This window comes from Oncorhynchus keta, chromosome 4 (genome assembly GCF_023373465.1).
Source record: "Oncorhynchus keta strain PuntledgeMale-10-30-2019 chromosome 4, Oket_V2, whole genome shotgun sequence".
NCBI lineage: Eukaryota > Metazoa > Chordata > Actinopteri > Salmoniformes > Salmonidae > Oncorhynchus > Oncorhynchus keta.
Genome location: NC_068424.1, coordinates 44,611,437 through 44,718,440, shown reverse-complemented (window position 1 = coordinate 44,718,440; position 107,004 = coordinate 44,611,437). Strand labels below are relative to the sequence as shown.

Sequence of the window (107,004 nt, the reverse complement as noted above, 5' to 3'; positions counted from 1 at the left end):
TGTTGACAATGTAAACCATATTTTGTCTCCAATGTTTATTGAAAACAGAAATAAATGTGCACAATGAACACTTGTTGTCTCTCAAATACATCAGTAATGTTGTTGGTTAGCCAGCTAGTGATTTTTGCCATATTAGCATAGACGACATCAGTCAAAACAATGATGCAGTTCCTGATGTAAATTGAAAAGACTGATGTATTTGCACAACAACAAAGGTATCATCTGTGATCAGCGCCTCAGACAATGGCATGGTATCTATCACCCTATGCTGCTGCTCATTTGTGTTTGAATGGGGGAGGACCCCACTCTCTGGAGATGTGAAAATGTCTTTACCCGGGCAATCAAGACTTGTAGTGCCACCAGTGTTCAAACTATTATTTTCACTGATCACAGGTAAGCAGCCTTCATCATGTACATTGTCGTCTTGAGGTTTATTGAATGTCCCTGCTGGTCCCATATTCCTGAAAGAAACAGGCCTCTGGCAAACAATTGTGGCAAGTCTTTGGCCAATTTGGCCAATTCAAGTGTAAATTAGTTTTGTGGCAAATAAATTGCAGAAACCTATGAACACCTGGCAAACAATTCTGCAAAACTTGTGGCAGACATTGTACTGTTTGCTGAAAATTCGCTGCAGACTCATTATGAATATGCAAATTACATCAGGTTTTTGTTTACTTTGTATATTAACTTGCTTCTCACAAAGTACACTAAACTAAATGTACTAAATATGTACTAAATGTACTAAATAAACTAAACAGCATGTATTAAATCTCTTAACAGATAAAAATAAATCCAATACAATTTGAAATTAAAAGAGCAAAGACTGAATATTTCCGAGCTGAATTGTTTATTTAATATTTTTATGTATACTGAACATTAATATAAACACAACATGTAAAGTGTTGCTCCCATGTTTCATGACCTGAAATAAAATATCCCAGACATTTTCTATACACAGGAAAAAGCTTATTTCTCTCAAATTTAGTGAACAAATGTGTTTCATCCCTGTTAGTGAGCATTTCTCCTTTGCCAAGACAATCCATCCACTTGACAGGTGTGGCATATCAAGAAGCTGCTTAAACAGCATGATCATTACACAGGTGCACCTTGTGCTGGGGACAATAAAAGGCCACTCTAAAATGTGCAGTTTTGACACACAACACAATGCCACAGATGTCTCAAGTTTTGAGGGAGGAATGTCAACCAGAGTTGTTGCAGGAATGTCCACAAGAGCTGTTGCCAGATAATTTAATGTGATTTTCTATACCATGAAGCCACCTCCAACTTCATTTTTGAGAATTTGGGAGTATGTCCAACCAGCCTCACAACCACAGACCATGTGTATGGCGACGTGTGGGCGAGTGGTTTGCTGATGTTAACGTTGTGAACCGGGTGCCCCATGGTGGCGGTGGGCTATGGCATGGACAGGCATAATCTAGGGACAATGAGCACAATTGCATTTTATCAATGGCAATTTGAATGCACAGAGATACCGTGATGAGATCCTTAGGCCCATTGCCGTGTCATTCATCCACCACCATCACCTCATGTTTCAGCATGATATTGCATGGCCCCATGTCACAATGATCTGTACACCATTCCTGGAAGCTGAAAATATCCCAGTTTTTCCATGGCCTGCATACTCACCAGACCTGTCACTTATTGAGCATGTGTGGGATGCTCTGGGTCAACATGTATGACATGTCCAGCAACTTCGCACAGCCATTGAAGAATAATGGGACAACATTCCACAGGCCACAATCAACAGCCTGATGAATGAAGCCAATGGTGATCACACCAGATACTGACTGCCTTTATTTAAAGGTATCTGTGACCAACAGATGCATATCTGTAGGGCCTCATTTATTTATTTGAATTGACTGATTTGCTTTTATGAAATGTAACTCAGTAAAATATTTGAAATTGTTGTATGTTGAGTTTATATTTTAGTTCAGTGTAGCTGCAACATTTACAGTGCCTTCGGAAAGTATTCACACCCTTTGACTTTTTCCACATTTTGTTGTGTTACAGCCTGAACTAAAATGTATTAAATTTAGATTATTTATTTATTTTTGTCACTGGTCTACACACAATACCCCATAATATCAAAGTGGAATTATGTTTCTAAACATTTTTACAAATTCATTAAAAAGAAAAATCTGAAATGTCTTGGGTCAATAAGTATTCAACCCCTTTGTTATGGCAAGCCTAAATAAGTTTAGGAGTAAAAATGTGCTCATAAGGGAATTTCACCCTGTGGAAATCTGGGCTTGTTTTCATCATGTCTGAGGCATTTCTAGGACAGTGACATGTCTTTTACACATAATTGCCCAACAGGAAGTTTCATGGACTCATTCTGTGTGCAATAATAGTGTTTAGCATGATTTTTGAATGACTATCTTGTACCGCACACATACAATTATCTGTAAGGACCCTCAGTCGGGCAGTGGATTTTAATCACAGATTCATCCACAAAGACCAGGGAGGTTTTCCAATGCCTCTCAAAGAAGGCAACCTACAGTATAGGTGGATCTGTAAAAATAACAGATATTGAATACCCCTTTGAGCATGGTGAAGTTATTAATTACACTTTGGATGGTGTATCAATACACCCAGTCACTACAAAGATAACTCAGTTGCCGGAGAGGAAGGAAACTGCTCAGGGATTTCACCATGAGGCCAATGGTGACTTTAAAACAGTTACAGAGTTTACTGGCTGTGATAGCAGAAACCTGAGGATGGACCAACAACATTGTAGTTACTCCACAATACTAACCTAATTGACAGAGTGAAAAGAAGAAAGCCTGTTCAGAAAACAAATATTCCAAAACGTGCGTCCTGTTTGCAAAAAGGCACTAAAGTAATACTTCAAAGAATGTGGCAAAGCAATTTACTTTTGGTCCTGAAGACAAAGTGTTACGTTTGGGGAAAATCCAATACTGTGAAGGCAGATGCTGGGAGAGTCGAGAAGCAAGTACAGGGAGTGCAGATTTAATGGATAAATGGACATATAACAAAACAAGAACAGCGTCTGGACAGGGGGAACAAAACAAGGGGGAGTGGGAGCAGGCATGACAAATACAGCACATTATTGAGTACCACTTGAAAATCTATGGTCAGACCTGAAAATGGTTGTCTAGAAATGATCAACAATCAATTTCACAGAGCTTGAAGAATTTTCAAAAGAAAAATAGGCAAATGTTGTACAATCCAGATGTGGAAAGCTCTTAAAGATTTTCAGAGAAAGACTCACAGCTGTATTCACTGCCAGCGGTTCTGACTCGGGTGTGAATACTTATGTAAATTAGATATTTATGTTTTGATTTTCAATAAATTAGCACCATTTTCAAAACATATGTTTTCACTTGGTCATTATGGGGTATTGTGTGTAGATGGGTGAGAAAAACACTTATTTAATCCATTTAGAATATAGTCTTTAACACAATAAAATGTAGAACGGTCATGAATACTTTCTGAATGCACTGTACATGAGAGAAATGTAAACACTATAGGGATGTTGACCGTTGGATGTTTAAACGTGCAACTACAAAGTGATAACTGAGCAATAAGCTTTCAACCAATGAATGACCAATTAATGTTTAAAAGAGAATGAACAACATTTAAATAATTAAAACAACAAAAACAAAATCAAACCCAGTTCAGAACTATTGCCTTTTTGAGTAAACTTTGGAAGTCGTCCAAAGCTTGTTGAGTACATGCACTGGAACAATCAGAAAACACAACATTAGGAAACTGAAACAATTGCAGAAAACATGTTCTATTTTGGCATCTTAAAAGGTAGACTCAGCGGCTAATGGGCGGGTATGGCTTTGGAAAAACAGGGTCAGCTGTTACAAAGTTGCCTTGATGTTGCTATGCTTCTCACTGAAATTGGCATTCTATATATTTTTCAGCAAGGAAACTGCCTTTTGTAAATGCCATATCAACAAAAAAAATGTAAATAGTATAAACTGGGACTTACATGCTGACCAGACCGGACACGTCGCATGCGCGAGTGTCGCAAAATAAATGTAGAAATCTATGTTATTCAATTATTGCACCCACACTGCTTTCGCGCGGCAAAACATGTGTCTGTGATGCCAAGTCCTGCCTCTCCCATCTCCTCATTGGTTTATAGAAGCAGGTACCCACGTGCCATCTCCTCATTGGTGATTGAAAGATGAAATGTTTTGCCGGTTGTCGTGGTAAAATTGTAGATGCCAATCACTATATAAGTTCAAAGATGAAAAAGCCTGGATGGAGGAGAGATGACTAGAAACGATATGGTTGGCCGTTTCATGTGTGGATTAATTGTCGAAGTAGAGGTCCTTGTGCATTTCAGGTAAAATAACAACTCAATGTTTATATCCCAGGACAAATTAGCTAGCAAGTGCAAGCTAACTAGCTAAATTGCAATACATGTTTAATGCTTTTCAACCTGTCCCCAAATTAATGTAATTGGTTCAGAGTTAGTCTTGATATTTTAACCTGCGTGTCGTGATCGCGTTTGGTGCAGGGGGACAAAATACATTTATGCACGATAGTGCACGATGGCGCACACGCGCAGCCGGTGTGGGTTCCGTATTAGGCCTACTAAATCTACCTTTAAATATGTGGCCAACTGTTCCATCACCCACCTTGAAATCTGAGCAGAGGCAGTCAGCATTTTAAATCTATTTTATTTGGTATTATTTATTTTGTAACTTTTTACCCCATTTTCTTCCTAATTTCGTGATATCCAATTGGTAGTTCCAGTTTGTCCCAGCTTTCGTACGGACTCGGGAGAGGCAAAGGTCGAGAGCCATGCGTCCTCCGAAACACGACCCTACCAAGCCGCACTGCTTCTTGACACACTGGGACAAGGACATCCCAGTCGGCCAAACCCTCTCCTAACCCGGACTACGCTGGGCCAATTGTGCGCCATGTTCCCATTGCTGTGCTTATAATGTGAATAAATAATATTTTATCAACATTTTAAGTTAAACGTTCTGATCTGATGCATCAGCCTCAATGCTTGTTATGTTTTTTTTTTTTTATGTACAGTGGTTGTATGAATTTGGGATCTATTGTCCCACAACTGTCCCAGAGACTGTTTTGAATATGTCTTTCGTGTAGAGAACGACAAGCCACACTTTTTTTTGTACATACTGGCGCAGCCACATCTTACATTCTTTGGGGAGAACCCTGTAATAATAAGCCTTCATGGTGAGATTCATCATTTTGGAGTAATTACAGTACATTTGCAAAGACTGAATCCAGTTGACCATGCGATACAGGGTAAACATTGGTTTTGTTCTTATATGTGAGGTTTGTGTGCTACTTTTACTTTTAAATGTTTCTTTTATATGAAATGTTTTAGTGTTTAGTCCTGTAGTCACTATAGTCTGAGCTTTAGTGGATTGCATGAACTTGGAAGGTTGGACATGGTTTCAATTTGAGGTGACAGACTGAATATTCAGGTGCATTTCCACCACAGAAGGGGATGTTCCACCACAGCAGGGGATGTAATCACTAGACATGTTTCACAAAGGTTAGGTCACACCCAGAGATGCATGTGAAAGTGTCTGGTGATCAACCCATTAACACCAAATCAATACATGGTTTAGCATGTCGGGTTGGCTCAATGACTGTATGTTGGTTACAACAGCAATCCTAACTCCTAGAATAAAAATACAATATGTTTTAAAAGACAGTGTTCAATGTAAATATTGTAATTGTATCCATATTTGAACAAGTCAAACAATTCCATATCGCCAGCAATGCTTTGTCAATAAAATTACACATTGACACACCTGGGAGAACAGAATCTATTGAACCTTGTAGAATTGATAAGGTATTGGGTCTGTATAACAGAATGTGGGAGGAGGGGAAGCTACCTGGGCAGCTGGAAGGAGGCAATAGTGGTGTCAATCTGGAAGCCAGGCAAAGACCCAACAAGGCCAACAACATATCGGCCAAAAGCCATATAAGCATCCCATTTATGTAAGATTATGGAACATATCATTATGGAGAGATTCATTTACTTCCTGGAGAGCACAGGGGTAATATCATCACTTCAGAGTGGGTTTCAGGAAGGGGAGGGGAACTATGGACTCAGTGCTCTGTGTCGAAGCAGAGGTCAGGAAGGCCAAAAGAACAAGGAGGTCTTTTTTTGATGTGGAGAAGGGGTACAATAGGATGTGGAAGGAGGGGTTGCTAATCAAGCTTCATCTTTTGGGGGTAGGAGGTAGAATGTTCAACTGGATTAAGGACTTCCTGTTTGGAAGGTCTATCCAGGAGAGGGGTGGGGAGATCTCTATCAGGCAGCTACTTGGGGGATAATGGTACACTGCAAGGGAGCGTGATCAGTTCTCTTTGGTTCTGAATCATGATCAATGATGTGTACGGCTGGATATTAGGAGATCTTTATTTGCAGATGGTGGGGCCTTATGGAACAGGGGAAGAAATGTACCTTACACAAATCAAATCAAATTTTATTGGTCACATACACATGTAACAGATGTTATTGCAGGTGTAGCCAAATGCTTGTGTTTCTAGCTCCAACAGTGCAGTAAATATCTAGCAAGTAATATCTAACAATTCACAACAATACACACAAATCTAAATTAAAGGAATGGAATTAAGAATATATAAATATTTGGACGAGCAATGTCGGAGTGGCATTGACTAACATACAGTAGAATAGAATACAGTATATAGATATGAGATGAGTAAAATATGTAAACATTATTAAAGTGACTAGTGTTCCATTATTAAAGTGGCCAGTTGCGAAGGTACAGGAATTAATTGATGAGGTGGAGTGGTGGTCATTAAAGTGGGGATTCAGGTTCGTTGTAGAGAAAACGTAGACAGTGTTCTTTACCAGGAGCAAGGTGGAAAGTGAGATACGCCTGAGATTGAATAGGAGAAATATGAAGAGGGTGGGGTCCTTCAGGTTCCTTGGGTTGTACTTTGATTCTAAGTTGGGCAGAGCACATTGAGAGAGTGGTGGGAAAATGTTAAAAAGTTAGTGTTAACGGAAAACTCTAGAACAGTGGTCACCAACCTTTTCTGAGTCAAGATCACTTTCTGGGTCAAAATGCAAGCCGAGATCTACCACTCTGATTTTTTTAACATGACTTAAAAGAAAGTAAGCCTATGCAACATTAACCAATTAAAAACAGTACTGTAGCGATGAGGTTTGTGCAGTAAGCTATAGGCCCAATACATTATCACCTCATATGGGCTTTGCTTGAATTGCCCTGCCAATGCATTGTTGTTCAGGCCATTTCAAAATATATATTTCCAAATTTGAGGTAGGCTGCATGAACACACCGTTAATAGACCGTTGTTGTATTACTTGTGAGGCACAGCTGAGTGTTGAAATAATTATCTTTTTATTTTTTATTTTACTGGGCTGATGGTGCCTGCATCTGATGGTCAGTCTCAGTGGAAGCAGAGAGGAGCAGACTGAGGGTCTGCCTCTAAACAGCCCTCTGCTCTCCCATTTCCTCCACTAACACTGACCAAAAAGGGACACAGCCTTCCAACTGATGGTGAAACTCGAGTCGCACCGCATTATTTCTGCCTCATGCCAAATTCATGTTGTTACTCCTATGAACAGAGAAAGTGTAATATTCCTCGATATTAAAGAATAATAATAATAATAATAAAAACAACACAAGCCTAAAGATACGCTTTCCTTCTCATTCATTACTGCTGCTGTGCTTGCAGCGCGGAATGGAAATAGCAAGCCTTTATGGCTTATAAAAGTGTTGAATACAAAAGGTTGACCGTGCTGAGTAAGAACTTAAACAATGAACTCACTCATACAAACTCTGCCAGGAATGCAGAGTTTGTACCTTCAGACACATGAAATGGTTCAAAATGTCAACCTCCATTCACTTAGGGCAGCTGAATCTGGTGTTCCTACTTCCAACAACATGAGAGAAAAAATAAATAAAAAGGAACACAAGGCTTTATCATTGTTTTTTTACAGAAATGTTTGCCGACCGACTAGGAATGCCTTGGAGATCGACCAGTTGATCGTGATCGACTGGTTGGTGACCACTGTTCTAGAAAGTTGAGTGAAGTTCAATCTCTTATTCTTTAAAGTTTTATGGAAAAGTACACCTATTGGTGTATTGCCACCACCTACTGTAACGGGGTATTGAAACAAAACAAAAATAATATATTCCATTGCGGGAAGGGGAATAATACCAAATACAAAAATACATGAAAAACATCCCACTCCTTCAGTCACATTCAAATCCCATCCTTACACCGGCTCAGGTGCCTATGATGCTTCTGCAGAACATTTCCTGAATACCAAAAAACAATTAAAAGAAAAACAAACCAGAATATTTTTGTTGTTGTTGAGAGACCATCCTCTTAGAAATGCAAGAGAAAGTTCATATTGTAACTTCAAAAACAGTTTTTGTAAGAGGACACAGTCTTGGAAATCCGTGTTTCTGCGCGCCATGACGAAGTTGCTCACCTGCTAAAATCAGTTTCCTATTAAATATACTTCTTTCTGAAATAAATATTATAGTTTGATTGCATTTGAGGGTGTCTGAGGAGCAAATAGAAATTTATTTTGACTTGTTGAAACAAAGGTTAGGGGTAGATTTTTGGATTCCTTTCTCTGCAAGTTGAACGAGTGGATTACTCAAATCGATGGCGCCAACTAAACAGACTTTTTGGGATATAAAAAAATATTTTATCTAACAAAACGACACTACATATCTTATAGCTGGGACCCTTTGGATGACAAATCAGAGGAAGATTTTCAAAAAGTAAGTGAATATTTCATATTTATATGTGAATGTGAATGTGCCAGTGGAAAAATATTTTGATGTGGGGCGCAGTCCTCAAACAATCGCATTGCATGTTTTCTCTGTAATCTCTGTATCGGACAGTGCAGTTAGATTAAAAAGAATTTAAGCTTTCAGCCGATATAAGACACTTATATGTACCTAAATGTTTCAAATACATAATAACTATTAGAATATATTTGAATTACGCATCCTCCAGTATCACCGGAAGTTGTCTCGCTAGCGGGACACCATCCTTAAGAAGTTTAATCATGCAACATGTCAGGATCCCTCTGTTGACAAGGAACATCATCTTGTGTACTACCATTACTTGTTCAACTTCACTCCTTTCTTTCACTCTTTTCAATGCCCCCGGATAGGAGACATTCTGGACAGACTTTGTTCTTGCCACCTCTGTCTCCTTCACCCTAACAGGACCCTTAAGAAATTCTAATGCATGTTCACCACCACAATTGCAGCATTTCGGCTCAGCTGGCATGTAATACTCCTCCCATCTACACATATCACATTGCATGGGGTTTGGGCACCAAGGTTCTCACAGGGAATCTCATATAACCCAAATACACATGAGAAGGGAGAGACTCTTCATCAAAAAACAATAGAATACATCTACCATGTGGGTCAGTCACTGTGCACCAACCACTTGATCCAATTCTTCACGTATATATCCTTTGCATTTACTTCTAGCGCCACCTCAGAGATAACACCCTTGATTAGGTGCCTTGCTTCGAAGATCTACACAGACGACACATTCCAATCTTTTTGTGGTGCAAGGCCGCTCCTTCTGTTCCATAGAAACACAAAAAAACGAAACTAAATAATCCCACTTCTCATCGACGCCACCTCATCCACAATTGTAACACAGACTTCAAACGGATCTCCCAGTTAACAACATTGATCCAAAACCTTTATTCCAACCAAAAAAGTCACACACTAGGTTTGGATTTACTAGTTTCCACTACCACTCTACTTCTCTTATTTCCTTTTGCATTCACCACTGTAATCCAATTCTTCTAACTCTCATCTCCACTCGACACGCAATCTGATTCAAACAGAACATCCACTTCAACCATTTTCCCATCCCTCCCTCAATCTCTTGATTCTTCGCATGAAGTAAAGACGGAGGTACAGGGGTCGGAGATCGGGGTGCCTTGTGAGAATTTGTCGGTGAGTGGTTAACCCGCCTCTACCATCCGTTCTATTGGTCAACGTACAATCACTGGAAAATAAACTGGATGAGCTCCGTTCGAGACTATCCTACCAACGGGAGATTAAAATCTGTAATATCTTATCTTTAACCGAGTCGTGGCTGAACGACGACACGGATAATAGGTACAGTTCAAACATTTAAACTCAGTTTTTCACAATTCCTGAGATTTATTCATCCTAGTAAAAATTCCCTGTCTTAGGTCAGTTAGAACCACCACTTTAGTTTAAGAATGTTAAATGTCAGAATAATAGTAGAGAGAATAATTTATTTCAGCTTTTATTTCTTTAATCACATTCCCAGTGGGTCAGAAGTATTCATACACTCAATTAATATTTGGTAGCATGGCCTTTAAATTGAGCATGATAAGGCAGGGCTTTACCTAGCATAGACTTGTAGATGACCTGGAGCCAGTGGGTTTGGCGACGAGTATGAAACGAGGGCCAGCCAACGAGAGCGTACAGGTCGCAGTGGTGGGTAGTGTATGGGGCTTTGGTGTCAAAACGGATGGCACTGTGATAGACTGCATCCAATTTGTTGAGTAGAGTGTTGGAGGCTATTTTGTAAATGACATCGCCAAAGTCGAGGATTGGTAAGATGGTCAGTTTTACGAAGGTATGTTAGGCAGCATGAGTGAAGGATGCTTTGTTGCGAAATAGGAAGCCAATTCTAGATTTAATTTTGGATTGGAGATGCTTAATGTGAGTCTGGAAGGAGAGTTTACAGTCTAACCAGACACCTAGGTATTTGTAGTTGTCCACATATTCTAAGTCAGAACCGTCCAGAGTAGTGATGTTGGACAGGTGGGCAGGTGCAGCGATCCGTTGAAGAGCATGCATTTAGTTTTACTTGAATGTAAGAGCAGTTGGAGGCCACAGAAGGAGAGTTGTATGGCATTGAAGCTCGTTTGGAGGTTATTTAACACAGTGTCCAAAGAAGGGCCAGAAGTATACAGAATGGTGTCATCTGCATAGAGGTGGATCAGAGAATCACCAGCAGCAAGAGCGACATCATTGATGTATACAGAGAAGAGAGTCGGCCCAAGAATTGAACCCTGTGGCACCCCCATAGAGACTGCAAGAGGCCCTCCGATTTGACACATTGAACTCTATCAGAGAAGTAGTTGGCCAGGTCGATGAATACGGCTGCACAGTATTGTCTCTTATCGATGGCGGTTATGATATCGTTTAGGACCTTGAGTGTGGCTGAGGTGCACCCATGACCAGCTCTGAAACCAGATTTCATAGCGGAGAAGGTACGGTGGGATTCAAAATGGTCGTTGATCTGTTTGTTAACCTCTAGCGACAAGTAACCCCGTATCCGGGAGCGTAATCATAGCCTCAAGCGCATTACCATAACGCAACGTTTCCTATTCATGAAAATCGCAAATTAAATAAAATAAATATATTCAAACACAAGCTTAGCCTTTTGTTAACAACACTGTCATCTCAGATTTTCAAAATATGCGTTACAGCCAACGCTAGATAAGCATTTGTGTAAGTTTAGCATGGCATAATGCTATGCTAGGCTATGCTGGCAGCAGGAAACATTTTCACAAAAACAAGAAAAGCATTCAAATAAAATAATTTACCTTTGAAGAACTTCGGATGATTTCAATGACGAGACTCTGTTAGATAGCAAATGTTCATTTTTTCCAAAAATATTATTTGTGTTGGCGAAATAGCTCCGTTTTGTTCATCACGTTTGGCTAAGAAAAAGACCGGAAAATGCAGTCACTTACAACGCCAAACTTTTTTCCAAATTAGCTCCATAATATCGACAGAAACATGGCAAACGTTGTTTAGAATCAATCCTCAAGGTGTTTTTCACATATCTATTCGATAATATATCAGTCGTGACAGTTGGTTTCTCATCAGAAGCAAAAGGAAAAATACTACAGCTGGAGATTACGCAATAATTGCAACAGAGGACACCAAGCGACCACCTGGTAGATGTAGTCTCTTATGGTCAATCTTCCAATGATATGCCTACAAATACGTCACAATGCTGTCGACACCTTGGGGAAGCGACAGAAAGCCTAAGCTCATTCGTGGCCCATTCACAGCCATATAAGGAGTCATGAGGCGGTTTTAAAAAATGCGGCACTTCCTGATTGGATTTTTATCTGGGTTTCGCCTGTAACATCAGTTCTGTGGCACTCACAGACAATATCTTTGCAGTTTTGGAAACGGCAGAGTGTTTTCTTTCCAAAGCTGTCAATTATATGCATAGTCGAGCATCTTTTCGCGACAAAATATATTGTTTAAAACGGGAACGTTTTTCATCCAAAAATTAAAATAGCGCCCCCTATATCCAAGAAGTTAACTTGGCTTCGAAGACTTTGGAAAGGCAGGGCAGGATGGATATAGGTCTGTAACAGTTTGGGTTTAGAGTGTCTCCCCCTTTGAAGAGGGGGATGACCGCGGCTGCTTTCCAATCTTTAGGAATCTCAGACAATACGAAAGAGAGGTTGAACAGGCCAGCAATTTTAGAAAGAGAGGGTTAAAATTGTCTAGCCCAGCTGATTTGTAGGGGTCCAGATTTTGCAGCTCTTTCAGAACATCAGCTATCTGGATTTGTTGAAGGAAAAATGGGGAAGCTTGGGCGAGTTGCTGTGGGGGGTGCAGGGCTGTTGGCCGGGGTAGGGGTAGCCAGTTGGAAAGCAAGGCCAGGCGTAGAAAAATGCTTCTTGAATTTCTCAACTATAGTGGATTTATCGGTGGTAACAGTGTTTCTTTTTTATTTATTTTATTTCACCTTTATTTAACCAGGTAGGCAAGTTGAGAACAAGTTCTCATTTACAATTGCGACCTGGCCAAGATAAAGCAAAGCAGTTCGACAGGTACAACGACACAGAGTTACACATGGAGTAAAACAAACATACAGTCAATAATACAGTATAAACAAGTCTATATACAATGTGAGCAAATGAGGTGAGAAGGGAGGTTAAGGCAAAAAAGGCCATGGTGGCAAAGTAAATACAATATAGCAAGTAAAACACTGGAATGGTAGTTTTGCAATGGAAGAATGTGCAAAGTAGAAATAAATATAATGGGGTGCAAAGGAGCAAAATAAATTAATTAATTAAATACAGTTGGGAAAGAGGTAGTTGTTTGGGCTAAATTATAGGTGGGCTATGTACAGGTGCAGTAATCTGTAAGATGCTCTGACAGTTGGTGCTTAAAGCTAGTGAGGGAGATAAGTGTTTCCAGTGTCAGAGATTTTTGTAGTTCGTTCCAGTCATTGGCAGCAGAGAACTGGAAGGAGAGGCAACCAAAGAAAGAATTGGTTTTGGGGGTGACTAGAGAGATATACCTGCTGGAGCGTGTGCTACAGGTGGGAGATGCTATCAGCGAGCTGAGATAAGGGGGGACTTTACCTAGCAGGGTCTTGTAGATGAAGCCTCAGTGCAGTGGGCAGCTGGGAGGAGGTTCTCTTTTTCTCCATGGACTTTACAGTGTCCCAGAAATGTTGGGAGTTTGTGCTACAGGATGCAAATGTATGCTTGAAAAAGCTAGCCTTTGCTTTCCTAACTGCCTGTGTATATTGGTTCCTAACTTCCCTGAAAAGTTGCATATCACGGGGGATATTCGATGCTAATAAAGAACGCCACATGATGTTTTTGTGCTGGTCAAGGGCAGTCAGGTCTGGAGAGAATGAAGGGCTATATCTTTTTCTGGTTCAACATTTTTTGAATGGTGCGTGCTTATTTAAGATGGTGAGGAAGGCACTTTTTAAGAATAACCAGGCATCCTCTACTGATGGGATGAGGTAAATATCCTGCCAGGATACCCGGGCCAGGTCGTTTAGAAAGGATTGCTCACTTCAGTATTTTAGGGAGCGTTTGACAGTGATGAGAGGTGGTCGTTTGACCGCGGACCCATTACGGATGCAGGCAATGAGGCAGTGATCGCTGAGCAGAGGTGTATTTGGAGCGAAAGTTGGCTAGGATGATATCTAAGAGGGTACCCGTGTTTACAGCTTTGGGGTTGTACCTGGTAGGTTCCTTGATAATTTGTGTGAGATTGAGGGCATCAAGCTTAGATTGTAGGATGTCCGGGGTGTTAAGCATGTCCCAGTTTAGGTCACCTAGCAGCACGAGCTCTGAAGATAGATAAATAGGGGGCAATCAGTTCACATATGGTGTCCAGAGCACAGCTGGGGACAGAGGGTGGTCTATAGCAAGCGGCAACAGTGAGAGACTTGTTTCTGGAAAGGTGGATTTTTAAAAGTAGAAGCTCGAATTGTTTGGGTACAGACCTGGATAGTAAGACAGAACTCTGCAGGCTATCTCTGCAGTAGATTGCAACCCCAGCCCCCTTTGGCAGTCCTATCTTGTCGGAAAATGTTATAGATTCAAGGCATAATTTACAGAGAAAGGTATGGTAGGATGTGAATACAGTGGAGGTGGGCCTAGGCATTGAGTGATGATGAGAGAGATATTGTCTCTAGAAACATAATTTAAACCAGGTGATGTCATCGCATGTGTGAGAGGTGGAACTAAAGGGTTGGCTAAGGTATATTGAGCAGGGCGAGAGGCTCTACAGTGATATAAGACAATAATCACTAACCAGAACAGCAATGGACAAGGCATATTGACATTAAGGATAGGCTGAGTCTGATTTGTAGGCCTCCTTGCTCACACACACTTTTTCAGTTCTGCCCACAAATTGTGTGTAGGTTTGAGGTCAGGGTTTTGTGATGGCCACTCCAATGCCTTGACCTTGTTGTCCTTAAGCCATTTTTCCACAACTTCAGAAGTATGCTTGTGGTCATTGTCCATTTGGAAGACCCATTTGCAACCAAGCTTTAACTTCCTGAACGATGTCTTGAGATGTTGCTTCAATACGTATATCCACATAATTTTCCTACCTCATGATGCCATCTTTTTTGGAGTCATTAAAACTCATTTTTCAACCACTCCACAAATATCTTGTTAACAAACTATAGTTTTGGCAACTCAGCCTTTCAGGTTATGTCGATATAGAACTCGTTTTACTGTGGCTATAGATACTTTTGTACCTGTTTTCTCCCGCATCTTCACAAGGTCCTTTGCTGTTGTTCTGGGATTGATTTGCACTTTTCGCACCAAAGTACGTTCATCTCTAGGAGACAGAATGCGTCTCCTTCCTGAGCGCTAAACAATTGTTGGAACAATTACTTGTGTTATACACAAAGTAGGTGTCCGAACCGACTTGCCAAAACTATAGTTTGTTAACAAGATATTTGTGGAGTGGTTGAAAAATGAGTTTTAATGACTCCAACCTAAGTGTATGTACATTTCCGACTTCAACTGTATACATTTGGCCGTGTTTTCCGTGCATCGGCAGGACAGAACTGCTACGTGCAGTAAGACGAGGTGTGCTGGTGTGTGTCTATTTGTCCATAACAGCTGGTGTCTAATATTAAGGAAGTCTCGAGGTATTGTTCACCTGAGGTGTAGAGTACCTCATGATAAACTGAAGAGAGTTTTCATCTATATTTTTTTGTAGCCGTCTATTTACCACCACACACCGATGCTGTCACTGAGACCGCACTCAACAAGCTGTATAAGGCCATAAGCAAACTAGAAAATTCTCATCCCTGGCCTCTAGGAGCGAAAAGCAGCCAACAAGTGCTCAGTATATGTGGGAACTCCTTAAAGACTGTAGGAAAGCATTCCAAATTAATCTGGTTGAGATGATGCCAACAGTGTGCAAAGCTGTCATCAAGGCAAAAGGTGGTGACTTTGAAGAATCTCAAATATATTTGGATTTGTTTAACACTTTTTTGGTTACTACATGAGTCCATATGTGTTATTTCATGGATTTGTTTTGTTCATTATTATTCTACAATGTAGAAAATAGTAAAAATAAAGAAAAACCCTTCAATGAGTAGGTGTGTCCAAACTTTTGACTGGTACTGTAGGTATTACAGACTCGGACAGGGAGAGGTTGAAAATGTCAGTAAAGACTCTTGCATGCACTGAGTATACTTCCTGATAATCCGTCTGGCCCTGTAGTCTTGTGAATGTTGACCTGTTTAAAGGTCTTGCTCACATCGGCTATGGAGAGCCCAGTCGTCCGGAACAGCTGGTGCTCTCATGCATGATTCAGTGTTGCTTGCCTCGAAGCGAACATAAAAGACATTTAGCCCGTCTGGTAGGCTTGTATGACTAGGCAGCTTGCAGCTGGGCTTCCCTTTATAGTCCGTAATAGTTTGCAAGTCCTTCCACATCCGACGAGTGTCAGAGCCGGAGTAGTAGGATTCAATCTTAGTCCTGTATTAACACTTTGCCTGTTTGATGGTTCACCTGAGGGTACAGCAGGATTTCTTATAAGCATCTGGATTAGTGTCCCGCTTTTTGAAAGCGGTAGCTCTAGCCTTTAGCTCAGTATGGATGTTGCTATAACCCGAAAGGTTGCTGGATCGAATCCCTGAGCTGAAAAGGTAAACAACTGTCGTTCTGCCCCTGAGCAAGGCAATTAACCCACTGTTCCCCAGGCGCCGGAGATGTGGATGTCGATTATTGCAGCCCCCCGCACCTCTCTGATTCAGAGGGGTTGGGTTAAATGCAGAAGACACATTTCAAGTGAATGTATTCAGTTGTACAACTGACTAGGTATCCCCCTTTACCTTTCCATGGCTTCTGGTTGGGATATGTACGTACCGCCACTGTGGGAACCTCGATGCACTTATTGATGAAGCCGCTGACTGAGGTGGTATACTCCTCAATGCCATTGGATGAATCCCGGAACATATTCCAGTCTGTGCTAGCAAAACAGTCCTGTAGCGTAGCATCCGTGCCATCTGACCACTTCCATATTGAGTGAGTCACTGGTACTTCCTGCTTTAGTTTTTGCTTGTAAGCAGGAATCAGGAGGATAGAATTATGGTCAGATTTGCCAAATGGAGGGCGAGGGAGAACTTTGTATGTATCTCTGTGTGTGGAGTAAAGGTGGTATATAGTTTTTTTCCTCTGGTTGCACATGTAACATGCTCGTAGAAATGAGGTAAAAGGGATTTAAGCTTGCCTGCATTAAAGTCCCCGGCCACTAGGAGAGAAAAGCAGCCAACAAGTTCTCAGCATACCTGGGAACTCCTTCAAGACTCCAGGTGAAGCTGGTTTAGAGAATGCCAAGAGTGTACAAAGCTGTCATCAAGGTAAAGGGTGGTGACTTTGAAAAATCTAAAAAACAAATCAAAATATATTTTATATAACACTTTTTTTGGTTACTCTATGATTCTATATGTGTTATTTCATAGTTTTGTTGTGTTATTCTATAATGTAGAAAATAGTTCAAAAAAAAATAAATAAATAAGGAAAACCCTTGAATGAGTAGGTGTGTCCAAACTTTTGACTGGTACTTTACATGTTTCAAGCAGACCACCATAGTCCATGTGCCCAAGAAAACGAAGGTAACCTGCCTAAATGACTACCTCCCACCTGGACAAAAGGAACACCTGTGTGAGAATGCTGTTCATTGACTACAGCTCAGCGTTCAACACCATAGTGCCCACAAAGGTCATCACTAAGCTAAGGACCTTGGTACTAAACCCCTCCCTCTGCAACTGGATCCTGGACTTCCTGACTGGCCGCCCCCAGGTGTTAAGGGTAGTCAACAACACATCTGCCACACTGATTCTCAACACAGGGGCCCCTCAGGGGTGCGTGCTCAGTCCCCTCCTGTACTCCCTGTTCACCCACAACTGCACGGGTTCTCTTTGCTACCGCACGGCAAGCAGCGCCAAGTCTAGGTCCAAAAGGTCCAACAACTTCTACCCCCAGTACCGGAGCGCCAAGTCTAGGTTCAACATCTTCATACCTGTGGTATATGGTCTGACATACCACGGCTTTCAACCAATCACCATTCAAGGTTCGACCCAGGTTTATAATTGTAAATAATTTGCACGTGTGCAAAAAAAACTAGGCTAGTTTTCAGGCTTTTTGAGTGGTCATTGGGCTTGAAATCTTAGGTTGGCTAGAGGGCGCACGCTCAGTAGCACCGTGACTGCCACGCAGCTCCCCCGGCACTGCCACGCAGAAATATCAGCCCACGGAGATAATCAAATCAAATCGTATTTGTCACACGCGCCGAATACAACAGGTGTCGGTAGACCTTATACTGTGAAATCCTTACATTACAAGCCCTTTACCAACAATGCAGTTCAAGAAATAGTTTTAAAAAATATTTCCTAAATAAACTAAAGTAAAAAATAAAATAAATTGGACAGAATATCTCAATCTCTGAGCAAGAACAAAAAAAATGATAGGCTATTTTCTGGCAATTGTACTGTTATGTGCCAGATAAGACCACAAACCGTTATAAATGGCCCATATGCGAAAATTACTTGCCACTTCAATAGGCATAGTCTACAGAATAAAATATGGGTTTATGATTGTAATTCAATTTTGACATGGTTTGCTTAGCTAAAGGCAGGTAGGTAGCCTAGTGGTTAGAGCGTTGGGCCAGTAACCGAAAGGTTGCTAGATTGAATCCCAGAGCTGACAAGGTAAAAATCTGTCATTATGCCCCTGAACAAGACAGTTAATCCACTGTTCCTAGGCCATCATTGTAAATAAGAATTTGTTCTTAACTGACTTGCCTAGTTAAAAATATAGATTTTTTAATTCTCTCTCATTTCACATAGTCTACAGTAGCCTAGATATGATGTAGGCAAGATGTAAACTGAAGGATTTAGCAGCTCTTTGTTCAAATTAAACCTTGTGTGGTGTTGGTTATTCACCCAATGTTCACGGGTCTGATGGACCCACAACATTGGGTTTTTAAAACAATACAGCCATAATAATTTATGGATAGACAGTAGATGTCGACTTAAAATCAATTACAAGCTATATAGACAGCATACATGGTTAATATTTGCCATTTACCCCTGCTAGATCACATTTATCAATAAAAGCACAAATATTTGTTGAACATTTGATTGTTGTGAACAGAAAAAAAAAAAATTATAATCGAGACATGAGTGGAATAAATGTTTATCTTGAACAAATATAAATTAAACAAGGTTATCACTATTGATGTTTATTGCTTTGAACTGAACAAATTGGAAAGACACATTTTACATGCAGTATTTTATGGAAATGATCAATGAGCCCCATTGAACACAAATTAAAGCCGGTCTACACACCACATGGGGGACAGAGTTTTACTCTGTGTGTGTTGCAAATGTATTTCTTGCACTTGATGCATGTGTACTGTGTCTTCCTGTCCTTCTTGGGTCCACACACACATCACAGCATTTATTCTTGTTGCAATCTAGAATGATGAAAACACTTAGTTCAGGAATTTTACTAACATCTCACTCACATATATAGTTACAGCAGGCCAAGGTAGGAGAGTCAGACTCACACGCAACATCACTCACACTTACTTCCGGTATTGGAGTGATATGTTGCCTCCTCTGGATTTGTGGTCTTACCAATGCCTCGAGAAAGAGCCGTCTTCTCTGGAGTTTCTCTGTTCCAATCTGGGTTCAGCGCCATCCAGATGACAAACGTGTTGTACACCGAGATGTCGAAGAATATCACAAGTGGGTAGCGTAGGGTTCTTATTTTGCTGGTGTAGCCAGTCACCAGCTTGTCTAAATTGTCCACCCCTCCTTTTGTGGTATTGTAATCTGTTATGATTTCAGGTTTTTGATGTTCCAGGCCACAGATTATCCCATCCCTATGCAGCCTACTCATGACTACCACATGTTTGCCTTCCTTTGGCACATAGGACACTAGGGACATGTTAGCCATGAACACAAACTTAGAAGGATTGATAGGCCTGTTCTGTGTATTCAACAGCTAAGGTGGGAGCTCTGGCTTGTTTTTCATACTGTTCCTACCATTGTCAGCTTCCTCTTGAGGAGCTCCTGTCCCAGCTTGTGCAAAGTAAAAAATTAGACTTAATGTCCTTCAGATGGATAACCACCATCCGCGTCAGCCCTGGTTGCATCCTTATCACATTAGCAGCCATGCGTGGTGACTCATTCCTTGGGCAAGAAAACACATTTTTTGAGATCCATATTTCTCCTCCTGCAGGCTGCTGATGAGCTGGTTGCTGAAGGGCTGGTCCTGGGGCTGGCTGAGGGTCCATCTCAACCTCTTCTTCCTACTCACTGTCACTCACTGTCTCTTCTTCCAACTCAATGTCTCTGAATTGACAGTGTCACGCTCGTCGAAAGGAATGGACCAGGGTGCAGCGTGTGTAGAGTTCCACATAATTTAATTGAAACTCACCGAACGAACGAACGAACCCGCTACTGGTGTGCACACAGGTAACTAACTATCTGTAGACAAGATCTCACAAAGCACAATGAGGAAATGGATGCCTAAATATGATCCCCAATCAGAGACAACGAAAAACAGCTTTTTCTGATTGGGAACCATACCAGGCCAACATAAACCATTAATCACCTAGATGAACCACCCTAGTCACTATCACACCCCAACCAACAGAGAATAAGACAGTGACATGATCCTTATATTCAGAAAATTCTTCATCTTCCAAAGTGGAAGATGTTCCTTCCATACTAGCTTCTCTCTCTGCAAAAAATATTTTTAAGGCCCTCTGAACAGAGATCATTTTTTACCATACTGATTGGTTGTGGGATGGAGCCACACATGCAAAGCTATTTATTTGTTGTGTCCCTCCCCCAATGTGCACCTGGCTGGGGTAGAGTGTGGGAAAATTAATTATTTTGAAACATTGCAAAAAAAGTCTGTATCAAAATAATTGTATTGTAATGACTTAATGCATGTTCCTGCAAGACATTGTGTAGTTTCACACACTACAAAGGGTAAAGAGTGCGAGAAAAGCAGATGACAGGCAGGGAGACAGACCCGCTATGTTGAAACAGCAGGCCCAGGGAGGAGGAAGACAGAGTGAAGGCACACAGCAAACCTTTTTGTTTCATTACAGCACATACAGTGGGGCAAAAAAGTATTTAGTCAGCCACCAATTGTGCAATTTCATCATAGGTACACTTCAACTATGACAGACAAAATGAAAAAAAAAATCCAGAAAAATCACATTGTAGGATTTTTAATTAATTTATTTGCAAATTATGGTGGAAAATAAGTATTTGGTCAATAACAAAAGTTTCTCAATACTTTGTTATATACCCTTTGTTGGCAATGACAGAGGTCAAACGTTTTCTGTAAGTCTTCACAAGGTTTTCACACACTGTTGCTGGTATTTTGGCCCATTCCTCCATGCAGATCTCCTCTAGAGCAGTGATGTTTTGGGGCTGTTGTTGGGCAACACGGACTTTCAACTCCCTCCAAAGATTTTCTATGGGGTTGAGATCTGGAGACTGACTGGCTAGGCCACTCCAGGACCTTGAACTGCTTCTTACGAAGCCACTCCTTCATTGCCCGGGCGGTGTGTTTGGGATCATTGTCATGCTGAAAGACCCAGCCACGTTTCATCTTCAATGCCCTTGCTGATGGTAGGCTTTGTTACTTTGGTCCCAGCTCTCTGCAGGTCATTCACTAGGTCCCCCCGTGTGGTTCTGGGATTTTTGCTCACCGTTCTTGTGATCATTTTGACCCCACGGGGTGAGATCTTGCGTGGAGCCCCAGATCGAGTGAGATTATCAGTGGTCTTGTATGTCTTCCATTTCCTAATAATTGCTCCCACAGTTGATTTCTTCAAACCAAGCTGCTTACCTATTGCAGATTCAGTCTTCCCAGCCTGGTGCCGGTCTACAATTTTGTTTCTGGTGTCCTTTGACAGCTCTTTGGTCTTGGCCATAGTGGAGTTTGGAGTGTGACTGTTTGAGGTTGTGGACAGGTGTCTTTTATACCGATAACAAGTTCAAACAGGTACCATTAATACAGGTAACGAGTGGAGGACAGAGGAGCCTCTTAAAGAAGAAATTACAGGTCTGTGGGAGCCAGATATCTTGCTTGTTTGTAGGTGACCAAATACTTATTTTCCACCATAATTTGCAAATAAATTCATTAAAAATCCTACAATGTGATTTTTTTCTTCTCATTTTGTCTGTCATAGTTGAAGTGTACCTATGATGAAAATTACAGGCCTCTCTCATCTTTTTATGTGGGAGAACTTGCACAATTGGTGGCTGAACCTCACACTCAACGTCAACAAAACTAAGGAGATGATTGTGGACTTCAGGAAACAGCAGAGGGAACACCCCCCTATCCACATTGATGGAACAGTAGTGGAGAGGGTAGTAAGTTTTAAGTTCCTCGGCATACACATCACAGACAAACTGAATTGGTCCACTCACACAGACAGCATCGTGAAGAAGGCGCAGCAGCGCCTCTTCAACCTCAGGAGGCTGAAGGAATTCGGCTTGTCACCAAAAGCACTCACAAACTTCTACAGATGCACAATCGAGAGCATCCTGGCGGGCTGTATCACCGCCTGGTACGGCAACTGCTCCACCCACAACCGTAAGGCTCTCCAGAGGGTAGTGAGGTCTGCACAACGCATCACCGGGGCAAACTACCTGCCCTCCAGGACACCTACACCACCCGATGTTACAGGAAGGCCATAAAGATCATCAAGGACAACAACCACCTGAGCCACTGCCTGTTCACCCCGCTATCATCCAGAAGGCGAGGTCAGTACAGGTGCATCAAAGCTGGGACGGAGAGACTGAAAAACAGCTTCTATCTCAAGGCCATCAGACTGTTAAACAGCCACCACTAACATTGAGTGGCTGCTGCCAACACACTGACACTGACTCAACTCCAGCCACTTTAATAATGGGAATTGATGGGAAATGATGTAAAATATATCACTCGCCACTTTAAACAATGCTACCTAATATAATGTTACATACCCTACATTATTCATCTCATATGCATACGTATATACTGTACTCTATATCATCTACTGCATCCTTATGTAATACATGTATCACTAGCCACTTTAACTATGCCACTTTGTTTACATACTCATCTCATATGTATATACTGTACTCGATACCATCTACTGTATCTTGCCTATGCTGCTCTGTACCATGACTCATTCATATATCTTTATGTACATATTATTTATCCCCTTACACTGTGTATATATAAGACGGTAGTTTTGGAATTGTTAGTTAGATTACTTGTTGGTTATTACTGCATTGTCGGAACTAGAAGCACAAGCATTTCGCTACACTCGCATTAACATCTGCTAACCATGTGTATGTGACAAATAAAATTAGATTTGATTTGACTAAATACATTTTTTGCCCCACTGTACCTATTTTAGCTGAATCGACAAATTCAATTGATTAGATTACTCTGTCAATGAAAAATATTTTGTACAAAATCATGTATATGTAGACGTTTGTAAGGTGGTCATGGTAAGATCTTTCATAATAAACTTACAAGCAAACGTTACACTATGTCTAAGTGACGTGAACGCGTCCAGCAGTTTGACACCTTCTCCATACAGTCCATGTTAATTCATTGCTTTATTTTATGGCACTAGGAAGAGTTAGTTGACATGGTGAGAGGTATCAGTAGCTTCTCGAGGCTTAATTATGGTACTTATCACCCACCATACACCCCTACTGCCCTCCCTACCACTCACTCAGCAACAACCTGCACCACTGCCTGACAGCATCAGGTCACATTGAAATATATATATTTTTAAGAGATATGCCATTTCGGCCGCGGTGCAACTATGAAATAGCCCAAAAACCTCGAACCCGCGATCAATACATTTTCACCCGCGAAAGTAGCCAAATCGTGGGAAAACTGCAAACATGGAAACATTGGTCCAGTGTTGCCAACTCCTCAGTAAGGAAAGTAGCTATTGGCTGTCCTAAAAGTTGCTAAATTACGTAATCGCCCAATTTGCATAATTGGCCATGTGCATGTAATTGTGATGGATGCTGTGGGACAGACAAAAAGTGAGTAAAAAACACCGTAAATATGTTTAGAACTACAAATGAACTTTCTTCTGTCGATTCCTGTTTTTTTCAACGTCACAATTCCAACCCTCCTCCTTTATCCTGGCTTGGGACCGGCAAAAGAGACACTGGCGGAGTTACTTCGTTCTTTAATGAAGTTTTTTACATGTACATCCCAACCTGAATGTAAGCCAGGGCGGGGTCAGCCAGCTGCGACTTCCGGCATGCGCTATTCATTTGCAGTCTGGGCACGGAGGGATGAACATTTCCCGCTCTGACTGGGCCGTCTGTGAGTGCTTTGGTACGGGGGTGGCTCCAAAAGTCTCCAGTAACACCAGAAAAAGTCGCTAGTCGCTTTTTTGAAAATGTGTCGCTAAGAGGGGTCCGACCAAGTCGCTAAATTGGCAACACTGCATTGGTCACCACGCAGACTAACAGACATCTCATTATCGCTCGCGATATTTGGCTGGCCAGAAAGTCGAAACGCATTTCATGGGATGTCCGAACTCTGACGTCAGCGAATTGAACAATCATTGGGCTGCAGGAGAATTCAAATCGTCTTGTAAGCGGTCGAAAAAAACGAAGATTTTAATTGTGGTGGTTCTGTTCCCTTTTGACTGCATGGTGGCAAGGTATGCTTATTAGCTAGCTAAATATGAAAAGTAATTTTACAATCTCTTTCTAGTTATCCTCTTACGATCACATTTCCGAGGGTAACTGTATTTGTGTAATCAACAGTTAGCGTGCAACTTAGGTTATCTAGCTGGTACTATGTCGTGCAAGTTTATTTAACGTACTTAGCTAGCTCATATCAGGAGGAAAAAGCTGGCTAATGTTAGTGTTTATCAGTCGTATGCTGTATTGTTCACTAGAAAAATCAAACACAACGTTGCGTGTATACAATTTTTTTTATCCCGTTTCGTGCCGACTGAATAGGACCTAATTACCGAGTCCAAGTTGTGGAATAGTAGTTAGTTAGTCTTTATCCATTGTTTTCAACTAGGTTTAGTTCAGGGTTTGACTTTATTCCACCATTAGGCTAATAGCTATATTTGTCATCCTCGTTTGTTGTGTTCATTTAATCAGATATGATCACTGAGTAGCCACATGCTTTACATAATTGAACAACTATTCCACCTAAACCCATATGAACCATCGCTGGGCATAAATGGGTGTCCCACAATCTCAATAAGTGCTCCAGTTAAGTTTCTCTCCCTTTTACTTCCCCCTCAATTGTGAAAGATGTGTACTTCAGGAGACGATGAGATCCAGCGACTACAATGCAAGTTGAAGGAAGCAGGCCAATATGGCCTTCAGCTGCTGGATGGGCAGCTGGATCTACAGAACAAACTGGAGGAGCAGCGGGTAGAGATGACCAACGCTGTGGAGGTGATCATTCACACTGGGCAATGACTGACATCTCTAAAGACTGCTGTCTTCTTGACTGTTGATGACTAGGCTATGACAGTAGCAGTTTAACTCATTACAACATAAGACAAACTGCTGCCCATAACAACTACTAATCATCCTTATATTTTATGACATGAATCTTGTTACAACTGATATTACAGTAATGTTGAGCAGGGTTTGGATGAGAATGCAGATTGAGTGGGTTGATGTATGAGGTATGAATCTCTTGTGTGTCTATTCTCAGGCCCTGGAGCAGGAGAAATACTCCCTGCAGCGGGAAGTGGCGCTGAAATGCCGTGAGCTGGACAGCTTGCGCTCCGACCACGACTCGATCAAGAGCCAACAGAGGCTGCAGTGGGAGCAACATGAATCCCAGCTGGAGAGGAATCATGCTATGAAGCTCAATGAGTGCAAGAACACGGTTGGGGAGCCATTGATGTGTTTTTGATTACCTGTACACCATTGGCTGGGGGATATGCTGAGTCTAGGCAAGGAAAAAATAGCATGCAAAGCAGGGGTGGAAAAAGTACCCAACTCTCATACTTGAGTAAAAGTCCAGATACCTTAATAGAAAATGACTCAAGTAAAATTATACTTGAGTAAAAGTATTTGGTTTAAAATATACTTAAGTATCAAAAAGTGTAAATAATTATATTAAGCAAACCATTTGGCACCATTTTCTTGTTTTCATTTTACGGAAAGCCAGGGGCACTCAGATATAATTTACAAACAAAGAATTTGTGTTTAGTCAGTCTGCCGGGTGATAAGTGTGTGATTTTTGACTGTTTTCCTGTCCTGCTAAGCATTCAAAGTGTAACTAATACTTTTGGGTGTCAAGGAAAATGTATGTAGTTAAAAGTACAATATTTTCTTAAGTAATGTAGGGAAGTAAAAGTAGTCAAAAATATAAATAGTAAAGTACAGCTACCCCAAAAAAAACGACTTTTGTAGTGCTTTAAAGTATTTTTACTAAAGTACTTTACACCACTGATGCAAAGGTACTTCTTTTGTGTGGAATTATGCACACTGAAATCATCTCTACTAATGACATACTTAATTAGGAGTTGCCTTTGATGCAATACTTATTTCTTGACAATACTATGTGTGCCCAGTCAATGTAGTGAATGGGATATCTGTGGTTGGCTGTAGATGGAGAGAATGAGATCTGAACTGGATGAGGTGCAGCTGAGTGAGAAGCAGCTGAGGCATAAACTGGAGCTCCAGACAGAGACCCTGAGCATCAAGATGGAGGAGCTACGATCTGTCACAGAGCGGACTCATGAAACCCTGTCCACAGAGATGATGGAATTGCAGGTGGAGAGGATGGAGCTTGAGGCTGCTAAGGTGAGTACCCTACCACACTGTCTGTAAAGACATAATCTCAGGAGCCCAGGCCTAAAATATTGCATCGGATGCTCTATTAAGTTCTGGAGTCAGATGTATGAGAAGATACTACCAAGATTAGCAAAGTCTCCACCCCAAGTCTATTGGCCAAATATACCCTCTCTTCTGAAATTTGAAAGATGTGAACACCTGCGTAATCATGTTTTGGCGAAATTATCGTTATCGAAAAAATCTGCAAACTGGAAAAAAGCTCCGTTAGTCGTCTGATCCCGCAGTCTGTTGACAAACGCTACGCTCCACAGCTGGGTGACATGTCCTAAAAATCATATCTCAATTTTATTTATTTTTTAATTCTAAAAAAATAATTGTGTGTATATTTTTGTAGAAATATTTTACATTTACATTTAAGTCATTTAGCAGACGCTCTTATCCAGAGCGACTTACAAATTTTCTCTAAGCTTTGTTGTAAAATACAATGCATTTCAAACAGTCAGCAATAATCTAATGAAATCAGGGCTTGTGAAATTATACCTAGGCTAAATTTAGCCTTCCATAAGCCTAACTAATGTAATTATTTAATCAAATTAGTTTAACCTGCTTTTTTGCAATAACCACTGATCTGGCATTTAAGTCTGTCTATGAAAATGCCCTCTTTGTTACAAGTTTAACCAGAACCCTGCATAATGCACATTCACTTCTTGTTGCAGGCATTATCGAAAATTAACACGGGTATCAAAAACAATCTCTCAAGCACAAGCCCAAATGCTAATGAGTAGTCAGTATATCTCTATAGCTATCTTTATATTTCAAGTTTAGCCAACTTGCATCTAGCCAATCAACAAGGCAGAGCAGTTGAATTGTTATGAACACCGAATCGATGTTCATTGAAGTTAAGACATTAAAAATGGTATCAATAGAAAGGAAGACTTCTCCTCTATTACAGTAAAATAACCACTTGAAAGAGTGGAAGAAGTGATATCATTGTTGTTTGAGTGGCAGGGGAAGAGCTAATTGATTCTATATCAGGCCCAGCCCAACTCCGATTCCATCCGATGTGACATGCATCTGTACACGGGAGATTAGTATAGGCCCATAAAGACTCTGCTTTGTTTACTTTTAGCTGATTTTTAAATCTCGGTCGACAATGATTGCATGTGGTACAGTATAGGTAGTAATTTTTTTTTTTTTGTCCGCTCAGGCTACCTTGGAGCTGGCACTTCAGGAGGCCCAGTACAAAGAGCAGCAGCTGGAGCTGACTAACACAAACCTTCAACGTCAACTGGAGAGAATCAGTGAGGAGAAAGGAGAGTGTGAGAGAGAAGCTGTCTCCTGTTTCAACACCTTGGAGGTAAAGATCATAATCTTCAGCAGTTTAGGTTGTGTATATCATGCATACATTGCACTAGTCATTCATGCTAAGGAGACTAATGTGTTTTCCTTTTTGTTTGCTTTAGAAAGCCCGAGAGGCCAACCAAGATCTCCAGATTCAACTGGATCAGCTGTTGCAACAGGCACAAGATCCCAACAGCAAGGGAAATTCTTTATTTGGTGAGGTAGGTACTACATTGCCATCTGTCTCCGTAGCGTCTTTGAATGTATTTCAAAGTTTTCGCCACATGCACAGGAGACAACACGTGTAAAACAGTATAGTGAAATTCTTACCTTGTGAGCTCTTTCCCAACAATATAATAATAATAATAAAAATAATAATAGAATTAAAAACCTCAAGGACTACGATGAGGGTTAAATACAATGAGAGTGCAATAATATATACAGTAGTGTCAGTACCTTTGTCATTGTGCTGGAGTTGTTGAGGTGGGTTTATACATACGACGTGACTGGTAGTAGGATTTACATGTAAACAGGGCTGGAAAAGGGACTGGTAGCAGGAATATATAAATACTTATGGCTACAGTAAACAGTTGAAGTCCGAAGTTTACATACACCTTAGCCAAATACATTTAAACTCCGTTTTTTCACAATTCCTGACATTTAATCCTAGTAAAAATTCCCTGTCTTAGGTCAGTTAGGATCACCACTTTATTTTAAGAATGTGAAATGTCAGAATAATAATAGAGAATAATTTATTTCAGATTATTTCTTTCATCACATTCCCAGTGGGTCAGAAGTTTACATACACTCAATTAGTATTTGGTAGCATTGCCTTGAAATTGTCTAACTTGGGTCAAATGTTTCAGGTAGCCTTCCACAAGCTTCCCACAATATGTTGGGTGAATTTTGTAACTGAGTCAGGTTTGCCTCCTTGCTCGCACACGCTTTTTCAGTTCTGCCTATACATTTTCTATGGGATTGAGGTCAAGGCTTTGTGATGGCCACTCCAATACCTTGACTTTGTTGTCCTTAAGCCATTTTGCCATAACTTTGGAAGTATGCTTGTGGTCATTGTCCATTTGGAAGACCCATTTGCGACCAAGCTTTAACTTCCTGACTGATGTCTTGAAATGTTGTTTCAATACATCCACAATGCTTCAATATATCCACATTTTTTTCCTTATGTAGCCATCTATTTTGTGAAGTGGACCAGTCCCTCCTGCAGCAAAGCAGAACCCACAACATGATGCTGCCACCTTCGCGCTTCACGGTTGGGATGGTGTTCTTCGGCTTGCAAGCCTTCCCCTTTTTCCTGCAAACATAACGATGGTCATTATGGCCAAACAGTTGCATTTTTGTTTCATCAGACCAGAGGACATTTCTCCAAAAAGTACGATCTTTGTCCCCATGTGCAGTTGCAAACTGTAATCTGGTGGTTTTGGAGCATTGTCTTCTTCCTTGCTGAGCGGCCTTTCCTGTTATGTCGATATAGGACTTTTGTACCTGTTTCCTCCAGCATATTCACACGGTCCTTTGCTGCTGTTCTGGTATTGATTTGCACTTTGCACACCGAAGTACGTTCATCTCTAGGAGACAGAACTCGTCTCTATCCTGAGCGGTATGACGGCTGCGTGGTACCATGGTGTTTATACTTGCGTACTATTGTTTGTACAGATGAGTGTGGTACAGTCAGGCATTTGGAAGATGCTCCCTATGATGAACCAGACTTGTGGAGGTCTACAATTTCTTTTTTTCTGGGGTCTGATTTATTTAGATTCTCCCATGATGTCAAGCAAAGAGGCACTGAGTTTGAAGGTAGGCCTTGAAATACATCCACGGGTACACCTCCAATTAGGCTAATTGACAATTTGAGTTATCAGAAGCTTCCAAAGCCATGCCATAATTTTATGGAATTTTCCAAGCTGTTTAAAGACACAGTCAACTTAGTGTATGTAAATGTCTGACCCACTGGAATTGTGATACAGTGAAATAATCTGTCTGTAAACAATTGTTGGAAGAATGACTTGTGCCGTGCACAAAGTAAATGTCCTAACTGACTTGCCAAAACTATAGTTTGTTAACATGACATTTGTGGAGTGGTTGAAAAATGAGTTTTAATGACTCCAACCGAAGTGTATGTAAACTTCCTACTTCAACTGTATACTAGTGGTAATATATATGTGTAAACAAGAGTAATAGTGACTAGTAGCAGGATAAATGTTAATCAATGGACATCAGCGTAAAGGAGTAATGTAATCCTAAGTCATTTTACCAGTAGTGTAGGTTGTCTGAGTGTGTAGAGACCTGTGGATTACCCTAGAGTCAGTGTGGATAGTCTGAGAGAGGGAAGGTAGTAGTTGTTAGCCATTTAAGTCTTATGGTCAGGGGATAGAAGCTTTTTAGGAGTGTTTGTCTGAGCTGGTACCGCCTGCAGGACGGGAGCACTGAGAACAGTCCATGTCTTGCGTGGCTGGAATATTTTTGCAAATTTTCGGGCCTTTCTCAGACACCGCCTGGCATGTACTTCCTAGATGGCTGGGACCTCACCCCCAGTGAAGCCTCTGTAGGGCTTTCTGGGGCGGGCGGTGCAGTTGCCATACCAAACAGTGATACAACCAGTCATGATGCTCTCAATGATGCAGCTGTAATAGTTGCTGAGGATCTAAGGGGCCATGACAGATCGTTTCAGCCTCCCAAAGGAGAAGTGGTGTTGCCGTGCCTTATTCACGACTTCTGGTGTCAGAGGGCCTTGTTAAGTCCTCTTGATGTGGACACTGAGGAACTTGAAGCTCTTGACCCTCTCCACTGTGGCCCTGTGGCTGGGGGTGTGCACCCTCCTCCTCGTTCTGTGTTTTAGAGCCTCTTGATTTATTTTTAGCTTGAAGACAAACGAGCAGAGATGGAGAGACAGCTGATCAGTATGAAAGTACAGCACCAATCCCTTCAGAAGCAGCATGCCGTCTCCAAACAACAGCTTCATCGTATGAAGGTACGATTAAAAACATTTTTTTTTAAAAGTTTTTGTATGTTTTAACTCGATCACCTAATGACAATGTGAGACTGACCCGAGGTAGACTTGGGATTCATTAATGTGCATTTCCCTCATGCATGATCCTCCAGGTTCAGATAGCCACACTCATGCAACTGCAAGGCTCTAGGACAGATCCTGCCCAGCTGGAGCGCCTGCAGTCGATGCTCTCAGAGAAGAACAGTGAGATTCAAGCCCTCATTATAAAACTACGTCGCCTGGAGAAAGTGGAGGTGAAGGCCTCTTGTTTGTTGTCATTTCAACTAAAATCCTGTACACTACAACATGTTATAAGGCAACAGATTCACACCGTATGAAGTGAATGTTGTGCAGTTGTCACGATTGTTGGTTACTGTGTCTATGCAGATGACATGGAAGGCACAGCCCTCTTCAGCCCCGGTGGAAACAGACAGTGGGGATGGGACATACTACACTGACCTTCTGAAAATGCAACTTTCGAACTCTGTGTGAGTTATCGCTTGATTTAGGGCACAGTCAGTATTTACATGCTGGGTGGGTGATGACCTTCAGTTTGCCCATAAACATTCCACATTTAAGGTTTGGCTTACAAATGTTGAGATTAGAACTGTCGTACCTGCATCAGTGTTTGATTTGTGTGTAGGAAGGATGCAGAGCGACTGGGGGATGAGTTGTCTATGCAAAGGATGAAGTCACTCTCTGAGAGTCAAAGAGCACTGGAGCTGGAGAGGAAGCTTTTCCGTGCAGAGAGTGCCCACAAGCAGAGCCAGAGTGACAACATCATGCTGCAAGTCAAAGTGGAAGAGCTCCAGTTGAAATATGAGCCCAATGGTAAATGAGCCTATATTGTGACGTTTCACTTGGTCACAGTTGCAGTGATAACTTGCATGTTTAAAAAATCTGACATTAGGTAAGAGATAAAAATCTATTTTATGTTGTCTTCAGAGGTGAATAGAAAACATATTCAGAAGCGCAAGCGCGAGAAGCTCCCTGTAGACATTCCAGAAGTGAAGAAAGAGGAGCCCATGGTACTGGAGCTCCCCAAGCACATGAAAGAAGAAATGGAAGCAGAGGCCCACCCTTTTACAGAGGAGAGGCTCACCGTTGCCCCTCTGCAGCCCCCCAACAACCCCAAGCCTAACTCTACCTTGACCCGAGACAGCAAGTGTGTGCGCATCTGCGAGGAGCCCCCAACCACTATCCCCAACCCCCCCAGGTCAGTGTCCCCATGGTCCTTCAGACTCCTGTCTCCTCTTTTACTGTGTCAACTTCAGTTTCTTTTTCCTCTTCCTGGGCTTTGTTTGGGCTCTCACCACTAGTCCACCATTGCCTACCCTTCCCTTGCCTTTTGGGAGGGCTGTCACGGGGAATAGTATAATACTTTCTGTGACATTTTTCCTACAAGGCTGACTGCCTGGATCAAGGCTAGAATTGCTGTTAGCTGAACACAGTTGTAACTTACTGTACCATGAGTCAGTGTGTTGATCTTTCTTTCCATGTATTGGATGCATGTAAATTTAGGTACTAACAATGGTTTACAGTCTGCTGCCAGTAGGAACAGTTTCAACTATGTTGATCCTTGTCTTTGTACTTTTTGAAATGTAATAAAACATGTAGAGTTAAGGTAAACAGTTTAGGTCTAAACGGATTGATTGACTGGTGTACCACGTAGGCCTAGAACACGTCTTTGTAAATGAATCCTTTATATTTTACTAGAAATGATAACAACCGGGTTGTAAATGTCATCTGTATGGCTTTGGATTTGGCAACACCTTCACACAAATGGAATGGTTTGCCTTTTAGGTCTCCATCAGCTGACTGTAAAACCATGACTGAGGAGCTGGAGATGGAGAAAGAAGGTGAAGAGAACAGAAGGGATGACAAGAGAAGGCTGAAATCTCAAGTCATCCATGTTTCCTCGCAGAAAACACTGGAAAACCAATGTGCTCAGCAGTAGACTGAAGTCTACACTTTTTATATTCCTTCAATGAAATACTAACATTGGAGTATATTTTAAAATGTGTTTTAATGCATTAATAAAATGAAGACAATCTGGATCTCTGTCTGATAAATGATCTATTCTAATAGTGTTTTAATTACAGAATTGGTCAGGAGATATGAATTGTATCAAATTAGTCTGGCCTTTTTTTGTTTAAAATGTTATGGGCCAGAGTGCCACCCCAGAGTGGACCAATGTGAAATTTGGCAAAAGATTTTCTGTGAGGGCTGTGTTTGTAGGTTACATTTTGGTATGATAACCGCTTATCGGAGGTTGCTAAATGTGGTTATTAATGTTATGGCAGCTATGCGCTTAGTTGGGCCAACTGGCTTGATGGTATGAATTGTTATAAGATGGCAATCTTCTCAAAACAAGCTATTGATGTGTTATTTACTTCAGTATACAACACACAAGAAAATATGATAATGACATCTCTATGGTCCCACTGGGGGGGGGGGTCAAAGGTCATACATGTATGCATTTTATGGGTATAAAATTGCATTCGCCATTTTAAAGTACTCAACTGGGTGAGACATTTCTGTGTGTTGACGGATCACATGATTCCATCAGGTGGGGTCACAAATAATTATAGTCGTGAGCAAACATTCCATACTGTAGGTGGCAGTAAATCGCCAGCCTTAGCTTTATACCTGTTCAAACACTAGGTGGCAGTAAGCACCCTTTAAGTTTGTTTGCCAATTTATAGAAGTAGCAGAAGAAAATGGACCACTTTGAAATGGAGATGGCCTCAATGATTGATAAACACAGACTAAAGGGGTGCTGTTTGAAACCGCTGTGCCTCCGTCTTGATACTTCCCCACCATTGTTAAAAAAATAAATTAAAAAAATGGAATCTATATAGAAATGCATTTATAAATGTCAACATTTTTTACCAGCAATCCAGGGTTAATATACAGTACCAGTCAAAGTTTTGGACATTCAAGAGTTTTAATTTATTTTTACTATTTTATATTTGAGATTCTTCAAAGGTGCCACTACCTTGACAGCTTTGCCCACTCTTGGCATTCTCTCAACCAGATTAATGAGTTTGTCACCTGGAATGCATTTCAATTAACAGGTGTGCCTTGTTAATTTGTGGAATTTCTTTCCTTAATGCGTTTGAGCCAATCATTTGTTTTGTGACAAGATAGGGTTGATATACAGAAGATATAGAAGATAAAAGACCAAGTCCATATTATGGCAAGAAGAGCTCAAGTAAGCAAAGAGAAATGACAGTCTATCATTATCTGAAGGTCATCATTTTATGAAGGTCAGTCAATCCGGAAAATTTCAAGAACTTCGAAAGTTTCTTCAAGTGCGGTCTCAAAAAACATCAAGCGCTATGATGAAACTGACTCTCATGAGGATCGCCACAGGAAAGGAAGACCCAGAGTTACCTCTGCTGCAGAGGATAAGTTCATTAGAGTTACCAGCCTCAAAAATCGGCCATTAGCTGCACCTCAGATTGCAGCCGAAATAAATGCTTCACAGAATTCAAGTAACAGACACATCTCAACATCAACTGTTCAGAGGAGACTGAATCAGGCCTTCATGGTCTAATTGCTGCAAAGAAACCACTACGAAAGGACACCAATAATAATAAGAGACTTGCTTGGGCCAAGAAACACAAGCAAAAGACATTAGACCGGTGGAAATGTGTCCTTTCGTCTGACATTTTTTGGTTCCAACCGCCACATCACTGTGAGATTCAGAGTAAGTGAACAGATGATATCTGCATGTGTGGTTCCCACCATGAAGCATGGAGTAGGAGGTGTGGGGGTGCTTAGCTGGTGACACTGTCTGATTTAGTTTGAATTCAAGGCACACTTGTATCAGTGTGGCTACCACAGTCTTTTGCAGCGATACTCCAGCCCATCTGGTTTGAGCTTAGTGGGACTATTGTTTGTTTTTCAACAGGACAGTAAACCCAACACATCTCCAGGCTGTGTAAGAGCTATTTGATCAAGAAAGAGAGTGATGGAGTGCTGCATCAGATGACTTGGCATCCACAATCCCCCAACCTCAACCCAATTGAGATGGTTTGGTATAAATTGGACAGCAGAGTGAAGGAAAAGCAGCCAACAAGTGTTCAGCACATGTGGGAACTCCTTCAAGACTGTTGGATAAGCATTCCAGGTGACTACCTCATGAAGCTGGTTGAGAGAATGCCAAGAGTGTGCAAAGCTGTCATTAAGGCAAAGGGTGGCAACTTTGAATAATCTAAAATATATTTAGAATTGTTTAACACTTTTTTTGGTTACTACATGATTCCATATGTGCTATTTCATAGTCTCGATGTCTTCACTATTATTCTACAATGCAGACAAATTGTAAAAATAAAGAAAAACCCTTGAATGAGTAGGTGTGTCCAAACGTTTGAGTGGTGCTGTTCATCATTGGGCGCTGCATCTGCGCTCAAAGAAACCATAATGGGAGATATAGTGCATTCGGAAAGTATTCAGACCCCTTGACGTTTTCCACATTTTGTTACGTTACAGCCTTATTCTAAAATGTATTAAATACATGTTTTTCCTCATCAATCTTAACACAATACCCATAATGAAAACTTGAAAACTGTTTTTGTGCCTACATAAGTATTCACTTTTTGCCATGAGACAAAAAATGGAGCTCAGGTGCATCCTGTTTCCATTGATCATCCTTGAGATGTTTCTACAACTTGATTGGAGTCCACTTGTGGTAAATTCAAATGATTGGACGTGATTTGGAAAGGCACACATCTGTCTATATAAGGTCCCAGCGTGCATGTCAGAGCAAAAACCAAGTAATGAGGTTGAAGGAATTGTCCTTGGAGCTCTGAGACTGGATTGGCTGAGGCACATATCTGGAGAAGGGTACCAAAAAAAATGTCTGCAGCATTGAAGGTCCCCAAGAACATAGTGGCCTCCGTCATTCTTAAATGGAATATGTTTGGAACCACCAAGACTCTTCCTAGAGCTGGCCGCCCTGCCAAACTGAGCAATCGGGGGAGTAGGGCCTTGGTCAGGGAGGTGACCAAGAACCCGATGGTCACTCTTACATAACTCCAGAGTTCCTCTGTGGAGATAGGAGAACCTTCCAGAAGGACAACCATTATTGCAGCACTCCACCAATCAGTCCTATATGGTAGAATAGCCAGATGGAAGCCACTTTTTAGTAAAACGCACATGACAGCCCGCTTAGAGTTTGCCCAAAGGCACCTAAAGGACTCTCAGACCATGAGAAACAAGATTATCTGGTCTGATGAAAACAAGATATAACTCTTTGGCCTGAATACGAAGTGTCACGTCTGAAAGAAACCTGGCACCATCCCTACAGGGAAGCATGGTGGTGGCAGCATCATGCTGTGGGGATGTTTTTCAGCAGCATGGACTGGGAGAAAAGATGAAGATTGAGAGAAAGATGAATGGAGAAAAGTACAGAGAGATCCTTAATGAAAACCTGATCCAGAGTGAGCGCTCGGGACCTCAGACTGGGGCGAAGGTTCACCTTCCAACAGGACAACAACCCTAAGCACACAGCCAAGACAATGCAGGAGTGGCTTTTGGACAAGTCTCTGAATGTCCTAGAGTGGTCCAGCCAGAGCCCGGGCTTGAACCCAATCGAACATCTCTGGATCGAACTGAAAATAGCTGTGCTGTCCAACCTGACAGAGCTTGAGAGGATCTGCAGAGAAGAATTAGAGAACCTCCCCAAATACAGATGTGCCAAGCTTGTAGCGAGTCAGATTCGAGTCACAAATATGACGACTTGCAACTTGACTTTGCCTTTAACATCAATGACTTGTGACTTGACTTGGACTTGAGCCTTATGACTCGACCTGACTTGATACCCTCGCCAAGCCCAAATATTAAAAATGATGCTATTAAAAAAAGTGTGCAGCGCATCAACTCTTCATTTAATGGATTACAGTTTGAATCGGACAGCAGCCAATCAAATTGTGCCAGCTGAGAAAAAGTTGTGCGTGGCAGTGCAGAGGAACGTCGGCGGGGGGAATTCAGATGGAGACCTTGGAAAGATGATACCCCAAATTATTATTTTCGGATGTAAAGACGACGCTGTATCAACAAAAAATGGATTGCAACTTGCAAAACATACAGGAAGAAATTTACAGACAATTTCCAACTTTGTTCGACATTTCAAGCTGCACAAAGAATGCTAAGTTGTGGCTAATACAGCCGACAGCTATATATTTTATTACTTTACTAGTGTATCATGTAGGCTAGCGTAAAGTTAAATCAATGAGCCTCCACACAGTTAGTCAGTGTGGGAATGTGATCATTGCACCCAAGATTGAGCTACAACTGGCTAGGCAGTTGGTAGCCTAAATCCTGCCTGATGTTACTGCTGTTCCTAAAACCATTGACATACGTTTGCCTACTGTAACCACAGAGGGTGAGTGTGTGTGCATGTGTGTGTGTGTGTGTGTGTGTACAAGCCTACATCGCCCGATTGCGATCTTCGATAGTCGATCACTATTGGGGGGGTCTTTCTCATGGCTACCATATATTTCCATGGAAATATAACGTTTATTTGGAAAGTAATAAAAATATAGATATTTTTAAAAGCATTCATGATTTGAGTAAATGTAATATACTAACTATTACTCTTGTTAAAAATATATGGTATTACATTAGGTGAAGAGCACATTGACTTGTTTAGGACTCGAAATTCAATGTTTAGGACTTGAGACTTGACTCGGACTTGCCTGTCTTGACTTGGGACTTGAGTGCTAAGACTTGAGACTTACTTGTGACTTGTAAAACAATTACTTGGTCCCACCTCTGGCTTGTAGCGTCATAGTCAAGAACACTCAAGGCTCTAATCACTGTCTACGGTGCTTCAACAAAGCACTGAGTAAAGGGTCTGAATATTTATGTAAATGTGATATTTCAGGGTTTTCTTTTATACACTACCTTTCAAAAGTTTGGGGTCAGTTAGAAATGTCCTTGTTTTTGAAAGAAAAGCTAATTCGTTGTCCATTAAAATAACATCAAATCTTTCTAGAGCTCCAACTTTTTAATCTGAAGGGCACTGACATGATGACTTGACCACATTTTTCCCTCCAAGTTCTGATGCCATGTTCAAAACATCTGGGAACTCTGAAATCTCTTACTTTCGACCTTAGTGCATTCAAAATAACAGGAATTCTGAAATAAAACTCGTACCGCCTGGGAAAAATCTTTTTGAACTGTCATTCAACTCGAAAATCCAAGTCAGAAACACTGTTATCTTTCAAGAGCTCCGAATTTCTGACTTGAAGATCCATGACGTCATGACCTCGTTTTTTTCAGAGTTCCCAGTTGTCTTGAACGCACCATCAATAGGATGTCTATGGCCATTTCTCAATCAAATTTGCTCAACTTACTCAACAGGTTAGGCCAATTAACGTAGCAAGTTGGGGGACTGAGTATGTTCTCCTAAGATACTTCGAAAATCACTTTGTATCGAAGTGGCGAGAAAAGAGCCCGTCCCCAGATAGGATACACTTGTGCTTCCTCGCCATCAGACGGCTATCGAGGAGGGGAGGACTTTCTACATTTGCCAACTAAGGAATTTGAAACACTCATCGACCACGGTTTCCGGGTCACGGAGGAGAGAGGACGGACTAAAGGAAAACATCCCTATGAGAAATGTAATGTAATTAATTGCTTCACAGGGATCATGCAGGGGGATCTCCATTAGCCAATCCGATTGCATATAATTTGAATACAAGGTACATGCTTTTAAATATGATTGGCTACTGTTCGTGAAGACAAGTATTAGACAAGTACTGTGGGAGTGGTCTAGTTGCTGAAAAGTATGTGAGATATTAGAGAGAGATAGGAATCCCATCGGACAATGAATGGGAGACGCCCCACTAAGCAGACTGTCTACCAATCGCGTTTACGTTGTCATCCCGCGTCACTTGGTTGTTAAGACAATCGTCTCGCAATCTCTTCTCAAAATCAGGGTATGAGTCGACTAATCTTGTAATTTTGTAGTTCTTGTTCACTAAATTTATGCTAATGTTGGGTTTTTGAGCTAGCACCCAATTGATTCCCATTCGCTTGCCTTGTCACAGAATGCATTGTGCAAAATGGACATTAATGCGAATCCAATAGAGTTTCCCATCTCCTCAAAAGTATCTCTGGGCGCATCAACGTTACACGTCCATGCTGACATCTGGAATGGTGCAGTTGGGTAAATAAATAGTGCAGTGCGTCGAAGTACTCGTGAATTGTATTGGTTACCCTTTGCTGTGTCATATCAATATTGCCACTAATACATGAGTTGTGTTAGCTAGCCTACAGCCAGTATGTTGATCGGATGCCGGAGAAGAGGACGTCAATCCACCAGACTGAAGGTAGCACTCATGCTCTTAGTATTCATTTGTCAATTCGTCCATATTCTCAGCGAAAAGGTGAGTAATGATGAATTAAATCATTATTGACCTATACTAATTGTTATACTACTTAATAAATACAATGTATAGTGTAGCCTAGCTGATTATGATAAGCCTGTACAAGAGTCTGATACAATACCCTTTGCCCTATAGTCTCCCTCCGCTCTGACTGTTGTGGAGAGCCATGAGGCCAGCCTGGAGGGTGAGGAGGATGCCCACGTGGAAGAGGGAGATTCTGAGGATTTGGACGTGTTCCATCCAACAGATAAGTGGAAGACTCTCAAACCAGGTGATTGCTAAAGCGGAAACGCACATGTGCCTTTATTACACGGTAGTGTACTGGAGATTAAGGTCTATGGCAGAATCAAAGGTATTCACTGTACAATTTTGGCATTGTTCAGGTCATGGGGTCCCAAGGGGCTCTCAAGTAAGGCTCAACCTCCAGACTGGACAGAGGGAGGTCAAACTTGGGGAACACCAGACTCTCAAATACCAGATAGATGGACAAAGGTATGAGTTGAGGATCCTATTGAAATTTGTATATCAACCATATGAAACACCATCTAAAAACGTTGCCATATAGCTATTGTACGTTAGATGGCCACACACACACACTACTATGTTTGCTTGAGATTACATCAGACTCACTACAGTCTTTGCTCTCTGTGAGTCAGACAGGGGAAGGAGAACACACAGGGCCCATCTGTCAGTGCTGAGGAGCTGAAGAAGGCTTTGAAAAATATCAAAGAAGGAGTGGATCCCAAAACCAGTGACAAAGAAGAGACGGTTTGCCCTGATTTGATGGATCTGTAGTTTCTTACCACAGTGGAAACAAGCGGCTGTTATAAGAGCCTAATGCATCTGTGATCCAATCTGTCTTTGATTGTTATCTTGGTCCCAAACCTGTGTGTATGTGTTCAGGAGGCTCTCAGGGCCCAGTTTCATACCATGGATGAGCTGAAAAAAGACATGGTCAGGCTAGACATGCTGATGGAGTCAGACTTCCAGATTATGAGTAGACTGGTGTCCCAATTCAACAGCTCTAACGCCACTGTGGAAGAGAAGGTTAAAGCTCTACATGACTTAGAGTACCTTGTTCATCAGGTGAGGCCCCCCAAGCATGGGATGTTTTTGTATATACTAATAGTCGGGGAGGAGAAACAACACCTCTTTTACATAGGTTAACATAAACACACAAAATAACTTTCATTGGATTCTAGTAATGGAGTTATAATTACGGTTTCCTTTCTTGTTATGTCTTGTCAGGTGGACAATGCACAGAACCTGGCATCTAGGGGAGGGTTGAAGCTTGTGGTTGATGCATTGAACAGCACAGACTATCGACTTCAAGAGAGTGCTTCTTTCGTTCTGGGATCAGCTCTATCAAGGTATAGCAGTCTTCATTAACCCATTTCCAACTGTCGAATTCTAAATACCAGCCAAAAGACAGCCTGTTTTTGTTTGTATTTGTGTGTGTGTGGTCAGTAACATTATCATTCACTATCTTCTTTCTAGTAACCCGGTGGTGCAGGTGGAGGCAGTTGAAAGTGGTACCCTTCAGAAGCTGTTAATGTTACTTGCCACTCCACGACCCATGTCTGTTAAAAAGAGGGCAAGTCCTGTTCCCACATTATAAAATTCACTCACAATACATTTTTATTTTAGAATCAGTCCAGTATATCTAGCAGGATTAATAATCCCGTCTTTAGCAGAGACACTCGATGGCTTTCAATTTAATGCTGCAAGGTTTCATCACATCTGTCTTCAAATACGTTTTAGAATCTGAACAGAATTTAGCTCTTACAATCACTTGTAAATAATCATTCTCTTCCTGGCACTTAACTAAGGCTAATATTTGCCTGTATACAGGCGTTGTTTGCTCTGGCCTGTTTGCTACGTCACTGCCCCTTTGCCCAAAGCCACTTCCTGAAGCTGGGTGGGCTGCAAGTGTTGGGGGATATTTTCCGAGCATCTGGAGGTGGGGCTGTCCGTGTGAGGATTGTAACCATACTCTATGATATGATCAACGAAAAGGTGAGGGGTGCTCTTTACGAAAACCTTGCCAATAATACAAGGCTAGTCTTGTGAAATCAAATGTATGTGAATGGCATGAATGGCATTCTCTATTCTAGGAGCTGATCTCTCAGACTGGACTTGACCCCATCCCAGATGCATCTCACAATGAGCGTTTGCGGCAGTATGCGCAGGTCTCCCTCCAGCCACTTTTGGCAGAGCAAGGCTGGTGCAGTCTGGTACCTGAACTGTTGGCCTCCCCAGAGCACGACTGGAAGGAAAAGGCCCTGAGAACTATCCTGGCCATGATGCCTCACTGCCAGACTCAGTATCGAAAGGATTACGCCCTGTCTTTCTCCCTCAGCGCCCTACAGGAGCAGTACCAGGAGCTGGTGCTCACAGAGCAGGTCCTCGGTGACGAGGATGGATACTTTGGGGAGATCCTGGCTCTGTTGGAGACAGTGGTGCTGAAACTGAAACAAGTATAGGGCTTGGTGAAAACCCTTATCAAAGGACAATTTAAAAAACGAGGATGTAGGATTACAGAAATGCGTTCGAGTTTTGCGGCTGTGTGATAGGGTCAAATCAAATTTGATTTGTCACATACACATGGTTAGCAGATGTTAATGCGAGCGTAGCGAAATGCTTGTGCTTCTAGTTCACACATTTGCAAATCACAAGGTTGCCTTTCGGTTGCTTAGCCTTCCTTACACCTTTTTTCTGCATCTGTGATGCATCATGCCTTGGCTTGTGTCTCAAAATAAGGCTTTCCAGTCCTCCCTGAGGAATGCATTCAGTTGGGCTAAAAGACAGTATTTCTCCTTATACGGCATTTGTGTTCCTTGTTCAGTGTGCTCCATCTATCTTGTTAGTGGATTGTCCACTGTGATACTAGGGTGCCTAGTCAGTGCCTGCTGTAAGCAGTAATGAAATCTGAGCTATTTCCATACTTCCCTATGGGGTTTCATGAGAGACTGTACAGGTTCATGTTTCGTCATTTTATTAGTTTAAGGGTTTCCACTGATTTGGAAAGCCAATGTCCAGTCAGTGATACTCTTCATTGCACTGCATCATTCCGGCAGGAAGGAAAGGCATCCAGAGAGAATTCTTGTGCCTCACACATGCCTGCATGCTTGACCAAGACTTTCTTGTGTTTGAACCTGTCAAAAAGAGGTGTTCTGTCCACTGCTTAAAATAGAAGGTTCAAATGTGGCACCTTCAATTCCAAAGAGCATGATTGAACGTAAAATGGTAAACAGAAACTTTGAGAATTATTGAGCATAATATTGAGTCTAGCTCTCAAATACACACAATTTATTCTAATGATTTGAAATGTCTTAACTGATGTCTAAGTTATTTGTTTACTATGTATTTTGTTTACTTGTTTGATAAGAATAAATCCATTGGGTAAAGGCACTGCTAATAATCTGCCTGAGACTTAAAAAAATATATTTTACAAACCCTACAAAATATCTAGCCACTGTCCGTAGATACGATGGGTGTGTAAGAGGCACATCTCCTTATCTGTTTTTAGAACAAAGTAACAAAGTTGCCTCACCAAAACTGTGGTGAAATTGGGAGGTCAGTGTCATTGATTCAAGGTGCACCTGCGCCATTTTATTTGTACATGTTTCTGGTTAATATTGTCTTATTCATGTAATGCCCAACCTTACTGTTTTGTCTGTCTCCAACTTTGCCAGTTTTTGCTAGTGACTGAAGTGGCTCAATGACTGCATCAATCTTTGATATTCTATAAGGAATTATTATCTTTCAGAAACTATTTACAGTAAGTAAATAACCTCACCCTTGTGCTTTATACTTACATCTTTAGTCCATAACAGGACATGTATAGCCTATAGTAGGATATAATTGTTCCTATTATACCTATCAAATGTATTTACAGAAGGTAAATATCCTTGTGCTTTATACTTCCATACAGTACCGGTCAAAAGTTTGGACACACCTATTCGTGCCAGGGTTTTTTAGTTATTTTTACTATTTTCTACATTGTAGAATAATAGTGAAGACAGTAACCAAAAAACTGTTAAACAAATCAATCTATTTCATATGTGAGATTCTTCAAAGGTGCCACTTTACCTTGACAGCTTTGCACACTCTTGGCATTCTCTCAACCAGCTTCACGAGATAGTCACCTGGAATGCATTTCAATTAACAGGTGTGTCGCCTTAAGTTAATTTGTGGAATTTCTTTCCTTAATGCTTTTGAGCCAATCAGTTGTGTTGTGACAAGGTGGGGGGGGGTAAAACAGAAGATAGCCCTATTTGGTAAAAGTCCATATTATGGCAAGTAGAGCTCAAATAAGCAAAGAGAAACGACAGTCCATCATTACTTGAAGGTCATCATTACATGAAGGTCAGTCAATTCAGAAAATGTCAAGAACTTTGAAAGTTTCTTCAAGTGCAGTCGCAAAAACCATCAAGCGCTATGTTGAAACTGGCTCTCGTGAGGACCGCGACAGGAATGGAAGACCCAGAGTCTGCTGGGTCTCTGCTGCAGAGGATAAGTTCATTAGAGTTACCAGCCTCAGAAATTGCAGCCCAAATAAATGCTTCACAGAGTTCAAGTAACTGACGCATCTCAGCTGTTCAGAAGAGACTCTGTGAATCAGGCCTTTGTGGTTGAATTGCTGAAAAGAAACCACTACTAAAGGGCACCAATAAGAAGAGACTTGCTTGGGCCAAGAAACATGAGCAATGGACATTATCAAATCAAATGTATTTATATAGCCCTTCGTACATCAGCTGATATCTCAAAGTGCTGTACAGAAACCCAGCCTAAAACCCCAAAAAGCAAGCAATGCAGGTGTAGAAGCACGGTGGCTAGGAAAAACTCCCTAGAAAGGCCAAAACCTAGGAAGAAACCTAGAGAGGAACCAGGCTATGTGGGGTGGCCAGTCCTCTTCTGGTTGTGCCGGGTGGAGATTATAACAGAACATGGCCAAGATGTTCCAATGTTCATAAATGACCAGCATGGTCGAATAATAAAAAGGCAGAACAGTTGAAACTGGAGCAGCAGCATGGCCAGGTGGACTGGGGACAGCAAGGAGTCATCATGTCAGGTAGTCCTGGGGCATGGTCCTAGGGCTCAGGTCAGTTGAAACTGGAGCAGCAGCATGGCCAGGTGGACTGGGGACAGCAAGGAGTCATCATGTCAGATGGTCCTAGGGCTCAGGTCCTCCGAGAGAGAGAAAGTAAGACAGAATTAGAGAAAGCACGCTTAAATTCACACAGGACACCGAATAGGACAGGAGAAGTACTCCAGATATAACAAACTGACCCTAGCCCCCCGACACATAAACTACTGCAGCATAAATACTGGAGACTGAGACAGGAGGGATCAGGAGACACTGTGGCCCCATCCGAGGACACCCCCGGACAGGGTCAAACAGGAAGGATATAACGCCACCCACTTTGCCAAAGCACAGCCCCCACACCACTAGAGGGATATCTTCAACCACCAACCATCCTGAGACAATGCTGAGTATAGCCCACAAAGATCTCCGCCATGGCACAACCCAAGGGGGGGCGCCAACCCAGACAGGATGACCACATCAGTGAATCAACCCACTCAGGTGACGCACCCCTTCCAGGGACGGCATGAGAGAGCCCCAGTAAGCCAGTGACTCAGCCCCTGTAATAGGGTTAGAGGCAGAGAATCCCAGTGGAAAGAGGGAAACCGGCCAGGCAGAGACAGCAAGGGCGGTTCGTTGCTCCAGAGCCTTTCCGTTCACCTTCCCACTCCTGGGCCAGACTACACTCAATCATATGACCCACTGAAGAGATGAGTCTTCATTAAAGACTTAAAGGTTGAGACCGAGTTTGCGTCTCTCACATGGGTAGGCAGACCGTTCCATAAAAATGGAGCTCTATAGGAGAAAGCCCTGCCTCCAGCTGTTTGCTTAGAAATTCTAGGGTCAATTAGGAGGCCTACGTCTTGTGACCGTAGCGTACGTGTAGGTATGTACGGCAGGACCAAATCAGAGAGATATGTAGGAGCAAGCCCATGTAATGCTTTGTAGGTTAGCAGTAAAACCTTGAAATCAGCCCTTGCTTTGACAGGAAGCCAGTGTAGGGAGGCTAGCACTGGAGTAATATGATCAAGTTTTTTGGTTTTAGTCAGGATTCTAGCAGCCGTATTTAGCACTAACTGAAGTTTATTTAGTGCTTTATCCGGGTAGCCGGAAAATAGAGCATTGCAGTAGTCTAACCTAGAAGTGACAAAGGCATGGATTAATTTTTCTGCATCATTTTTTGGACAGAAAGTTTCTGATATTTGCAATGGTACGTAGATGGAAAAAAGCTGTCCTTGAAATGGTCTTGATATGTTCTTCAAAAGAGAGATCAGGGTCCAGAGTAACGCCGAGGTCCTTCACAGTTTTATTTGAGACGACTGTACAACCATTAATATTAATTAGACCAGTGGAAATTTGTCCTTTGGTCTGAGGTCCAAATTGGAGGTTTTTGGTTCCAACCGCCGTGTGTTTGTGTGTGGGTGAATGGATGATAATCCGCATGTGTATTTCCCACCGTGAAGCATGGAGGAGGAGATGTAATGGTGTGTGTGTGCTTTGCTGGTGATACTGTGATTTATTTAAAATTCAATGCACACTTAACCAGCATGGCATATCGCTGCAGAATGCTATCTGTTTTGAGCTTAGTGGGGCTATCATTTGTTTTTCAACAGGACAATGACCCAACACACCTCCAGGCTGTGTAAGGGCTATTTTACCAAGAAAGAGAGTGATGGAGTGCTGCATCAGAAGACCTCGCCATCACAATCACCCGAACTCAACCCAATTGATATGGTTTGGGATGAGTCGGACCGCAGAGTGAAGGAAAAGCAGCCATCAAATGCTCAGGAAAAGAATTCCAGGTGAAGCTGGTTGAGGGAATGCCAAGAGTGTGCAAAGCTGTCATCAAGGCAAATGGTGGCTATTTGAAGAATATCACTTTTTTGGTTACTGAATGATTCCATATGTGTTATTTCATGGTCTTGATGTCTTCACTATTATTCAGCAATGTAAAAAAAAAAAAAAAAACATTAAAACCCTAGAATGAGTAGGTGTTTCTAAAATGTTTGACCTGTAGTTTAGGTCTTCGTCGTATCTGAGCCTAAACCACAGCCCAAGCAGCCCTGGACTTGCCCACTGGATTTCCTTTTCCAGTGGCTGTGGTTGAATCCTTCCTTCACTGGCTATTTGTTGCGCAGCATTTGGTCACTTCTTGCTGAAATTGAAATGCTGTGTGTTGAAGTACTTGCAATTGAGTTGAGGACCTGCAGCAGCCATCACAATATATCAGATGGCATATCCACCTTTAAAGACTTTCAGGGAAGTTACTTTAGACTGAGATGTGAAGTTCCAAGCAGAAATGTTGATTGACAAGAATAAAATGCTCCCTCCAGTGAGGTAGGCTTATACACATGGACTACTGTATATTCTTAAAAATTGACAACATTACCAGCAATTATGCATGTGATTATAAGAATGAAGATAAACAATAATAATGATTTTGAAAAATTGGATAACTTGACATACTCAACTCTGTCACAGTCTCACAACCCTGTTATGATCAAACAAGTACCAGGGTTGAGTGGGAAACTCAAAATGGCCAAAGCTCCTCATTTGGTGACGAAAGGGAGACCACATGGCATGCATGAAATTAAGAAATTAGAATACTATTACTTATCTTTATTTCATGTAACAGAGTTGAGTTGTTGAGCTCGACGACCCCAATCTAACAATACATATCGATGAAATATAGATATCAAATAATTTGATCACTTTCCTGTCTTTGCACCAACAACACCTCTGCCACGCTGATCCTCAACATGTGTGCCCCACAAGGGTGGGTGATCAGCTCCCTCCTGTACTACCTGTTCACCCATGATTGCGTGGCCATGCACGTCTCCAACTCAATCATCAAGTTTGCTGACGACACAACAGTGGTAGGCCTGATTACCAACAACGACGAGACAGCCTACAGGGAGGAGGTGAGGGCCCTGGCAGAGTGGTGCCAGGAAAATAACCTCTCCCTCAACGTTAACAAAACAAAGGAGCTGATTTTGGACTTCAGGAGACAGCAGAGAGAGCATGACAGGGCCACAGTGGTGTGGGTGAAAAGCTTCAAATTCCTCGCAGTGCACACCACTGACAACCTGAAATGGTCCTTTCACACAGATAGTGTGGTGAAGAAGGCACAACAGCGCCTCTTCAACCTCAGGACGCTGAAGAAATTTGGCTTGGCCACTAAGACCCTCAAGAACTTCTACAGATGCAACATTCAGCGCATCCTGTCAGGCTGTATCATTGCCTGGTATAGCAATTGCACCGTCCGCAACTGTAAAGCTCTCCAAAGGATGGTGCATTCAGCCCAGCGCATCACTGGGGCCACACTGCCTGCCCCCCAGGACATCTAGAGCACTTGGTGTCACAGGAAGGCCAAGAAGATCATCAAGGACCTCTCACCTGAGCCATGGCCTGTTCACCCCTCTACCATCTAGAAGGCGGGGACAGTATAGGTGTATCAAAGCTGGGACCAAGAGACTGAAAAACAGCTTCCACCTCCATTACACACTCAAATAGTCACCACTAGCCGGCCTCCGCCCAGTACCCTGCCCTGATCCTTAGTCACTGTTACTAGCCGGCTATCACCTGCTACTCTACCCTACTTCTTAGAGACTGTTGCCCTAGGTACATAGTCATTGAACACTGGTCACTTTAATAATGTTTACATACTGTTTTACACACTTCATATGTGTATTCTAGTCAAGGCTCATCCTATATAACTACTGCTGTACACACCTTATCTATCCATATACTGTCAATACACAATTATATAAATACAGTATATAAACTCAGCAAAAAAAGAAACGTCCCTTTTTCAGGACCCTGTCTTTCAAAGATAATTGGTAAAAATACAAATAACTTAACAGATCTTCTTTGTAAAGGGTTTTGACACTGTTTCCCATGCTTGTTCAATGAACCATAAACAATTAATGTGCATGCACCTGTGGAACGATTAAGACACTAACAGCTTACAGACGGTAGGCAATTAAGGTCACAGTTATGAAAACTTAGGACACTAAAGAGGCCTTTCTACTGACTGAAAAACACCAAAAGAAAGATGTCCAGGGTCCCTGCTCATCTGTTTGAACGTGCCTTAGGCATAATGCAAGGAGGCATGAGGACTGCAGATGTGGCCAGGGCAATATATTGCCATGTCTGTACTGTGAGACGCCTAAGGGAGACAGGACAGACAGCTGATTGTTGTCACAGTGGCAGACCATGTGTAACAACACCTGCACAGGATCGGTACATCCGAAAATCACATCTGCGGGACAGGTACAGGATGCCAACAACAACTGCCCGAGTTACACCAGGAACTCACAATCCCTCCATCAGTGCTCAGCCTGTCCGCAATAAGCTGAAACAGGCTGGACTGAGTGCTTGTAGGCCTGTTGTAAGGCAGGTCCTCACCAGATATCACCGGCAACAACATTGTCTGTGGGCACAAACCCATGGTCGCTGGACCAGACAGGCATGGCAAAAAGTGCTCTTCACTGATGATTTGCGGTTTTGTCTCACCAGGGGTGATGGTCGGATTCACGTTTATCGTCAAAGGAATGAGCGTTACACCGAGGCCTGTACTCTGGAGTGGGATCGATTTGGAGGTGGAGGGTCCGTCATGGTCTGGGGCAGTGTGTCATAGCATCATCGGACTGAGCTTGTTGTCATTGCAGGCAATCAATGCTGTGTGTTACAGGGAAGACATCCTCCTTCCTCATGTGGTACCCTTCCTGCAGGCTCATCCTGACATGACCCTCCAGCATAACAATGCCACCAGCCATACTGCTTGTTCTGTGCGTGATTTCCTTCAAGACAGGAATGTCAGTGTTCTGCCATGGCCCAGAAATGTCTGAGAACTTGCAGGTGCCTTGGTGGAAGAGTGGGGTAACATCTCACAGCAAGAACTGGCAAATCTGGTGCAATCCATTGTAACGGATGTCGTCTGGAGATAGAGAGGAGGACCAAGGTGCAGCGTGGTAAGTGTTCATGTCTTTTTAATAAATGAACTGAACACTGGAACAAAACAATAAATGATGTGAACAAAACGAAACAGTACCGTGTGGCCCAAACACTCACACTGAAACAAACACCCACAAACCAAAAGTGAAACCCAGGCTACCTAAGTATGATTCTCAATCTGGGACAACAATTGACAGCTGCCTCTGATTGAGAACCATACTAGGCCGCACTCAAAAACCAATATAGAAAAACAAACATAGACTGCCCACCCCAACTCACGCCCTGACCTTACTAAAACAAAGACCAAAAACAAAGGAACTAAGGTCAGAACGTGACATCCATGAGGTGGAGATGTACATAATCATTTCGCTGCACCCACAATAACATCTGCAAAATATGCATACACAACAATACTATTTTATTGTATTCTTGTTCTTCCGGCACAGCACACACTCAGTGGTGTAAATGTGGCCATCGCTTCCACACAAACTCTCTGGAGCACTTGCTGCCTTCGTACACCTCGTACTGGGGCTATTTTAGGGAGGGGAAGAGCAGTCATTACTTTAATAGTGCTTTTTACAGACACACCCTCATATATATATATTGTAAAGACATTGTTTCCATAGAGTAACTCTTTCCTGATGTATCTCACCTCTTCAGGCTGTGGGGGTGTCACTTAGTGGTGAAAACTGTACAATTAAAGAAGAAAGTAAAGGGTTTTCACTTTTTCCTTTCAGTATGGATAAAAGGTTGGCTGATTGTTCAGATGAATGTTGCTGAACAACTGTGAACAGATGCCTTTTTGTTATTGATATTTGATATTTGATATTTGAAACAAGAGATAACATTCTACTTCTTTAAAGACCTTATAGTTTTCTATTCTTCTGGGAAGGTTTTCCGCTAGATGTTGGAACAAGAGCATTAGTAAGGTCAGGCAATGACGTTAGACGATTTGGCCTGGATTGCAGTCGGCAGTCCAATTAATCCCAAAGGTGTTCAATGGGGTTGAGGTCAGGGTTCTGTGCAGGACAGTCAAGTTCTTCCACACCAATCTCAACAAACCATTTCTGTATGGACCTTGTATTGTGCACAGGGGCATTGTTATGCTGAAACAGGAAGGGGCCTTCCCCTAACTGTTGCAAAAAAGTCGGAAGTACAGAATCGTCTACAATATTACTGCATGCTGTAGCATTACCATTTCCCTTCACTAGACCTAAAGGGCCTAGCCAGAACCATGAAAAACAGCCCCAGATTATTATTCCTCCTCCACCAAACTTTGCAGTTGGCAGTGTGCATTCAGGCAGGTAGCGTTTTCCTTGCATCCGCCAAACCCAGATCTGTCTGTCAGACTGCCAGATGGTGAAGGGTGATTCATCACTCCAGAGAACACTACTCCAGAGTCCAATGGTGGCAAGCTTTACACCACTCCAGCCAACGCTTGGCATTGCACATGATGATCTTAGGCTTCTGTGCAGCTGCTCGGCCATGGAAACCCATTTCTTGAAGCTTCCGACAAACAGTTATTGTGCTGACGCTGTTCCGACCGAGGACAGCTGATTTTTATACGCTACGCACACCAGCACTTGGAAGTCCTGTTCCGTGAGCTTGTGTAGCCTACCACTTTGCAGCTGAGCCATTTTTGCACCCAGAGGTTTCCACTTCACAATAACAGCCCTTACATATCACCGGGGCAACTCTAGCAGGGCAGAAATGTTATGAACTGACTGGTTCAAGGAAAAGTTGAACATTTCAGCGAAGACGTGTACCAGCTGGCCAACGCATGCTCTGAGTATGCATCCTGGTAATCCGTCTGGCCCTGCGGCCTTGTGAACGTTAACCTTTTTATAGATCTTAAGCACATCAGCTATGGAGACTGTAATCACACAGTCTTCCGGAACAGCTGGTGCTCTCATGCATGGCATAGAAGGGATTTTGCTCATCCTCCAGGCTTGTGTCACTGGGCAGCTCATGATTGAGTTTCCCCCACAATCACCCAAGAGCTTGTAACCAATTGAACTAGCACAAAACTATTAACATTTGAAGAGTTGCCTGATAATCCCCAAAATCTCATTGATCTAAGTACAGAATACTTGAAATATTCAATGTAAAAAAAATGTATGTTACAACAGCTTGTAAATGCAGTTGCTAGTTGGTTATGATAATGGCACTCACCAGAGAGAGAGAGAAGCATGGTAGAGCAGAGCAGTATTGTCAGCTTCATGGTCTCTGTGAAGATATGGCTTGGAGCTTGTGAGTCTGCAGATTTGTGTTTCCCTTGCCATCTAGTCTTCTTTTTTATATGGGGCTTTTGACCTGTCGGTCAAACACCACTTCTCCCACCTCTCCATCTCTTTTGCCGCAGAGCAGTGAGTTGGCCAGCAGAGGCCAATGTTGATGTTCTCCAATCTATTCGGTTGCTTCCTCACTAAAAAGTACTGCAGTTTGTGTTCTTGTGAATGTGTTCTGTTTTCATTTGCTCAATGCTTATTTAATCTCTGCTACAAAACTAACATGGAATATATATCTTCCCTTTTTCAATCCATGTTATCAAAATAGGATATACATATTTCTGAAGAATAAGTATTTTTCTATTGTGTCTGTATATGCAAACCCCAGTTTCACTACAAACTACCAAAGTGAACGACAGTTCAGCAGTAGATAATGAGAGACTTGAATGACTGGACAAAGTTGGACTTGCTTCCTGAAGAGGTCATTTGTGCTTTGAGACAGTAACAATGCAGCATGTCAGTTATCCTTTGTCAATGTCATTTGTAGTCCCTAAATTAAAATGCGCATCCACAAACGACTCCATTAGATAGAAAACCAAGTCTCAGAAGACTTTGTACATTTTCAATTGAATAAGATGGTAGTGTATATTTTAGAATGAACAGACAAATCCGAGTATGCTTAGTATGTACTGTAGGTTATTCATTTCTAAGGCATCTTTACAACAGGTCACATGCAGCAGGCTTTCTCTGAGTTCCTCTGATTTGTTTTATTATCAGACGACTTTGGGGGCAGGCTTGTTCAATGAATGTTGGTATGTCATCAAAGAGTTAAGAGGGAGGATTTCTTGGGTCAAATGTGCATTTATTTTCTTTCACAAAACTGTGACTCAGTGAGGTAATAGATGGCACCAGTGAACCACTGTAACTCCAGTGACACTTATTACAACTACGTCGTTAATTCAGTAGCCTATGTCAAAACAACTGTCATCAAAATTGCAACACGGATATGATGATATACTCTCCGATTTGATAATATGGGGGCCTAAAAGATAGATAGAGAGTGCTGATTTTGATCTGAAAACATCAGTGGAAACTACTTGCTATCTTGCACACTAGTTACAATACATACATTGAACTTTAATATTTTCCCCGATTTCATGCAACGATAGTTATAATATGGTAAATGTTTTTTAATTGACTCATGTCCACTTGCTGGGCAAACCTCGATTTCACAAGTGCAAATTCACTGTGCCAGTTTGTTTTGCATGCCCGATTGCATGGCCCGAGGACCAATGGAATGGTCTAAAATGTGTAAACTTCACCCACTTGGGGCACCGGCCATGCAAAACTAACTTGCCCATTGAGAAGGCAGAGACCAATAGAAAGGGATGGGAATAACATATGCTTTAGTAAGGTAGGTTTCTTACACAGGAGGTTGGTGGCACTTTAATTGGGGAGAACGGGCTTGTACTAATGGCTGGAGCGGAATGGTATCAAATACACCATGTGTTTGATGCTATTTAATTTGCTCCGTTCCAGCCATTATTATGAGCCGTCCTCCCCTCAGCAGCCTCCACTGGTTTCTTAGCATGGTTGTCAACTGTACAGCAGACATGGGACGTAAGTTACAGAAAATAGAGTGTGTGGTGGTACCTGCAGAGAAGTACTTGGGACTGTGAGGTTTTACTGCAGAAGAGCTGCAGGGGGTGTTGAGTGGTAGTGTTCTGTCCTCCCAGACCGGTTGGCCTGGAGTAACATTAGAATGGGATAATTAGTGGAATGGGGCGGGTTTTTTTTTTACTGATGGCTAATAGTTGGCAGGGTACTTTTCTTTTTTCCCAGTTTTGTTTTTACCAGAATGTTATGTACATAGGTAAGGTGCACCGTGACTAGCCTCACAGTCCAGTACAGTAGGTGGCGGTGTAAGCACCTAAAAGCTGGATGCGATCCGCCAATCCGATCCCCCTAAAGAAGAAGAACTAACCGTTTACGTCAACGTTAGTCTCTGCTTCTGCGCTCGCTCCCAGAAGCTAGCTAGCTAATCACCTCGAGACGGACGGTGGAATCAAAAGTAGTGACAAGAAGATGGCGGAGTGATTGGGTTGCGCTTTGAAGGAAAGCAGCGACCCTTGATTGTCCTGAAATATTATACGAAGAAAGGAGAATCGCATCCAAATTGTAGGTAGCTTCGGAAATTTGACAAACAAGAAGAATATTGCCCCTCTTGCGGAGGTGGTTCAAACAGATCGAACGGAATTTCGCAGTTCCACTGGTGTCCGATAGCTCTAGTGTGCTAACGTTAGCTAGCTTCCCCGAGGCACTGGACGACGGACATATTAGGCACGTTAGGAGTGTTTTCAGAAGAATCGTGTTCCCTTTTTCGTGATGTGTTGGTTTTATTTTTTCCAAGATTTTTTACTAGCTAGCTAGCGAATAACCCCTGAAAATAACCACTGTTCTAGCTAGCTGGCTAACGTTACATTGTTTCAAGTACATCGCCCACGAGCAGCCAGGACTTCTGTGTATGTTCTGATAACGAGCTGGCCGAGAAGGGAAACCGACGGCGCAGTCCCAGAAAATCCTATTTTAAACTGATCAGGAGTTGCTCGTGATTGAGGATATGGCAAGCAGCAGCGGCTCTAAAGCCGAATTTATTGTCGGTGGGAAATACAAGCTTGTCAGAAAAATTGGATCTGGGTCATTTGGTGACATATACCTGGCGATCAACATCACAAATGGAGAGGTAAAAAAAACATTAAAATATACATTTGACCAAGTGGGTAACTGTTAATGTTAACTAGCTAACCGTTTAGCTCTGTCAATCAACAGCCTAGCTGACTCACCGAGATTTAACAGGGGTATATTCGTACGGAAAAGGTTTACCGTTTTAAGAACCAACCGAAACGGGGAGTAATTGTGTATTTGTCCATTAGAAAATATAGTTTTCGTTGCAAAAGTTTTCAGTTTGGAATAAACGGATTCTGTTGCAAAACGTTTTGCAACAGAATTGGCCGCATGAATACATCCCAGTATATTGTTTAGCTAGCTTCAACTTGCCTTGTTGAAATGTTGTTAAACGATGCTGAATGATAGCTACGTTAGCCTAGCTAGCCAACTGTCATCTAAGATAGTAGATATTGGTTACAGCAAACCGTGTAAATAACGTTATTTTAGCATAGTAAACTAGGATGGCATTAATACATTAGTTTGCCAATTAGGCTACTGGAAAGTAACTTGGATAGATTGTACTAAGCTACATAACTGATCATTTTGTATTGCAGGAGGTAGCTGTAAAATTGGAATCTCAGAAAGCCAGACACCCACAGTTGTTATATGAAAGCAAACTGTACAAAATCTTACAAGGAGGAGTTGGAATCCCACACATAAGGTAATATACACGTAAATGTATTTTGAACACAGTTTAATATTTGAGATGTATGTGAAAATGAGTCATATATTTGTCTAACATTTGTACAAAGTTACATCTTGCCTGCAAACACATTTCTAGTTTACTTTACCATATGCCAGCTGGCGCTACAAGCTAGCTCGTATAACTAACGTTAGCTGGCAGTGCTTTCATCTCCTTGGCTTCATTATTTTCCTTGGTCTTGGCTTATGGAAACGTTGCACATTTACTTTTTACCGTCAAGATTATTCGAACGCAACATCCGCCATGAACCATGTAGGGTTGTTCACTGTTTCAGCGTTTAAGAAATGATCATGCAATCAAAAATTCGTGGTTGGAAATGGCCGCTCCTCTTTTGTTTGTTCCAACATGTCTTCCTACCCTGTTAGAAAATGGCGGCTCAGCGCTTGCGAAAACAACTATCTGGGCCTAGTGGTTTTGTCTCCTCAAGGTGACTTCATAACGTCAAACACCTTTAAGTATTTTATTTTAGGTTTTATCGTTTACAAGGCCATTGAAGAGTGAGACTTTGGTAATGACTTGGTTCACAGACACTGGATTTAGAATCGAGGCTGGCTGTAAACTGGATGTGCACTTTTTAAACAGTAGAACTGAGTTGGGAACCATATTTTATAATAAATATGTTGAAAGGATAAGTAACGTTACTATCCGTGAAATGTATTTTTGTTTAGTTGTCATTTATTATGTGAATTTACGGTGTTGTGAGAAAATACACCACTTGTTTGCATTTGACTTGGAAAATGACATAAGGATACTATTACTAATGTGTGAATTAATTAAGCCGTTAAAGCTCCTGAACAAATAAACAATCACGTTTAAGTTTTGTACCTATTTGTTTTGATATGCAAGTAATGGCAGTCAATGCTATTTAATGCTGAATAGTTAATGCTCTGATTTTAAGCTGGACTGTCAGTGGTGATGGTCAAGCTGGTCATTAGGCTCTGCTGCTTCAAAGATTTAATGGAAGAAAGATGGGACTACTGGCCCTGCCATGATCCTTCTGGATCAATTTTCTCCCACGTGAACTCCTTCTGGATCAATTTTCTCCCACGTGAACTCACGCCATGCCATAGGGATGTAGGGGCTTCTAACTATTTATGCACTACTGAAACATGTGCAGTAGACATTTTGCCACACAATTTGTATCTGCTATCCTCTCCAGGTTCCTGCCCTGGGTATTAACCTTGTAATGAGTAAGGGAACACTGCCCTAAATGAGCAAGACAGCTTTGGTGATTAAGCAATAAGGTAAAGAGAATAGGACATGCTAACGCCCTTAGATACTAGTGCAATAAGTATGCAGGCTAGTTTCACAGCTTACTTCCTTGGTTATGCAGTTTAATCAAAGCCTTTGTGGGCAGGTTAGGTTTGCTTTGTGGTGGTGTACCCTGTGGACTGCCTGGATAAATAAGAAAGGGGGTTGTATAAGAGGGTGCTTCACGCTTCCTCTGTACAATCCTAGCCGGTTGTTTGTTTTCAGGTACATCATCAGCATGTGGCTGGTGCACCTGTCTAGTTCTGCGCTTGGGGCCATTCCTGTTATGGAACTCGCCTGAGGGTTCTGCAAACATTCTGGAGAACTGGCACCACTTAATTGACCTCAGGTTTTATGTGGTGGTGAGCCGAGTTATTGACATGAAAATAATTCCATTCTATTACTGCCTAGTGAGTTTGTGCAAACAACTTTCACTTTAGTAAAAAAAAAAGACCAACAGATAAAGTCCACTGGAAATGTTTCCAAATGCCATCTGTGTTTTAGTATACTGTAAAGTCTCAAATAACCGCCTGTCCACCTAAAAATATTTTTTTAGAGATTGATGCTCCCGTGCAGCACATGGGGATTTCATTTTGAGTATTGAATAGCTCCCAATGTGTGTATGCTAGAGACTTACCGTTTCTTGTAAAATAAATATATATATAAAATAAAAGTGAGGTATTATGCTCACTCAGCTGTGCTTCACAAGTAATACAACAAATGACCTTTTACCGGTGTGATAATTATACCTCATGTAGCAATATAATTTTAAAATGGTCTGAGAAGAACAACGTTGGCAGGGCTATTCATGCATAGCCAATATGCAGTGATAATGTATTGGGCCTATAGCCTACTGTAGTGGTTCCCAAACCTTTTTCGGTTACTGTACCACCAACTGAATTTTGCTTTACCCGGAGTACCCCTGAAGTACCCAATAATGTGCATTTTACCAGTAGGCCTATGGTCTCATGAGTCTTCTCAAATACCCCCTGTGGATAACTACTCCCAGGGGTCCTAGTACCCATGGTTGGGAACTACTGACCTACTGCACAAACCTCACTGATGCATAACTCTTTTTAAAAAAGGTGCATAGACTTCCATTTTTTAAAGTAATGTATAAAAAAAAATCTGGGTGGTAGATCTCAGCTTGCATCTTGACTCATAAAAGGTTGGCAACCACTGCTTTACAACATCCATAACTATTTGAGCTACAAACAAACCCACCACCATTGGAAGATTACTCTCACGGGCACAACAATGTTAGTTTCGCTCTATGACACACAAGATTGGCGGCAGTTGCCTGAACTCTGTCGCAGGCCTAATTCCGACAATGTCTTCTAACAACCGACTGTCTAGACCGAACAGTTGGCTCTGCAAACTGTCACCAATTTCGAAAGGGGAGACTCCAATCAGCTCCGGGGTCTTTATTTTTGACTATTTTCTACATTGTAGAAATGATAGTGAAGATCTCAACTATGAAATAATACAAGGAATCATGTAACCAAAAGTGTTCAACAAATAAAAATATATTTGAGATTCTTGAGAGTAGCCACCGTTTGTCTTGATGACAGCTTTGCACACTCATTGCATTCTCTCAACCAGCTTCATGAGGAATGCTTTTTCAACGGTGTTGGAGTTCCCACATATGCTGAGAACTTGTTAGCTGCTTTTCCTTCACTCTGTGGTCCAACTCATCCCAAACCATCTCAAATGGGTTGTGGTTGGGTGACTGGAGTCCAGGTCATCTGATGCAGCTCTCCTTCTTGGTCAAATAGCCATTACACAGCCTGGAGGTGTGTTGGGTCATTGTCCTGTTGAAAAACAAATGATAGTCCCACTAAGCGCAAACCAGATAAGATGGTGTATTTCTGCAGAATGCTGTGGTAGCCATGCTGGTTAAGTGTGGACCTTGGCATGGTGGCTTATTGGTAACCTGGACTCTAGAGCTGCACTCTGTGAGTTAGCTACATACCACATAGACCTGTTTTGTTAGGTAATTCCAGTCATGGAGCCCTTGACTGTTGGCAGGTAAGGAGGAGGATTTTGAATTTGCATGAATGAAAGCAGTGGTGATCAGCTGGTCCCTCTAGCAGAGACTGGGAGTTACACAGGCATTTAAAGAATACTTGTTACATTTTTATTAATCTTGCATTAATGTGCAGGGCAGTATAGAATTTGAGGCCAAGTGAGTAGTGTCACATGCTGTAAAGTGCAATTTTGAATTTAGCTGTGTTAGAATTTTGGAAAGGTTGTTACTGTAGGACCAAGCAGGGAGATTACAAGAACTCAACTTTTTCAAAGCCAGAAGAACCTGCTGAACAAGCCTCACCTACCCCACACTGTCCGTTGCAATTGTATGGCTGTGTTATAATCAACAGAAAGGGAAGTCTTGTGCTTGTGCATTCTCTCTTGGGTCCATTGAGATTGAAACCTTCCTCTTTTATTAATTCCGCCTTCAAAAAATACAGGGCCCATCTGTTTCTTTCCTTAATTGAGTCCCTTTTTGTAGTTACATGTTGGATTGGGTCTCTTAAGATTGAGTATCTACTGATATTATGCCCTTATTTCTCTTGTTTTTGTTTTTGAGCAGCATGCTGTTGGCCTCCCTAAAAGAGGAAATTGGTCTGAGGCCTGTAGTTTCCTGTAATGTGTTTGCCTGAGCAGTTTTTATGAACAGTATTCAACTAGAGGATTGCTTATTGTGCCTGGACTCTAATTGACTGTAGTTTAATGTGTAGCCTAGATGACATACACATTGTCTGTACTATTTTATATGGTTTGAGTAAATAATATAATAATAATAATAATAATATATGCCATTTAGCAGACGCTTTTATCCAAAGCGACTTACAGTCATGTGTGCATACATTCTACGTAAAGAGTTGTCTGCCATGGTTCTTTGTATTGTCTTTTTCTCTGACTTTCTCCACGTTGCCCATATGTAGCAGCACACCTTCAGCATGTCAAGGTACATGGTTTATTAGCATATTGAGTTTTTCCTGTTTTGTGTTCTGAAGATTGGCATGTTTTAAATAGTTCTGTATCTGAATTGGCTATGACCTGGAATATTCCAACATGGAATTGTTGATCTACCCACCTCTAGAGCTTTGCATAGGCCTACCACATTTTATCACCATACTTTTTGGCAGCCACATGTTGGCTGTTACTCATGTGCTTGGGAGGCTGTGTCCAGGGGGGTGTGTAAGGGTTTTGAAGTGCAGAGTTTGAAACTGTTTGCTTTATTCAAGGTACATTTGCTCTGCTGCCATCATGGTGGTCTTTTGAAATCGTGCTGTTGACCAACACACTTACAACACACTCACACTTGCTCGACATTAACGCTTGTCCTCTTGGCTGGAACAAGTGAAAGAAACAAATATAGATTTGGATTGTCCAAATGAAGTACAAAAAAATTACATCAACCTATTATTACTCTAAGAATGAATTGTATCAGAGAGGCCAATATTGGATTAATATTCAAATACATTTTTCATGTACATAAATAATGCCTATATGTCAAAGTGTAGCAAACCAATGCTGACATCGGGGAGGCACAAGAAAATGTGGCCAAAAATGAGACCAAATATAGGCTATAAACGGCAATCATGTTTGACAACCAATAATGAAGGATGATTAACATTAACGTCTAAATGCTTGATTCTGTCGACATACTGAAGGCACGGGTTGTTCAGTGAAGGAGTGAAGGACTGTCGGTGCCTGTTGCGCATAGCACATCACCCACTTTGAATCTGAGCGGAGGCGGTCACCATTTTGAAACTATTTAACCATTAACTTAATTGTTTAAAACTTGGACCATTTGTCATTTTATGAAGACTGTATTACCTTGTTTCTAAGTAGCCAAGGTAAGACTATAGATGTGTTGAGGGAATTATTCTATAAACATTTAGGCCTTATGCCGTCTTTCTCATGCTATATTAGTTTTCATTTTTATTTATTTTTTCATTATTCAGCAGCCAAAGGCATAGTCCTAGTCATAAGTCCGCTTTCTTAATTTTAATCTTTCATGTACCCGATCGTGCGTGCAGTACAACTTTGAAAAAGGTGTTTTCAGCTTATTGCATTTTGGAACATTCCCCCATAGCCTACAGCCATATGCACATTGAGCTTATAATGTGAAAATATATATTTTTTAGCAACATTTTAAGCTAAACAGTCTGTTACATCAACTTCAATGGTAATTAAAATATATATATATAATAATTAGGTGCAGTGGTTGTATGAATTTTGCATCCGTTGTCCCAGAACTGTCCAATGGTCTGTTTTTGAACTATTTTATGAAGACATAAAATGTATTTGATTTCGATGTTGCAATATTCAATAGGCTACCAAGGGAGGCCAACTATCCTCCAGGAGAGCCTTAAAGGGCTTTGTTGTATTTAACTACATGTGAGTGCGTATATATAGCCAATAGGCAGAGTTTAGCCTATGTTTTTGTCTGATGCTCTATGGTAAAAAAGATAGTAGGGCTAATGCATTTTATTTTCTAAAGAGGTGTCTGGAAATCCTACAATGTCAAAGTTGTTAGTAGTCAATTTTTAATTGTTGGACAAGTGAAAAATCAACCCTACTTGTCCTAAGGACAAGTGGCTAAAAATATTATTGTCAAGCCCTGCCTCAGCTAATTCCAAAAGATCTGTCAGAGCAGAAAAATGGCAGTGTGGACTCTTGCAGGGCCCTAATCGGTTTTATTTTTTAGCTTGACTGTTAGTTATTCCTTAAATTCCGCTTGCTCAGGTTTCCGTTTACCCCGTTCAGGTTTTCGCTCTCAATCTACGTTTATATTTTTATAGCATCTAAGTTGTTTTTCTAAGTCTGCAAAAATGCTTAAACCACATCAGGAGACAACTTGAGGTCTGGGAAGAACGTGAGTAATTTTGATTTTGGGGTGTAGTTACCCTTTTTAATTCCAGTGCTCACCAGTAAGAGGTTATTTAGCTGTGTTTTTGTAGTGCACGTGATGGTAGTTTGCTGAACAATGTACCCACTGATTGATGTAATGCAGATTTTTTCCCTGCCAGATAATAGGGATGTAACGATTCACTGATTGGCATCAGTTCCCGGTTCAAATTTGTAAGATGGATGTAGCACGCATCGGTCCGGAAATAGTTTAAAAATGTACGAATCGGCGATTCACCCCCCTCATCTTTTTACTTTCTACCTTCCCACATTTACCTTGTGTTTTGTGACAACTGATGCGTCCTCTCCTTAAGTGTCGAACTAGGCTTGTAACTGTGAGTCATTGATCAAGTCATTTTGCATGCTGAACAACCCAGGCAATATCAGTAGCCTAATAAAACAGTGAGCAGCTTCGTGCGCTGATCAAACGAGTGGTAGGCCGCATGTCACCTTCAGCATTCAAATGTTTAATGGCTTAACCTCTTAAGCCCACCCGACCCGACGCCCCATCTAGCCATCTGGAAATGCAAATGCGCTACGCTAAATGGTAATAGCCCTCGTTAAAACTCAAACGTTCATTAAAACACACATGCAGGGTACTGAATTAAAGCTACACTCGTTGTGAATCCAGCCAACAAGTCAGATTTTTAAAATGCTTTTCGGCGAAAGCATGAGAAGCTATTATCTGATAGCATGCAACACCCCGAAATAACTGAAGGGGACATAAACAAAATAATTAGCATAGCCGGCGCTACACAAAACGCAGAAATAAAATATAAAACATTCATTACATTTGACGAGCTTCTTTGTTGGCACTCCTAGATGTCCCATAAACATCACTATTGGGTGTTTTTTTTTCGATTAAATCGGTCCATCTACACCCTAAATATCAAACTATGAAAAGTGTGTGATCCAGGAAAAAACAGCGTTTTAAAACGCAACGTCATTTTTTAAAATTAAAGTCGACGATAAACTTTCACAAAACACTTCGAAATACTTTTGTAATCCAACTTTAGGTATTAGTAAACGTTAATAATCTATCAAATTGATCACGGGGCGATGTGTATTCAATAGCTCCACGTCTTGAACTCATGGTCGAAAATTTCTCCTCCAGAACATCCTGTCAGAGACCGGAAGGAATGGGCTCTCTCTTACTCGTTTGACCAAGAAACAAAGCCCAGGCAATTGACAAGACTGGTGACATCGTGTGGAAGCTGTAGGACTTGCAATCTCAGCCCCATGTAATTTGGTTTCCCATAGACAATACATGCAAGTGGCGCATTGATACTTTTTCCAGTTTTCAGTGATCAGTATTTCTTGCGCTTTTCGATGAAACACAGGCTCTGTTATAGTCACAGCCGTGATTTAACCAGTTTTAGAAACGTCAGTGTTTTCTATCAACACATACTAATCATATGCATATACTATATTCCTGGCATGAGTAGCAGGACGCTGAAATGTTGCGCGATTTTTAACAGAATGTTCGAAAAAGTAAGGGGTAACCTTATTATTGGAATCGCAACTGTCATTTGCTTGGTTATTGTAATCAAATGCGCTGTTAACTTTTAGGCTACATTAGATTTTATTTTAAATGTTCTGTTTCACCATCAGCAATAGTTTTGTTTGTTTTGCCTTAAACAGTCAGTGTATATGGTCATTTTTTGAAATACTGGGTTAAGTTGATAATTTCATAACGGGAACAGCAATTGCTTTTTCTAGGTCAAAGCAGGAGGAAAATAACTTCCAAACAGTCTAAACCATTTGAGAATGAGATGGGTGAAATCTAAAGTTGTTCTATAAATTCGCAATTACATAGCCAATGAATTAATATATATTCATTAATTAATTCATTCGCTATGTAATTGCGAATTTAAGATAAATATTCATACATTACTAGCTCAAACACTTTGTAGGATTTGTCCTTGAAATTGCGGCAAACCAGGATTTTCAGCCCCTGCCGCTCATCCTGGATTGGAGCCATGTTGCAACCCGATCGGCAGGATTGAACAGAGCAAGTGAGTTTGCAAATATGCAAACATAACATTGTCTCATATGGCAATGCAGTGTCAAATAAATTCTTACCTTTTCTAGAGGCTCCTTGAAATGCCTCATCAGGTCTGCGGCACGATTGCCAAAGGTAAGAAGGCTGGCCTGGTCTTCTGGCCATGTGTCAGGGTTTAGCACTCTGAAAGACTCAACTGGGGTCTGGACACCCTCGTCCTTAAGCAAACCACCAAACCTGGCCTCTATGCTGCTTCAGCTGGGGATTGGTGAGGTCTGTGAAGCCTTTTAGATTCCCCTTCAGTGTTATTCCCTTTAACAGAAATAACACACACAGATACATTTCATGGTGTTGGTATGTGTGCGTGTATCTCTCTCTCCCATATATATTTTTTAAGACCCCTCCACTGCATTTCCCTCCTTAACCTCAACTCTTGTCTATTTGGGCAACGAATACATTGATTCTCACACTGAGAATCTGTCTCAATCATCAATTTTAATAATTGATTTCTCTTACATCCTAACAAGCTCTCATCCTAACACACCTGGAATCTCCTCTCATCACCCTGCTGCTGAGCAAGCATGATCTGGATCTTCTCCAGCATGCCTCCTGCCTTTGCCCTACGCTTTAGTGCTTCCAGTCTGGTCACTGTCTTCCTCAACTCAGATGTGGCTTGGGGAGGTTCAGGTCATTCCTTTACAGGGTGAGGATCACTCCTCAAACAAGACACGGTCCTTGTCTTGTCCATGCCACAGGAACACTTTGTGGGCATGGGGGATCCAGGGAGTTCCCTTGTTGCTAGACGGTGTGTAAATATCCACACTGAGCTCTTGACCAAAAACATAAAGAGTTCCCTGTTTGGAATTACAGCTGAATCTGATAGAAGATTTATCACTTCAGAAGATTGTACACGACAGACACCATTGGCTCTTTCTTCTGAATGGTCAGTATTGCCAGCTCTAGCCTGTGAAAGTCAGAACAATCTTCCAAACAATTCAGTCTTCCCCCCATGTCTCTTGTGTCAACAGAAAACAATAATTCTGTGGTATTTACCTTGCCAACACTTAGCGTGCGCACACACAGTATTTCGCATTCTCTGCTAGCAAATAAAACGAAATCATAGGTTTGTAACTAATACATTCTGTTGCATACAGTGGATTGGGATTATATGCCCCCTGCCTCTCTGCACGTGGGAAATCACTCCCCCACAGTGGCCCATGCTCACGGAGGCACCATCTGCCCTGAAGGAGATGCACTTCTTCATCCATGACCCTCGATCCTCCTCTGGGAAAACAGCACCAAATGTGGCATCCAAAACACCTTGAATGACAACGCACACAAAAAATATTATACAAAAGTAATTCTGACAAACTAAATTCTATCTCCATTACGATTAATGATTAAACTTTATACAAGATTAAAGCCTATAAAAGAAACAACTTAGCAGTGGCAAGGGAGTGTTTCTGTTGTCCAACTAGGAGTTTGACTGGCATGCCATCCTCCAACAAGTGCACGTAGACAATCTCGCATTTGGTGTTGGATATATTAGGGTCTCCATTTATTAGAACGGCAAGATACTTTGCGGCTTTCAGCTTCGCTGACAGGCTCTCTTATGTCAGCATTTTGACTGATCATCTTCGCACATCATTGTCGTATGTGGGATTAATGTCAACTCCATTTTTGTGTTGTATTCTGATTAGCAGCCCAAATTTGACGAAAGGTCCTTCTTTCGCAAATGAAGTATGCAATGTTTCTTTATTTTCAGCTGCCTCTTCTCCTCAGACAGCAGCACTTGACTCCAAGGCTGTAGACGTTGACGTGACAGCGGGGGTCACGGCAGCTTCGCTAACGTTGGTCACGGCAGCTTCGCTAACGTTGGTCACGGCAGCTTCGCTAACGTTGGTCACGGCAGCTTCGCTAACGTTGGTCACGGCAGCTTCGCTAACGTTGGTCACGGCAGCTTCGCTAACGTTGGTCACGGCAGCTTCGCTAACGTTGGTCACGGCAGCTTCGCTAACGTTGGTCACGGCAGCTTCGCTAACGTTGGTCACGGCAGCTTCGCTAACGTTGGTCACGGCAGCTTCGCTAACGTTGGTCACGGCAGCTTCGCTAACGTTGGTCACGGCAGCTTCGCTAACGTTGGTCACGGCAGCTTTGCTAACGTTGGTCACGGCAGCTTCATTAGTTGAACCTTGCGAATCCCCCTCGCTGGATTCCTCTTTCTCCTTGTCTCTTTTTCGCTTAAGTAAAATTGAATGGGCCTCATTTTTAGTGATGTCTGCACGTTAACTTATAGACTCTCACTTTGACTGGACTGCGTCATCCCAGAACAATACTGTGATTGGCGCATGCCGCTTAGAAATGTGAGACCTGTAGTTTTTAAACAATTAGCAGCGGGGGAGAAATGGATTACGGTAGGTAATCTTTACTCATAAATAAATACAATTCTTCTATTTTTATGGGCAAATGCGAATTAAATACTTGTGCTGTAGAACCCTGCTGATGGCGCAAAAGCCATGACAGGGAGACCTAGTTCAGTGGTAATGTGCGTGCAAGCAGTTGCTCCCGACGCCACTGTAGCATCCACCGAGAGGCTCTTGCTTCCAAGGGAATGCCTGACAGCTTTAACTTCTTGGATATAGGGGGCGCTATTTTAATTTTTAAAAAACCTTCCCGTTTTAAACAAGATATTTTGTCGCGAAAAGATGCTTGACTATGCATATAATTGACAGCTTTGGAAAGAAAACACTGCCGTTTCCAAAACTGCAAAGATATTGTCTTTGAGTGCCACAGAACTGATGTTACAGAAAAAAACCCAGATAAAAATCCAATCGGGAAGTGCCGCATTTTTTGAAACCGCCTCATGCCAATGACTCCTTATATGGCTGTGAATGGGCCACGAATGAGCTTAGGCTTTCTGTCGCTTCCCCAAGGTGTCGACAACATTGTGACTTATTTGTAGGCATATCATTGGAAGATTGACCATAGGAGACTACATCTACCAGGTGGTCGCTTGGCGTCCTCCGTCGCAATTATTGCGTAATCTCCAGCTGCAGTATTTCTCCATTTGCTTCTGATGAGAAGCCAACTGCCACCACTGATAGATTATCGAATAGATATGTGAAAAACACCTTGAGGATTGATTATAAACAACGTTTGCCATGTTTCTGTCGATATTATGGAGCTAATTTGGAAAAAAAGTTAGGCGTTGTAAGTGACTGCATTTTCCGGTCTTTTTCTTAGCCAAACGTGATGAACAAAACTGAGCTATTTCGTCTACATAAATAATATTTTAGGAAAAAATGAACATTTATCTAACTAAGAGTCTCGTCATTGAATACATCCGAAGTTCTTCAAAGGTAAATTATTTTATTTGAATGCTTTTCTTGTTTTTGTGAAAATGTTGCCTGCTTAATGCTTTGCTAGGCTATCAATACTCTTACACAAATGCTTGTGTAGCTTTGGTTGAAAAGCATATTTTGAAAATCTGAGATGAGTGTTAACAAAAGGCTAAGCTTGTGTTTGAATATATTTATTTAATTTAATTTGCGATTTTCATGAATAGGAAACGTTGCGTTATGGTAATGAGCTTGAGGCTATGATTACGCTCCCGGATACGGGATTGCTCGTCGTTAGAGGTTAAAGATGGGTAACTTTGTTTGTTAAAGCAAGGCCCCTGAACTCTTGTGTATTTTGAGCTTCTTTTGTTGGCACTCCAATATGTCCCATAAACCTCACAAACGGTCCTTTTGTTTGATTAATTCCGTCCATATATATCCAAAATGTTAATTTATTTGGCGGTTTGATCCAGAAAAACACATGTTCCAACTTGACCGACGTCACTACAAAAAATCTCAAAAGTTACCTGTAAACTTTGCCAAAACATTTCAAACTACTTTTGTAATACAACTTTAGGTATTTTTAAACGTAAATAATCGATAAAATTGAAGACTGGATGATCTGTGTTCAATACAGGAAGACTACAAACTCAAGCATGCTTTCTGGTCTTGCGCCTCTATCAAACAGTACACATTACACTTTCAAGATTGCCGTACTTCATTACACAATGGAATAACCTCAACCAATTTCTAAAGACTGGTGACATCCAGTGGAAGCGGTAGGAACTGCAAGCAAGTCCCTTAGACATCTGGATTCCCAATGAAAACTCAATGAAAACAGGGTGACCTAAAATAAAAACTTTTAAAAATCAGAATGGTTTGTCTGCTACATAAGTTCTGTTATACACCGACATGATTCAAACAGTTTTAGAAACTCCAGTGTTTTCTATCCAAATCTTCTAATAATATGCATATCTTCTGGGGATGAGTAGCAGGCCGTTGAATTTGGGCATGCTTTTCATCCAAAATTCCAAATGCTGCCCCCTATCCTAGATAAGTTAAGACACTGATGCCCTTTGCAACCGCGTACCTATGTGAGAGTGGATTCTCAGCCCTCACTAGCATGAAAACGAAATACAGGCACAGACTGTGTGGACTCTTACTCGTATGTTTAACTGTGTAGTGTGTGTGTGTTGCAGGCTTACGATGGCAACAAAAAAAAACATTTGAGTGCACTGACCCTGGTGCTAGAGGGGGTACGCAGCTGGAGGTTGAATGTTTAAAGAGAAAAAAACAAGTTTGGGAACCACTGGTTAGAATGTCAATGTAGGCTGTACCGTAAAGATTTCCCTTCACTGGAACTAAGGGGCCTAGCTCGAACCATGAAAAACTGCCCCAGACCATTATTCCTCCAACACCAAACTTTGTGCTTTGCACTATGCAGGAAGTGTTTTCCTGGCATCTGCCAAACCCAGATTCGTCTGTTGGGCTGCCAGATGGTGACGTGTGATTCATCACTCCAGAGAACACGTTTCCACTGCTTCACAGTCCAATGGCGGCAAGTTTTATGCCACTCCAACCGATGTTTGGCATTGTGTATGGTGATCTTAGGCTTGTGTGCGGCTGCTCTGCCATGGCAACTTATTTCGTGAAACTTCCAACAAACTTCTAGTGCTGGCGTTGCTTTCAGAGGCAGTTTGGAACGCTGTAGTGAGTGTTGCTACCAAGGACAGACGATTTCTACGTGCTTTACGTGGTCCTGTTCTGTGACCTTGTGTGGCTTAACACTGTTCGGCTGAGCTGTTGTTGCTCCTTGACGTTTCCACTTCACAATAACAGCACTTACAGTTGAGCAGGGCAGAAATTTGACAAACTGACTTGTTGGAAAGGTGGCATCCTATGATGGTGCCATGTTGAAAGACACTGAGCTCTTCAGTAAGTAATATTTGTCTATTGAGATTGCATGACTGTGTGCTTGATTTTTATACACCTGTACGCAACGGGTGTAGCTGAAATAACCCAATCCACTAATTTGAAGAGGTGTCCACATACTTTTGTGCATATAGTCGTTCCCCTACAATACCTCCGTTTGGATTCTTGGACAAGATGGTTGCCTGGCGGCTGCTGGTCTGGCAGTGTACTGGAGAGGTGTTGGGAATCCCCCTGACCTCTAATGGCAGAGCTGTGAGGATTACATTTGATTACTCTTCAACTTCTTGACGCACCCATCCCTTTAGCGGGATCATTTTCATCAACACCCGCTGAACTGCAGTGTGCCAAATTCAAGTTAAATTACTAAAAATATTTAATTTTCATGAAATCACAAGTGCAATATAGCAAAACACAGCGTAGCTTGTTGTTAATCCACCTGGTGTGTCAGATTTCAATACAGCTTTTCGGTGAAAGCATAACAAGCGTTTATGTAAGAACACCTCTCTTAGTAGACAAAATATTACAAACACTAGCAGCCAAGTAGATTGGTCACGAAACTCAGAAAAGCAATAGATTAAATCGCTTACCTTTGATCTTCGGATGTTTGCACACACGAGACTCCCAGTTAAACAAATGCTCCTTTTGTTCCATAAAGATTATTTTTATATCCAAAATGCCTCCATTTGTTTGGCGCGTTATGTTCAGAAATCCACAGGCTCGAGCGACATCGCAGACAAATTCCAAATAGTTATCCGTAATGTCCACAAACATGTCAAGCGGTTTTTTCCTAATCAATCCTCAGGTTGTTTTTAAAATATATAATCGATAGTATATCAACCGGGACTGTTGCTTTTTCAATAGGAGAGGGAGAGACTGGCTGCCCCACTCTGTTGCGCAAGCAAAACTCTGCGAACACCCAGCTATCCACTGACGCGAAGTTCTTTCTCGCTCATTTTTCAAAATGAAAGCCTGAAACTGTCTGAAGACTAACACCTTGAGTAAGCCATAGGAAAATGAATCTGGTTGATATCCCTTTAAATGGAGGCAAGGCATCCAATGGAATAGAGAGCTTTCAGAAAATACGTCACTTCCTGGTTTGATTTTCCTCAGGTTTTCGCCTGCAATATCAGTTCTGTTATACTCTGTTTTGACAGTTTTGGAAACTAGAGTGTTTTCTATCCTAATCTGACAATTATACGCATATTCTAGTTTCTGGGCCTGAGAAATAGGCAGTTTCAAATGGGTATGTTTTTTTTTTTTTTTGTTGCCAAAAACGAAAATCCTGCCCCCTACACTCAAGAAGTTAACTAGCACCAGGCCCTGCATGAGAAATGAAACCACCCTGTTAATGATAAATTAAGCCTCCCTCTGTAATTCACGAGTTTAAAATCAAATCAAATTTATTTGTCACATACACATGGTTAGCAGATGTTAATGCGAGTGTAGCGAAATGCTTGTTCAGGGGTTGTGATGGGGTTATGATGAACCCTATGCTCTAACCAGAAAATGCTGGTCATCTGTGAATAAAGCTATGCTTCTGGAACAACTGGTTAGGTCTAATTGCTAAACTCCACCCTCCACAAAATGTTTGGCTATGGTATTGACCTATGACCACACATTGCATTACCTTTTTTATGTTGCGTAGGCCTAATAAACTACTATGTACAGTTTCCATAACTGGGGCGGCAGGGTGTCCTAGTGGTTAGAGCGTTGGACTAGTAACCGGAAGGTGGCAAGTTCAAATCCCCGAGCTGACAAGGTACAAATCTGTCGTTCTGCCCCTGAACAGGCAGTTAACCCACTGTTCCTAGGCCGTCATTGAAAATAAGAATTTGTTCTTTAACTGACTTGCCTAGTTAAATAAAGGTAAAACAAATAAAAGTAAACTTTTGTTATGGGTTAGCATGAATATTGACATGTGGCTGGTGCTGTCTTGCAGGTGGTATGGCCAAGAAAAGGACTACAATGTCCTAGTGATGGACCTGCTGGGACCCAGTCTGGAAGACCTCTTCAACTTCTGCTCGCGCCGGTTCACCATGAAAACTGTACTAATGCTCGCAGACCAAGTAAGGCTTGGTTTCATCATTGCTCCTTATCTTTCACTTTGGCCCCTTTGTCTGTTTGCTTTTTACATTTTTTAAAATTAAGATTAACCCAAAACACACATTTTCTGGCTGCAAAAGGGAGAATGAATAAGAATCTTATGTAAACCCAAAGTTTCAAGACAACATTTTCAAGTTCTTACGTTAACTGATTGAGAGGTTGCTGTTTTTTGCTCCACAGATGATCAGCAGAATCGAGTATGTGCACACAAAGAACTTCATTCACAGAGATATCAAGCCAGACAACTTTTTAATGGGTATTGGCCGTCACTGTAACAAGGTAAGCTTACAGCAGTTTCCCCGTCCTGAGATGCATTATGTTGACAATCTCTGACCTAGTTAGTGCCTTTGTTTTATACAATGTTGTGAAGTGATACAAGTAGCCCAAATTATCTTGTTTTTGTACGCTTTGGTGGTGCCAAGTATTCTTTTGTAGAAAATCTAATCCTCAGTGAGGCAAATCATGTGATTTATATTTCTTTGAATAGGCTACGTGTCCTTGGTAATGGCCATTTTAAGGCTAATTGTTTGTGGTTGGTTTAGTCCACATGTTAAGGATGGAATGGTTTTGGTAGACACATTAAGGTGCTTTTACGACCAGGTAATACAAGCCCTCGGGTTTCTTATAGGTGTGGATCTCTTTCAGATCATAGACAGGTGTTAGTAAGACAACAAAAAAAAGGCTTCTGCATGATGTGTAATCTCAATTATTCTTTTCCCCCCTGCAGAAAATAATTAAGGCGTTTTTGTGATTCTTTTTTCATATACCAACTGTATTCAAGTTGCCTGATTTGTATTTTGTTTTTAAATAACTTACTATTTTGAGCCCTTGCAGACAGGCAACATGTGGCAAAGTTAAAGCAGGAATGCGTGTGTTTTACCACATACCTGTCCACGTGAACTGTGGAGGTTGTTAGTGTTATGTGATATAAACTTATCAGTCAGCGACAGGCTAGTCTAATCAAAACGAAGCAGTACCTTTTTTGGGTACTCGAGCGTTGAAGCCTGTATTACCATTTCTGGCAGTGCTGTCTGGAATAAGTGTTTACCATTGTGTGTCTGTGTGAATGCCAGCCTCAAGCTTATTTTTTTACATACACATGAAATTGTCACTTTTTTTATTTTCTTGTTATTTTTTGTTTTTTTACTAAACTCCACCAACATTTATATAGGTGCACATATAATCCTTTTGGACTGCAAGCTCTGACACCCAAGCCCGAGAAGTCTTGCGTAGGATGTGCACTGAACTCAATGGATGGGAAGACATGGCAGAGCAGTAGCTTTTGCGAACCCCACTCTATCCTCTTGATGTTTAAATCAACTGCATTTCTCTTCACCTGAACTCACTCTGCATTCTGCTTCCAACCTGCTCTTCTACAATGGTGCTTATTGTACCCAAAAGCCTTTAATGCAGTTAGTGTGTTTATGAAGTAGTCTTCATTTGGACATAGCGCCATTGATGTAAATCTAACATTTGACTAACAGTAGAGTGAAGAGCAATAGTTCATCTTTAACGCCCCCCCCCCCCCTCCCACACACTCTTTAATAGATTGCAAGTGTACACCTCGCCAACAATAGTTTTTTCCCTATGGTTTGGAGAGTGATACTCAGCTTGGCATCATTGTAAACTAATTGCTTGTTTTGTTGCTTTGTCCTGGGCTGCTCTATTGGAATCTAAGAGCCACTATCACAAAGGCTGTCCTGTCATGCGTCTCTTGCAGCTATGCTAAATCTACCCCATGCAGATGAATTCATGCTCCTTTCTGACTGCACGCTTATCCTCTGTTTTGCGCTGTAGAGCTGCTCATTGCCAGATTGGGCTTTTCCAAAGTATTCTACCCTCTTCCTTACTGAAGGTTTCCACCGTTTCCAAGCCATCAGAATAAACTTTTTAAACAATTATTTGATTCATTGCTTCCTGTGAGATCTCAAGGAGGTAGTGGGGTTGGGTGGCTGTTTTTTTTCTCCATTTTTTTTTACAAAGCTTTTTCACACATTGTTAAATGAGTGCCCATTTTAGGGAATGGCCTTAATTATTTGCCTCCTATTTTAACCCTAGTTGTGCCAGTAAGTCAACTGCATATTGTGTTCTGTACCCAGACAGACTGTTACTCCAAATTTGTTTAATGATTATTGTAAAAAGCACTTCTACTGGTGTGGCACTGCTAGCGTTAAATGCTGCAATATCAAAAAGCCACTGCAACGTCAAAATCGCGAAACAGGTTTGGAAATAAGTGTTTGCTTTTTTTTAGCAAGATAAAATAACTTAGGGATTTGGCAGTTATATTGTCTTCAGTTCCGCCTCTGAATGAAATTGGTGTGGCAGTGTGGGCTGTATATTCTGCAGGACCCCCCCATCTGCTTAGCCTAAATACTGGCTTGCAACTAAGCCCAGGCTGACTCCTCTAGGAAGTCCTCCCATCGTCTGACTCCTCTCTGATTTTTAGCTTATATACTTGCTGGTGGACGAAGGATGGCCTTGGGCTTTCTCTCCCCCTCCCATTTTCCTACCTCTCCTCCCGTTCTTTTTCTGAGCCTTGGTGTTGCCTGTCTGCGCTGGCCTTGTGGGGTTGTCAGCTATCCTGTTTGATGCACTGCACCCTCTATTGTTTGTTCAGTGTTTAGAATCTCCAGTGGGGAAGAGGAAAAGAAGCTTGGCTGTTAGTTCTTCTCAGGACCCATCTTTCTCAGGATTAAACCAGGTCTGAAACCACAACCGCCTCTTAATACTCCCCCAAATTCTGACTTTTTATTTTTATTTTTTTTACTTTTTAAACTTGACCTTTTTTTTTTTTTACACCATTTAGAAGCAGTACTACTACTTTTTTATTTATTTGATTTGGTCAATATTTTATGACCACTGTATTGGCATTAAACCAGACACACATGTTAAACAGATCTAGAGATCAACCTCTTATGGCTGCATCCCTTGTTCTCAGTTTCTGCCTGAAGACACCCTAATCTAACTGCCTGTAGCTCAGCCCCAGAGGCAAGGATATGCATATTCTTAGTATTATTTGAATGGAAACATTCTGAAGTTTGTGGAAATGTTAATTGAATGTAGGAGAATATAACGCAGTAGATCTGGTGGAAGAAAAGAGAAAGAAAGAGCATACGTTTTCTGTTTTTTATTGTTGTAGCATAATCTTTCACATGTACTAGAATAGAATGCCGGAGATAATTTTGATGGATAACACAAGAGGGCAACTGTAGGTGTGCAAAGTTTCAGACTGATAACTTCAGGAATGGGTGAGCTACATGACATTTAGCACGAAGTCACCCAGGTTTCCCACACAAGTTGCCCAAATGTACCCAAGTGGCCGAATTGGTGAAATGACCTATAACTATATACTACATCTCAAAAAGCAATTCTAACACACAAAAAAAATATATAAAATTATTAGAATAAATAAAAACAGTAGACCCTTTGGAAGTCCTCTACACAATATTTTGCTACCTGTGCCATGTCCCATAGCAGTCTCTTTCTGATGTAAAGCAGATGCAAACTGAACAAGTGGTGCAGGTCATGCAACACAGAACACAACGACGCCCCCATGCTGTGCCCTTTTGGCCCTGAGGCAAAGTCATGCCTGCAGTAATGAACTGTGGCATATGAACACCACTGGAGGCAGGAGTAGAGGTAGAGCGGGCAGCTTGGCACCAGGGGCTCCCAGTCGGAGTCGCTGTGAAAGAAAACATAAAAAAATATATTTGTATGAGCCTTTTATCATCACATAAAATAAACAGATATGTATTGTATAGAGCAGAGGGAACAGTCACTAAGGTGAAGTGCTGTTCCATTCAACTGCCCTTCCCCGAAAAGCACTCAATGGCTATTTCATATGGAAATGGAGAGGAGTAGCAGACGCAGTGGCCATGTGTGTTTGCTGTTCTACTCCATTCCATTTGAATAAAAAAAATGAAAAATATATATCTGACATGGAATATACACTGCTCAAAAAAAATTAGGGAATACTAAAATAACACATCCTAGATCTGAATGAATAAAATATTCTTATTAAATACTTTTTTCTTTACATAGTTGAATGAGCTGACAACAAAATCACACAAATTATCAATGGAAATCAAATTTATCAACCCATGGAGGTCTGGATTTGGAGTCACACTCAAAATTAAAGTGGAAAACCACACTACAGGCTGATCCAACTTTGATGTTATGTCCTTAAAACAAGTCAAAATGAGGCTCAGTAGTGTGTGTGGCCTCCACGTGCCTGTATGACCTCCCTACAATGCCTGGGCATGCTCCTGATGAGGTGGCAGATGGTCTCCTGAGGGATCTCCTCCCAGACCTGGACTAAAGCATCCGCCAACTCCTGGACAGTCTGTGGTGCAACGTGGCGTTGTTGGATGGAGCGAGACATGATGTCCCAGGTGTGCTCAATTGGATTCAGGTATGGGGAATGGTCGGGCCAGTCCATAGCATCAATGCCTTCCTCTTGCAGGAACTGCTGACACACTCCAGTACATGAGGTCTAGCATTGTCTTGCATTAGGAGGAACCCAGGGCCAACCGCACCAGCATATGGTCTCACAAGGGGTCTGAGGAGCTCATCTCGGTACCTAATGGCAGTCAGGCTGCCTCTGGCGAGCACATGGAGGACTGTGCGGCCCCCCCAAAGAAATGCCACCCCACACCATGACTGACCCACCGCCAAACCGGTCATGCTGGAGGATGTTGCAGGCAGCAGAACGTTCTCCACGGCGTCTCCAGACTCTGTCACGTCTCGGTGTGAACCTGCTTTCATCTGTGAAGAGCACAGGGCGCCAGTTGCGAATTTGCCAATCTTGGTGTTCTCTGGCAAATGCCAAGCGTCCTGCACGTTGGACTGTAAAGCACAACTCCCACCTGTGGACGTCGGGCCCTCATACCACCCTCATAATTTGCAAATAAATTCATTAAAAATCCTACAATGTGATTTTCTGAATTTTTTTTTTCTCATTTTGTCTGTCATAGTTGAAGTGTACCTATGAAAATTACAGGCCTCCCTCACTCATCTTTTTAAGTGGGAGAACTTGCACAATTAGTGGCTGACTAAATACTTTTTTGCCCCACTTGTGTATATATACACACACCCAAACAAACCACACATTTCATTGCAAATGGCAAATTCTTTTTTTTTTTTTTTGCAAAAAATAAAATATTTAAATATCATGAAACGGCATTAGCACTTACCCGTCCAGAAGTACGTCCTGTCCTTGATGAAACAGCTCCTCAGCTCCTGTTTGGATCATAACACTCACAGATTCCTCAAACAAAAAATCTATCTGTTTCTGGATCAATCTCTTCTGGTGCAAATCTGTAGACTTGGACTTTGCTTTTCCTCATTTATTCACCATGTCTTCAATAAAATCGTTGAAAATAATACGTTTCCAAAATACTGCTATGCGTAACAAGCGTCACTGCAACTCCTCTGATAGGCAAGGCGAGAATGGAGTTTGTTACACGTGCGTTTACAAACAAGGAATGGTGCTCCAACCCATAACCATCACATACTGGTGTTTACCTCAGCTCATTGACTATCTACCCAGCTAGATTTCAAGAAGATCCGTGGTCATTGGGCAGAAATACAGTCAATCAACGAAGCTTCGCTAAAATAATTGGTGCGCAATGAAGTCATTGCTCGTTGTCTTCAAATCAGTTCACTTCGGTCAATACTCCCCGCAAAAAAAAACAATCATGTTTGGCTGTGTTGCAAACATCCAGGGGAATGCACTGAAACCAACCATGACTAGATAAACGATTGTCTACTGTGTGTAAGTACGTCGAATGCTCCGTAAAACATTGATAGAGATGGAATTCACGGCACAAACGGTTTACAAAATGTTTCGATTTAAGCTATAAAAACTGATTTTTATCAAAGAAAACGGCACTTCATTTGATCACTGGGACCCTCAGGAAGAGAAATAAGAGCAAGATATCATAATGTAAGTCGTAATTTTACCTTCAGATGTGACTGTGTAAACTGTCATGGCGGAATTCTTTTTTGTTGATTGCTCTTCTCAAACAAAAGCATGGTATTTGTTCTCTGTAATAGCTATTTTAAGTCGGAAAACGGAGTTTGATTACCAAGATTCTAATCTTTTGAAGGATGTAAGACACTTGCATTTTCAAGAATGTTTAATGTTACGACGTTATATTTTTAGTTGTCACTCGGACATTTCCCCTGATGTTGATCCCTGTGCGGGTATCACAGCCATAAGAGGTTTAACACCAAATCCAGATTGCAGGGATCTGAGAGTAGGTGGATAAAGGACATGGTGACTAGTAGCGGAGATGATGTTGAATTTTCTAGGTTACGATTTTTTTTGTTTTTTTTTTGAAGGGACACTGTCTCTCATTTGAAGTGGTCATGGCGCTAATTGATATTTTGGATGCTTTTCCATTTCCTTGGCGCTGTTTCACTGAGTTTAGTGCCTGCTATACACACGATTATTTTATCTTCTTGGTTTCCCAAATTATCATCACCTTCTGGGTTTTAGAATACTCAACCAAGGAAAATATCAGTCACTAACCCTTATGACTAGTGTGTCCATTTCAAGGGACCGTGCTGGCCAAAACGAGCTAAAATTGAGGTGAGATCACGGCAATTTGTCAAGTTCCTAAAGATTTTCTGTCTGCTCAGTACAACTGTAGCTACTTGGTTTATATGACTTGCACCATGGCATTACAGAGAAGGGATAACTGGGCCATGTGGCTGTGAAAACTGCTGTGGTGATTGCCAGTTGCTCTGGAACAGAGGGCTATGTGGCAGCATTCGAGCTGGTCTGAACCAGCTGCCTGTTAAGAGACTGCTGCTGACTTCACAGGCTGCCTAGCCTGGCCAACTGTTGGCCAGAAGCCAGAGGCACAATGAGCAGAAAAAAAGGAGTGTTTGGAAATACAGGGCCTGAAAAGCCTGAATGAGGACCTGCGCGGCAGATGGGTGGGGTTAGGTTGTGTGCTCGCAGACCTACAGTTCAACATCAAGTTGGAAGAGAACTAGACTGTGCTTGAAGGCTAATTACTAGTATGGCTTTGCATAACCAGAACCCTCAGTCAGAAAATGATGATACATACTTTGACTTAGCTTTAAAAGTATCTACATTTGTGCTACTTCGTTTCACAGTTTGGTTTGTTAGGATGGGCCTGTTGAGTCAATAGGGCTGTTTTTAAGATTAATGTTTCAGTATGTTGACAAAAATTGGTCCAGTAGGAACCAAAATCCAAGGAATCGTAATGACTCGGCATGTTAGAGCTGATACCAACATGTATGTATTTTGAAGGTCATTGGCCTGTGAGATGAGCTCCTAAGTATTTTTTGCAAGGTAACTGACACCGAACAGGCCACTTTTTTGTGAAAAACACAAAGGTTGTGTATTTGGACCACAATTTGATTGTTCAAATTATGAAACCAACTTTCAGCAATCCTTTGACTGTATGCATTGTTTGTGCATGTTCTGTAGGTTCAATAGTTGACCGATGTCTTACCAGATAGCAGCTTACTTCAATTTAAGGCATTCTTGGTTTACTGTTTAAATGAAGTAGGTTTAATGGAAGCTCCCATGCTTTTGTTCTTTGAAAGCTGGAATATGCCACTCGCCTTGCTACATTGTGTATTTATCGACTCTCAAATGTTCCATTCTGCCTGCAATAAACTTCCTATTGAACAAAAGGTACCTCAGCACAGAAGAAAAAGGCTCACGTTAATGAATAACGTGGTAAAGTGAGTGTTAGTTTGCAGCAAGTGGACTCTTGTGTGTGGCGCTGCCTTTTCTCCCGACCAGACTTCAGATGGAAGCGTCCAAATAAAGTTTTACGGTTGGCGTAGCTATTTGTCTTGACAACAGGAAATGTTTGAATCCCTGGCTGAGCCAAGCAAGCAGAGGCATGGCTGAGTGGATCCGTTTAAATACGACTGCAGACGTCAAGTCAAACACTTCTGTTGGGCGAGGCATTTTCTCAGGGACTGCAACCTGCAGTTGTGCGTGGGCAGTAGAGTGGAGTAGTATGGCAGGCAGTCCACAAATTTAGATGTCATTCCGATCCAAGACAGACTTTTGAAGGCTGACACTTTCAACAACCTTAGAGGGCTGTTAGTAGGCAGGGAGAAACGTTCTTCAGTTTCCTGCAGAAATTCAATTTGCCTCAGACTTTGACCCCTGGGTGTTTTCCTGATCCTGCCGTCATATGGCCAGCATTGTTTTCATAGATAACAATGAGGGGCCTTGAGAAAGGCTGCTTTTCTAGTCAAATGGTACACCAGGCAAAGCAGGAAATTGGAAGAATAGACCCATGGTCCCTCACAGCTCCAGCCTCCAATTTTGTCAATCGCTCCTCTGAATCGGGATAACTTTAAAATGTGTTGTATTTTTTATTTTTCTCTCTCTCCCCCCCCTTACAGTTGTTCCTCATTGACTTTGGTCTTGCCAAAAAATACCGGGACAACCGGACACGACAGCACATACCCTACAGAGAAGACAAAAACCTCACAGGCACAGCTCGCTATGCCAGCATCAACGCACATCTGGGAATTGAGCAGAGGTAAGAACAGTTCAGCACACGGTAATATATTTCAGCCTTGCTGGATATTCTCTAATGCTCCTCGTTTGTATAGGCCACAGTGGCTAGGTTCCTAGGACTTATTATGTTGGTTAATGGGTCTCTTTTCCCACTTATCGGTATCTACCCATTGTTTTATTTTGTGGTGTGAAGGAGCTTTTGTTTGTTCCTGCTGAGACTGCAGAGTGGCTCTCGAAGGACTTGTTCTCATGATGGTCAACCTGGTCCCATTGGTCACTAGAATCTAGCTGCCACCAACGGCTGCACTTCCCATTGACCCAGATTACCAGTTTTGACCAATGGGGCCCATGTAATTTAGCCAGATCAATCTTGCTCCCCTTATCCACATTGCTCTGGATTGAGATGTAATGTAAAGCAATTAAGTCAGACTGGAGATGTTTTCCCCCTACTTTATCTTTTGACATACCATTATGGCATTGCAGCAACCTAAGCTTGCAGAAATTTTCATAACCTTGATTCATTGCGAACATTGCCTTTTGTGATAATAGAATTTAACATGGTTAGAAATCCTATAGTTCCCTTGATTAAACAAGCGTTTTCATGTTGTCATTTTAAGCATTCAGTTGGGATCTGAAAAAACACAAAGCCTGTGGTTGCTTCACTGAGCCGTGCCCCTAAAACAAAATTTGTGAAGGAGAAAAGGATTGCCTTCTGTTAAAGCACTTTAACAGGATAGACACCCCACCCTCTTGGCATCTCATAATTCAACTTGACCAGTAAAATGGTGTCAGTGGTCTGAAAGTTGGTACAGATCAGCTGTTACAAAAGGCCTTGAGATGAATGTGAAATGTGTTGCGCTTGAACCAACAGAGATCTATTAGCTCTGTACATGTACTGAATGAAATGTGTTTCTTTCCAGTCGCCGAGATGACATGGAGTCGCTAGGATACGTCTTGATGTATTTCAACCGAACCAGCCTGCCCTGGCAGGGACTAAAGGTAGGCCAGGCAGGTACTCTAGGGCCCCCTGTCCACTAAATAGGTGGTTAATATTTAATTCACTTGCCACAGCTTTTCCTTCTACTAGGCTTTTTTATTTTACATTTTTTCCCACCAGCTGTCTCATAACATCAATTTCAGCCGCTTTACCATTTTCATGACTTCACATTGGATTCATTTTTTACTCAAGCTGAATGGTTTAAGTAGTTTTGTCCTCTGACAACTTCAGGGAATCAATTTAACATTGTGTGATGTGCCTCGTGCATTGCAGGGTAGCTTGTTAGTGAGTCTTACTAGTAGATTATCCCTAACTTTCCATTCAAGTTGTAGTGTTCCTTGAGGTCAGCTACTTCCCAGAGGTTCCACTAGCTACCTTATTTTTAAATGCATATATCCTGCAGAGAAATGGGGTGCCTCGAATGTAGTTTTATGCTCTTTATTGTAACCTCACCTAGACTTGCATTTACAACATAATGTACCTTTGCCCTTTTTGACATGGCAAAAATCAGTGTGAGTGAGGCTCTTAATTTACAATGAGCAGGGTTAAATGGGGTACACAAGGCCTGTGCTTTGTCTAATTTACATGTAACAGCAGCCTGCAGTACTAGTGCTTGAAACTCAAGTCCTCGGCAAGGTGTTAGGTCCAGTGCCTTCAGAAAGTGTTCATACCTTTTGACTTTTTACACATTTTGGTACAGCTTTTATTTTTTATTTAACATTTATTCAACTAGGCAAGTCAGTTAAGAACAGTCGTCTTTACAATGGCGGCCTACCTGGGCCAAACCCGGACGATGCTGGGCCAATTGTGTGCCACCCTATGGGACTCCCAATCACGGCCAGATGTGATGCAGCCTGGATTCGAACCAGGGACTGCAGTGATGCCTTTTGCGCTGAGATGCAGTGCCTTAGAAAGCTGCGCCACTTGGGAGCCTCAATTTAAAATTAAAATGCTTTTTTTTTGTCACTGGCCTACATACAATACCCCACAATGTAAACATTTTTAGAAATTTGAACAAAAATATAAACGCAATATGTAAGGTGTTGGTCCATGTTTCATGGGCTGAAATTAAAAGATCCCAGATGTTCTATATGCACAAAAATATTATTTTCTGCACAAATGTGTTTCCCTGTTAGTGAGCAGTTCTCTTTTGCCAAGATATGCCACACTTGTCAGGTGGATGGATTATCAAGAAGCTGATAAAAAGCATGATCATTACACAGGTGCACCTTGTGCTGGGGACAATTAAAGCCCACTCTGTGTGCAGTTTTGATACACAACACAGTGCCACAGATGTCTGAAGTTGAGGGAGCATGAAATTGGCATGCTAACTGCAGGAATGTCCACCAGAGTTGTTGCCAGAGAATTTGATCTACATTTCTCTACCATAAGCCACCTCCATTGCTTAGGGAATTTGTCAGTACTTCCAAACAGCCTCACAATCGCAGACCATGTGTAACCATGCAAGCCCAGGACCTCCATCTTACTTATTCACCTGTGGGAGCATCTTAGACCAGCCACTCGGACAGCTGAGTAAACTGAGGATTATTTCTGTCAGCAATAAAGCCATTTTTTGTGGGGGGAAAGTACCCAAGTGGGTGCCCCTGTCCAGTCATGTCCATAGATTAGGGCCCAATTTATTTCAATTGACTGATTTCCTTATGAACTCCAGCTCAGTAAAAATGTTGTGTTTTGTATTTTTGTTCAGTATAACGAAAAGCTGAAATGTCTTGGGTCAATAAGTACCCCTTTTGGTTAGCCTAAATAAGTTAAGGAGTAAAAATGTGTTTCACAAGTTACATGGAATCTGTGTGCAATAAGTGTTTAGCATGATTTGTGAATGACTACCTAATCTCTGTACCCCACACATACAATCATCTGTAAGGTCCCTCTGTCAAGCAGTGAATTTCAAACACAGATTCAACCACCAAGACCAGGGACGTTTTCCAATGCCTCGGAAGAAGGGCACCTATTGGTAGATGAAAACAGTGTTATGTTTTGGGTAAATCCAATACAACACATTGAGTGACACACTCCATATTTCCAAGTATAGTGGTGTTGCATCATGTTATGGGTATGCTTGTAATAAGGACTGTGGATAAGAAAAGGAATGGAGCGATGCACAGGCTAAAATCCTAGAGAAGTACCTGGATTAGTTTGCTTTCCATCAGGACAATAACCTAAAGCACAAGGTCAAATCTACACCGGAGTTGCTTAAAAAGAAGGCAGTGAATGTCCTGGATTGGCCAAGTTAGTTTGCACTTAAATCTACTTGAAAATCTATGGTAAGACCTGAAATGGTTGTCCATCAATAATCAACAACTAATTGACAGTTTAAGAATAATCTATCCAGAAAAGACTCCGCTGTAATTGCTGCCAAAGGTGCTTTTGCAAAGTATTGACTCAGAGGTTTGAAAACTTATGTAAATGAGATTTCTGTATTTAATTTGTAATAAATTAGCAGAGAAACTTGTTCACCTTGTCATTATGGGGTATTGTGTGTAGATGGGTGAGATATATATTTTGAGTTCAGGCTGTAACACAACTTACCTGGTAGAATGAGGGTTAATAAAAACAAAATGTGCAATAAGTTAAGGGGTATGAATGCTTTCTGAAATACCTTCAGCACCAAGCCTTTCTTTACATGCATACAGCCCCAATTGCCCTGACTAGCGTGATGGACTAGGTGGCGAAACACCACTTGTGTACACACACTTGACCCATGAGTAGTCTATTACAGAGTAACGCAACTTTCTCTAATGACCCAATATTTCCCTCAGGTGGCTCTTTCAGTGCTATAAATCACATCAGGCCAAACAAATTCCTTATTCTGTTATGTTATGAGCCACTGATCTTGCTGGGGATGAAGGAAAACTGCAAAGGGTAGTGTTAAACTGTGGTGCACAACATTTTCATTTCTCGCCCACATGTTCCACAGGCTGCCACAAAGAAACAGAAGTACGAGAAGATTAGCGAGAAGAAGATGTCGACTCCAGTCGAGGTGTTGTGTAAGGTGAGCGTGTGAAACCATAGAACAGTGTTTCCCAAACTCGATCCTCGGGACCCCAAGGGGTGCACGTTTTTGCCCTAGCACTATACCGCTGATTTCAAATGATCAACTAATCATCAAGCTTTTGATCATTTCAATCAGTTGTGTAAAGGGATTCCACTGTGTTAAATTGATGAACTCTGACACGCCGTGCCGCTATTTTTAGTCAGGTTCACAGGGACAGAACGGTAGATACTATGGAAGTCCAGAGATTACTGGAGTCCACGAGTGGCCACATCAGCAAGTGAAGTATGTGCCTTGTAACGGGTGAAGGCTTTCTCTGTGTACAAGAGCAGAGATATGGTAGCTGGAGGTGCTAATCTAATCCAGTCTTTAAATAGTGGTTGTTATGCATAGCCTTGGAACTGAAAGCATAGTGGCCATTGGTCATTAAAATACTTAAGTAGCTGGCTGCGAGTGCACGCTCAAGCCTTGCATTAGGCTGTGGAGTGACTTGTGTAACCTCACAATCACTTTTTTTCTGTCAGTAATTGCCCTTATTTTTACCAAAACACATCTTAAAGAAATTGATTAGGCGCTGACTGTCATTGTAATGTATAATAACCAAAACAGTTGAGAAATGGATAAGTAGATAACATTCGATCTCCTACTCTTGTTTTCAGGGTTTCCCCGCAGAGTTTGCCATGTACCTGAACTACTGCCGTGGGCTGCGGTTTGAGGAGGCGCCTGACTACATGTACCTGCGTCAGCTGTTCCGCATTCTGTTCAGGTGCTCATCATTTCTCAACCTCTTACCTCTGTCCCCAAGGGAGCCGAAACACACACACCAAGTCATGTTTTTTTCTTCTTCTCAGTGTTGACACACAATGCAGCACAACGTTGTGTTAATAACAGATTGTACTAATGTTAATAGTGAAGTGTTCTTTTAAATGTATTTTTTTTAAACGGCCTACAGCAGTTCGTCCTATGTTTTGCATGTCATCTGTCTGCTTTCGTGTATGTTAAGGCTGAAAACAAATTCAGCCTTAACAGTAAAGTGGTATTTTTAATAAAGCAGAGCTGTGTGACAATGTCTGAACATATTTGTGTGCTTGTCCAGGACCCTGAACCACCAGTACGACTACACGTTTGACTGGACAATGCTGAAGCAGAAAGCAGCACAGCAGGCCGCGTCCTCAGGGGGACAGGGGCAACAGGCACAAACCCCTACAGGCAAGCAAACTGACAAACCCAAGAGTAACATGAAAGGTTAGTAGCAAAAAGCCAAGTGACGTTTGGAGTGCAAAAATGGAGACACCAATTGCTTTCATTTTCGTTCCCCCTTCAAAGTGGTAAAAAAAACGTTAAAAAAAAAACAAGTGGATTTGGAACATTCTCTCCCACCAGGTTAATGAGAGAAAAAAAGTGTTAGTTCGAGGAGGCCCCCAAAAGATAGAGAAATTCAATTGGTCTGTCTTGCAGATGCAAAGACGTCCTTGGGAAATTTGACTACTAACTTTGTACCCAAATGTCTTTCTTCTTCTTCTCTGGGACAAAGGGGTGGCTTTATCATCTTCTTTGGATGTTAAAATCATAGTGATTTCGCTCTTTTGAATGAACCCCTTCTCTTAATGGGATGTATGATTCACTCTTTCTCGCAATCATTGTTCCTGGATCTAACACTTGTTAATCTTTATTGGAATGCTCTAAAATAACTTGGTTGAGCAGGAGTGAGATTCTAACCACATACTAATAAAGGTTTCATACATGTTGGTGCAATGGTTAATAAATTGCTGTCTTTTGTCATGTGTAATTTTAGTGCTCATGTGATGTGACTCTTGAATGACCTCTTTTAATTCCAGTCGCCCCCCTCCCTCTCGTAGAGGGTATCCCGGGTGCCCAGGGTTGATGGTGGAGGAGTCAAACCAATTTTTCAAAAAACCTGAAGCTGTTTTCATCAGGTGACGACTAGGATTTCCACAGGGATTAGGCTATAGCCCATTTAGATTTGTAATCTCTGGCATGAAATTGCAGGGCGGCCTTGTTGGATACCAACTACCTGACCTGTATTAGATTTAGTAGTAAAAGGCACGTTTACTTCAAGTCAATGCCAACCCCCTATTACTTAAAACCACCACTAATAATATCTGTTGCATTGGCTTCATCAGACCTCATTGCTCCGCACACACCATGCGTTTATCCACACACTGCATGGAGGACTCTAATGAAGCCCTCCCTCTGTTCCATGTGTATTAGTCCATGTGTGCCAGCTTGGTTCAGACGGCTTAGGCAGGGCTGAATTAAGTCCTCAATACACAATGGTTATCATCTGAGCTATGTGGATTAACTATTTATTATTAGACCAAAAATGTTTTTGGGGGTTGAGTGCAGGTTAATTGGAGAGGGGGGAAAAGGGCCCGATGTATGTTGGTGACATGACACGGATGGCGCCCCCCGAGAGGGCTCAGTGTATCAGTCCTGCTCTTCCCCAGCCCGCCAGCCCCTCTGACTTAGCAGAGAGGCTACCATTTTGTGTGATGTATTGTTGGTAAAATCCTGTCCCAAACAAGGCTTCCGGTTGCTTAGGTTTACTGATGGTTATAGTTTTTCTTATATGAGATGCTTTCTCCATGATGTCAGGCAAATCCTCTTCTGCCCCTCTCCGGGCACGACTAATGACGGTGTTCGGTCTCCGCTCTGCCGAGAAGAGCTTTGAAAGCCGTTAAATATGAAATCAAAGCAGGAGGACACTCTGTCCGCCCTCCTTTCTCTTCCCCTCTCTTTCAAGGCACATCCCACAATGATGGCAGTGAACAAGTGCTGTGAAGAGGCTAGTTTCTAAATAGGATTTGCTGATGACGTGGTATTGGTCTAATCCTTTGTGCACTGTCTGTTTTAGTATGTGGACTCCATGCGCACAGTTGAGCGCTGCTTATGTGCCTTCCCTGCAGGGGTGGAGAGATCAAAGTTTTCCCTACGTAACTGATTTTTTTTTTAAATAATAAAAAGGACCTTTTGTTAAAGGGACCCCCTGCTCACAAGCAAAGCTATAAAATGTATAAAAGGACATCTCTTTCTAAGGTCTGGTGACGGTTATTTGTTCTCTGCTACTCTCTGTCCCTTTAAGATAACACTGCAAGTGAAGGGTGCTGAGTAGCCACAGCCAGGAATTTAAATAGTCAAGCTCCGGCGTATTGGAGCTTGAAAGAACTTGCTGGGTTTCTTGGATACCAATTTGACTTGGCCACTCTGTTAGCCTTGTAACAATGGAAACCTTGTTAATGCGAGTTTGCGTTTCAGCCCTCTATTGCTCCATTGCCTTGTATTATATGATAGTTGTTTAGAGCATGCCACGTTGATATAATCAGGCAAACGCAAGTAGCTAACGCTCATAGCATACTCCATTGACCCAGGCCTTTACTCTTTGAAACATATTGATCATCACATGGTCATTTTAGTGTCTGTGTAGGGCCTAAAATGTCATCGTCATGTTGCTGTGAAATCTCCTAAAGGATATTTGCTGTATTAGAAGAGGCGTGTTCTATTAATAGCTCGCATATGGAGAATTGAGCTGCCCTTTCACCCCTGTGAGTGTGACTGGTCTGTTACATCAGCTGGCCCCTCTACTCCCAACGAAACGAAATACGGACACTTGAAACGGCAGGGATCTCCTTCATATCCGTGTGTTATATTTTGTCATCGAACCAATGACTCACATTGACGTCCATTAAATACGCGAAAGGTCCAGAGCGTTTCATGTGTAATTCAGAACCATTACTTTTGCTTATTTCTCAGACGGATAGATCCTCTGATGGCTCTCTGAACACACTCCCATGTAATGCCTGCAGCGAAACTGCACCTTTCCTTTGAATCCTACCACATCGGAGAGAATTGCTGTAGCAGGAGGTGACTCAGGAGCATTCATGTCAAATTCTTCTCATATCACTCAGATCTGACGAGATCATGTCCAGACTTGAGCTGCAGTTATCTAAACCCACTCGGTGAGTCTCGGAACACATCATCAAGGTGTGAAGGCTTGCTTGAGGAAGACAAAAGATTGTCAAAGGCCATGAGAAAGAGTGAGGAATCCTCACACATCTTAGTGTTACCTAATCCTGTTCTGCCCATGTTCCTATCCTTTGGATTGGCGCCTCTAAAGGCCAGCTGCTAAGCTGCATGGGTGTGGCTATGGAGAGGGAATACATGTCATTGGGTAATGGCTGTCTGTAAAGATTACCTCTCACTGCAGTGAAGCATGATGGGAGGTTGACTCACACAGGCAGATCACATCCCCGTTTGTCTTTTTAGAAGTGTTTTTGTTATCTCGGTTGAACTACGCCCATTAAAAGTAGATTTTTTTTTCACAAGACTCATTGTTTCCTTATTCACTTTCCACTTGTCTTTCTGTCTATACACGCTCCCGGTACACTACACAGCTGCTGTTGTCTCCTGCACTAGTTGTGAACCTTTTTAAGGTGGTGGTGGATGTCTTCATTACAGGAGTCTCAGAGTAAATGTTTAATTCCCCGTCTCAGGCACTCTGCAGCAGTGGGGCCGAGCTTGCTGCAGAGCGGGACTGATGACTGGGCACTTTTTTATTACAGGGCTGGAAAACTGCCGTCATTTACTTGGCTTTGTTGATAGCAGTCGCTCAACCCTTTTTTGATGAAGATAAACCGTTCCACTTGATGTGTAACCTATGGCCTCTTGTCTCTTTGTCTCTCTCTCTCTCCTCGTTTCTCTTGCAGGTTTCTGAGCAGTAAGACAAAGAAATGAAGACGAGTGGCCGTAGCAGGATTTGCCTTCCAATCACACCCCGGATTCCAGGATCAAATTCACCAGAGCCTGCCAGGCATTGTGGGCAACCCTTTTTTCCTGTAAAAGAACTTTCGTTCCATATACTATATATGTAATTGCTCTATATAGATAACATGCTCTGCATATATCTATATATTGGTATGTATATACTATATCCACACAAAGCCGGCTTGGTATGGAATTTTACGAAGCTGTAGCCGTCTCTATTGTCCTGTCCCTGAAGATTTTTTTTGTTTTTTTGTGTGTTTCTTCAAAACTGAAAATAAGACATGGTTGGCTCACTGTGGATGTTATTGTGCACATTGCAATACTTTCCCCTTGATACTTTCTCCCTCTGAGAGCTGCTGCTCGGGTGCCTGCCTCACCTCATGGCCCCCTGTCAGAGCAGCTTTGTCCCCATTCCCTCAGTCACCGAGCGTGGCACGATGACCCAGACACACGTCAGTCAGATTGAACATTTTGAAACGACAATTTTCTCTTCAACTTTTTTTCCCTCATTTTCAAGCAAAATGAAAGATGTAAACGGAAACTGTTCTTTGTCATGAATGAATCCTGGGTATTTACTAAGCAAACATTGGATTTATTTAGTTTCTTTTCATAAAAAGGGTAATTAAGATTCTGCCTGCTGATATGTGCTAGAAGAGCTTCAAATGTGAAGATGAAAACAATTCTAGTGACTACTAGGTTCCTCTTTAGAACGCTGCATTAACTATATTGTACTTGGTATTCTGAAGTCTCAAACAATGAATAAAAAAGATCAACTCCACAAAAGCATATTCATTATAAATTAGGCACCACTTGACTAAACCTGTTTGGAAATTGCTTATTTAAAAAAAATAATGACGCAAATTATTTTAATTTTGAGATGTTAATGTCAATCGACAAATGTCGTTTTTTAATTTTTTTTATTCATTGAGTTGCTTTGATGGATGGCATCAATGTTCCGTTTTTGAGAGGACCTCACACCACCCACCCTTTGGTTATCATTTTTATATACAAACATATATACACTTTTTTTTTTTAAAGAATCAGAACCTACTTTTTTTCCCCTTCAGTTTTATAGAGTTGTCTTTCCCTGTATTGAATTGATCATTTTGGGGGAAGGGTGTTTATGTTTCTTCTTCCTGCGACAAAGCAGATCCTCTTGTAAAATATTCTTTCTCTCTGTAACTAAATTTCGCTGCTAGTTAGAGTAGTGACCTTTTTTTTCCTCATTTTCGTTCTTTTTTTATTGCAGAGAAAGGTTTGGAGTGTTTAATTTCTATATACTTTGAGTCTTGAGGGAAGAATAATTTGGATTTCTCACAGCCTTTAGTCAAAACATGCACACTAGTAACTGTTTCTCTCCCTCCCTAATAATCCCCCTGACCCAGCTTTAGCTATTTTACAGCTGGACATTCTATAAAAATGTAATTTATTCCCTTTAGCATGTCAGAATAAATTTAAATGACTTGTCAGAATCACTGTCCAAGTCTCTGTAATTTGAAGAAAACACAGACTTCTTCCTTAGGCCCGGATGATGGGGGGACTACAATTGGTCTTTCCATTTTCTTGTCTTTACACACGTGTTGACTACCACACAACCCTCGTATTGTGAGAATTTTACAAATTTGACATCAGCAGGGTTGGGGATAGATAGAAAGGAAAGATGCAAAGGATTTGTCTAAAGGTATGATCACTTGATGCAAAGGGACACATTTGTGGAAAGGTATTGCTGTAATCTAGAAAAAGCAGTTCCTGTGAAATATTGTTGGGGTGGTGGGTAGTTGTAAGGTGCCTGTGGTGGTGTTTTGAAGAAAAGATCTTCCCGGATTTATATCTGTAAATATTAAAATGGATTAAAATAGCTGTTGTGGAAAATTGTTTTTCTACAACTCATAAAACAAAGAAGAATTGTGGCTGGCAGCAAATCTTCACTATGGGACTCACTCTTCTTCATTCTATACAATAGTAAAAAGTGTCAAAGGGGTTAGTCGAACAACCGAGAAGCGCATGGAGAACTACACAATGGGTTTAGGGACAAAGTGCAATGCAACAAGGTGTATGTAGGCTACCCCCACCCCCTTACATAATGGAAATTGGTGATTCCAAGTAAAAATAGATGTCTGTGTGAGACTACCCCTTCCTCTGCTGAACAACATTATTGGAGTGTTTGCATTGTTCTGTAGGGTCTGTCAGTGTAGTAATTTCGATGGCACTCCTGCTAGGCCACTTTGTCAACAGGAAAATAACTTTCAAAGCTGGCAAGAAAATAAGTAGCAAAAGTGAGGTACTCTACATTTTTCAAAGATGATGCATCCATGTGACACGGAAATATTAAATTCCCCAGTGTGTCTTTGGGTAAGTGACTTGTATTTATTTTTGTTTGAATGGTACCTAACTGCCCTGTGTTATCCTGAGAGTCTGAGAAGGGGCCTTGTGTGGTCAGGGATTTGTTAACCATGACACACTAGACACCAGGCTGCTGAGAGCCAAGTCATTCTCCAGGCAAGGAGGACAGGACAGTACAAGGGTTGCAGCAGGGTGAAAAAGTCCTGGTTGTCCTTTCATCCGTTGTGAGGTCGACACAAGTGGAAAGCAGCTGTTTGCAGAGAAAGAGGGAGGCCCCAGACATCCCTCTGGGCGAACAAAGGGGGCCAAAGGGACGATCATGCTTGGAGTGAAGAAATGCCTGTCACAAATGTAAGCGAGGTCAATCGAAATGGTAGGTCAAACTCAATCTCACAGTTTGTATCTGGAGTCATTGGTGACCTTTTTAAAAGGCGAAAGAACACACCCCTATTTCAAAATGTTCCATTGAACCATTATTCACCCACAGCAGCACTCCCTGGTGTCTTGTAAAGGGGAGTATTCAGAAGAAACAGCCCGATTACGAAATCCCATTCATGATCATCTTCTCAAGACTCATTCACCATCTTAGTAATAGAAGATCTCTAACTACCTAGGTGCCTCTTCTTCATCAGCATAGGAGTGGCCTCAACATAGGCAGATCCACTGAGTGGTGGTGAGGTGTCACATGCTGATCGGGCTCCTTTCCTCCCTCTCTTCCTGCCATCTACCAGGGCTGCTACTGCAGTGTAATGTAACCCCATCGCCACACTAAACCCTACCTCTCTTGTCCTACCTTATCTATTTGCTCCCACTACAGACCAAGCAGGCACTAATTTCTCACAACCCAAGGCATGCCGATTCATGTGGGCACTAGAAAGGAATTAGAGAACCCTTGTATAATGCTGGGAGGTGCCTATAGAGGGCAAGGTACAGTGTGAGGTGGTGAAAGCCTGCTCCCTTGACAGATTATAATTGAGTAGCAGCACCACCCCACATGTCATTTCATAGTCATGTTAATTGAGGAAAACTTTTATTTTCTTATCCTAGTAATGTAATGTAATGTTTGCCCACATCTTGTACACCATCAGCCTCTATGAATACATGATTGAAGAGGGAAGACATAATATGGAGCATATCCCCAAGGATTATATTCAGAACATGATTTCTGACCCCGTTTCAGCGTTCCAAATGGGAGGGAGATCTTTAGGACCAAAGTGTAACCTTCTAAACAAGGACACGTATCTCAGGTGCTGATTGGCCATTCGATATTCACCAGTTGTTACAGGTTGTAAAAATAAATGTGCGGAATGAATTTATCATAAATGACTGTGATGCTCTTGACAACGTCTAAACGCGGCTACATTTACAGGAGCGTATTCAGCTGGGCGCATCGATGGATCGTTGCATATATAGTTGTTTATGGATTAAATTGTGAAACTGCGTGTGTTCTGTGAAACAGAAACGTTATTATCTGCGTCGTGAACCTTGTACTATATGACAGAGACCGCGCCCCAATGTGGCGTCCTTGTGAAACTGCCCGAGAGCTCGAACAAAAGTATCACATTTCTATCTGTCGTGTCCCTACGTCAACCTATAGGCAGGACATTTTTTAAAAATGCGTTACATTTTGACTTCACAAGGCTACAGAAAAGTATATTAGTAAACACAGATACATATCCCCCCTCATAAACCCACCCCATCCATCATGTGCAGATGTTTTTGCGGAGTCTGCCAGTCAACCCAATGATCAATAGAATTTAAAATATATATTTTCTATAGTTTCTCAATTATGTTGTTTGCTGTTGATGATATAGTAGGCTACTGTTCAGTTCCTATGCATAGAGGAACCCGAAAATCCTTGTCTCACCTCATTTCCCAGTGTATAGCCTACCAATAGCTATTTATTTCAGGCTACCTACCATTAGATATTTATTTCAGGCTGTGTAGCTTACCTTCTAAATGAATGTGAATGGATTTGGTCATTAAAATAACCCCCATATATAGTAACAACAATGTTCTATTCTCAATGGCCCATTTAATAGGTAATCTTTTCCTGCTACAAAACCAATCATGGCTTTATTTTTAACACAGCTCATTTGCTTGCTGTTCTGAAGCAGCAAAACACCTCACATTGTATTTTTCACCAAGCTGTGTAGTATAAGACGCGCTTGTGTGGCCTGTATTGTCTTTTTTCACAGATGTTCTTTGTAGGCTTCCTTTGTGGGTGTCCTTGTCGGACCTAGGTACTGTATAATCTTACATTAAGCATAAAGTGGGTCGTATACAGCAGGTAGCCTAGCGGTTAGAGCATTGGACCAGTAACCAAAAGGTTGAGATTCCAACTCAATCTGACTGGTGCTGTCTTGTGTAAATGTATGCACTGTACTATATGGTGCAGTATGTACTGTTTCTGAACATGTGGTCATACAAGACAACATGATCAGAAAAGCACACGATTCCCAGACTAAGTAAACATACAAGATCTGCTCGAAAGTGCCCATGGAACAAGTTGGACCTGAAGTGTAAATGTTCAGGCTAAGGGGTTTATTTTTTTTTAGCCAGAATGACACAAAAGTCCCATCCATGGTTTCAGGTGGCTGCGGGGAGTCACTTCCTATGCTGGATCTTTCCCGCTCGATGGTAGGTATCATTCACTCCTTATGCCGTGGCCCAAACAGCCATTCCCCTTCCTCCCTGAACGCTGTGCTGTAATCTGTCACACAATACCGGGAGCAACTGATACCCATGATCCCGCATCTGGCCCAACACATCTAGCCCAACACATCTGGCCCAACACATGTCACATCATCACATGAAGTTTCAGCGGCAGATTCCCTCCAAGCCTGTGGAATTTGCATCTAACATGTCGTCGCCCATACCACCCACTACTCCAGACATTAAGAAGGTATGAGGAGGAGCAGATAAACCAGGCCACCTTGATCAGATAGCATTTAAAGCTATCACCCTTAAAATGACCAGGCCATATCTTAAAGGGTCTGTGTCTATTGTATTTGAATTCTCATTGATTGGAGGACACATGCTGAACTATCTTTCATAGGTTACTTTATAATCGTTTTGTGTACCATGGACAACCCTCGCAGCCTAGTGAGTTAGTTGAGCTTTGACATACAGAATGGTTGACATGCAATCTGGGAAATGCCAATTCCCCAGTCCAAAAAGAGGCAAGAAAATGCCAGACAGAGTAAAGTCTTAACTACTTCCTCATGTGTCTGTTAAGGGTTTAAGTATTTAGTCATTTGATGCTGGTCAATTCATAGTGCTAAAGTTGTCAACATCTATCTTGAATACAGCATTTCATCTCCACAGCCAGTATAACCCTGTCTCAGATTCATCCACCCACCCACAGACATACCTACAGAAATGTATGCACTTGTTTATTTACTGCTGTGTAGTACACTACACATAGCCTTCTCTTTGTCACCTCTGAGTCACAGGGGGTTGGTGGCAGCTTCATTGGGGAGAACGGGCTAGTGGTAGTGGCTGGAGCGTAATAAGTAGAATGGTATCAAATACATCAAACACATGGGTTTCCGTTTGCTCCGTTCCAGCCATCATTATGCGCTGTCCTCCACTCAGCAGCCTCCACTGCTCTGAGTGGATTCCAGTGGGCAAGTAGAGCCAATCGTGACCAAGCAATTACAGCCTAGACAGCCCAGTAGTGCCTTGTGTGTGAGTGAGTGTGTGTGGGGGCCCTGAGGAGTTTCCAGATAACCTTGCGGGGGAGTGAGTGTTAAAGGGGAAACCTCTCTCACTCTAACTCTCTCTCACTGCAGGCCTTCCTACTCCTATGCTGTGCCTTTTACTTTCCTTCGCTCTCTGCCATGAAGACCCTCTTACACGTGACTGCAGGGAGGCTTGAGTGGAGCCAGGGAACATTTACCATGGTGGTGCTCCTGTCTTTCTTATGCCAGACAGTAGAAAGCTTCTCAGATCTATGCATCCCAAACTATGTTCTATGTCTAGTAGACTCTCATTGGAGGGATAGATTTGATTGTGTAGCGAAGCTCTTATGAATGTGAGTATCTATCCATCTTCCGACCTACATTGATATGAGTCACTGTACATGTGCTTCGTGCATGCCTGAAGGGGGGAGTTTGTATAGCAGCAGTTTCTGGAGTTTAAAAGAAAAATATAATTTTCAGAGATTTGAAAATAAATCTCTGTTATAAGTGAGTTCCTGTCTAAAGCAGTTTTGTCTCCCTGCCTTCGTTTTACATATCCTATTAACATTGTACAGTCCCCTGTCTGTAGTCATATGAACTTTGTCCAAGTTACCTGTTTGAATACATTGATATATACAAAAGTGAGTTTGGCTTTTCCCCCAAAGGAGATCTATTTGTCTAAAACTACCACATTCTTTCAACTACCCGTCTTGTAATGTACACAGAACACCCAGTTTGTGGTACACATTGCCTGTTTGGTTGAAGATGGCTATAGAAAGGTGCACACAAACACTCATATACATTTCCTCTGTATGTGTAAATGCTACTCCTACCATATGTGAACTGAAATATGTTAAGTCCCTGAAATATTCATCTGCCATGGTAGGCTAATCTGATGTAGCACATGTAGGATGATGGCCTATTCTACTTTGATACCGAAGTTACTTTTCGTAGTAGGTTAGGAGAACTTAAGCAGCAGGTTGTGAGAACTAACGTAGGTTATTAAGGCAAAAAATTCTCTCCTAACCTGCTACGAAAATCACTTTGTATCAAAGTGGTGTGAGAAGAGGGTTTCTACCAGCAGCATATGTAAGGAAGTGGCTCAACTCTGACCCCTTGTGGTGAAGATTTTGACAAGCAAGTTGTGGTGTTGATATATCGACATACACTGTAGAGGGCACTGTTTTCATATTTGGCCGTGCGTCCACAATGAGATTTGGGTCATTCTAGCAAGTTTCGATGATACTAAACATTCTAGTGTAACAAGAAAGTGGAATGACTGAGACAGACATGTTGGAAATGTTGACATTTATTAACATTTTTTTTTTAATTCACCTGGCACATTTGATATGAAAAAGTTATATTATAGCTAATATGAAATTGTATGAGTGTATAAAGATTCTCAGACATAGTGAAATTCATATCAAAAGGTAAAGACACTTAAATACATAAGAGTATTTATCCAGGCCAGGCCTTGCATCAATATATAAAATAGTGTAGCATTCGTTCTATCTTCCTTCATTGTCCTTCCCCGTTCATAGAATTTTCCATTACATCACACATGTCTGTGGAACATATCACGAGCAGATTGTATTACTATCCCAGATCCATGTAGTCAAGCCCCACCCCCAAGAACAGTATTTCCAGGAATCCCCCTTGTGATTGCCCAAGGGATTCCTGGGAAAACTGGACCCCGGGAGCGAGGAAAAGGCCAGGGTAAATGCAGCAAATGCACTCAGGAGGAGGTGGTGAATTAAAGCATGGAAAACACACCAGCAACTATAGTCTTTACTGGGCCACACGGCTGTATGAAGCAGAGGTAAACATCATGGGTGGAGCGATGATATGGCATCTCAGATATGTGGCCAGACCTGGGAGAGAGAGAGAGAGAGAGAGAGAGGCTGGGAGGGGCAGCACCAGTCACGGGGGCCCTCCATCCCTAATATCCTGAACATAGGTCTCCATTAGAAGACCGTCTAGAATAAGGCAGAGAGGTATAGACATGGGGCCACCACTCAGACTGCTCACCCCGTTGTAGCTGCGCCCCCCTTCCCGAGCTACAGTGCTTCATCTCAGACTCCCAATTGACCAGAGATGCAGCACTGCACCTGGGGCCTGAGGACCAAGCAATAGACCTACACAGTAAAACATCAACGCCTTGGTTCTGGCAGGCCCCCCCAGATTTACCTTACCTGTCTTCTCTTCACATCGCTATAGGATAGTTCTGACTAAGAAAGTTGGAGTTAGGTAAGAAACCAAAGAGGTCCTAAGATCCCAGTGCAGACTGACCTGTGGGTAAGAAGAGCAATGGAGGATTCTTTAGAGCGCTCAACGAAACAGCATGATCCACACATAAGTACATTGTGACAGTTGTCTGTGCAGTCCCATTCCAGTATCAAACTGTAAGAGGGAGGTACCATAAAGACTGAGGCTTACTGTATATTGGGGGAATGTGCGGGCTGTAAACGTTATGTTGGAGAACAGGAAATGACTTTGACCCCTGCCTGCCTGCATATTTAAATGTTGCTCCTTCCTGTCCCTGTGCCCTCAACTCCCACTGACATTCCTCCCTGTTCCCACAACCCTAATCCCTGCAATCCCACTGACATTCCCAAATTCCCACACCCCTAATCCCTACATGGGGATTGGAGTACTTGGGGTGTTTTGAAATGCGTTTGGCACTGATTTTTGAGGAGCTTCAGCCATGTTGGATTGTGGCCACAGAGTTTTAATCAGCAGCACGCTGTTGAGAGAGATGCTGCCATCATGACAGCAGGGGTGTGGGCCGTTCTCCTGTTCCAGCACGTTTTTCTCACAGCGACCACAGAGGGGGTAGGGTGCCAGGAGCATCGCCCAAACTAAATCCCTAACTGCAGGACACCCAGCCGCAGAGCAAACAAACAATTAAGTCCCAAATGGTACCCTATTCCCCGTAGAGTGCACTACTTTTGGTCAAAAGTAGTGCACTATATAGGGAACAGGGTGCCAATTGGGAAACAACCCAGGAGCTCACTCTCTCCCTCTGCTCTCAGTATACTTCCTCTACTCTTCACATTACACCCAGGATTCCACCATCAGCCTTGGCTCTCATCCCTGTGGCTATGAAATCTCTCCCTAGATCACTGCTACTGTACTGGAGCTTCCATTTTAAAAAATGATCTAACTCATTCCACATACCGTTAGCCTTGCTCTCACTCCTTTCTCACATAAAGTTTGTGGGCACCATTTCCCAGTTGATTCTTAATTATTTGATCATTAAACTGGTGTACTCATATACATTAGATGAAATAATCAGTTAACTTGATAGAACATTATAACATTCTAATAACTTTTGAACTGATACCCTAATAATATGTGAGAGGATCCCTCACTGGAGAGGTGTGATATGTCTATGCTAGGTGCTGGTGAATGGACTAGATGTGTGTAGGTGTCAGGGTGACCAGGTCTCTGGGTGTCTGGGTGTCACAACACCACAGAATCCAGGCAGGAAGGCAGGGCACAGTGCCCTGCCTGCTTCCTGAGCGTGTAACTTGCCTGGCCCACAAAGACAGGATTACTGGAGCCTCCTGCCTACCCACATCAGGCCTCAGGCACCACAAGGAGGCTTGAGGAGGAGGTGAAGGAGGGAGGATGAGAAGGAGGAGGAAGAGGAAGGAGATGGAAGAGAAGGAGGAGGAAACTCCCATGGAGTGCTGACACTTCATCTGGTTTATATACAGTAATTATTTCATGTTTGTGCTTGGCTGGTAAAAAATAGCTAAACACACAATTGAATCAGAGTAAAGAAGACGCCATCAGCTCGTTTTGTCAGGAGGAAGTGGTGTTGTTGTGGGTCACTGGTGACAGTAAGGTTTCGGACAAGTTTTCTTGGATCTGATATCTGATATCATCTGATACACAGCGTTCCCCTCTGTGTCTGACTTTCGGCCGATTTAGAATGGCGGGCTGACTGTGCCCCTGAACAGTGTTTCTATCTGGCACGTTTCAGTGTGTGGACATGGACACCGCAGAACATTACTCAGCAACCAGACACTATGCTGAGCTCATATAAACACCTGTGACTGAGTGCTCAGTTTTGACCCTCAATCCCAGGAAGAGGGATGGTGTAATCACACAATTGTTGCACAGGTCTGGGGGATTGCATAAGGGCCACTCACACAGATACACCAGACTGTAGCCTACATGAAAAAAATTAATAATATAATAATAATATATGCCATTTAGCTGACGCTTTTATCCAAAGCGACTTACAGTCATGTGTGCATACATTCTACGTATGGGTGGTACCAGGAATCGAACCCACTACCCTGGCGTTACAAGCGCCATGCTCTACCAACTGAGCCACAGAAGGACCATTAAGTCTTCTCTTTCATTTCTGAGAGGTTACATCAGTTGTCAATCACAGCCATAATGTCTGACCCCTGAGGAGGTTTAGGCAGATAATTGGGCTGAGATAACGGAGCTGACATCATGTGATACTCACCTATTGGTTACAGTGTATGCTCTGTCCTTTGGTTCAGTCTGAAACAGGGAAAGACAGAGAGAAGAGAACAGTTAAACACCAGTCCCAGAAGACAGACAGCAGATCCACAAGGCTTCACACAGACACACAGGAACAGGACACTCAATAGCATGGGCTCATGGATAGTTGTGTCTAACTCTGTTTGGCTAAGGTATGGCCTGCAGAGATAGCTTAGTGATGATGCCATAGACAGAGCCATGCTCGGAGTTGTTCTCACAGTCCAAACTAAAGTGTCCGAAAGCTGTAATAAATATTTAGGAGTACAATAAATCTCCTGTAATCTAATTTAAGGAGTTTTCCATTTATTCTAAAGAGAGAAAGCAACAACAAAAAAATAATCATCAAATAAAAATAAGAAATAACATGAGAAATCCGTAGCAGTTTTGAACTATCTCCAAGGAGCTTAAGGTTGTCTCAAACCTCTCTCCTGGAGCCTCCCCGCAGCCCTTATAAGGAATTCTGAGCCAATTTTATTTTGGGATCATGGAAAATGTAGCTGTACTTTGGTAAACATTCACTCTTTCGGGGTCTTTCAGGCTCTTGCAGGCAGGCGGTGATCATGGAAGCATGCCTGCCTCCCCCCCCCCTCTCTCTCTCTTCCTCGCTCTCTCGCTCTCTCGCTCTCGCCGGCTGGCTGCACACATTCCCTTTTCTAGTCACAGCCTGCCGCTGGCTGACTTAAAAAGGGAAAAGTGAGCGCGAAGGTGGAGAAGTCAGTAAAAACCCGAGCGCAGTCACAAAGAAGGACTGCCATTTTGTCTAAATAATGTGTTGGGAACCGACCAGAGACTATTCCATATCTATATAGGGTGCTGCATGCGTGCCTCATCCAGGACCCCGGATGTCTCACCCCCACAGATGTCTACAGGCCGAGAAAATATAAACAAACACAACACTCCTCCGCCATGCTTTGTGTGTCTAACGATACGGATACCACAGACACTGTTAATAACCAACACATAACAATAAACATTGCATCCTGGATCCATTTCCTGTTTCCCATGCTCTTGTGTTAATCAAGTTTTATTATCACATTAATATCAACTCGTTTATTTCCTATGACAGCAATAGTGCACATTCTTTGAGTATTACATGGTCTGTACTACTATGTAAAGACTGGGGTGTAATATATCCTAATCTACAGTTTGCTATACATGGAACATCCTATGCTAGATGTTATGAATGTAATGTTCTGGGTTTAAATACATGGCCATTTTACCATATAACCGAAGACCTTTCCAGCATAAACATTTGTCAAAGTGATTTGTAAAACTTGTCCCTTTTTTTCTCCAAAGTCAGAAAACTATCACTTGAAAGTGACAAGGTGAAAAATACATTGCCAAGACTTGTTTACATTGGTGTGTGTGTGTGCGTGTGTGCGTGTGTGCGTGTGTGTGTGCCTGAAGTGCCTCAGCCTGTGCCAAAGTGCTCACCTCCACAGACGTACAGACAGACGTGCAGGCAGACGTTGTGTTTACACAGACACAGACACAGGCCCAGGGTATGATAATGGAGAGAGCGAACGCTCCTGCACGCCCAAACATTGCCTTTTAAGGTCCCCTCTCATTTCTCCCCATCTCCTTAAATCATCTAGACAGGAAGCGTGAGGAGGGTGGGGGAGGCCTCCCTCTCTCTCTCTCTCTCTCTCTCTCTCTCTCTCTCTCTCTCTCTCTCTCTCTCTCTCTCTCTCTCTCTCTCTCTCTCTCTCTCTCTCTCTCTCTCTCTCTCTCTCTCTCTCTCTCTCTCTCTCTCTCTCTCTCTCTCTCTCTCTCTCTCTCTCTCTCTCTCTCTCTCTCTCTCTCTCTCTCTCTCTCTCTACTGCATGCTCTCTCTGTATACCACGGTAGATGAATCAGAAGTGTAGTTGATGAAGCCCAGGCCTTTCTAGTACCGCTGAGCTACAACACTGACTCAGCCTGCTCTCTCTCTCTCTCTCTCTCTCTCTCTCTCTCTCTCTCTCTCTCTCTCTCTCTCTCTCTCTCTCTCTCTCTCTCTCTCTCTCTCTCACTGATGTGGCGAGGCTGAAATTTCAGAAGCAAAGACCAGAGGAGACAAAGTACGAAATTAATTTGTCATAGCAGAGGTTAATGAGTCATCGTGGCAAACCTTCACGTGGGTCTTACTTTGTTAAACATACAGTGAGACATTATGGTCAGAGTAGTATTTGACAGCTCTGTGGAGGAGCAGAAATGTAAGTCGCTCTGGATAAGAGCGTCTGCTAAATGACTTAAATGTAAATGTATGGGAGAAAATTTGCAACTTGCATCCCTGAATAACTCTAAGAGGCTAGCTACCCTTTCGTGCCAAAACCATCCAGAGGCTTATTAATGTATTACTGTGTAAGGAATGCACTAATGACTAAGCTACAGTCAAATAAGCTGTGAAATCAAAGGCTGTCAGTCTGTCGCTTACATAATTGAACTTTCTACTAAAAGCTCATTTCTACCTTTGGGGCCTGGACTTGTTTGGACAGTACATGCCCCATCTTCACCAGGGTACGTCTAGATCAAAGCGTCTGTGTGCTGTGGCTCTAATCCTATCACAGATCCGGGAAAGCAGAGGTCCTTGGAACCCCCTCAGGGCACCCCACGCCTGATCCCACAACGCTCCCTCCGAGATGCCTTCCATAAACATAGGATTCCCAGCACTTTTGGAATTTGGGCTGGATGTGTTTCTCAGGATCAAGAGAGCGTTTCTGAGAAAGAATGCGTCTCTTATCCCAACGGGCCAGGGACGGTTGTGTGAGTTTGAGTTTGAGTGTGTGTGTGTGTGTGTGTTGGCATGTGTGTAGGCTAGATAGTGCACTGTACATTCTTTTTGGAATAGAAAATAAAACTAAAAGGGCCTAGAACTATAATGAATGAACCCTTAAAAAAACACTTCTAACAAATAATACATTTACTGATTTACAACCGTGAGGGTTGTATGTCTCTGAGGGTGAATTTGCTGCTGATACTCTTAAGTCATATCATTGATGAACAAATTCAGCAATAATTGAACAATTTCTTCTACCTTAAAAGGTTTGGATAAAAGACACACAAGGAAATAACAGAACGAAGTAACGTACAGTGAGCATGAAATTGTCAGTCTTTTTCTAAAATGTATGTTGCAGTCATAACGGACAAGATGGACCAGAGATTTCTAAAAGACACAAATTAGCATCTCTTTTTATGAGTCATATGAGACCAGCTGGAGCTTTTTCTTTACAACCCGGAGAGGAAGTGACAAAACGGCTGAAGCATTCCCAGAACGCTGAGAGAGAGAGAGATGGAATCTGGAATGTGAGGCTGTAGCTACGGAAACTTAGCTTGCACCACTATAGCAGCCAAAGGATCATGAGACAAAGTGTGGGGATAAATTCACCCATCTATAAGGACGTATAATATATTAGAGAGCCAAACACGTGTGTTCCAGAGAGAGAGAGAGAGAGAGAGAGAGAGAGAGAGAGAGAGAGAGAGAGAGAGAGAGAGAGAGAGAGAGAGAGAGAGAGAGAGAGAGAGAGAGAGAGAGAGAGAGAGAGAGAAGAGAGAGAGCAGAGAGAGAGCAGAGAGAGAGCAGAGAGAGAGAGAGAGAGAGAGAGAGAGAATATGTAAGTATGTATCTATGATCAGGACCCTCAGCGGGCTGTCCGTCCTCCTTCGGCCATGTGAACAGAGGACTCTTGTCAGTCTCTGAGGAGTTAACTCCCTCTTTCCCCTCCTACCCTGGCGTTCATGTGGAAGTGACCCTGGGAACGGGGGTCCCTTGGGCCCTGGGGAGGAGGAGAGTGATGCAAAGGACAGGCCAGAGAGCCAGGGCCACCAAAGGGTCATGTGAAAAGGCTTCGCGGTTTGATGGCTTCCAAACCTTTTACTCCTTTCAAAATAAATCCAGCGTTTCCTCTCCCTACATCTCTGTCTCCATCCCCATAACTCTCCCTTCCATCCCTCCTCATTTAAACTATCCATACCATCCATCATATCATCCATCCATCCACTGATATGATGTACTACATTATTAATACACTCGAAGGACACTGACAAGACATGGGTTTAGACATGGTCCAAAATACCAAGAGAAACATACAAGAAATGATTAACCACACACCTAAAACTAAAAAGAGTAGAGGCCCAAATCTGAATGTGAAATGAAATTGTATCTTCAAGTTAAGATGTGAAGGAAGGTCTTGACAGCTGATGCCCTGATGATTCATGATGTATGATGGCGTACATTTGTCAACTCATATGGACTGCAGGCCTTGCTGGTTTCCTCTGAATGGACACTGCCCTTGTACTAGATACATTTATGATCTCCGGACTCATAGCTGATCATTTCCAATCAACTCTCATAAGAAAAGCACCATTTTGCAAGAGAGAGAGATTTTTCATATTAAAGGTTGGTGTGTGTGCGTGGTTGGGCACGTGCACTCGCGTGCATGAGGTAGCCAACACTGACCCTGAGGCACCCAGCAGCTGGCTACATCTGCTGCCTCTTTGTTTGTTAGAAGGCTCTGCTGTTAGTGTCAGGAAGAGGAGAGGAGAAGAAGAGGCAGGGAAGGAACACGAGACAAAGACGGAAAGTGGGTGGGGGGTGTTCACATTACCCATGTCATACCCTGATGAAATATAACTTGAAGCAGCTAGAGCATTGTATTTATTTGTGCAAGCATTGTGTAGAATGTCACAATGTTAATGACTATCATCCTTGTTTATTGAACTGCTTGGCTGCTTACGACACCTAAGTGCTGTGTGAATCTGTCATTCTGCTGTCTATTTGCGTAATGTCTGAAAACCTAAACAACACGATGAAATGCTACGTTTAATCAGGATCTTTCACACAATGTATCAAAGTAAAAGGAGCAACAGAGGAAAACAACAGATAAATCGTGAACTAAATTTGGAATTTCTAAACAAGCTGAGGTAATATGAAGCAGAAAACACATTATTTCTCGTTTCCATGGCGAGTTAGATTTAGGCTGTATAGCGAGCCACTTTGATGTAAAGCAATTGAGCTAAGCAACTGTCACAGCAGCAGAGAGGGACTGCCATTTGCTCACTCTCAGGTGATGGTACTTTATGACATCAGCCCTCAACCTTGACCTCTCTCTCTCTCTCTCTCTCTCTCTCTCAAGCTGACACATATTGAAATAGCAGAGGTGAAAAGTGACGACATGTTTCCAACCCAAGCGAAAGGAAAACCGATACGGTAGATAAATGCTTGTTAAGCCTGAAATGATTACAACAAAGAATTGCGGGAAAAATCTGATCAACCACCAAAATAGCGCTGTCGCAGTAATCAGATGCAATCTATACGTATGTACACGGGCAGAATTTACACAAGATCAACCAAGAACAATATGTACAGAATATAGAAATGTCATCAATCATCGTTAGCAGTGCTTGTTTGTCTCCATTACATTCAGATGAGTTGCTGTGTCATTATATGCAAATGTGGGTGGGATGAGCTTAGAAAAGGTAGTCAATAAAGAAGCCTAACACAATCCTGCCCCACACTAACTCAATAAACCATTGTCTTGCTGGCAGTGGCAGCAGCACCAAGGTTCAAACCACTACTAGGAGTAACACTGGAGTGACACTGCTCGGTGTCCCAGTGAGAGCCGTCATCTCACCTCCAGCCCGCCCATCAGCTCAGTGTCACCCTGGCCTGCTGTCTGTCCCTCTACCGTCAATGACACACTGACACACCAGACATATCTCCGCCGCCCCAGACGTGCTTGGCAGACAAAGACACCCTGACCCCAGGTCAGCCAGACCTCAGCCTCCAGCACAGACAGGAGAAGATGACGGATGACAATGCACTCTTTATTAGTCACCATCAACCTTGTACTCTGTTGACCAACTGCCTGCCCACCACAACAAGTCTACCTACAAGCAAATATTAGGGTTTAAAGTGACCATACTGTGTGTTACATTACAGTTCACAGATGCCTGGTATAATTTCCACTTTGGGTGAGTGAACCCTGTCAATTGACGAGTGTGAAATCTCTAGCGATGTATGTAAGGGTGTGTAGCTGAGGCATACAATACCTGTGTGCTGCTATCTCTGTGGCCTTGGTCCTCGGTGGCTCCTATGTTGCTGTCTGTGCTGGCCTCGGCCCCGCGTCTGGCTGCCGGCTGGCTGGGATGATGCTGGCAGCGCTGAGTGGTGAGATCTGGGTAGGGGGTGGGCAGTGGTCATGTGGGGTGGGGTGAGGTGGGGGGCTCCTCAACACTGCTACCATGACCGCTCTCTGTATGAGCCCTAATGTCTGAAGGGGGTTCCCGGTGCAAAGCTCCCTTTTGAAGCACAGCTGGCTTAGGAAGCAAAGTCTTTTCTTTTACCTTATATGAGCCGAGGGGCCGGCCCAATGCGAGAGCGACATGTGAGGGAAAGCCCCCCCGAGCTCTGTGATTGGCTAGCATGAGGGCCCCCGTGACCTCAGCCTGTGACCTGCAGCGTCTGAGGAGGAGAATCTCTGGGGGAGGGAGGGGTCAGGGTGGAGGGGGGGCTGGGCCTGTCTCCCTTGCAAAGGAAGCCGCATTATACCATTTTCATATTTCTTCTAAATTTGGAGTTTTCTGCCCGTGCTGGAGGCTTGGCCGCCCACTCCAGAGTTCCATGTGGAAACCATTAAGGAGGAGAGAGGGCTCCTTGCCATTCCTGCCTGCTCTAGCCGGGCTGGGCCTGGGAACATGGGGCCTCAGACACAGTTATTTGGAATAATTATCTTCCTCTCAAAAAGGGCTCACTGCCCCATATGGGAAAGCATTCACTGAATGCAAGCTGGGAATCCTATACTGAAAGGTCACGACAAAAAGAGGAGGGAATACGAAAGAACAGAGGGGAAACACGTTTTGTTTGCTTTTATAAGAGGGAAGTGGGAGAAGAGTGGGGATGGAGATAGTGAATTTCTCAGAGATCAGACTACACTCTTACCTAGTGACTAATTCTCTCTCACACACTATCTACCCCCCCCCCCCACACACACACACACACATACACACACACAGAATAAAGCTAAGCATCAGGGTAAGCTTATTGTAAAGAGAGCTCACTTGAGAAAGGCAGAGTTAGATGAAGACAATTTATAAAACCGACCCCATGTACTGAAAAGTCCAGGCAGGTTTGGCTCATGTCAAATGATGGTGGTGAGGTAAGGAGGACGTTACAGTTGACTTTTTAAAAATGTTTATCTCTTTGGTACTATTTTTAAAGCTCTTAGTACACAACTCCAAATTCTTAATACAAAAATCCAAACTCCAAATTGGTAACACTTCAAAACGTTTAATTCATTTTGATTGGTCGACATCGTTCACCACACACAACCAATGATCGAAAATATAGGTTTACTGTGAAATATAATGAGTACATTGGTTTAATTACCAAAACACAACATAATATCTTCTCAGTTTTAGTCATTTTAACAACCAGTTAATCCAATAACACAACATGTAAGATACATGTTTTAACATTTCCATTTCAATGTAGTATATGCTACAGTACTGTAAATTACAGTACATTACACTGTTTTCACATTAGGCAATGCACTTGCACTACCAGTTTTTTTCATTGATTTGACCTTTATTTCAACAGGGGTTCCCCATTGAGAACAAGGTCTCTTTTACAAGGGAGCTCTACATTTTAGAATTGACACATTTGCTAGAACACAAGCAACAGTTCAAATACACACAACAAAAGAATCTCAAATACAATCATAAATAACATCAACATCTCTCAGCCACTAGGTCTTCAATCGATACCCCTTTAACCGCCAGAGCGGCACCAGAACGTCCCATTTCAATGAGATCTGCCGATTGTCCCAGAGGCGGGGCGCATCCCAAACTCAAAGCGGATCGATGTGGTGGAGATCCGAGGAACCTCGACGAGGCGTTCTGTAAACTCATGTCTTTATGCTTCAACCGCGAAGGGAGGTATGTTGGAGGCCTGTGCAGTCGAGCTTCTAATTGACTTGAACGTGACATTTCCATCATTTCTATCCCGTGTGATGATAGGTGTGGTCATTGAAGAGATCTTTCAAGGTGTAATCAAATTAAAGAAATTAAAGTAACAATGTTTAGCGAGCACTAGATTGCATCAAGCCTGACGTGGCCATAGGTTCCCATCGAAATTGCAGTACATGTCCTCGTTGATCATGCAAAAACATTTTGGTATGGCAAATCCAAGCCTGACAGGTCTGGATTGAAATCATTGCATGCCTCATCCATGGCCTGAAGGTGGGTGGCACGCTCCTTGGGGATCGCAAATCATACATTTTCCACCTGTATTGTAATTGTGTATTGTATTTTACAGTATTGTATTGTAGTGGTCCTGTATGTGGCTACGTTCATAAGAGCGTGGCAGTAGCAACACCAGAGTTGTGGGTTCAATTCCCACTGGGGTCACACAACAAAATTTGTCTGCTATGTAAATGGCATGTAGTACAATATTGCTGTCCAACGGCAACAAGTTGCTTACGCTATAGGGGATGCAATTCTTTCTTGTTTTTGACTTTTTGGGTGATTTGCATATTGGTATTGTATTGTATA

At 42.1% G+C, this 107,004-nt stretch overlaps 3 protein-coding genes and 1 long non-coding RNA gene across 14 annotated transcripts; 3 read left to right on the top strand and 1 right to left on the bottom strand.

The window, feature by feature from the left end:
- Window positions 1-23,754: 23,754 nt before the first annotated feature.
- spdl1 (spindle apparatus coiled-coil protein 1) lies at window positions 23,755-33,036 on the top strand. Of its 2 annotated transcripts, none has more exons than XM_035762020.2 (12): window positions 23,755-23,886; window positions 25,129-25,275; window positions 25,541-25,717; window positions 26,446-26,640; window positions 27,839-27,988; window positions 28,095-28,193; window positions 30,851-30,961; window positions 31,093-31,233; window positions 31,367-31,467; window positions 31,623-31,810; window positions 31,925-32,195; window positions 32,783-33,036. In XM_035762020.2, the coding sequence occupies exons 1-12, from the start codon at window positions 23,866-23,868 to the stop codon at window positions 32,934-32,936; spliced, it is 1,755 nt and encodes a 584-aa protein (XP_035617913.1). In that variant the 5' UTR covers window positions 23,755-23,865; the 3' UTR covers window positions 32,937-33,036. The 2 variants fall into 2 exon arrangements, with proteins under 2 accessions (XP_035617913.1, XP_035617919.1); XM_035762026.2 differs by lacking the exon at window positions 23,755-23,886 and adding an exon at window positions 24,011-24,518.
- Window positions 33,037-38,302: 5,266 nt separating this feature from the next.
- LOC118375440 (nucleotide exchange factor SIL1-like) lies at window positions 38,303-42,789 on the top strand. 3 transcript variants are annotated; one of them, XM_035762006.2, is made up of 10 exons: window positions 38,303-38,691; window positions 39,262-39,378; window positions 39,514-39,649; window positions 39,762-39,870; window positions 40,035-40,146; window positions 40,282-40,464; window positions 40,627-40,748; window positions 40,876-40,972; window positions 41,230-41,394; window positions 41,493-42,789. In XM_035762006.2, the coding sequence occupies exons 2-10, from the start codon at window positions 39,274-39,276 to the stop codon at window positions 41,859-41,861; spliced, it is 1,398 nt and encodes a 465-aa protein (XP_035617899.1). In that variant the 5' UTR covers window positions 38,303-38,691; window positions 39,262-39,273; the 3' UTR covers window positions 41,862-42,789. The 3 variants fall into 3 exon arrangements, with proteins under 3 accessions (XP_035617899.1, XP_035617907.1, XP_052363213.1); XM_035762014.2 differs by lacking the exon at window positions 38,303-38,691 and having other exon boundaries at window positions 38,712-39,321; XM_052507253.1 differs by lacking the exon at window positions 38,303-38,691 and having other exon boundaries at window positions 38,712-39,378.
- Window positions 42,790-53,615: 10,826 nt separating this feature from the next.
- On the top strand, window positions 53,616-89,789 carry LOC118375386 (casein kinase I). 8 transcript variants are annotated; one of them, XM_052507244.1, is made up of 12 exons: window positions 53,616-54,391; window positions 54,930-55,036; window positions 70,458-70,584; window positions 70,802-70,900; window positions 73,239-73,322; window positions 79,022-79,161; window positions 80,060-80,138; window positions 83,075-83,149; window positions 83,809-83,915; window positions 84,246-84,358; window positions 84,988-85,086; window positions 87,874-89,789. In XM_052507244.1, the coding sequence occupies exons 1-11, from the start codon at window positions 54,269-54,271 to the stop codon at window positions 85,032-85,034; spliced, it is 1,101 nt and encodes a 366-aa protein (XP_052363204.1). In that variant the 5' UTR covers window positions 53,616-54,268; the 3' UTR covers window positions 85,035-85,086; window positions 87,874-89,789. The 8 variants fall into 8 exon arrangements, with proteins under 8 accessions (XP_052363204.1, XP_035617822.1, XP_035617851.1 ...); XM_035761929.2 differs by having other exon boundaries at window positions 84,246-84,394; XM_035761950.2 differs by lacking the exon at window positions 84,988-85,086 and having other exon boundaries at window positions 53,619-54,391; window positions 84,246-84,394.
- Window positions 89,790-95,248: 5,459 nt separating this feature from the next.
- LOC118375379 (uncharacterized) lies at window positions 95,249-104,744 on the bottom strand. Its single transcript, XR_004823796.2, has 2 exons — window positions 104,506-104,744; window positions 95,249-98,478 (listed from the first exon to the last, which is right to left on the bottom strand). It is a non-coding gene; the product is annotated as an uncharacterized LOC118375379 (long non-coding RNA).
- Window positions 104,745-107,004: the final 2,260 nt, after the last annotated feature.

Bases quoted from the DNA above. Each gene is read 5' to 3' on its own strand.
- spdl1 (XM_035762020.2), top strand. From the start codon at position 23,866: ATGCTGTGGGACAGACAAAAA. The intron at 31,468-31,622 runs GTGAGTTATCGC...ATTTGTGTGTAG, and splicing joins ATGCAACTTTCGAACTCTGT to GAAGGATGCAGAGCGACTGG. The intron at 32,196-32,782 runs GTCAGTGTCCCC...TTTGCCTTTTAG, and splicing joins ACTATCCCCAACCCCCCCAG to GTCTCCATCAGCTGACTGTA.
- LOC118375440 (XM_035762006.2), top strand. From the start codon at position 39,274: ATGTTGATCGGATGCCGGAGAAGAGGACGTCAATCCACCAGACTGAAG. The intron at 39,871-40,034 runs GTATGAGTTGAG...TCTGTGAGTCAG, and splicing joins TACCAGATAGATGGACAAAG to ACAGGGGAAGGAGAACACAC. The intron at 40,465-40,626 runs GTGAGGCCCCCC...ATGTCTTGTCAG, and splicing joins TAGAGTACCTTGTTCATCAG to GTGGACAATGCACAGAACCT.
- LOC118375386 (XM_035761929.2), top strand. From the start codon at position 54,269: ATGGCAAGCAGCAGCGGCTCTAAAGCCGAATTTATTGTCGGTGGGAAA. The intron at 70,901-73,238 runs GTAAGCTTACAG...TTGTTTGTTCAG, and splicing joins TTGGCCGTCACTGTAACAAG to TGTTTAGAATCTCCAGTGGG. The intron at 79,162-80,059 runs GTAAGAACAGTT...GTTTCTTTCCAG, and splicing joins CATCTGGGAATTGAGCAGAG to TCGCCGAGATGACATGGAGT.